General features: G+C 40.9%; 4 protein-coding genes and 1 long non-coding RNA gene across 8 annotated transcripts; 2 read left to right on the top strand and 3 right to left on the bottom strand.

The window, feature by feature from the left end:
• Positions 1 to 1,674: 1,674 nt before the first annotated feature.
• Positions 1,675 to 7,082, top strand: LOC113418555 (DNA-directed RNA polymerases I, II, and III subunit RPABC5-like). Its single transcript, XM_026677483.2, has 3 exons — positions 1,675 to 1,822; positions 3,935 to 4,040; positions 6,246 to 7,082. The coding sequence occupies exons 2-3, from the start codon at positions 3,946 to 3,948 to the stop codon at positions 6,352 to 6,354; spliced, it is 204 nt and encodes a 67-aa protein (XP_026533268.1). The 5' UTR covers positions 1,675 to 1,822; positions 3,935 to 3,945; the 3' UTR covers positions 6,355 to 7,082.
• Positions 7,083 to 10,507: 3,425 nt separating this feature from the next.
• On the bottom strand, positions 10,508 to 30,638 carry PRMT1 (protein arginine methyltransferase 1). Of its 4 annotated transcripts, none has more exons than XM_026677480.2 (12): positions 30,589 to 30,638; positions 27,063 to 27,120; positions 25,631 to 25,674; positions 20,430 to 20,528; positions 20,108 to 20,263; positions 19,675 to 19,738; positions 18,407 to 18,549; positions 16,065 to 16,152; positions 15,752 to 15,867; positions 14,647 to 14,797; positions 13,951 to 14,072; positions 10,508 to 11,366 (listed from the first exon to the last, which is right to left on the bottom strand). In XM_026677480.2, exons 1-12 carry the CDS (start codon positions 30,616 to 30,618, stop codon positions 11,283 to 11,285), a joined length of 1,155 nt encoding a protein of 384 aa, XP_026533265.1. In that variant the 5' UTR covers positions 30,619 to 30,638; the 3' UTR covers positions 10,508 to 11,282. The 4 variants fall into 4 exon arrangements, with proteins under 4 accessions (XP_026533265.1, XP_087802352.1, XP_026533266.1 ...); XM_087946226.1 differs by having other exon boundaries at positions 27,067 to 27,120; XM_026677481.2 differs by lacking the exon at positions 25,631 to 25,674 and having other exon boundaries at positions 27,067 to 27,120.
• A 4,843-nt stretch (positions 30,639 to 35,481) lies between these two features.
• On the bottom strand, positions 35,482 to 36,616 carry LOC148129328 (uncharacterized). Its single transcript, XR_015745766.1, has 3 exons — positions 36,515 to 36,616; positions 36,171 to 36,221; positions 35,482 to 35,615 (listed from the first exon to the last, which is right to left on the bottom strand). It is a non-coding gene; the product is annotated as an uncharacterized LOC148129328 (long non-coding RNA).
• Positions 36,474 to 91,178, top strand: GYS1 (glycogen synthase 1). Its single transcript, XM_026677477.2, has 16 exons — positions 36,474 to 36,656; positions 43,452 to 43,633; positions 55,631 to 55,822; positions 55,912 to 56,097; positions 58,625 to 58,769; positions 59,491 to 59,608; positions 61,867 to 61,987; positions 62,960 to 63,066; positions 64,534 to 64,593; positions 64,854 to 64,932; positions 71,489 to 71,602; positions 73,529 to 73,655; positions 75,273 to 75,368; positions 81,505 to 81,668; positions 86,683 to 86,763; positions 88,314 to 91,178. Exons 1-16 carry the CDS (start codon positions 36,539 to 36,541, stop codon positions 88,620 to 88,622), a joined length of 2,199 nt encoding a protein of 732 aa, XP_026533262.1. The 5' UTR covers positions 36,474 to 36,538; the 3' UTR covers positions 88,623 to 91,178.
• A 1,466-nt stretch (positions 91,179 to 92,644) lies between these two features.
• On the bottom strand, positions 92,645 to 96,792 carry LOC113418553 (ferritin light chain, oocyte isoform-like). Its single transcript, XM_026677479.2, has 4 exons — positions 96,563 to 96,792; positions 93,876 to 94,022; positions 93,627 to 93,752; positions 92,645 to 92,965 (listed from the first exon to the last, which is right to left on the bottom strand). The coding sequence occupies exons 1-4, from the start codon at positions 96,662 to 96,664 to the stop codon at positions 92,807 to 92,809; spliced, it is 534 nt and encodes a 177-aa protein (XP_026533264.1). The 5' UTR covers positions 96,665 to 96,792; the 3' UTR covers positions 92,645 to 92,806.
• Positions 96,793 to 100,954: the final 4,162 nt, after the last annotated feature.

Raw genomic sequence — 100,954 nt, 5'->3', positions numbered from 1 at the left:
GCCAGCTGAGGAGGAAAGATGCGGCTTTCCTCGACCCTTCTGGGATCTCCCCCCTCTTCACCACCTCTACGGGGTGGCTTAGCCCCGAAGCCAACTGGCTCGGGGCGCTCCAGCAGCGAGCCCAGGCAGAAACCGCGCATGATCACGGATTCCTGCCTGCCACCGAAGCCCTGCAAACCGGAAGTTGATCCTACTCTTTCAAGAGTTGGGAGCGCAGATACAATCTACATCGGCTGAGTGAATGCATGCGGAAGGGGGAAAAGAGCTAAACTCTCAAACCCAGGTGTGCATTCACACAAACACCAGGCAAAACAAAATAAAAGGTTCCAAAACAAAAAGAACTCTGTCCCTTGGTGCGTTTCCTGCCACTGCTTCTCTGCAAGTCGCCTCGCAAGTTAATTGCCAAGGAACTTGCCTTGGCACCGATGCTCAACTTTACACAGCCTTTCCCTAACATTTTTAATGTACAGATAATCCTCGATTTACAACCATTCATTTAGTGACCATTCAAAGTTACAAAGGCACTAAAAAAAGTGACATGACTATTTTCACACATGACCATTGTAGCATCCCTGTAATCATGTGATCAAAATTTAGGCACTTAGCAATTGGCTCATATTTATGACGGTTGCAGTGTCCTGGGGTCATGTGGTCACCTTTTGCGACCTTCTGACAAGCAGTCAATTGGGGAAGCCAGATTCACTTAGCAACTCTGTTACAAACTTAACAATTGTAGTGATTCACTTAACTGTGACAAAGAAGGTTGTAAAAAAGGGCAAAATTCACTTAACAACTGTCTTGCTTAGCATTAGAAATTTTGGGTTCAATTGATTAGCTTATGCTAATTCCTTCTGTGTCCAATCACACTTGGCCAGTATGGAATATTCTTTTCTATTCTATTCTGGTCGTAAGTTGAGGACTACCTGTACATTTTCCCCCTTCTCCAGAGTAAAGCGCTTCCCTGCTGCCCTCTCTTAGCGGACTTTCGAGGGCTTTTCCTAAAACCCCTCAAGGCGAGAGGCGGGGGGGGGGAGCAACCCACAACTTTGCCCCATCTGGAGTTACTCAACACCCTCTGCGTAATTAAAACAGCCACAGAAACCTAATGGGTGTGCGTGCACAAGACCCAGAATTGCAAAATCAACTACATTACAGGCGGTCCTCAACTTAGGACCACAATTGAGCCTAAAATTTCTGTTGTTAGGCGATACATTCATTAAATGAGTATTGCCCGTTTTTTCGACCTTTCTTGACACAGTTGTTGAGCGAATTGCTACAGTTGTTAAATCAGTAACAAAGTTGTGAAGTGAATCTGCTCCCCCAATTAACTTTGCTTGTCAGAAAGTCAAAAAAGGGGGGGAATCAGGATATTGCAGCCGCCATAAATAGTGGCCAATGATCTGAATTTGCTGCACGGGTCGGTCGTAAGTGTGAAAAACGGCACTTTTGTCAGGGCCTGTAACTTGGAACAGTCACTTTTGTCAGGGCCTGTGACTTGGAACAGTCACGAATGAGCTGTTGCAAGTCGAGGACTGCCTGTATCCCTAGGAACCAAAGACGGAAAAGCCTGCCGACGGAAACAACAAAATGCAGTCCCCGTTTAATGGCATCGATCCTTCCGACGAGCAAAAGGTCCTCCGGGCGGAAAGGGAGGAGCTTCCCTCCCCCTCCCCGCCCGCAGCTTTCCTCCGCCTCTTGCGGAGATTCCGGCGCCCTGCAGCGCCCTCTAGCGAGCCGAAGCGCGAAGGAAGTGACCGCGCGGCTGCCTGGGCCGCACACCATTTGCACTGCGATCCTACAGAAAAGCGGAGCTCGGAGAAAGGTGGGAGCGGAGACAGGGAAGGGTTGTCCTGCACTGCGACGGAGGGGGACAAAGGGAAGGCTTGATCGGTGCAAGGGCCCGGCTGGTTCCCTGCCGGGAAAAATGGGGAAAGGATCTGCCGGAAGGAAAGGGCCGAGCTAAGTGGGGACGCCGGACTTGAGAGTTGGCCAGGGTGGGAGCCATCCTGAGCTTCCGTCACCTCGCAGCTAGAGTCCATTAGGGCCCGAGAAAGAAAGAGAGAGTGGGGGGGAGGGAGAGAGGGAAGGGAAGGGAAGGAAGGAAGGAAGGAAGGAAGATGAGACAGAAGAAAGAGAAAGAAAGAAAGAAAGAAAGAAAGAAAGAAAGAAAGAAAGAAAGAGCACATGTAGGTCAAGTTCCTCTCTCCCATTATAGGCAACAATTAAACCGGTAAAGCTTTTTTTCCTTCTTTCCTCTAAAGCAGGGGCATCCAATCTTACCAACTCTAAGACTTATGGACTTCAACTCCCAGAATTCCCCAGCCAGCATGGGAGTTAAATTCTGGGAGTTGAAGTCCACAAATCTTAAAGTTGCTGAGATTGGATACCCCTACTCTGAATCGAACTGACACAGTAACTGTAATAGGAAAGCAGCATGTGTTGAGTTGTAAGACTGGCATGTCGGTTTTAAGAAGCAGGAAGAAGAAGGGTGAGGTCTTCTGCTCCTCGAGATAATTTGTGGTAGTTATGTTTTATCTTTCTGACTAAAATAGTGGGGAGTGGGGAATCCAATAGGAGAAACAAGAAGCACTTGTTTTTCAAGTGAAAGCATTATATGAATAATTTAACCTTTGTTTACTAAATTGTCCCATTTTGGGGATCTCCTGTGGCTTAATGAATGAGTCATCTCTATTTGGGATTAATTGGTGCCAGCTCAATTTATTGACTCCCTCCAATAAATTCCATATTGGAATTGGAATTCTCAGAATGGCAAGCTACCATAACTGAAGACTGGGAATGTTGGGGTATGTGGTTTCCATATCTTCAAGCAGCCTACCAAGTTTCTTAAACTTGGCAGCTTTAAGGTGCAAGAATTTCAACTCCCAGAATTCCGTAGCCAGTACCCATCAATTTTTCAAAATCTCTCTGTTTCAAATAGCTACCTGTACAATAGTTCAAATTTTTGAGGTCCAATAAAAGAGTGAGGCCCTTTATTATCCGCTTCTTTAAAAAGGAAAAGTTTTACTAGGGAGAAACTGAGGCAATATGTAGACCAATTATTAATGGCAGGCAGCAACAATCAACTACTCATCAAGAAGCTGTGGCTCAGATGAAATTTCATGGTGTTAATTGAGGCCTACTGGGTTTTTGTTTTGTTTTTTGAAACAAGCGTTTGACGCTTTCTGCTTTACAAGTGACTTAAAATGCCCTCTTGTTTTATCATTAGCCGAGGGGGCAATAGAGATGTTCATTTCTCATGACCTATTTTAACTCATTTCATTCCAGGCTGTGATCTTGCTACCCTCTTTAAGAGTGTGATAGGTCTTAAAGCAGGGGTCCCCAACCCTCAGGCCATGACCCACTACCCGGGCCTTGAGCTGTTCAAAATAGGACCATGGAAGTGGCAAGATAAGTGCACGTGCACGCACACATCTCCACTTGCACAAGCAGCAGGGGAGCACTTGATCACGTGGGGGCAGAAATGGTGCTGCACGCACACCCTTCCTGCCACTCATGCAGAATCACCCACTCTCCCTCCCTCCCTCCCTCCTTCCCCCCAGGCAATCCGCAAAGCCAGAAAGTTTGAGGAATTCTGTCTTAAAAGATATGAATTTTCTTGGGCTCAAAGCACTGCAACTTTTTATCTCCCGTGAAGGACTTGGATTTGTGGCCTGATGTGCCAAGAGGTCAAATAATGTTGGCACAAGCTGACTAGATATGGGCTACAAAAATCTGGATGGCCAGATGATTTGATTGACAGCAAAAAAAAAAAAACCAGCAAGAAGTTTAGACCTTCCTCTAACCTTGATGCAGTACAATACCTTTTTAATCGCTGTTCTTTTAAAGATAGGCCGAAAGATTGAGAAAGATTGGAGAAAATAAATTGGGTCCTATTAGAGGCCTGGTTGACTCACAGATTCCTTTTTCTCTCCAGGTTGGTTCACCATGATCATTCCTGTACGATGCTTCACCTGTGGCAAAGTTGTAGGGAACAAATGGGAAGCATACCTGGGCCTCCTGCAGGCCGAATACACAGAAGGGTGAGTTTGGAGAAGGCTTTGATATTTGCTGGCATGTACAGGTAGTCCTTGACTTACAACAGTTCATTTAGTAACCGTTCAAAGTTACAGCAGCACTGAGAAAAAAAAAAGTGACTTATGACCGTTTTTCACAGTTATGAGTTTTGCACATCCCCATAATCATGTGATCAAATTCAGAGGACGTGGGATCGTCTTTTCAGCTTGTGACTTGACAAGCAAAGTCAGTGGAGAAACCAGATTCACTTAACAATCAGGTTACTAACTTTATCAACTGCAGTGACTCACTTAACGGTGACAAAGAGGTGGCAAAGCTCACTTAACAAATGTCTCACTTAACAACAGAAATTTTGGGCTCCACTGTGGTTGTAAATCGAGGACTACCTGTATTGATAACGTGCTATCAAGTTGGTGTTGACTTAGCAACCACCCTGATAGATTTTCTCCAGGAGGATCTGCCCCAAGTCTGGCTCCTTCAAAGCCCCTGTAATTGAGTTCCATCAACTTCATTACAGGTAGTCCTTGAATTACAACAGTTCATTTAGTGACCTTTTGAAGTTAACAACTGCACTAAAAAAGGGTGACTTATGATCATTTTTCACACTTACGGCCATTGAAGCATCCCCATGGTCAGGTGATCTACATTCGGACGCTTGACAACCAACTCACATTTATGACAGTTGCAGATTCCCGGAGCCATGTGATCCCCTTTTATGACCTTCTAACAAGAAAAATCAATGGGGAAGCCAGATTCATTTAATGACTATGTTACTAATATAAGAACTGTAGTGATTCACTTAATAAAAGTGGTGAGAAAAGTCATAAAATGGAGCAAAACTCACTTAACAAATATCTCACATAACATAAATTTGGGGGTCAATTGTGGTTGTAAGTTGAGGACTACCTGTACTGGTTATCCTTGTCTCCATCCATCTTTCCCAGTATTATAACCTTCTCCAGAGAAGTAAGTCTTTACCTAATGTGTCAAGTATAATAATTTGAATCTAGTAATTTGTGTCTTAAGAACTATTTTTTAATGAACCATTGGTTTGTTTCCTTGGCTTTCCATGGTATTCTCAGGAGCCTTCTCCAGCAGCAAATATTAATACTCTTTCTAAAATGCTTCACAGAAGTCCAACTATACTTCCATAGTGGAAATGTTATGGTTTATGCTATTCCAAACTTTGTAAGTATAGACAATTCACAGCATCTGAATATCTTTTCTAAGGCCTTCAGGGCTGCTCTACCATGACTGCTTTCTACATGGAGTATTTTTTACTACTGGTTCCTTTAACATTGCTCCTTGATTCACCATTTAATTAGCTTTATTGTAAGCTGTAAGGTTGGTTGCTAAACTTGTTTCTGCTACCGTAGTTTGGTCTGTATTTGATCTTAGTCCTGAACATTACTAGCACATTATATAAAATACTATATAAGAATAAGGCTGGAATACAAGTAGTATTCAACTTACAGCCATAATTGATCCCAGAATTACGGTCATAAGTCTTGCTGTTTAAGCAGCTCATGTGACCATTCCTGATTTTATTATAATTTTTCATGGCAGTCATTAAGTGAATCTGCAATGGTTGTTTTTTGTTGGAAAGAGAAATAAACACTAGTTTCCAGCAAAAATTGTCATACATTGTGGTCATGTGACTAGAATGCTGGAAATGCCCTTATATTCAGGTCACTTGCCACATGTCCATTATGTGATCACAAGACTGCAAGCGGAAGGTAGATGTCAGAACTTTGAATCTGGGTTATAAGTAGCCCTGGGGAGGTCTATTGTAACTTTGAACAGTCACTAAGCAACCTGTCACAAGTTGAGGACTTCCTGTATGGATAACTTTTGGTTTTGTTAGTGTGTGTGTGTGTGTGTGTAAATAACAATACATATGCACACATAAACATACATATGCATACATACATACACACATACACACATACATACATACATACATACATACATACATACAAGAAAGGTTTTAGGAGCCAGTGTGTACCCAATTGAATGTGCAGGTATCAATAAATAAACCTTTGTAAGCATTGGCATTCCATATCTTCCATTTTCCTAAATGAGGCTTGCAGGGTAACAATGGAAACATTGGCAACTTAACACAGCCTTGCGCAAAGAAAACTGAGTCATCAAAATTGCCCTGTGTAAAGACGAGATATGTAATTTCTTATTTCTTCTTTTCATTTCCCCAGAGATGCGTTGGATGCTCTTGGTCTGAAGCGCTACTGCTGTCGGCGCATGCTTCTATCCCACGTGGATTTGATTGAGAAGCTGCTGAACTATGCGCCCTTGGAGAAGTAGCGTTAGTAAATCCGAACCGGGCCCAGTGGAAATGGGCTATAAACATTTGCTTCCCTTAGCTTGTGCTAAAAGGGACACCTCTTACCAGATGGCTAAGATCAGCAGTAGAAAGAGTTCAGTTCAGTGATGCATAATAATAATAATAATAATAATAATAATAATAATAATAATGTGCGTGAAATGTGTCTTATGCTGTGTTGAGTTCATTATTGAGACTAGTCTACACTCAGTGCTAGTTTTAAAGAATCTTGTAGAGGAGCGGACCCCAACCTTTGCATCTTGGAGGCCCAGCAGGAGGGAGGGGAATCAGGTCGCGCAAGCTGTGGGCCAGCATGCATGCAGTTCAACTTGCACAAGGGGGTACTAGCAGACATACTTGCGCAAGTTGAGCTGCATGTACACTGCACATGTGCATGTGGGTGCTAGCCCACCACTCACATAAGATGAGCTGCAGGCGTTTGTGCCGCCCCGCTGCCCGCATGGCCTGGTTCCAAAAAGGCCACGGGCTAGTAGTAGTGGGCTGAGGCCTAGGGGTTGGGGACCCCTGTTGTAGAGCTCATGAAGAGGCATTCTTAAGCCAGCTTTGCATCTTCCTGTTGCCGTCTTTTTGCCACGGTGGGCACCACCTTTGGGAGGGAGATCAAAAGCTTACCCTTTCTTTGCGCCTCTCATCGTTTCCTCATAGAATGAAAGAATAAAGCAAATATAACGACAGAACAGAAAATGTTGAGCCGCCCATTCCATCTATGTTGCCATCAGCAACACCTCCTGCTGCAGTGTCCAAAAAAATAGCATGCAGCTCTGGAGCTAGTAAAGCCACTAGAGGTAGTCCTCGACTTACCACCACAATGTAGCCCAAAATTTCCGTTGCTAAGTGAGACATTGAGTTTTGTCTCATTTTACAACCTTTTTTGCCCGTTAAATTAGTAACATGATTGTTAAGTGAATCTGGCCTTCCCCATTGACTTTGCTTGTCAGAAGGACGCAAAAAGGGATCACTTGACCCCAGGACAATGCAGCCGTGATAAATGTGAACCAGTTGCCAAGCGTCTAAATTTTGATCCTGTGTCCGTGGGAGTGCTGCAACAATCATTAAGTGTGGAAAACGGTCGCACGTCACTTTTCAGTCTTGGAACTTGTTTTTCGTGCTTGTGAGCATTGCAGTATCCCCAGTCCCCATGGTCATGTGACCAGAATTGAGACCCTTGGCAACTGACTCGTATTTATGACAGTTGCAATATCCTGTGGTCATGTGATTAGCTTTTGCGTCCCTTTGACAAAGTCAATGGGGAAGTCAGATGCATTTAAGAACCCCGTTATTTAACAACTGCAGTGATTCACTTAGCAGTGGCAAAGAAGGCCATAAAATGGGGCAAAAAAATACTTAAATTTCACTTAGCAACAGAAATTGTGGAGTCAATTGTGATTGTAGGTTGAGGACTTCCTGTACAATCTCATAAATTGATGATCCTAAAATGGGTCATTATGTGACCAGACCCAGATTTATGACTTTTTTGCAGTGGTTAATTGTTTGCTATGTGTTTGCAAGAAACCAGAAGCAAACACTGCCAAAATGACAGAAATTGCAATCACCTGCTGTGGAGGTGCCACGAAGAGCCATAAATGTGAGCCAATTACCAGGTACTCAAAAAGGGGACAGGAGCTGATCATACCTTTTCTGGGAAGGAGTCCGTCATAACTTCAGTCACTAAATCACTGGTTGCAAGTTGAGGATTATCTTTATAAGCCCCAAGACTTGATTCCCTGTTGCAATGCAAGTAGCAGAAATTTGTTTCCATACCCAATCAATACTTTTATTGTTGCTTTTGCTGAATCAGCAGTGAAATATTAGCATCTTGGTAATAACAGGGTTTCCTTTGATATAACTCTCAGCAGCCAGGTTTTACAGTAAAAGGAATAGATCTAAATCAGGGGTGGATAGTCTTTGAAAAGCTGTGAGCCACAACTCAGCTTCCTAATTTTCTGAAGGATCACAGAAAGCTAGTGAGCCTTTTCACTTCACATTTAACTAGTGTGTTTGGGGGTGATTGTGATCGTGATCAAGGTGGCTTTCCCGAGGCAGACCACTTCTACTTTCTATTTCTAAAACCATCCAACACCCCCCCCCCAATAAAATGGGCTTTGGAGTCAAACTTTCAAAATTCAGTGTCAGAAGTTTGGGATCCTGGGAAGCCTCCAATTGGATGTTGGTGATGCAGCACAGATCCTGGGTGCCAACTCCCCCAATTTAGGAACTTGTCCCATTTATTAGAATCATTGCTCAAAAACTTGATTTTCCAAGGAAAGCAGGATCATCGCACGATGGAGCTGTGGCAAGTTCAAGTCATTTATCATTCAAATAGGAAAAACACTTCAAAATTTTGTTCAAGCTTTTTGACCTTGTAATCCCTTAACTCAGGGTTGTCAGGCAACTGGATGGAGCTGAGCATTTATTGATCAGATGCCCTTTCTGATGTTGCAGTTCGCAACGATTGTTTTTCCTTTGCATCCTGCACTTTAGGGAACATCTGCCATTATCTAGAATTGAACTCTCAGCCTTCCAAGGGGAGGCAAGCATCTTCACCACTAGGGCACCACACATGTGATTCAACTGTTGAAACAAATCCAGCTCTTACTTAAAAGAATCTCCATAAAGTAGAAATGCAGGCAAATAAGACTTAAGGGGCACTTTCTAATATGAGCCTTTATTTCAGGAGTGGGTAGCTCTGAGTCCTAATCCTGAGGTCAAGATTGCCTCCTGCCATTAAATGAACTGGATTTTCACTTCCACTTCACCAAAAAATTCATTTTTAAATAAAATGCATCCAATATGTTTAATTCTGATATATTGTAGATACCAATGCAAAAAAAGGCTTTCTGCAGGCCCAACTGCCCCATCTGCAACCCTGGACAAATTACTTGAAGCAATGTGAATGTATCTGCTGATAATCAGTGCTTCAGTACCCTGATCCACATCAACGTAGAGTAAAATATATTTTGAGATGTTCATATCCTATGCAGAATAAAATTTTGGGAAAATAAGATTAGGCAGATATTTTTTACCGTTTTGTAGTATTGAAAACAGCAAAAACAAACCCTACATATTGCTTCTTCCGCATTAAATTCCAACACCTCCTCATCCGTACTTACTGGATGTCAGCATCATCTACCATCTTAGTTATGCTAACTTTCATTCTTCATTTTGAAACAGAATTGTATCTTTAGCAGTGGCTCCAGCATAGGCTCTTTAGCCACACAGGTAAAGAAGGCTTAGCCTAGGAAAACAATGTAGGCCACATTGTGCCCAATACCGATGGCAGCTGCTCCAAGTGTGTATTAGCCTTAAGCCAGGGGTGTCCAACTTTGTCAACTTTTAAGACCTGTGGACTTCAATTCCCAGAATTTCACAGCCATCATGACTGGCTGAGGAATTCTGGGAGTTGAAGTCCAAAGGTCTTAAAAGTTGACAAAGTTGGATACCCCTGCCCTAAACTATCTGAATTATGAAACTAAGAGCACTTCCCACATAACACCTCCTCTTGCTACAAATGTGGACTCAATCCTAAACACCTAGCTCCAATGTATTAATCAACCTCAATTCTTCACATTTCCCCAATTTCTAAACATGGAAAGGCTACCCTGTCTCTTGGGACTGGCTTGTAAAAAAAATCTACAGCTGTATTAGTAACAGCATGGAAGTCCTTTGTGTCCTAAACCTGGGGTCCCCAACCTGTGGATCGTGGCCCACTACCGGTCCAAGGCCTATTCACAACCGAGTTGTCTGAGTGGCTGGTGCACGTGTGTGCACACACAAAGCCTCACTCGTGCAAGCATTGTAGGGGATCGCAGCCCCACCCAGCACAAGTATTGCAGGCACTCAGGGCCCCATTTACCCCGCTTGTGTGCGTGCACCTGTCCCTCCCATAAAACTATCTCCTCTTCCCCCCCGCCCCGGGTTGTCAACCCAGAAAGGTTGGGGAACTCTGTACTAAACACCCTGGGTCAGACTCTTTAGGGAGTTTTCCGCAGTTCAGTCCAACCCTTCATCCTAGTCCCACATTTTTCTTCTCAAGAGAAATACTGCATGGAACATTTGATAGGCAGAGAGGCACATATTATCACATTGTCTTTTTCTATTAAAAGAAAGAACAACTGGTTTCAACTTCTTTATTTTTTTTCCTCATGAATGTAACCATATAAAAACCATAAGTTATGAAAGTCACACTATGTCAGCTTTCCAAGGGCAAGGGATTAAAAAAAACACCATCACCCTCCACAGATCTGAACAGGAAATTTGAGAGGGAAAAGTACAAAACCGTCAAGTGAAAAAACAACACCCACAAAATGGCGATGCCTTTTTCACCCACACCTCCACGTGCCCTCTTGATTTAAAAAAACCTGTTGGGATGCCCATCCTGCCGACTGGACGCCAAATTGGTGTATGTACCCCCGAAAACCAAGCAACGTTTGCACTAGAAGTGGTGACAAGGAACAGTGTTACACTGAAAAAAATGGGCTGGGAGGGAGAAAAATTTTAGGCAACACAGTCTGGCAAAGACCAACAATGATTTAACAAAAATTAAAATCCATGATGGAAGCCTGCTGTTTGCACTCAAGCCTCAGAACAAACGGATGGACAACCCACGTGCATGTCTTCAATTGTGCTAACTGCCTCAGTTCCTGGTAGCTGGGGAAAGGGGAGCCTTTTAAAAACAAGGGGCAATGGGATTTGGGGTGGGGGAATCTTGGCTATTTCCCCCTAGCCTCTAATACTGACCCTCTCCTTGCTGGCCCAGAGTGCAGCTATAGGGAACTACACAATGAAATGAATTAGTGATACGTCAACGGAATAGGATGACAGAGAGGATTTGCTCTGGGTGCAAGGTTGGTTGAAGGAGGAGAAAAAAAAATCTGTGGAAACGAAGGGGCTAACGCATCCGGTAATCCGTCGAACAAGACAGCTCACACAACTGCCCCTTGAAGTCCAAGTCAATGGTGAAGTCCAGATCTCGCTGCATACAGAAAAAGAAATGAGTTAAAACATTTTTTTTTTCCACACAATGTGCTTCACCACATACAGGAAGTTCAGCCTCATCTCCATTAAGAGACATGGAGGATTTACTTGTCATTCCTGTGCTGCAAAAATCATTATATTATCTTTTCAGAATGTTAGCATGCATTTTGTTGTGTTCCTTAACTCCTCCATCACATGACTCGGCCACTGGGACAAATAGGACTGAATTAAAGATCCTTTCCCAATAAATTCTCCACGGCTCCTTCTTGCTCCCCCCGCTCTCATCTATTTTTTCCAAGGAAGAAGAAATTTTGGCAAGAAATTTTGTTGCACCAAACACAACGCAGCGTAATCGCAGTAAATGTTGGTGGGCATATGGAAACGTCAGAACGGCAATCTCCAATCAAGAATAAACTCTTAATAACCCGTAAGAACTTTAACTTTAAGATCGATGCAGCAAAAGTTAGTCCCCGAATGAATATATAGCAGAAAGAACTTCTTTCAGTAAGGTAAAGGAGTCACTGTGGATTTTACTCTGCTAGTTGTTGCCAACTATAAGGGGGAGGTACTCATCTCTGTTTAAAGACCGCTGAGTAGCACTGTCCGAAGACATTTCCGCAGTCATGCAGCCCCCGCAGGACATCATGCAGCACTGTCACCTTCCCACCAAAGTGGTACCTATTTATCTATTTGCATTTGAGCTGCTAGATTGGCAGGTACTGGGATAAGGATGGGAGCTCACCCTGGCACACGGAGCTTGAGTCTCAAACCTGGCTGGCAATTTTCCAGCCAACAAGCCCAGTGTCTTAACTGCTAAGCCACTGTACCACTCCGCTTGCTGCAGTACGTAACTTTTAATACGTTTAATTTTTGGAATTTGAATATTAAACTCAAAGTACACTAACATGGAACTTTCACGAGTTTGCCAAATCTGGAAAGACGTTAAGAGTGCTTGCATGACACTTTAAGCAAGAAAGCCACAAGTCCCAATTTTGTACAGTATTAATTTTATACAATATCTTGCAGGTGAGTTTTTTAACTAAGGTTTTTTATTCAGAACCATCTTTTATATATTCACGACCTTATGCACATTTCATCAATTTTGCCTGAGTCATTAAACCAATTTTTCTTCAAATAATAAAAACTACAGATTATCTGGTGTTCTCCCACAAGCTAAGTGCAGTCAATGGTGCAGAGATGAGACAGAATAGAAAAGGGTTAAAAAAATAAAAGGTCAATCACACTCCTCTAAAAAAATACATCTTATTTAAATTCCCACCAATCAAAAGCATAAAACTGAGGAAGAATTAGATTAGGTTTGGGGGGTGGATTTTAAAGAGCATATGAATACACCCTGATGAGAGAAAAATTATTTCAGATCAGCTTTTGGCCTGGATTATGGTAAGAAGCAACCAATTTCCTCAAACTGGAACTTCCTGGATCACTTGTCCGAAAGGTACTTTTTCAAGAGGCAACTGGACTCTCTGGTTATTCTTTGAAGATGTTTTACTTCTCATCCGAGAAGCTTCTTCAGCTTCTTGGATGAGAAACAAAAAGTCCTCAAAGAAAAAACATAAAGTCCAGTTGCCTCTCAAAAAAGCACCTTTGGGACAACCATGACCTGGATGACTGAGAATCTCCACAGGCACCGCTAGAGTCAAAGCCCAGCTTAAGACCTGCTATCTTCTCCAAACGTGTATTTCATTCATCAGGAACTTGCATTAATTCATGCGTGTCTATTCAGGAATATCTATAAGTTGCTCAAGAGACAAGAAAATTGCAGGGACTTGTCCAGACAGTCTCCAAGACTGAAGGAAGGGTGGGGGAGTACTTCCACAGGAATGTGTGCGTGTGTGTGTATCTGAATCTGCCTTTTCTGCAGCAAGTTACCAAAGCTTATAGCTGCCACCAAATAATGTATACAGACATGGAAAATTTCCTGAACTAAAATAAAGTAACAAATATTACGAGGACAAAAACTAAAATTTATTTCATTAAAATATAGTCGTCGTAATGTCGCCCCCATCACATTAAAATTATGTTTGGGTAACCCCTTACACAAGAGCCTGTGGAGCTGCAAACACATCTTTCAGGTTATGAATACTTATCCAAAACTAGTACTGTGCCAAGTGTTATCACATAATCGCAATTTTAGACAAATGTTCCATTCCAGAACAGAATGTTCCTCTGCTAGTTCGTCCACTACATGCACAGATAAATTTATCTAGACCAGAGGAATAGAACATTTCACGCTTCCCTACTTAAGAGGAGTAAATGCATCTTAATCAGAAATTCCAGCCAACCATGGCCTTCTCAAGCAAGCCACTTCATCCCTCTTCCGTCACTGCACGCCCAACACTCATGGCCACCACTATGCTTGATCCTCGCTGGCTTGTTTCTGGTTAGTTACCTTTTGCCTAATGTGGCCTTTAGAAAAGAAGCATTTATATTTTTGCAAATGTAAGAAACAAAGAAGCTTCTGTTGACTCAATTTCTATTTCCCGGGCAAATTTAACATTGGAGGAAGTTATGTCAACTCTCCAGAAAAACATTGCAGGAAAAGAACCACCCTCCTGACTCACATTGTTCTTGGCGTTGGGCTTCATGCCAATGGTGCCAAATATCTCCTCTCCTGTCTTCACTGTTAGATAGTCTTCCATGTAAAAGACTGTCTGTTTCCAGTGGGTGTAGGGAGATTCAGGACCTAAAAGTAATAAGAAAATAAAACTGAACAGAGTGGGCAGCCAGGGGGAAAAAAATATGTACCCAAAATGTGTGTCTCCAACTATGTGCTTGACTTAGTTGACTTTAGATATTCTCCTCCAGATAAATTGAAGCCCTCTAATAATTCTACTTTTCAACCTCTCAATCAGTAAAATCTATAAGATTGCTACAGTGGGAGAATACCCAAGCTCCTAAAAAACAGATAGATAAACCTGCTGCAATAGTCCTATCTGTCAGCAAGAGTAGCTCAGTGTTACTTAATCTTAGCCATTTTGAGACATGTGGACTTCAATTCCCAGTCGGTATGGCTGGTTGGGGAATTCTGGGAGTTGAAGTCCATTCAACTTAAAGTTGCTAAGGTTGAGAAACACAAATCTAGCTTTCCTGTTGGGGTTTACTGTAAAGTATTAACTAGTTATACTTTAAAACTGAAAATTCCATTGGTTTAGTTTTATTCTTTACCAGAATATTAACATTTTAACACACAAACTCCCCACACTGGATCAAAGTCCCTCCTTGCCGATTTCCCACACTGAGGCAACCGATGTCCTTACTGGTAGAGAATCCAGTTCGCTTGTGGCATCGGGTAAACTCTATGTTGAAATAGGCGACCAAGGCATGGATGTAGTCATTGCGCTTCACTTGGAGACAGAAGGGGGATGTGAAGGTGAGATCCTCCACCTTCACTGTGTAGATGTCTACCTCCTGCCACAGGTGAGTAGGAAGGAGAGAGGAAACAAGACAGGTTGAAAAAAGTCAACATACCTTCATTATCCTCACGAAACAATATCTATCGTTCTTTCTGATAGCAAGTTTCTGCAGATTGCAAAAGTTGCAATCCTTTAGAGCTGAAACATCTGAAAGCTAAATATTTGGAAGCATCCTGAGATGAACTAGCGTACATAAAAAATGGAACAATCTGTAGAGTGTTTATGCGTCTGTGAAACCTCACTATGTTCACAGATAGTCTGCTCTGCTCTGGGCCACATGATGACATATATCAAATTGATTGCTTTCCCCCTTTTTTTCTCTGGGGAACAGAAGAGAATGCTCCCTTGCTGCTCTTCAGTACAACAATCTAGCATTTGTTCTTAATTCCCATTTGCCTATTTCCATCATCTTCTCCTGGTTATATGCTAGGGCTGTTCTCTCTTGCCTACGAACTTCCCAAAAGGGTCATTTGCATGCATAATCCAGACCAGCAAGTGTCACAGAAAGACAAAACAGAGAGGCTCTGCCAAAAAAATAGGTGGAGCAAAAAAAAAGAGGCAATGTTCCTAATGCAGTGACAGGCACTTATAATCTTTTATCCACATGACACCTACGGTAAATACCCAGTAAGATTTCAAATGCTGGATAGTAAATCCTCTGGGCTGGTACTATATTTCCTCTAAGTTCTGGAAAGTTCCTGGCATGCTGCTCTGAGTGGCCTTCTTTGGGGATAGCTTAGTGTTCCCCTTAATCGGGATCACTGTGCCCAATATTGTTTGATGATTTTCATTCACTGGTCTCAAGATCTACTACAATAGAGAAAGGTGATCAACGCTAGAAGCAATGCATGACCAGTGAGAACCTAATGCCATTTTAATCAGGGCGTTCATAGCAATGGAGATTAAGAAAATCAAGGGCAGAAAAATAAAGTACCCCAGTACATCATACCTTGATGAGACAGGCGTTAGTGACCAACTGCTTTGGATCAACAACGTCCACCAAAGGCTCCTTGATTGCCACGTCTTTGATGCATGACATGTCAAATCCATATACGTTCTCCCACCCTGCAGTAAGAAACACACGGAAGGGGTTCAGATTCTGGAAAAGCCTTTGCCATCACACTCACCCACCAACAAAGGGAACAATCAAAAAGAAGCAGAGAAAGTGTTCCCTTAAAAGAGTCACTAAGAAATATCTTTCCCCCATATGGATGATTCCTTATGTGCCTGGTATCCTTTTTGGGAAAGAACTTGGTACTTACAGTGGATCTTGTAATCTTTGTACTGCCGATCTTCAATAGCAGTGATGTACAGCGTGGCACGGTCTGGAAAAATAAGTCCATCTGGGGTCTGACACAAAAATGGATGGGAAAAAAATTAGCCACATAACAATATAATCCTTTTCTTTGTGGAGAATTCTTTGTGGAGAATTTCTTGATTAGAGGAAGGGGTGGGACACACAATATACATGTCAGAATTCCTGTTTCTTACAATTATTTATACTCCAAATTTCAGAATAACAATACAATGCTGAAATACTCCAATGGCTCACAAGCAGTGTAAATCATTCTAAATAAGGACACTTCTAGGCTCCTTCGCATAGTACCATGGATATTAAGGACCCTGTAAGGAGGAGGTGTAACTTAGTTAACATGAGTGTTAATTATGAAAAGTGAAAATGAATAACTAATCAGGTTTCAAATAATTCAAATGAATAACTAATCAGGTTTCATATTCTGACATCTGCACAAATTACAAAAAGCCATTTATAATTACTGATACATGTCTGTAGTTTGAAACCATAATACATTAACAGTCTTTTAAGTATAAAATAGGTAACATTAATTCTCAGAGCTTGTCACCCTCAGAGGTCCTTAAGCTGGGAGTCAAGAATCCATAGCCCTCCAGATGTTACTTAAATTTAATCCTTGTTTCCCTTTCTATTGAAACTGTAATTATATCTTCAGCAACATTCAGAGGGCTACAAATGCTACATCATGTCCTACTGTAATAATGGTATTAGCATCCATAGAAAAACAATTTGCACTGAAAGATACCTCTGAACAATCTAGTTTCAGAATGAATGCCAAAGGAGCTGCCATCATAGCCTGAGTGACTACAATAGAAGTGGCTTAAATACTCAATCAGATACTGATCAGATACTCAATCAATGAAGAGGAAGATTCCATTTGCCTTACTTCGAGAATAGTATTTACTTCAAATCAAATTAAATTCTGTATTACAGCTCAGACCAAATAAAACTTATTAAATAAAATGTACACAGTTACAAGGTAGAATATAAGGAGTAAATTAAAGAATACCAGACAAAATATTAAGTCATACTTGCACTACTTTGCTATTGGCAACAAACTGGTGTAGAAAAAAAAAGTTTTCAACTTTTACTTGTGCTTCCCTATTATTCCATTAAGAATAATAATAATAATCCATCTCATCCTGGGCACCCTTTTTTTTTGAACTATTACCATGTGGCAGACAGTACAAAATAATAAAAACAAGGACAAATAGGCTGAAAAACAGTTTCTATCCCAGGGCAGTAGCTCTTTGGAATTCTGCTGTACAGTGCAGTGTTAGTGTGGTGTCAGGGGTTTCCGATTCAAAGGGTGAAGGATGTGTGTTTGTGTTTATTTTCATGGTCATGGTCATGATGTGCAATGAAGATGAGTGTTTGATTTCGTTGTACGAAATGCAATGACAATAAAGTAAACTAAACTAAATGAAATTCTAATTCTGCTTTATGTTTTGTGAATAACAGCCAAGGCTGGATTTTTCATGAAGCACACAAGTACTTGGGAGATCCATAAGGCATAGCACTTTTGAAAACTAAATACAAGGAAAGGGTGAGGTTTACAGCATGGACAGAATTCGTTTTTCTGTTAAAGACTACAGACTCTCGGGAACATAAGTCAGCTTGGGAGCAAAAAGTGTTTTTATTATTCTACCCAAGAAACTGCAGGTTAACTTTTTCCAGAGGTACGAATAATTATTTCTAGTGGGGTTTTGAAAATGAATCAAGAGCTAAACAATTCTCCTGCTATTATAAATGGTGCCCTCACTGTATTTTTAAAGGAATTAGTACTGTACTATTCTGAAAGATTAGATGATTTAGATACTGGGATGAGTCTAATGAATCTGATCATAATTCTGGGACTTCACAGGGACAAGGTCACTCTGAAGGGTTCTTTTGGCCAAGAGAGGAATAGCTATTATTAGTGGCGTGCAAATTTCTGAAATTGAAATGTCTTGTTTTGACCTTGAAATAGCTGCTCTGAGATCAAAACAGCTATTCCATGTGCAAAATGGTCTTCTCCAATTATTCTGGAAGTTTTTTGAGTTCAAAATTCTTCACTTCAAACAAGAAATTCTTCCTAGACTACAAAATAGTTCTTTTGCATTCAAAATGGGATGCTTCAAATTAAAATAAGTTTAAAATCAAAACTTCAGAATACATCTCATCACCATTATCCCACTACACCTTGTCCTTTTTGTCAAATGGAGTTATTCACAATCCAGATTTGAAAATAAGGTAGGGTAGGGCCAGCTTAAATCTAAGCACCGCTGGCAGAAATCAAGGACTGAGACTTACCAGCCACTTATCTCGGGCATAAATGACAGTATTGAGCATGGACTCATAGAAGAGACAGTAGCCCATCCACTCACTGATGATGATGTCAACTTTTTCCACAGGCAACTCCACTTCCTCCACTTTGCCCTTGATGATGGACACCACTTTAGTAGAGGAAAACCACATTTTAAAATTATGCTTCAGCAAAGAAGATGGAAATCAGTTTGGCAAAAGATGATTCCTTCATATTATTAGCGCTGTCAAACACAGCACTCCTAGTTGCACCTGTTAAGCAATCTCACGCAGTTTTGTTAAGTGAATGGAGTCCCAGGTAAGAAACAATTATTTCAATGGAGTGGAGGAGACCCTGGGATACCTGGGACAGGCTGGGGGCAAGTCTCTCCCTACTCAAGAGCTGAAAATCCTCCCTGTTGAAATCCAAGCAGGACTTAAAGCTCCAAACCAAGTGTCACATGGCCTGCACCGTGCCTTCTCCACCTTGCTGAGGCACATCCTGTATTCTGTACCTTACCATGCTGCTTGGATTTCAGCTCCTTCTTGTTTCTGGGAGTTGGCTGAAAAAGTACTTGCCTAAGGATTTCAGCTCCATGCCAAAATCTAAGCAGGTAGGAGCTGAAATTCTTTTGCAAAGAGCTCTTTTCGCTAGCCCCCAGAAACATAAGAATCCTCTTGGTAAGTGGCAGCATCTTGCAACCTTCTCTACCAGCTTCCCCACTGACTTTCTGGGAAAGCCAGCAGAGAAGACTGCAAATCAGGCCCAAAAACAAAGAATGACATGCGGTCATTTTTCCAAGCTGCACAGCTATAGACAGAATTTTGCCAAACTAAGCATTTTACTATCTGTATCTACCGTACCATACATTCTGGGAATTATTAGGGAAGGGATGGTTTCACTTTCTTTCTCGCACACAAAGTAACAGGACTGAGTTGTCTTTTATTCCTCTGAAATGCCCTCCTCCCCTGGGAATCCACCTCCTAATTACATTCCATTGCACAAATCATTATCATTGGGTGCTTGGCAACCAGTTATAAGCACGAACAGGTTGCCAAGCATTCAGATTGTGACCATATGACCACGGTATGTGTTTTTTGATATTTTGCAACAGTCAGAAGTGCTTTACATGAGCCCATTGTAAATTTGAACCATTGTTAAGTATGCTCCTAAGTTGAGGACTATCTCTAAACATCTTCTGCACAACAGTGGCTTTTTAGATACCCAGATAAGTGACTCAGAAATTGAGGGCATTTTTAAAAATGATTTTACTTACCATGGTCAAGTTTGTTGGCTTTGACGATTTTGACAGCATAATCAGAGATACTGGAGCATTCAATCTATTAGTTGAGGACAGAAGTGGGAAATAGGATGGGGGAATAAAGAGAGATGTTTCGTAAGCTAATGCTTTATATTTTTTCTTCCTAAATTAGTAAAACACATCACTGGAAATACATGTGATGAAATGGCACTAATGAATGCCAAGTGTTAGTATAAAATCAAATGGTGTCTCTCTCTTGCCTGTCATCTCAAACCTTCATAGAAATAACTAAGATAGATTTGTACAACTTTAATAGGACTTAATTTAACATAGAACTCTTAATCTCTATCCAAGATTACCATTTAATCATACCATCAAATCCTTTCATCCATTTTGCATCCAATAGATCACAAAATGGGGACCAATAGCATATGAGCATCACACTTACCCCAATAACCCGCTTGGCCCCAGCCTTGGCTGCAAACATGCAAAGTATTCCTGTGCCACTCCCAACATCCAGGACCACTTTGTCCTTGAAGAGGTGCCGATTGTGAAACATGGAATTTCTGTAGGTCAGTGTGCGGACCTCATCTTTCAGCATTTCCTAAGATGCAGGAAAAAGACACATCAGAGAACTCCCTCAAAATCTATTTACACCCTCCCCTCAAATTGGACAAGACTGGATCTTGTTTTTCATACCCTGAGGTGAGATGGGCTGCAAACCAATTTAATAAGTTAATAAATAACCATTTCCCCACCCATTTTCTCACCTCATGGATCCCAAAGTGAGCATAGGAATCAAAGTAATAATCCTTGGAAGTCATCTCTTCTGCTGTTGGTTTGCTGCTTTCCGGCTGGGTGCATGAGACCTGGTGAAAATACAGAAAAAGGCCCAAGTCATCCCAGGACCCCCTAATATAACTTACAATTTCCCCACTTAATTTCACATTTTTCAAGTAAACATTTAAATTTGTACTGCTCAACTAATAATTTCATATCAATCAATATGATCTGTAGATGCCTGATTAAATGGATTAAAAAAAAACACTGATACAACATGTGCTTTCTTAATAATGTTGTGTGTGCAAGAGGCAAAACAAAACAAACATCTTTTCAGGGGTGTCAATGTACACATACTTTATACAAAGAAGTATGCTGCTTCTTTTAGAATTAAGTTTTTTACTCTTAGCAAATTCATGCAACTATTACTTAGATGACGTCCATGAAGAAAAAAGGAGTATTAGTACCTTAGCTTATAGAAATTCAAACTCATATCACCCTCTCACAAAGTATTTGCAGTTTCTGAAGTAACCCTTTATTCAATTCAATGGTTTGGATTTTTTTATTTCGTCAAGGGAAAACCAGAGTTCCAATGTCCTTTAGAAAATTTGCTGTTGATACTAGTCTTCTGAACATGTCACTGTGCATCTACTTTAATGAGGTTGAACAGACTACAGATACTGCAACAATTCCTTCTTCCCAAGAAACCAAATGTCTGGTTTAAAAAGTCACTCTAGAAGAATTTTGCTTGGTGGAGATAAAATTAACACTTTGAGGAAATACAGGTCAGGGTGGATTCTTCGGAGATTCACAGGTTGACAATGCAAAGGGTTAAGTGGGACTCGTGTCAGAAAGGTGATGGGTGACCCTGCCATTATAATGAGAATTTTAACAAACAATTTGGAGGGTAAGAAAAAGCCACATGCATCTCTTCTATGCCTGGGGTGGTCCTAAGACACTATTCTATACTTACTAATTTTAGGGAACGTTCTTTGTGTATGCACTGGGTCTAATTCTCATGTTTAATTTGGTTTACACATGTTCTACTTAAGTCTGTTCTGACTAGTGGCAGCGTTTTAGGCAGAAGCCTGAACTCAAGACCAATTATTGAGACATTTTAATCAAATATGCAATGGAAATTCTTGACATTTATTTTTGCAGTTTTGCAGATAGTGGGTGATGGACTTGACAAGTAAAATGAGGGGCCAATTCTAAAAACTCTAAACAAATTGGACTGATTTCCAATTTAAGGGAATTTTAAGGTGGGAAATTAATGCCTTTTAGCCTCTGGTAAACCAAATTGGAACTGCTTAGTGGAATTAACTATTTTATCTTCCTCTAAGAATTCTTAGTCAGAACAGAGAAAGCAGGAAAAATATATAACTCAAGGCTATGTAAGACAGGCCATATATCACTTGAATAAGAGTTTCACAAGTTGCATTTTCAACCATGTGAGTTTTAAAACAGGTTGTAAATTTGGAGGTGGAATTTAAGTCACTTTAAAAACAAATTTTATCATGGGGAAAACAGTATCATGGACTTGGAGTAATATCTTTCACTTATTACTTAAGATTTCAGTGCTAGACAATTGCAACATAACTTTAGCTGCTCCCAGTGTTGAGTGACTCAAAGCTGTAGCTGGTGCAGAGAGAAGATGGCTGAATTCAAGGAAATAGGTCATCAAATAGATGCTAGCAAAGCGTATCAGTATTCAACATGGGAAGTGTGACTGGATGATCAAAGTCCAGCCTCTTTCAATACGCATTGCAAGCGCGTTTCTCTCTCTCATATACACAGGTAAAAAGGGAGGGTCTTTAATTGTCCCAGTCATGTCCATGATTTTCATTTTGCCAACACTCTCCCAATCCCACCCTCTAGACTACTGTGTCTCAGTGCATCAATATTCCTCTATCAATACAGAGCCTCTTTTTTCAAGGAAACCACCAAAAGCCATCTAAAAGTCACACCGAAATCTAACTGGAATTTTCTGGATTAGAACTCAGTCCTTACTCTAGTCTTTTCCAACTTGGTGCCTTCCAGATATATCTGTATCTAGTCCTCAATTTACAGCTATAACACAGGCTGCCTTTCTTTGCGGCAGTCGTTAAGGAAACCCATTGTTCACTATACGGCATTTTTGCCAAACACTGGAAATAAACACAAGTTCTTGGCCAAAATGTGAATATGGGATGCTGTAAAAGTGGGCCAGTTGCTAAGTGTCCGAAATGCAATCATATTAAGGAGGGGAGGGTCATTGGAACTTCAGAACTATGTCATAAGTACCTTTTGGGAGGAGGGGTCCATGGTGATTTCAAACAGTTGCTAAGCAACTGATTGTAAGTCAACTACTACCTGTATTTACAACTCCCAATGTTTCTACCCCACATGTCCAATAGGGAAGTTGCAATCCAAGCAATTTTGAGGATGTTATAACTGGGGAAAGGCTATTCTATTATCACTGAGTCAGAAGATCCCATCTTAAACCAGATCCAGTCATCTGCTCCCCACTTCAAATAGCTGTGGCTCTTGATTTATTCCTGAGAGGATATTACCTTTTTCATAATCAGAACCCTAAATTTGAAAAGGAGGCGAATCAACTTTTTTTTCTCTGCATCTAGTAAGGTGTCCAAAATCTACAAATCTCCAACAAACAGACTGCCTACAAACGATTCATACCATCTTTTCTGTGTTCCCTGTTCTGTCCTAGCCATAATAATGCCCACTGAAGTTGTCCTGTTGTGTATAAACATTTCAGAATATAGAGTCATTGCCTAGCAGAGTGATACCCAGCTGATTTTAAACCATCTTATAACTAATCTTGCCTATACATGATACTAGACTGCTGGGGGCTACAGATTAACCAGAGCAGCATTTCTAAGCTAAGGTAAATAATACCAAGTAATTTCCTCTTTCTATTACTAGCTTGGCTCAATCACTTGCATGGTGTTCTGGAGCAGGGTTCACCAACCTTTTGGACCTCAGGGACCACCAAACTCATAATTTTAAATCCTGCGGATCACTAATATGAATTTTGACTGACGGTGGCTTGCTGACGTTGGTGGGAAAGTCGGTCCCATATTCCAGAGCTTCAGTAGTCACAGGACTGGCCCTTTAGTCATCCCGGAGCAGCTCCTCCAGTCCATGGCAGGCCGGTGCACCCAGGTGGAGAAACAGCTGCTCTGGGATGACCAAAGGGCCAGTCCTGTGACTACTGTAGCTCTGGAATATGGAACTGACTTTCCCACCAACGTCAGCAAGCCACCCCGGGGCGGATTTCACTCCCCTGTTGTTAGTCTTACCTTCCAGTTCCAGCTCGCATGGCTCTACTCAAGGTAAGGTTTGCACTTGGCTGAAGGGTGGGGGCCATATGGGTGGCACAGCCTTGTGTTCCTGCACAGCCTGGATTAATTGCTTTGGGGGGGACATTTCTCTGCGGACCATCAACATTTTTTCACGGACTACCAGTGGTCCCCGGCCCAACAGTTGGCGACCGCTGTTCTGGAGCTACCAAGATATAGTGCCTTATAATTGATGGGGGACTGAGTCAAGTTATATGAAGTCCTTGGCTGATCTCAGAAAGCTAAACAGAATTAGTTGGATGGGATACATCAAAAAAACTCTCTAGGTTCAACTGGGAAGTTAAAAAGTATTTTTGCGGAAGACAATGGCAAACCATGTCCATATTGTAACCAAACCTTCTACACTTAAACTTCTGTGTAATCTCCAAGAGTTGAGTTCAACTCAAAGAGGATCTTGGCTCTACACAGGTAAGTCCTAGACCAGTGGTGGCTAATCTTTTTGGGCTTCCATGCCAGCACCCAGAAGGCAATGCACACGCGGGGGCCCACGCCCCCTGCACATGCACGATCCCCTTGCGTGCCATGCATCTGCGCATGCATGCGCAATTCCACTATGCACCCCGCACATCTGTGCATGCGCACGAGACCCCTCCCGCGCACGCCATGCATCTCTGCACGTGCATGCACATCTCCCACACCCCACACATATGCGCGCCAGATACCTGACAATTAGTTGTCGGGGGGTGGCAAGTGCGCATGCACAGTGGGGCTCTTCTGGGCGACCTTTTGCATGCCAGCAGAAGTGGCTCTGCATGCCACTTCCGGCACGCGTGCCATAGGTTCACCATCACGGTCCTTGACTTACGATCACAATTGGGTCCAAAATATCTCTTATTAAATGAGACATTTGTTAAATGCGTTTTACCCCATTTTAGGACCTTTGTGTTCTCAGTTGTTAAATGAACCACTGTAGTTGATAAGTTGGTAAGCAGGTTGTTAAGTGAATCTGGCTTCCCCATTAGCTTTGTCAGAAGGTTGCAAAAGGTTGTCACATAACCTTGGGACATAGCCACTGTCATAAATATGAACCAGTTGGCAAGCATCTGAATTTTGATCACATAATTATGGGGATGTTGGAAAGGTCATAAACGAAAAACAGTGATAAGTCAGTTGTTTCAGCGCCGTTGTAACTTTGAACAATCACTGAACAAACTGTTGTAAGTACTACTTGTATTAAATCCTAACAAACCATAATAACACAATATTCCTTTCACCCAGATTGCTCAAATCCATCGGCAGGGGACCAGAATTTTGTTTTCAAGGTTAAATCCTTAAGGAAGTCAAATTGTTCCCATATTTGCAAAGCTCTAAGCAAGCCATTGAGATCGTTTTTAATGGAGAAGTTTTATCCTGCTCTGGATATTTTAAAACTAGGTTTATGCTGTCCTTAATTGATCTTTTTGAAGTTAATACAGCCTTGGGCAAAAAGGGGATTGATATATGTTATACTAACAGAAAAGTAACAACTTGAAATGCATCTCAGGCAAGCAATATGGTTCACTAAAACTTATGTCACAACAAATCTGCTCCTATGGATTCTTTGCCACCAAAGGGAGGGGAAAAACAGAGTTAAACATCAGGTGTCTGTCCATTTGGCTAGTCAGGTGCTGAACAGTTTGAAGTTCGAACTAAAGTGCACCAGCTCCATTTGATGGAAAAGAATTTTTTGGCTCTGACAGAAATGGATAAAATATTTGCCATTTCAGTCTTAGTACCACCATATTTAGGAGATCAGCTCTTTGTCTGCCCCCCCCAATCCTCTCAGGGCAATTCTGTCTCATATTCCCACAATGCACAGGAACGTTTGGCAGGCTTTATCATTAATGGCCTACCTCCTGAGCTGCTCTACCCCCTGAATGTCCCCAGGAGAGGGCAGCTGCAATAAAAGTTAAGGAAAGAATGGTTAAGTGTGCTCAATGCAACCAACACCCTGGCGTAAAACCCTCCAGATCTGCCCCACAAAGCCTCCCCAGTATGTCAATGTCGGGCACTTAACATTTTGTTTTAACTAACCAGCATGAGAAAGAGGGAGGAAAAACCCTGAGGTACAAACCCTTTGCCGATGCACCAACCAGAATATAAGTTTGATTTTTTAAAACAAAGATGCAATGCAACACAAACATAATTTGATGCCAATTATAATAATTTGTATGTCTAAGATAAATGCTAAAATTTGAAAAGTGGTTATTTAGGAATAGAGGCTCATCAAAAGTAGCAGCTATGTGCAAATCAAACAGCTGAGCTAAATGCAAATGAGTCTGTTTTCTGACCTAACATCCACAACTCTCCCCTCCCAAAATATCAAGGAAGGCCTAAAAATTTTCTACCAACACCCTGAGAAAACAGTAGGAACTGTTTGCCACTTCCAAAAATAAAAATAAGTGTTGTAGCAAAATACTCCATTGCTTTATTTATCAATGGATCAAAAGAGGATAGGCTCTAGTCAGTTTCCACTAATGTCCTTTATATGAGCAGCAGGGTGAACAATTTGAAATAAATTACCATGACCTGGTGATCCATATTTTCAACCAGTATTGTTTAATATTCACTGTTAATATTCACACAAAGGAGTGATGTGGTGGCCTAGAGGTGGAGCTCTCGCCTCACCATCAGGAGGCTCTGAATTCAGTCCTAGAGACAGATATTTCTCTCTCTGGGCACACTGAAGAATATATCTGCTGAACAAAACTCTGCACTGGCCACAGGAAGGGCACCCGGCCATTAAAACACTCTACTGGCTGAGTTCAGTTGTCCAGACTCCACCCCACAAGGAATTATGGGGTCGTTAAACGAAGACGATTAATAATCACTGCACACACAAAAAAAGGTATGGTCACGAACCCCATTCTTTTTTTCATCCTGCACTGTTTAGCCACTCAGACTGAACAGGCACTGCATCATAGGATTAACTGAAGGATATGGACTAAAAGATGCATACAGAAGCAAGGAAGAAGAAACAAGAATGTAAACTAATTCTGTGAAGAAGGGGGCAAAGAAACAGAAAGTAGGTATATTCTACATCTAGAATTTATGGGAAGTGGTGTTTAGTTAGTCCTATCAGTTTGAGAGAAGGGCAGAACATCTAAGCAAGAGCTACAAAAGCAAGGGGATAACTATAGGTGCAATTTTAGCAAAAGGCAGGTACGAGGGGGATTAATGGATGATGCATCGCCAAGCCGACTACACAGCAAGGAAAGATCTGGCCTGAGCTCAGCCACATCCAGGGTTGAGCACTAGCCTAGTGTTCATGTACTCAAAGGATATTTACATCTTCTAGCGGAGTCTGCAGGCTCATCCCATTAGCCAGCGTGGTTACAAAATTCTAGGAGAGAGAGAGTAACAAGGGAAAGAATGTCAATTCAGAGCTCAACGGGAACTGATCCGGAGCCTGGATCATTTTAACAACTAAGATTTGGAGAGGGAGTAATGCAAATAAAAAAAAAAACTGATAAAAGGTGACCACAAACAAGGAAGCAGTTCTGAGAAGTCTCTCTGTGTGAGGAGCCAATGGTAGTTTCCTGCTAGGCTTGCCAGTGGTATCCAGAAAGAACAATTTCCAGAACTGGAAACCAGCATTTAGGATTGCAACAATCCACCAGGAATCACACATGTGAGATGGGCGGCTATATCAACTGAATAAATAACAGGGCAGACAAATGCAAGATCAGAGAGGAAGTCTTTAGTAGTATGTCCTCTATGGTAAAAATAGGCTAGCACCCCCTTTCCCCAATAATGTATGCATCTTCTATTCAACCATATCACTGAACAGAACTATAGCACGCAGAGCAGGATTGCCTCCAGTCACAAAGAGGCTTTTTATAGGATTATCACAATCCCATGCCAGGAATAGAAAAAAAAAAAATCATCTGAAATGCCAGCAGAGTTGCTATGCTCCCCATCAAGGTCTGAGTTATACACCTGCCGAATGGCAGCATTCTCCACCACCTATTTCCCTTCAGTATGTTCAGATACAACACTTCCAAGAGGAATTGATAAACACAACTGTATTGCAAATAGTTACTTAAACATTCAGAAGGTGAAACTGAATGCAGAAGTTGCATGGGTTACTTAAGAGATGCAGGGGAGACATTCATTGGTGATAGGGGCTCCTCATTCATTGGTGATAGGGGCTCCTCATGCTACATTCCTGTTTGGGACCATCTTGTTTCCTACATCCTTAGTACTCTGTCATTTGGAATAGCTTTTATAATTATTTCCATAATACTCTTATAAATTGTCAGCTGACATATATGCAGCAGTTATACCACAAGATGTCAGTACTAGCCCACTCCTCAGAGGGTGAAACTGTAGGATTTATTTTGGAAGACTAGTGTGAGTTACCTGTGTGCCAAAGCCAAGCATCATCACTACATGCTGCCTAGTTGCAATTACTCTTACATTTGGTTGAAGGACAATTAAGGGAACCAGTTATCTACTGAGGTGGTCTTATTTAACAAATGAAGATGAATATATGTGTCCCAGGAAAATGTTGCAGGATCCAATCTGGCCCAGAGAGAAGTTCCCTGAATAGTGGCTCGGGCTCCAGCACGAATCCGAAAGCTTGGAAGACAAAACCTCTGGTCCTGGTGACCGTACCAGATTGGATCCTGCATTCTTTAAATTGAAGGAATTGAAAAAAAAGCTAGTAAGTCACTTATGGGTTGATTTGGACTCATACATCAAGCAAGAACTCAGTGGCCTAAATCAGCTGTCAACTCATGAACTTCCAAAGTACTCACAAGTAATATATGCTGAATGCCCAAATTAAGAAGTTTGGTCTAAATGGGTCATTTCAATTCTATGGGCTCTATTAAACCAAAAGCTGAATGGCAGGTGAGGTCGGGGAACATCTAAAATGTCATGAGCTGGAAGATGGTAACAAGGATACCTTCCCCACAGTCAACTATTGGGCCGTTATTCCCATTCTAGGAAGAAAACCAGCAAAAGAAAAGGATTTCCAACAATGGTGTTTCTGTGACCATGTGAATAGGAGATGGGAGATACTTCAATTTCTCATTTAGGTATACATGTCGTAATTCTTTCCTTCCAACCTTTTTCAATCTGTCATAACTCCTCAATCTTTTTCCAAAATTTGCAATACCCTGAAGTCTGGACATTGAAACCTCTGATATCCTACCCTTCTAAGTTTAGTTCCTATTCACTATGAGTTCCGCCTTTCACCCAAGCCTTACCACCCCAGCCTCATCCAAGCCTTCTCAGGAGACCATGTAATCTTACCTGCCCTCAAAAGATCACTTATGCAAATCATACCACATCAAAGCAATTCCATCCTAAAAATTTGCCCATTTTACTTGTGAAGCTTAGTCTCTGAAACATTTTCCCCTCCATAATACACCTACATAAAGTGTTAGGCTACCATAAGGTGCAAGAACCTTCCTAACATAAGGGAACAATGAGCCAGAAGGCAATAACTCACCATAAGGCATCATAGATTTTAAGAAGAGATTGGACATTATTACCATTTGCCTGAAATGGTAACAGGGTTTCCTGCCTGAGCAAGGGGTTGGACTAGAAGACCTCCAAGATCCCTTCCCACTCTCTTATTCTAAACAGAAAAGAGCCTCCTAAGGACAATGAGCACAATGGGCCCGTCAAATTAAAGAGCAACCACCTTGAAGGAAGCAATGGCATTAAGGCCCACCGTTTCCTTTCAGACAGAAGACGAGAAAAAATAAGAGGGAAGGGACCACTTCACAAAATAATGGTGGGCACCTTCTTCTTTTTTTTAACAGGCAAATTACTGAGCTGAAAAATGGGACGGGGAGGAGATGGCACCGGGCGAAGGAGACCGGTCCGTGGGGGGGTTGATTCTGTATTTCCACGAGTGGGAAGGATTCGGCGATCCATGAATAGCCCACCTTACGAGAACCAGCCAGGGTTGCCCAGAGAAGGAAATGCCAAGGAGGCGCCAAGGAGGCAGCGGGAAAAAGCCGGAGCGTCGGCGAACAAAGAGTTCACTATCCGCGGCAGCGACAGGGGTCTTTTTCCAGCAGAACGAAGCGCAACTTAATGGGAGGGGAGGAGAGGCGGGGGCGGCTGCACCGAAGGGTCGACGGGCCGCGGCGGGAAAAGCTAATCCACCCCGGGAGCAGGAACCCCACGCGGCCCTGATGAGGGAGGGCCCACGGCGGGGGCGGAGCTCCAGGGGCCTCCCCGGGCCACGGGGGCGGGGCCCAACGGGCAGGCCTGCCATGCGGCTCCCATGAGGAAAGAACCGCGTTAATCGGGACGGGGGGGCGAGAAGCTTGCGAAGCTTTCCCCGGAAAGGGGTCGGAAGGAGTCTTTGAAACAGCCGATGCTTTCCTGCCTAAGCTAGCCAGCACGCATCTCCGGAGGGGGAGGAACCTTTTCCTTGTCCGCCGCCCCCTCCTATGTGGGGACGGTCCGGAACGGGGGGGAGAGGCGGCGACGGCGGTGAAAAAAATGGAACCGCTAATGGGGAGGGAGAAGAAAAAGGCGGGGATGGTATTTAAGGGGCCGCCAGAAGGGGAAAAGGCAGCGAGGGGTAGAAAGTAAAGGGGGTTCGGTCACACAGGCGGCGGAAGGCAGACCCTCCCCGGGAGCCAGTTCAAGCCTGAGCTGGGGGTGGGCTTGTCATCGGGGCGGGGGGTCGGAGGGGTCTCGGTTGAGCAATCTCTCCCGTGCGTGATGAGGGTCCGGGAGAGAATCGGTGGATGTAGGATTAGGGCCCCTCGGAGGGGGCCAGCGGCAGTCTCCGGCTCCCCCACCCTTCTTTCTCTCCCTCTGCTTCCCTCCCTCACTCCCTCACCTCCATGATGCAGTTTGCAGCCTCCGCCATCTTGCGAATGAGACAGAAAAAGAGAACCGCTGGCCAGAGTCCCCCAGCCTCGTTCAGTCGTGGGGAGGGGACCGGGCATTCCATTGGGCGGCCTCTCCGTCACTCAAGAGGGGAGGTGGGGAAAGAGGGCAGCCCCGCCTCCCAGGTTTTCATTGGTCGGCGGGATCTCCGTCAGTCAGTCAGGAAGGGAAAAGACCCTCCCTCACACTATTTCAAACCGTATTGGGCGCATTTAGAGAAAAGGGTCGGTGTGCGCAGGCGCAGGCTCCCTTTTTTGTGGGGGGGGGGTCCATAGACACAAGTAGGAAATGTCGGGGAACGCCTCCTCCTCATGATCGTGAATTGCCATTGGTGAAATAAGGAAATCTTTCACCAATAAGGATCAGAGGCAGTTTCTCGGATAATTTATTGGAGGGGACGTAGCTGTCAGTCACTGCAAGGTATCTGCGTTTCTCCAAGCCTTTGGTGTTTTAACTTCTAAGGGGCGGGAAGAAGCAACGCACTGATTACCTGAAGTGGCTGTCAGAGCGTTCGCATTCAAACCTCGTATTCCAACCGATGTCACTATGAGGGAAGTGCAGTATAACAAAGGATGGGATGGAGGAGGCGCCATTTATTTTGAAAGGGAAAGAGCAGTGGCGAAGACCGGAAACTCTTCAATCCCCTAAATTACTCAAAGCTATGCGCCTTCCAACTGCCTTCCAAGATGAATATGCCCATCCTAAAACTAGGGGAAACATGTTTGGTTAACGAGGTGTCGTTCAACAGCAAAACTTCAATTAAACCACTTTTTAATCTCGGGAGTCGAATTAACCACCTCTTGCAATATCCTTCATTCACTTTTCAGCGTTTGCTATTTCAGATATGCCATTGGTAGAAAAGCAAATACAGCAGAAGCAATTATTAGTATACCAATTTAGTGGTTTACATTCATCATCCACGTTCTACTTGGGAAGACCGAAGTTCTTTTACTCATAGGTCAAGATAATTGGTAGAAATTGGGATCAATCAATAAACTAACAAATATCACTGGCTGTTTTTGTGATCATTCATGGGGCGAGAACCGTCTCCACCAACGAATGAAAGCTTCCTGGAAAATAAGAGGCGGGTCTTTTGAATTCTCTCGTGGAAGCTGGTTGGTAGAAGTTTGCCTCTTTCCTATTGGTCCGACGTGAGGCCATTGACAAAAATGTGTTGAATAAAGTTGGGGAAATATTTTTAGTGTTTGGTTTGTCAATCGCTTACAAGATACAGGTATAAGAATAAACATAGTTTTGAATACATGAGATAGATACTTATAAGAAAAATAAAAAGAAACAATAGGACAGTGACGGTAGGCACGATTGGTGCGCTTATGCACGCCCCCTACTCAAATACCTGAGTTCGGGTAAAACATGTTTCACGGTGGCCGTGGAGGAATTTTTATTTTTATTTTTATTTTAAAAAGCAAGATTGGCTAACCCGAGTCTTTTATTTAATACAATTAATAGAATAATTTATTTCAAGAGGAAAATCTTGAATAAATGCTCAAAACAGTGACAAGTTCTTTGCAAACCGGGACAGGACAATAAATGTGGGAAGCATTAAAGTGTTTTAAAGAACATCACCTTAAGAAGAAATGATACCAAGAGACATCAGATTCTCCATGAGCTAAATTAAAAGAAACTGGGATTCCATTTGTCACATTCTCCCCCTCTCGTTTTTCCTATTTTGATTTATTATCCAGTGTTATGAAAAGTGTTCTTGAATCAATCTCTCTTAGCCTATCTTACCACATAAGAATTTTGCTCAGATAAAATGAAGGGAACTGGGGAACTCTTAATTTAGCCTCTCCTGATGGGCTGTCATCTAGGTGAGTCAAGTTTCATTACAGCTTCCAACCAAAGGACCTTGAGCTCACAATTATGTGGGAAATTAATTTGGTGCTTTTGAAGGCTGAAAATGGAAATGAAAAAACCCAATAAAATAAAAATCTCATGGAACTAAATCTCAGTTATAAATTCTATGGTGTGTATGGGGCCACAGCCTTTAGGTCCTGTATAAGTAAGCTATCTATAGTGTTTTTTTCTTCCACGTTTTTACCTTAGAAACTTGCCCATTCACTGGCTCTTTTGAAAATGGTAAATCTTTTGAATGAAGCTAGCATGTGTACCCACATAATAATAATAATAACAAACATAATAACAAACACAAGAATATAATGAAATCAGGCAAATTTTATAATGTTTATCTCTTTTAATTGCTTCTCATTCAGGGCCTTGGGATAAGCAGAGGTAAAATTGTACCTAAATATAGGTAGTTCTCAACTTACAACTGTCAAGGCTCCAACATGCAATCACATTCAAATCACAAGTCTCTAGCCGCATCTCTCAGAGTAAAAAAAGATTGATTTATTAGGAGTTAACATGTTGGTGTTTCCTGGTTGCAGCGGACTCTGACACATCATTCATTTCACCCTTGACCCTGGTCTTCCCCCCCACCCCCTGGATGTATATTCTCCAATGAGACACATCCATAGCCAAGAGTCATCAATCTGCAATCTTGCACGCCAACAGCTTTGGCTGCCAAGGTGATTATCTGAAGCATTTAAGGAATGCACTGCTTTCCCCCAACTCCCTTTCTGCTGGCAACTAAAAAGACCAAAGAAGTGTTTTTTAGTTGACATTAACCACAATTGAGCCCAAAGATTCTGTTGCTAAGCAAGATAGTTTTTAAGTGAGTTTTGCCCCATTTTACAATCTTTCCTACCATAGTTGTTAAGTGAATCATCGTAATTGTTAATATTACGTTGTTAAGAGAATCTGGCTTCCCCATTGACTTTTGCTTTGTCAGAAAGTCATCAAAGTGATCACATGACCTTGGGACATTGCAACTGTCATGTATATGATCAGTTGCCAGTTGGCCAAGTTTTGATTGCATGACCATGGGGATGCCACAATGGTTGTAAGCATAAAAAACAAGTCATAATAAGTCACTTTTTTCAGTGCCATTGTAACTTTGAACAGTCACTAAATACATTGTTACATCAAGGACTACATGTAATACAATTTGTTCTTCATGTGGGCTTTAAGATCTGCAAGTTTATAACTCTGTTTACCACCACACCAATCATTTCAAGCCTATACTTCTGTAGCCCGATTTATCTGTTCTACTTTGTGACTATTAATATCCCAACAATCAAAAGGTTATTTCCCTGGCAATCTCCATCTACTTGTGATTTTCCATCTTTCTCTAGCCATTTCTTTTTTATTGTTTTTTCAATTACTTGAAAAAATTTGGTGTTGGTTCTCAACACCAATAAGACCAAGGAGCTTATAGTGGATTATAGAAGGAACAGATCAGACATCCAGCCCTTGCTTATCAATGGAGACCGAGTGGATCAAGTGGCCAGTTTTAAGTTTCTGGATGTTACCCTAAAAGAGGACCTGACCTGGGGTGCCCACATTGCTGCCCTGATCAAAAGGGCCCAGCAGAGATTATACTACCTGATGCTTCTCAGAAAACAACAACTGAATGAGAAACTGCTGGTGACCTTCTACTGCTGCACCATAGAGAGCATTTTAACATACTGCACCTCTGTATAGTTTGCCAATTGCACAGTGGCAGATAGGAAAGCACTCCAGAGGGTTAATGTCATTGCCCAGAAGATCATTGGTTGCCCTCTCCCCTCTTTGGAAGAGCTTTATAGCTCCCGCTGCCTTAAGAAAGTTCAAAACATTCTCAAAGATCCATCTCTTCCTGGGCACCCGTTTTTTTAACTATTATCATCTGGCAGACGGTACAGGGTAATAAAAACCAAGGACAAATAGGCTGAAAAACAGCTTTTATCCCAGACCAGTAACTATATTGAATTCTACTCTATATAATGCAGTATCAGGGGTTTTCAATTCAATTGTATAGAATGTGAAGGATGTGTTTCTGTTTATTTTGATAGCCATAATGTACACTGAAGATGGTATTTAATTTTGTTGTGCAAGTGCAATGACAATAAAGTAAACCAAACCAAACTACTTCCTTTTATCCTGTAATCTCCTTTCCTTTCAAATTTTATGCCAATCTTTGCGTCAGTCTTCACATCATTACCCCATTGTTCAGCTACAATTCTTTTTTTATCCCTACCTGATGTTTTTACTCTTGGTTTTCTTTCATTGCTGCTGTTGTTGTTAGTTGCGAAGTCGTGTCCGACCTGTCATGACTTTTTCTTGCCCGGTGTATTAAGTGAATCACTGCAGTTGTTAAATTAGTAACATTTGAGTGAATCCAGTTTCCCCATTGACATCGCTTGTCAGAAGGTGGCCAAAGGGAATCACATGACCCCAGGACAGTGCAACCATCATAAATGCGAGTCAGTTGTGAAACATCCAATGTAAATTACATGACCACGGGGATGCTGCAACGCGAGTGTGACAAAAGGTCGTAAGTCACTTTTTTTCATTGCCACTGTAACTTCCAATGGTCATTAAGTGAACTGTTGTAAGTCAAGGACTACCTGTACTTTAGTATTTTTTTTTTAGTATTTATTTGATTTGTCAATCGCTTACAAGATACAGGTATAAGAATAAACATAGTTTTGAATACATGAGATAGATACTTATAAGAAAAATAAAAAGAAACAATAGGAAAGGGATGGTAGGCAGGATTGGTGCGCTTAGGCACGCATAATATACTTCCCATCTACCACGTTTTCTTTTTACCTCCGGATCTCACCGTGCATTTATATCCCACCTGATTTTTTTATTTTTGGGCCTCGCTTTCAAGTTCCCTTCTACCGAAAGCAATTTCCAGGGAGCCTCAATTCTCTTTCCTCCCCCCTCCCCCCCCCCGGCGACGCTTCTCCTTTAAGTCCTCGGAGCCACCTCCTGGGCGTGGCTTCGGGGTCTGCGTGGTCTTGGCGGCGGAGGTGGTGGAGGTATTGGGAGTCCTTAGACTTCGGCTGCCGAGAGGTAAGTGCGAGCGGGCTTCCCCACACTTCGCCAAGAGATCGGGCTCCTCCATCCCTTTTAAAGGCCAAAAGAATATTTCAACGCACGCAACCTTTTTATTCATTCCCAGCTCCTTCCTGCATCCCCGATTTCTCACGGGAACGAGCTTGAATGCTCCTCTGCAAATCTTGCGTCGTTGATTTCCCACTTCGTTGTCATTAGTGTACCCTTCGCAAGAAAAAGAAAAAAAACCTTTCTCCCTCCCCGGGCAACTTAGAGGCACAAATTTGGTATCCCCCAAATCTAAGGTTTTTCCCCATTCAACCCGCCCCCCCCCCCATCTCTGCTTCCTGCAACCCCTTAAAGGAACTTTGTCTGTTCTTTCCTTTGCACGTCACCCAGTCCAAATAAGGGATCTAGTGTGTCAAACCGAGATGGGGGGGGCACTGTTTCTTTTAGCCCATTGTCTTAAATAGTTGCTTTTAATGATTTGGCAGTCATCTTTCCTGGCTGCGCCCAGAAATCTTATAGAGTATCCTGGCTAACTCCCAAATGAACCCCTTTTGGAAAGCTCCAGGACATAAATCTGTTGCAACCTCCCCCCATGTCTGGCGATTTCCACCATCTTACCTTGTTCCTTCCTTCAGCTGTTGCTGCTACTCCAGACTAAAAGACAGCCATCTGGGGTTGGAAGAGCCAGAGGGAGGGGAAAAAAATTGGCTTATAATGATTTAGATTAGAACAAGGTAGGCCGGCAGCAGCCTGGGCGAGGTTACAGGACAGACACATGACATATTTGGGGGTGGGGTTGGGGGAAGTTTAGATAAAACTAGGAAGTATGATGCAAAGATTGCTACCTAAATTGCTACCTGCTGCAATGGTCCTGAGCAGATGTTGACCTGTCTATTGACCACATCTTTCTGTTTCTTCAGGTTAGGCCTTGAGAACCCCTCCCAACCCCCAAGTCCTCTTACTCTTGCTTTCCTCCTCTTGAGGCCATGCCACTGACCCGCAGCCTGTCCGTGACCTCCCTCTCTGGGTTGGAGGACTGGGAAGATGAACTTGACCTTGATAATGCCATTCTTTTTGAAGTGGCTTGGGAGGTAGCCAATAAAGGTACGTGATTACTATTTTTAAAGAAGATCTTGGGGAAATGATCAGGTTTCCAAAGTTGGCGCAGGAGTGTTTGGGAATTGGTAGGCCTGAATTTCTTGCGGGAATGTGGCTGGAAACAGGTCCTACAGAGCTATTTGCAAGCCGAAAGATGAGCGGTATTGAAAGAATTGAGGCCAGAATTCAAATATCCCCCTGGGAATGGAGTCTATACAGTTAGTTCTCAATTTACGACCATAATTGAGCCCGAAATTTATGTTGCTAAGTGAAACAAGTGGGTTTGCCCCATTTTACAACTTTTTCTTGTCACGGTTGTTAAGTGAATCATTGCTTTTGTTAAGTTAGTAATGTGGTTGTTAATGAATCTGGCTTCCAAGTTGACTTTGCTGGCCAGAAGGTTGCAAAAGAAGATCACCTGACCCCAGGACAGTGCAACCGTTGTAAATATGAACCACTTGCCAAGCATCCAAATTTTGACCATGGGGATACTGCAACAGTTGTTAAGCATGAAAAACAGTCATGAGTCACTTTTTCCAGTATCATTGTAACTTTGAACTGTTGTAAGTCAAGGACTACCTCTAGAAAAAAAGACTTACCTGATTGCTGGCCAAAGACTCTTGGTTGAGCAGGTAGTAAAGAATCAGGCCTAATCGACCAATACTTGAGCAACTCATTGAATTGTGGAAGGGCTTGATATGAAGACAAAAAAAAAATTGGGAAACAGGTTGTACATCTCTCTTTTTAAAAATGATTGACTGGCATGCTGAATGTTAAAGCAAAAGGTTTGCATTTTTTTTTTTTTTAAAAAGGCTCTCTGGAGAGAAAGGAAGTTCATGTAACGGTTGCAGTTCCTTCCGAGCAACATTGCTCAGCACTTTAGGAGATCCCTTAGGCCTTTCCCCTCCTTTGCTGTTCTCAGATCCTCCCACCCATAAATCTTTCATATATGGGTTAGTGCTGTCTGAGATAACAGTACCCTTTTATAGTGAACATTTCCAGGGCAGACCAGGCAGCAAACTGCTGTCACTGTGTGTTCATTGAGAAGATCCCCTTCTGGAATCAGCTGCTACACATCTGGAAGTTTAAGGCACTGAGATCCCAAGGGCAGTGTTTCAGGCTGACTTTCCCTGCAGTAACGTGATTGTGTCAAAAAACAACCAGAAGAGCACTATGTTCTTTTAAAAAGGATAGGGATTCCCAGTAAATCTAAATATCTACCAATGTTACTATAAAACTATTCTCATGTGCTTGCTTTAGGAATAACTGCTTTTGAAGCTAATTAAGATTTCTTGGCCTAGCTTGAATTTTGAGCATCTGCTGTGCATATTCTTGATGTATACTCAATAATATATCTGTATGTGAAATAAATACAACCTCCTCCACCACATCCTCCACTGCATAATAAACTTTTTGAAATGTTATTCGTTCCTTGAGAAGCTGCATCCCTGTTTAGGTACTCAATTCCGGCCAGGATAGCCACTTTGAATAGCAGGTGGCCAATGAGCAGAATCTCCCATACCATCCCAGCCATATAATTATTTTTAATGTATTAATTAAAGATTATTCTACCAGGTAATAAAGTAGACCATGCTACCAGTCACCAAATACATGCAGGATGCTTCTAATTCTCAATACTGGCAAAAAAGCACTTTTGTCTGTATGCCTTTGAGCATTTCTTGATTCCTGGTGATTACCTGCATAAGCCCTTGCAGTTCACTTGGCAACATTTTTGAAAGTGATTTACTATTGCTTTTGTCCTAGGGCTAAAAGAATGACTGGCTTAGCACCCATGCCTAGGACAGGATTAGAACTCATGGTCTACCATAAACCTACAGAATTGCTGGTGTACACAGTGACCCTGACCCACAGTGACCCACAGTGACCCTGACAGTTGTAAACTAGAATTAGTGTAGTGAATCCTGCTGGATGCAGTGGTTTTCACTTCCAAGCCAATACAAATGGAATTTGTACTGTCATTTTGCAAAAGAGAATTGGCTTTTAAGTCTTTTTATGAATGTACATCCCTATTTGTAAACACACATACTATACACCTATTAGATTTTTTAAAATGCCACATTTCACTTTAAATATTTTATCAGGGAATTTACTAGAAATGACCATGTCAGAAAAATATTTTAGTTAACTACTTGTATCTTCAACAAAATGTTGCAGCGTGAAATGCTGCTAGTCAAGTTTTTCGCCCCTTAATTTCATACATTTCCTCTGTTTTTAATCTGTCTTCCCAACAAACTATTAGTAGAAAGACTTTGATCTTTTCCCACAAAGTGATTTTTTTCCTAGGTTTTTTTAAAAATCTGCATATGGCCTTTCCCTGAATTTACCACAGGTATTGTCTTTTTCTTGTCAATGGGTGGCATTATTTTGCTACTAAAGATGATGGTCTTTGTTAGGATACAAGGATGATACTCAGGGCCATTTCTGCCTCTGAACAAGATAGATGCCTCAGTTTTGAGTTGTTCCCTCAGACAAGGCTACTTGCATATTTTGTGGCCTATTTCTGTCTTTTGCCTGTGATCATTTGCAGAACTCTCTCATCGCATATGTCCAAGTAAGAATAAAGAGGCATAGGGTGTTTTTTTTTGCTTCAGGCAAGAACATTTCTTGGAGAAGCCTTGGATCTTCTGAACAGTTTGTGAATATATTCAGTATAGACTATGTTTATCATGGAATGCAGGATACCACGTCCTGTGTGTGGGATACAGGCACCCAGGGGAGACATAGGTCAGAGTTCAACTTATTACTCATTTTCCCCCTCTGGACCTTTAGTTGACAATTGACTGCAGCTCCAAGGTGAGACTTATCCTAGAGAGCTATAGAGAGAGAAGCAATGCCATGTGTTATCTATGTGAGGGGCCTTCATTTATCTAATAACTAGTTCTAAAATGCCTTTTAAAAGCATATAATGTAATTGATGTGTGGTAGGAAGGCCAGCCAGAGCTGGTGGGACTGTCACTTGATAGTGGAAGGAAGCATTGAAGACCATTTGGTGGTTTCTGGTAACATCTGTCATCCAAAGCCTAAAGGATATGGATTATGGAATCTTATCTGGATGGTGATTATTGGACAGTATTTGTTTTTTGAAAAAGAAGAGACGGGGAAAAAAATGTTGATCTGCAGACTAACTTTTTCCCTTGTAGGAATGCTATTCCCATTTCACAAAGTATTTTTTTCCAGAAGTTGCTTTCTGCTTGTCACCAACACTCCCAACAATCTCATTTGCTCCTAAGGACAGGAGTAGTGAAAAGGCCCTAAGTCAATTTAAATAAATATGAATGTATTTCAACATTCCCTGAGTTCTCGAAAGAGCTTCCTTCCTTAATTTTGTGCCCACATCAAGAACCCTGTAAAGTAGGCTGGCTGGAGTATATAAGTGCAATTCCAGCCAAGGAGATATGGCAACAAAATCAGGATTATTGATGAATATTTTATCTAGATCAAACCGGATAAAAGTCTCATAAATCTTGAAGGATAGCATACAAGGTGAAAGATCAATTTGTCTGGAAGACAGAGTTGATTCATTTGAGGGCAACGAGATTCTGAGGCTTGAGGGCAGCAGCTCAAGAAAGGTCTCTGAAAAAGAATTTAATCTGGTTTTACAAATGAAGGCGGATGTACGTATCCCAGGATAATGTTGCAGAATCTAATCTGGGTCGTTCACTGGGATCAGTGGTTTTGTCTTCTGAGCTTTTGAACTCCTACTGGAACCCATCTTCAAGGAAGTTCTCTCTATCAGAGTGTGCATTAGTTAATCTGGTCTTTTTCATTGTTGTGCTGTTAGAGTGTTTGACACTTTATGGACTTTGAGAGGGCGGGTTCCTATCTTGCATTGCTTACAACATAAAATCTAGTATACGAACCAACAGGAAGAAGAGAGTAGTGAAGCAATCAGGAAGTAAGATATGATTGTTTCTAAGCTATGGGCTTACTTACTAATTGGGAGCCTTGCGTCACTTTTTTAGAAGAGAGTTTAGAAGTGCAGTGGGTAGGGGAACAATGTGCTATTAAAGATTTGAGTTAGTTTAAGATATTCTTGGATTTTTTCCCTTGGGAGAGTTGCATTCCCCCCTTTTTTTTTTTTGCTATATTAAAACTATTTTAGATTTAAAAGGATATTTCTTCTCAATGATACATTTGGGAGAGGTTTATAGAGACCCAGAAAAGGATTTCAGAATCCTCTGGACTGCCATTACTTCAAGAAAATATCAAGGTTAAAGGATTGTGCCAAGAACTTCATGAAAAAGATTTCATTTTTCATTTTCTTGCTCCTGAGACCAAATCCATTGCAAAATGTCCATTCTCTTTCTAACTCTTCTGCTATGATAATGAAATGATCTCACAAAGAGAATCAATTGAACCTATTAAAGAAGCCTTCCCCTGCCTAAGTTTGCTCCATAGGTATGGACTTCAACTCCTTAGTTTTCTAAATAGCACGGTGACTGTTAAATTCTGGGAGGGGACATATATAGGGCACCCAAGCTGGAAAGGCTGTTTTAATTATTATTTGGGCAAATCTTTCTAAATGCACGCAGTTCCTCAGCAATAAGACATTACTGTTTATCCATGATTCTAAACCTTCATCTCTGGGCACAGTCCAAGCTCTGTTTAGTTTCATTGCAATGCTTCAGGTTCTCGTGTTCTGCAGTGCTATTTCCTAATCACTCTTCCCTCATAGAATATTCATGTGGGTGTTTTTATTGCTTTTCCTGTAAAAGTCCCTGTTTGGAGGAGGAAGCAAAGAGCCAAGGTTCTTAGGCTCCTCAAGAGGGGAGGAGAATTTAGTTGAGGGAGCCAGGGTCCTTGAGAGTAAAGTAAATACAGTGGTTTGTAAGTGATGACTGGGTTTGCCTGCTTCCCAGGAAGGGAATTGGAGTCCAGCCACTTAGAGAAGATTGAATATATGGAGAAAGGTCTTTTGGCTGAGTTGTATAGTATAACACACACACACACACACACACACACAGAGAGAGAGAGAGAGAGAGAGAGAGAGAGAGAGAGAGAGAACCCAAGTCCTCTTGCAGGCATCTTCTGTGCTGGGTATGACTGATAATAGCCTGCCTGTCTGCTTCCATAATCCATCTGCTTTTGTGTGGGGTGCAGGTATGACAAATCATGATTTATTTAGTGGAATGGAACATAAAGAGTTTTAGTTTGATCATAACATTGAATTTTTGCTTTCTGGTGAAGTATTGGTCATTTTAGCTGGATCTGTCAAGTATCTCAAAAATACAATGTTAAAATAATAGTATAAAATAACCACACATGAAAAAATGGGATCATAAATATAATATTAGGTGAACTTCTCTGGGAAATTATTTCATAATCAGAGTGCCATAAGCCACTAAAAGGCCAAACCAATCTCCTTGATACTGTCTACCACTTTGATCATTGGGGGAGATCTCATAGAAAGCCCTTTGTTATGATATGTACAGAATAACCCTTGAGTAACAAGGATATGAACATGGAAATGTTTATGAGAATAGTTATGAATAATTATCCAGCCACACACAGATACACTAAATTGAGTTAAAGTTTAGTTTAAGAAATAGCACAGTCCAATAAACGGTCCAGGTCATATACGTTTAATAGTCCAAAGAATATCCAATTACAAAGTCTTCTTTCCAGTTGCCTTTGTCATTTACAGTAAACAAAAATATCAAAGTATAAGCACAGCATAAATACAACAGAGAACCTTAGATAGCAACAGAATGTCAGAGAGACAGAATGTCAGAGAGCAAGCTATGATCTCTAGCTCCCTCTTATGGTAATTTGCAATATAATCAACCAATCGGAATATAGTATAAATCAATAAATTGATTTTGTCTTAAAGCTACAAACATAACATTGTTGGTTTATATATGGCAATCCAACTGATTGGTGGACAGATTCCTAACACCCTTTAAAAGGAATCTGGAATCAGATGATTGGCAGAGATTTTGACAAAGATCCCTCAGTGCAATGGGATAAAAACGGGATGCAAACACAAAGGCTCACTTGTACAAATTACATGCAACTTCCAAATTGTTTTTAGAAATAGTCTACATTTAGTTCATTTCAATTACTGAAACAGCCATTGGAACCAATAGTCAACAACAGGCCAATTTTCCATGCATTAATCAAAGTTACTTTTAAAGCCATATTTAGATTGTTAACAATGCTGTAATGCAGCTTTGATCAGCTTACCTTGATCTTCACCTGATAAGTGGGTGGCTACAATTCCCAGACTTCCTCAGCAGCATGGTTAAAAACCTTGCTTTAGCAAATCTCCAGTAATTTAATTAATCTGAAAAAAATATACTACTTTGTCCTGGAGCCACAGCTGATGAATTTCACATTTAGAGTCAAGTGAGCACAGACTGATCAGATACTGAAATCTCTACATTCTTAGATTTATTTTAAACAGGTTTATATTGCTTGTCACATATTCAGGATGTGTTAGCACACCCATACAATATTGAAGAATGAATTACATTAAATAAAATGTTAGAGCAGATTTTCTCAACATGGCAACTTTTGCTTATGCACCGAAGACAAATTCCTTGTGTGTCCAATCACACTTGGCCAATAAAGAATTCACTCTACTCTACTCTACTCTACTCTACTCTACTCTACTCTACTCTACTCAGAATGTATGGACTTCAACCTCCAGAATTCCCCAGCCAACAAAGCTGTATTACAACAAATTTACATTGCTCTAAAGCTTCTTGACTAAGGTGGGTGCTTAGAATAATTTATAAGCATGCAAGGAGAAAACAAGTACCTTATTCTGTCTTCTTTTAGTTGGTGGGATCTTCACTGTTATCCAAACAAAAGCCAAGATTACACTGGATGAATGGGGCGAGAATTACTTCCTGATTGGACCTTACCTGGAATTGAATGTGCGCACACAGGTGGAGCTGATAGAACCTCCCAACCCTGCCATTCGCCGAACCATTGACTCCATGAATTCAAAAGGATGTAAAGTAAGAGACTGCAGGGTGGGGGGGAGAAAAATGTCTGGGACCTAGGCCTCAGTGGGCTTAATTCTCATAAACAATTCCTTTCCTCTATTGGGAAGGGAAGTTTGTGGATACAGTGGTAGACCAAGAATATTTAATTCAGTTCATTGTAATTCTAGTTTAAAAGGAATGTCAAGTAGCTGGTGATAGGTAGAAGATGTATTTTTAGGCTGCAAAGAAAGAATTTCAAGTCAGAGGAGATTAGAGATTGATAACTTTGTCTCTGAGGAATCTACATAGATGCATATATGCATATCCAGCATGCTGTTGGACTAACCAACATAATGACAAATGTAGAAAAGGTGTAAGTATTATTGTCTGGGGAAATGAAGGCAGTATAAGAAAAGTACAGATAGTGCTCAACTTATGACCACAATTGAGCCCAAAATTTCTGTTGCAAAGTGAGATATTTGTGTAGTGAGTTTTGCCCCATTTTACAATTTTTCTTGCCACAGTTGTTAAATAAATTGCATTTGTTAAGTTAGTAACATGGTTGTTAAGTGAATCTGGCTTTCCCGTTGACTTTGCTTGTCAGAAGTTGCAAAATGTGATCACATAACTCTAGGAGACACTGCAACCATCATAAATGTGAGTTACCTTACCAAGCATCTGAATTTTAATCACGTGACCATGGGGATGCTGTAATGGTCGTAAGTATGAAAAATGATCATAAGTCACTTTTTTCAGTGCCATTGTAATTTTGAATGATCACTAAATGAACTGTTATAAGTCAAGGACTATCTGTAGTTTGTAATACCATCACTACATTTTATATTCTCACAAACAATCCTTGCAAACTATATTCATATGCAATTTCATATATGTTGTGGCCCTCCAGCTCAGCTGGCAGCGGATGATGGGGGGGTTAAGGAAGAACTTGGGCCAGTTCTGGAGCCTGGGGAAGGCTCTGATGGATACTCAGTGTTGGATACAGAGATAGAGCCAGGGCCATCTGGCATTTCTCAGCTACCAGAGAGGCAGCTGCCTTTGGAGCCAGGGATGAGTAAGGAGGAAGAACAGCTGGGGCCTGTTCCAGATGCACATATGCGCAGAGCAGATAGGAGAGGTGAACAATGGAAGACAAGGAGTCGACTCTGGAAGCAAATCAAACGTGGACACTGAATGGCCCCTCCCTGGCTGAGGAATAAATAGAAGGAAAGGGGAATGGTAGGAGACAATAGTTCGCATTTCGAGAGAGTTCCCTCATTGTATTTAGGTCAACAAAGACTGCCTTGCCAAAACTTAATTTGCAGCCTTTTGGGGCTCACGGCCTTGCAATTATCATAATGAACTGATAAGGTCTATTGCTGCAGTTAATTCCTTGCAGGACTCTTGCCTGGACTTTCAATTGGTGAATGCAATTAATTCACAACAGATAAATAAAGAGTTTTTCTTTGCGAGGAGTCTGTTTCTTGCTTCTCCGAAGACTGGGTCAGAACAATATATTTTCTTTTGTTCTTTCAATTTCTTGTTCTTTTTGAGGATCTTGTTAACTCCATCCAACCATATCTTTCTTGAGCTTCCTCTCACTCCATTCACTCTTTCTTCATATCTTTGTTTGGCAGTGTGACCCCTTATTAATTTCTCCTACATGACCAAAGTATCACAATATGTATTTTTCCTAGAGATCTCTTTTCTATTTGATTCATCCATTCAGCACTGATTGATTGTTGACTGTATTAAGAACTTCACTCTCATCCTGCTGCTTCCCTTCTGACATATTTAGCTTTCATTTCTGTATAAAATGTAGGCAGAAATCTACATTAATGTGTATCCATTTTATGTCTTTCAAGAGATATTCCGATAGTAGAAGATATGCTAGTATTTTTTTCAACATTTGCACATCTTAAAATTTGCCCATTTCTCTATGTTTAACAACCATCATGAATGCAAATTCATCCATTTTTGCCATTTCTGAATAATTTACAATTATTAATTTTTGTTGCCAAATGCAAGTTGGTGAATGCAATTAATGCAATTTGATTTCTGATAGTTGCCAAATGCAAGTTGGTGAATGCAGTTAATGCAATTTGATTTCTGATAGAGTGTTTAGAGCCTTAGTTCTTATTGCATCATATACTCTGTCTGATATTTGTTGGAAATAATTTGTGCACCCAAAAGTGCACATATATTAATGATCCCAAACTACACAATTGTAATAATAATTTCAAGCATTATCCATGAATGCATTAAGCAATCAAGAGGAGGTCACACATTCTTGTCTTACTTCCTGTTTAGTGTTGAATGATTAGTTAAGAATTTGTTTATAAAATTACAGTTGGGCAATCAACCTTCCTATTTTATAATTTTATGTTTTTTATTATTTGTTCCTGTTACATTCCAAGTTACAGTGTTTGATAATCATTGATCACCATTGGATGAACCCATGTATGTTGCTCTCTACCATCCAAGTTTTGATCAGTCCAGGTTTTTAGATACAGTAATACATTTTAATAAATTGAAAAAGATGTAAACCATATTTCCTTCTGAGTCACACCTGTTGTAATGACGAGGCAGTCGAGGTGTTTGATCATGATCAAATGAATCATGATGAACTTTATTGGAGTCTAGTCTTGCATTTATACACATTTTTAGTAATCCTCTAACATTGGTTAACTTTGGTTATTGCTTAACTTTCGTTACTGTTTAGCATAGTAATTAACACAATTAATTATCTCTAGTTAAAGTCTAACACATGTTTACTTCCTCTCTCTAATCCTCCTTTACATTAGTGACTTTGTTTGCCTGAGTTGTATTTGCTTTGGAACCTTCATTACCTGAGGTTTGCCATCAAGATAATGACATTCCTGCAGTTACAACTCTACATATCCTCGTTTTTTATTTTAAATGGAGGATTCAAAGATTTATGAATATTGTAAAGGAGTAAGAGAGGGGGAAGTAAAGGAAGTAAGAGAGGGGGAAGTAGAACGAATCAATGCAAATAAATTTGGAATACATTGAATAAAACAACAGGTTACAATTAGTACAATAATAATAATTATAGCATAAAAGAAAAACTGTCTGAGCCAAGACCAATCAGGGAGCCAATTGGTTAGCCACTCAAAAGATGAGTACTGAGCATGGATATTATTTTGAATGTATGATTGTAAATTGGCAAGCTCATCCTCAATAGTTTTATTCAAAGAATGAAAAATTCTGAGGATGAACATTAGTAGCATATTTATCAAAAAAGAATCACATATCAGGATCCTTAATCTGCCAACTAGCGCATATCGATCCTGTATTAGAGTGATCAGAGGCATTAAAAATAGGAAAATTATCAGGATACATATCAGGAGCTATATTAAGTCCATACAAAGAAGAATTAAAGGTACCTGACAACCAATAGCAGTTAGAACAATAACTATAATTCCCTAGCTTTTTTTATATGTGCTGAGCAGCATCATAATCAGACCAATTATGAAGCCAAGTGTGTTTAGCGTGACAACAGAAACACAGACCCCTTGTAAATTGACTAACTTTTAAGTAACGCCAATGGACAGAATTCAATTGCATAGGGGGTTTAGAAAATAGCCAGGGGTGTGAAATAGATTGTAGTTGTGAGACAATAAATGTAGAAGACATGATAAAGTTAGGGGTAAAAGAAATTTGACCAAATGCCATTGGGGCTCATAGTATAAAGTAACATTTGTGCCATGGGTCATAAATATGTATTGGGCATGACGAACCCACAAATTAGGGTTAAGACGAACCACAGAAGTGTCATCTTGAACAGAAACACCATTAACCATAAACAAGAAAATACAAAGTAAAATTATAACAGAATTAGCAGTAATAATAGCAAAAACAGCAGCAACAAGATTTTCAGGAGTCTGAGGTAATGAGGCCCTTGCAGTTGTTGTTGAGCTTGATATGTAGTAGATTTAACCTGGCCCCAAGTGATGGGTTGCGGGCGCTGTGGCCTGGCCCCAAGTGATGGCCCCAAGTGATGGGTTCTGTGTTCAGATGAAGATTGAAATCCAGAATCAGGTTGTGAAGGCCCTGATGCCATGCCATGATACGGACAAACACAGCATGCTGGAACCTACACTGCTTGTCCAGTAGAAGGATCTTCCGTGGCAGCATAACCACAACCCCAGGTGATCAGCAGTGTAGGGCCTTTCCAGGTTGGATCTGGAGCTTGGTGATACTTTACCAAAGGCCTTGCTAAAGATTCAGTAGTTCGAAAATGCAAATTAACAGGTGAATCTGCAAGAGAATCTAAAAAGGTTAAATAATTCCAAGTATATAATGCTACAGCAATGAGATTTTGAATCTTTCTCAGATGGTAAGGGCCAGACTCAGTTTGTAATTGTTTCTGAAGCAATGCCTTAAAAGTACGATGAGCTCGCTCAACTATAGCTTGACCCTGAGAGTTGTAAGGAATTCCGTGCACTAAAGTAATATTCCATTTCTGACAAAAGGTTTGAAATTCCTTACTAATATAAGCTGGGCCATTATCAGTTTTCAACTGAGAAGGCCAACCCATTATAGCAAAAGAGGATAGGCAATGAGAAATAACATCTGAAGTACGTTCATGTTTTGAAACAGTAACCCAAAGGAAATGTGAATAAGTGTCAATAGACATGTGAAGATAACAGTATGGCTTAAAGGTTGAAAATTGAGTTACATCCATTTGCCAAATTTGATTAGCTTGGGTTCCTCGTGGGTTGACACCCACTGGAAAGGGAACTGCCAGTTGCTGACAAGCTGGACAAGCACGGACAATATCCCGGGCTTGAGATAATAAAATTTTAAATTGCTTTGCAAGCGATTTGGCATTTTGATGAAAATAAGAATGGCTATCAACAGGATCAACAAACAAAGACACAACATCCTTTAAGGATTCATCTGCCTTCTGATTTCCTTCAGTCAAGGCATTAGTAAAGGGAGTATGACTCCGAATGTGTTCTACATACAAAGAATACAAGCGAGTTTCCAAACTATTCTTTAAAGATAAAAACAAGGATAACAAATTCTTATCCAAAGAGAGAGCACAATAAGAAAAAAGAAGAGATTGCATAGCTAAATACACATACTAAGTATCAACAATCAAGTTAATAGGTTGGTCATTGAGCAATTGTAAAGCCAAAATCACAGCAGCCAGCTCAGCACGTTGAGCTGAAGTCTGTGTGGCAGTAAATTTAGAATACCATTGTTGTTGAGACAACCACATCCCTTGTAGGTGAGCCATCAGTAAAAACTTTAAAAATAGGATTTTGCACAAAAATGGAAGAAAAGGCCAGATTTAAAGTAGTAGTAACCACTATTCTAGGATCCTTGGGTAAAGAATACAATAAGTTTCCCACATATTGAGAAAAGGCTATCTGATATGATTCTGAAATCATCACCAAATGCTCATGTTCAACTTTTGTACGAGTGAAAGCTATGCTAATGAGATCCTGTCCTGTAAGATGTAAGGCTCGTTTACGACCTTTAATAATCAAATCTTCTAATGCTAATTGATAAGGATAAATGTTTCTAGGCGGAGTAGCTGACAAATTAATCCATTCATGAATGTTGACTGCTTGTGGAGAGGCATTAGAATAAAGACATCCCGTGGGTAAGAGTGCAGTAGGAAGAATAGCTAAACAAAGTCCTATTGTTAAGGATGTTATCCTGTCCACATATCAATGCTTAAACTTATTCAATATTTCTTGAAGGGATGTTCTTTGAAGATCAGTTAATACAACTAGATCTCCTGGTGATTGTGCTCCCTTCAAGGACTGAAATAAGGGCAACATATCACCAGTTGTAATGTAGAAGAATGAGCGTGCCCAATTAATAATACCAAGTAATTTTTGCCATTGTACTAGGGTATATGATTTCTGTACTTGTAAGTCAGGAAGAATTGGAATGGAGCAATTATGGAACATTCTATGTCCTAAGTAGGTATAAGGTTCTACCTTTTGAATTTTGTCTGAGGCTATATACAATCCCTGTTGTGCCACAATATCCATTAACTCTTTTAACAATTTAGATTAATCAAAATCTGGGGCTGCTATCAATATATCATCCATATAATGAGAGACTAAATAGGAAGGAAATTTATTCCTAAAGGGTTGAAGAGCATTATCCACGAAATATTGACAAAGTGTAGGGGAATTAAGCATTCCCTGAGGCAACACTCGCCAATGATATCGTTTTGTGGGCATGCTATTATTAAAAACTTCTCTTAAATCATGAAGGAAATGCCATTTCCCATTTTTCTTTTTTATAACAAAAACAGGAGTATTCCAAAGACTAGTAGAAGGTTCTGTATGACCAGCAGCCAATTGTTCTTGAACCAATTGTTGTAAAGCAGCGAGTTTTTCCTTTGATAATGGCCATTGTTCCACCCAAACCAGCGTAGAACAGAGCCATTTAAGAAGAAGAGCCATCACCAAGAATCAAATGAGCATTAAGAAGAGAAAGAATATCACGGCCCCAAATATTAGTATGAATATCTAGAATGTATGGTTGTAGGAAAAAAGACTTACCAGCAGATGTTGTAACATTAATTTCTTGAACACTCTGCCAAGCAGCTGTAGAACCTCCTATTCCTCACAATGAAGAAACTGTCATTTTTGCCACTGTACTGGCCAATGTAAAGAGGAGATGACAGTAACATCGGCTCCAGTATCCAATAACCCTTGAAATGGTTGTTTATTAAGGAAGAGAGAGGAGTTCAGCTGATGAAGTAAGCCTACAGATAAAGAAGTTGATCCAAATCCTGCATCCACACGATTACCTATACCAGGATATGGAATTTCATATAGAAGAAGAAACAATTGAACAACAGAAGAATTACAAGGAAGAATTTGAGGAAGATTCACCCAAATCTGAATCATGAAGCTACCAGTGTAATCTGAATCTATTACACCAGGCACAACAAAACAGCCCTTTTTGTGTGCAGAAGAACGAGGCAAAATTAAGCCAACTAATCCTGAAGGAAGAGGTCCTTTAAATTGAGATGGAACTATTTTAACTTCCAGGGGAAATTTAAACTCAATTTCCTCTTGAGTGATTAAATTGATTCCAGCACTACCAGGTGTGGCTGGGGAGGAGTGAGAGAGACTGCTGGAGGAGTCAAGTAATATTTGCTTCCAATCTTCAGGAATCATTGTATAACCATTTTTTATTCCTTCTACAAGTCCTCTTGTAAAATTTCCACTAATCCCATAGTCTGTAACTTCCTTTTTTTAACTCTCCTAAGATTTGATAAGGCAGACCCTCCCATTCTGCTACTTGCAGTCCAAGCTGTGGCCCCTGACCAGGATGATATTGTACTGGACAAACAGACAGTAATTCTGCAAGTTCTGTTCCTGAGACAGAGGCATCCTTTTTCTCAACCATTTTCTGAAAAGAAGACTGAACAATAGAGTCAGGAGGCTTTTGCACTGTATCTGCAAAAGCTGAGGGAATTGAAGACATATATTCAAGAGAAGAAGGAGGATAAATGACAGCATTAGTATAACGTGAAGGTAGGGGTGTTAAAAGAGAAAGTTTATTGTGACCAAATTTTTCAATTGCATGTCTACATAAATGCCACACTTGCAAAACTTCTATTTTTGCTCTAGGTTCAGTATGCAATGTTTTCCCTATACGTTCCCAATCAGTTAATTTTAAAGACCCCTCTTTTGGATACCATAAGCACTGAGCTGCAATCTCCTGGACCAGCCTTAAGAGATTTTTCTCTGGTACCTCAGTATTATTTTTCTTCAACAAATAGCCTAATTCATCTACATACTTCCTTTGTTCCTCAGAAAGCGAAGACCCCATACTTACAGAAACCAAAAGGTTGAAGAAACCACAAAGGGTTGAAGGTGCACCAAATCCTTGCCGGATGAAATAAGAGGGTCCCTGTTCATGCGCCACTTGTTGTAATGAATCATGATGAACTTTATTGGAGTCTAGTCTTGCATTTATACACATTTTTAGTAATCCTCTAACATTGGTTAACTTTGGTTATTGCTTAACTTTCGTTACTGTTTAGCATAGTAATTAACACAATTATCTCTAGTTAAAGTCTAACACATGTTTACTTCCTCTCTCTAGTCCTCCTTTACATTAGTGACTTTGTTTGCCTGAGTTGTATTTGCTTTGGAACCTTCATTACCTAAGGTTTGCCATCAAGATAATGACATTCCTACAATTACAACTCTATACACACCATGCCACATGCTTATAGTATAGAAACTTATGATCAGTTTTGCAATATGCTGGCCAGTCTAACAGAGACTTCCTTGTAAATCAATACAGGTAGTCCTCAATTTACGACCACAATTGAGCCCAAAATTTATGTTGTTAAGTGGGGCATTTGTTAAGTGAGTTTTACCCCATTTTGTGACCTTTCTTGCCACATTTATCAAGTGAATCACTGCAGTTGTTAAGTCAGTCACACGGTTGCTAAGCGAATCTCACTTTCCCATTGACTTTGCCTGTCAGAAGGTCGCAAACGGGGATCACATGCCCCTGGGACATGGCAATAGTCATAAATGAGTCAGTTGCCAAATGCCTGAATTTTGATCATGTGACTATGAGGTGCAACAGTCGTAAGTGTGAATAGTCATCACTTTTTTCAGCACCATTGTCATTTCAAAACATCACTAAATGAACTGTTGTAAGTCAAGGACTTATTTGCTGTATTCCACAAAACAGAAGATTCTTATAGTGTACTGCCACATACACAAATCCTGAGTTATTATAAGGTTTCCAAAAGTCATACTGGTAGAATCTCACTTTGAAATCTTGTGAAGTCTGCCATGAGAATGCTGAAATTGTACAAGATTTATTCAATATTTAAAATTATTGTTTTAATTCACTTTGCAAGGTCTGTGGACAATATTTGAGATAGTACTGTACTTCCAGGGATTCACATTTTTTGTGTAATAAATAACTCCGGGCTACATGAACATTTTGAAACAATTCTTCTAAATTATTTGTTTCTTTTTAAAATTAGTTTTCCTTTTTTTCCTTTGTATACTTTTGATACATTAAAAAGGACAAAAAGAAATGACTGTTAGTTAAATAAATTAGAGTCTAGATCACGTGAAGTGTTAATACCACTTTATAACCCCTTGGTAAGGCCACACTTGGAATACTGCATCCAGTTTTGGTTGCCACAGTGTAAAAAAAATGTCAAGATTCTAGAAAGAGCTTAGAGAAGAGCAACAAAGATGATTAGGGAACTGGAGACTTAAACATATAAAGAACTGTTGCTGGAATTGGGTATGTCTAGTTTAATGAAAAGAAGAACTAGGGGTGACATGATAGCAGTGTTCCAATATCTCAGGGGTTGCCACAAAGAAGAGGGAGTCAAGCTTTCTCCAAAACTCCTGAAGGCAGGACAAGAAGCAAGAGATGGAAACCAATCAAAGAGAGAAGCAACCTTGAACTAAGGAGAAATTTCCTGACAGAACAATTAATCAGTGGAATGACTTGCCTCCAAAAGTTGTGGATGCTACAACACTGGAAGTTTTAAAGGAGATTGGACAATCATTTCTCTGATATGGTATAGGGTTTCCTGAGCAGGGGGATACCAGATTTCCTGAGCAGGGAGTTGGACTAGAAGTCCCTTCCAACTCTTAATCTTTTGTTAATTAAATGGTACCTCCCTCAATGCGATAAATGGGACCAGATTATGAGAGAGTTGGAAAAGAGAGTTGCTTAAAGACTGCTTAGAAGTCTTCATTCAGCCAGCAAAGATGTCTTGATATTTTGCAATTGGTTATTTTGCGTCTGAACACTTTAAAACACTTTGAAAGAAGCTGTGGAAGTCACAATGGCCCTGCTAGTTCTTTTTGCAGGATTAAGACTGGGGAGGTTCTGCTCAGGTAAAGGCATCCTACAGAGATTTTAATCATCTCCCTGTTAGTGGGCCAACATTTTTCATCTTTACATAAGAACATCAAGATAATTTTGGGGTTCCAACATGAGAGGATTAGAAAGAAATGTTGGTTGCCTTTGAAGATATTTCTAATGCAAGGGATTTGTTTTTACTTCTTAACTTCCAAATCCATGAAAATAAGGCATGAATAGGGAAATCCCACCCAAATCCCTGGCTCTCGAAAGGCTGCAAAATGTTTTTAGAAAATTTGAGGTAGATTTATGCTAAAGACCTCAAAATTGCATCACTGTGATGCAACCCACAAGTATAGGGAATATTTGCATGGGAAGGCATCTTCTTTCAAGGTGCAGGTGTAGAAGAAAGGGGAATCTGTAGTCTTCTAAAGTTATTGAACTCCAGTTCCCATCCATGCCAGTGAAAATCACCTCAAAGATGAGAATGAGGAGAGTTTTGGTCCCACGACTGCTAAAAGACCCAAGAAGCCTCATGCCAGCTTTATAGTCACTAGAACACTGCTAAGCGAAAGATTTGTATAGTGGGATTTAGTTGTGCTTTTAAAGTTGTAGCAACGTTTCTGCAGAATCTCATCTGCCATCATCAGGCTTCTGTATTGTGTTCATCAGACGAACACAATACAGAAGCCTGATGATGACAGATGAGATTCTGGCAAAACGTTGCTACAACTTTAAAAGCACAACTATAATGACGTGGGAAAATACCCGAACAAAGCCGAATACCATACATGTAAGTACCCGCAAAAACTTAAGAAGAAATATATATATGTGTGTGTATGTGTATATGTATATGTATATGTATATATGGTTAAATCAGGATTTATGGCTTATAAAAGTCCCCTTTAATTAATAAACTGTTGTTAAACAATGGCAGAGCCCACCCACTATGACAAAACCCAGGGTGATGGTTTATAGCTTCCAAAACTAGGATTATAAATCATGCACAGGTTTGTATATTGTTCATCCAATTAGCCAGGAATTTTGGCTTATCTTTGCATCATTTAAATACTGGTTCCAAATTGGATACGAAGATATTATGATCAGCTCCCTGATGAAGCAATTACAAGTGAGTAGGAAAACACTGGTGTAAAAAACAAATGTATGCTGGAACTATTGAATATAGATATTAACTATTGTGAGTATGGAAAGTACATATATGACACATTCAATACTCCCTCTTGTTTACTTGATTTTTCTAGTTCCTAACCAGATTTCAGAGCAAGAGGTTATTTTGGGTTGCCCAGCAAAAAAACAACCCTAGGCGAGGTGACCTTTTATAAAATGGAGATGAGGTAACATGAACCAGAGACTAAATTTAGAAATCTACACACACTTGATGCACATATTTCTGCACACTTTGGTATGTGAAATGAGTGGACAAGAGGTGATGACATCATGGTTAAAACAGGTCTGAGAGTTGAAGGAGACAGTGTTTTGGAGGTCACAATGTATGGGGTCCAATGAAAACGAGGAGAATTTGACCGTTAAAAATAAGTTACTGAGATATTCTCATCAGATTTGGAAGTCTGTAAAATCTGAAGTGATCTAAGCCACCTTGCATATACAGATTGCAAATTAAATGTATATATAAATAGTTTTAAGAAGTTTATTTTGTAATGCCATTGATAAACCTAATTAATATAAATTGGGCCCTTGAAGTATTTCACCTTCTGAAGAAAAATTGGGATTATATTTCTAGCATACAAAACAAAAAAAACAAGGTTTGAATCTGTAAATAGGAAGAGCTGAAAATTCAGATGATTTAAAGTATATAGAGAACTTCCTTAGATAGGATCCCCCTTCTTTTTTTGTTCCTTGTTCTGATGCTTATCTTTTTTTTGCTGTATGCAATGTGCAGATTCACCATTTCTTTTTTTCCTGAAATTGTAAAACATATGTAATGTTCCTTCAAGAATCTAAGAGACAAAATGCTTGTTCATCATTCTAGAACATAATCTTATGAGATATTATTAAGTTGATGATAAAACTTGCCCAACTGAGTACTTTACGATTGATGCTTTGTTGGTTGTGCTTCACAGAATATCTCTGGATTTGATACGAAAATGTCAATTCATACCTCTCCTATTCATTCATCTGCTGTCTCTAACTTCTTTCTAGGTTTACTTTGGCCGCTGGCTGATTGAGGGGGGTCCATATGTAATCCTCATCGATATTGGGGCAACCGCTTGGAGCTTGGATCGCTGGAAAACTGAATTGTGGGAAAGCTGCTCCATTGGGATTCCCTGGTATGACCGAGAGGCCAATGACGCCGTCCTCTTTGGCTTCCTCACAGCCTGGTTTCTAGGGGAGGTAAGGGAACATGTTTCTGTCAGAAAATTTCTTCTCTTCCTGTCACCCAACATCTTTCTCTTCACTCTCTTCTTGTGCTTTTTGTACAGTTTTCTGCACAATGTGAAGAAAAGCCATTCATCATTGGCCATTTCCATGAGTGGTTGTCTGGTGTTGGGCTCTTCCTCTGTCGGATCCGGAAACTTCCAATAGCTACCATCTTCACCACCCATGCTACCCTGCTTGGTCGCTACCTGTGCGCAGGCAGTGTGGACTTCTACAACAATCTGCAGACTGTGAGTCTTCTAATCGCTAGGACTGAAAATCGATTGGTGGGTGGGGTGTGAAACTATGGGATCCAAGAACAAGAGGAAGAAATAGGAATTCCTGGAAGTGTGGCACTCAGACAAATCAGCCATCAACAGGCACAAAGATATAAACAACATTTACATACCATTCAAAAGAGACAATCAAAAAGCTAAAAAGGAAACAAAATGACCAAAACAGCTCTTTGCCTGCCATCAGTACTTGGATAAGTATAAATTAACACCAAAATTTATACTAGATCAACAATCAAGCAGTAAGCAATACTCCACTCAGGAACTACCAACTCAGACAAACAATCTAACAGTAAACAGCAACCTAATCAAGGGGCCACCAAGACCATTCCCACCAACACAGTCACAGCAAGTCACTTGTACAGAAACAAGAGAGTAAGCTCAACTTCTTGTAGCCCTGATGATATTACCTAGTATAGTAATGAAATGTTTGTAGGAAAACCACCAAGCTCAGAGAATACGAAGGATCCCACAGTTCAACCCTGAGCTACAAATATTCTGTTTCGTTTGGTAGAAATGGGAAGTTCTGACCTATCCTGTTTTTGCCCTTTTTTCTGAGTGCTTTGGGCTGCTCAGGGAATAAGAACTTTTCTTTCAACTACCCTCAATTCTGCATCAGCAGGCTCAAGTTCTTATCTTCCCATCCCTCAAAATTCCTGCATAGGAAGTGGCAATACAGTGCTTTAAAATTCCTTGTAGGTGTCCAATGATTGCTCTGCCAGTTAAACAGATCTTAAAAAGCAGCTGCAATCTCACAAGGTTTCTGTTCTTATATGAGACAGATTTCAAAGTGTTTTTATTTTTAATTGAGAGAGCAAATTATTGCCTGAGGTTGTGCCTAAAGATATTGCTGACCCTTGCCCTCACAGCTTTTCATTCAAAACTTTAGCACATAAATGAAGCAGTTCTAGGAAACGAACCATTTTTCCTTAAGGAAACAGTGGTCAAAGAAATCACACTTAACCAGCCCTTAAGTAATATTTTTACTGCATGGAAAATATGATTCAGTGCTTCTCCCCACCATGTTATGACCCCTGTGATAATTAGTGTTTTGGAAATACATCTATTGGATCATCTTGAATAACCAGTGGACATTACCTGAAATATTATATTATATTACATTGAATACAATAATAAGATCTTGTCATTTGCCCTTGATTTCATTTCCAGTCTATTTGGTAGGCATATTTAGACTACTATCAGTAAAGACGTAAGGATGAAAATTTGGTTAGAACAAAAATGAAACACAGATAGTCCTCGACTTAGAACAGTTTGTTTAGTGACTGTTCAAGGTTACAATGATACTGAAAAATGTGATTTATGACTGTTCTAAAGCAATAGTTTGTTGTGTACTACTGAATCAAAGGCTTTGCAGAAGTCTATGTAAATTGCATCTATTGCTTTACCCTGGTCCAGATGTGTGTTCCAAATGTTTCTGCAGAGTAGGAGTTGCAGATTACAGGGCAAATTTTTCCTGAAACCAAACTGCTTGTTAAAAAGTAGGTTGTTTGTTTCTAAGTATAGAGTGATGGATTGGTTTATAATTGATTCCATGACTTTACAGGTGATGCAACACAGTGAGATTGGTCTATAATTTTCTACTAGACCTTTTGTGTGACCTTCTGAAAAGCAAAGTCAATGGGAAGCCAAATTCACTTAACAACTGTATTACAAATCAACTACAGTGATTCACTTAACAACCGAGGCAAGAAAGCTAATAAAATGGGGCAAAACTCAATAAATGTCACACTCAACAACAAAAATTTTGGGCTCAATTATGGCAGTAAATTGAGGACTACCTGTAGTTGGAACTGGATTAATGAGAGAAAATACTAAAAAAAAAGCTACCCTCAGTTTTTCAGTCTAGGAGCCCATTTGTTAGCACTCATGAGGGGATTACAGAAGAGTTTCACAAAGAAAAAAATGTAGAATTAAGTTCTTAGAATCTTGGAAATCAGACTACTGGATTGCAGTCTCCTTTGTTCAACCTTTAAGATACTACAGGTAGCCCTCAGCTTACAAAAGTTCATTTAGTGACCATTCAAAGTTACAACTTCACTGGAAAAAAGTGCCATCTGATCGTTTTTCACACTTAATGACCATTGCACCATCCTCATGATAATGTGATCAAAATGTGGCAGCTGATTCATATTTATGACAGCTGCAGTGTCCCAAGGTCATGTGATCACCTTGTACGACTTTCTGACAAGCAAAGTCAGTGGGGAAGCCAGATTCACTTAACATCCATGTTATTAACCTAACAACTGCAGTGATTCACTTAACAATGGTGGCAAGAAAGGACATAAAATGGAGCAAAATTTACTTAACTGCTTCACTTAGCAACAGAAATTTTGAGCTCAATAGTGGCCGTAAATTGAGGACTACCTGGACTGTAATTTAGTCTGAAAGCTATATTCTTTCCTACTTCTACTCTGTGCAATTCTGTGTGTTTCAGGATATTTATTCTACTTTGTCTTTTACCCAGTTTAACGTGGATAAGGAGGCTGGAGACCGCCAAATATACCATCGTTATTGTATGGAGAGAGCTGCTGTCCACTGCACGCATGTTTTTAGCACAGTTTCTCAAATCACAGCAGTAGAAGCTGAACATCTGTTGAAACGGAAACCTGGTGAGTTAACCTTAAAAGCTAAAAGATTGCTCTGTGTGACAAGATCCTATCCAGTTTAAGCCTTGTCTGGATTTATGAATAATATTACAAGGAAATCAATTGCTTTGTGTAGAATGCAGAATCTCAAGTTTTGTAGTTTTTAATTAAATTTTCTAGTCCTTAAATAATACTAATTAGACTGTTGGTGCAAATCATACATTGAAGCTTGATGTTTAATCTTAGTTTTTTTCTTAGATAGAAAGAATATCCCAATATAAAAATAACCATTATAAAATTCATTTAAAAAATTCTTAAAAGTATTTTTAATCTTAATATGCACTTTGAATTTTTGATTGCATCCAATTTTTTTTTTAAAGGCTTATTCTTTTTCAGACTAAAGAGAGGGATGTGGGGGGAGAATTTATATTCTTATTTGCACTAAGACTATTAGCTCTGATTGGTTGACTCCTTATGAGGTCACAAGACCACTCCCATTCCTTCTCCTTGGGGTCTGTTTTATCCCATCCATTGTTACACTTTGAATCAGTTGCAATCAAATGCATTGATCAATTGTATTTCCAAGGATGTTTGAGGAAGCTGAATGCATCTGAAAAAACACCTGCTGTGACTCACATGTGTTTTTCTGCATGCGTATCTTGGCAGTTTGGGTAAATTCAGAAACTTAAAGTTCTAAAACTCCCCACTTTTTACAAAACCATCTCCATTTGCATTCCACATCCAGATATTGTGACTCCCAATGGTTTGAACGTCAAGAAGTTCTCTGCTATGCACGAATTCCAAAACCTCCATGCCCAGAGCAAAGCTCGTATCCAGGAGTTTGTCCGAGGCCATTTCTATGGGTGAGTTATCATGAGCTTCACTTGTATCATATCAATCATAACAGGTTTCCCTATGAAGTTGAGTTCTAAGGAAAAAAATTGAAGCTAGTAGTTGACAAGTGATGTAAGAATATCCATGAATTAAAAGCAAATGACTATTTGTGCTCCATTCATCTTCCACAATGTTGTTATCATAGCACACCTTCAAGTGTAGAGTGAAAGCTTAGAGTTCTTCCTTTTAAAAGAGTATATGTGACTGTAGAAGAAGATGCAGAGACTGGGGTGGAGTCAAGAGAGGAATTAGTCTGGAGTCGTTATGTGCCACAAATTATCCAAGTCCAGGCCCCTTGAAGTCTATTGACTGTTATCTAGCACCAATTTAATGTTGACTGTTAGTTGACTGGATTCTTGTGTGCAGGCGTGAGCAATAAATCTTACCTGGAATTTAGCATGTGGTCCTGATTCTTCACACCTGACAATGACTCAGTTTTGGTCTCCACTTTTTAGATGAAATAAGTTTCCTTCCTGTATGTGGAGACAGAGATGCCACTTTGACAGCATACAAAAAGGGAAAATTGGATGAGGGAGGAGCTCTCACAGGAAGACATAATATAAATTAATGAAATAATAATAATGTTAATAACATTCGAAGAAAAATAAGGGGAATGAGCAGGTGTTTTTGCTCAAGGCTGACAAAGGTATAGAAAACTTTTGAGGTATAGAAAAATTTTCCAGGACTCATGTAAGAGAAAAATCATTTGTTGTTAATAAAGAATAAGTTTATAAGTGACTAAGTAAAGAACTATTGCTTTCTTATTCAGCTTACAGGCATCTGTGCATTAATGGAAACCAGACACTGCATTAGAAATACAAATAGTCCTTGATTTACGGCCACAATTGAGCCCAAAATTTCTTTTGCTAAGTGAAACAATTGCTTAGTGAGTTTTGCCCCATTTTACAACTTTTCTTGCAGCAGATATTAAATGAATCACTGCTGTTGTTAGGTTAGTTGTCAAGTGAATCTGGCCTCCCCATTGAATTTACGGTCTAAAGGTTGCAAAAGGTGATCATGTGATCCTGGGACATTGCAACTGCCATAAATATGAATCAGTTGCCAAGTGCCCAAATTTTGATCATGTGACCGAGGGGAATTCTACAATGGCCGTAAGTGTTAAACATGATTATAAGTCTCTAGATGAATGGCTGTAAGTCGAGGATTACCTGTACACTTTGTTCAGCCCAGCAAGTTGTCCTTCAGATATTTAGTGCTGTCCTGTAGAAATGATTTCAGAATTTATGTTTCACAGCCATTATTCCTATATTTTAACCTTACATTTTCATGCATTCCATATGTTCCCAAGGCAATTGACTGTGGATCTGTATTTGCTTCTGTTTAGCTCCCTCATCTGTCACAGTTCTGACATTTTTCCTGTTCTTTTTTCTTTTCTTGTCCACTCTCCTTTCTGTTTTTTATTGCACTGAAAACCTACAGAAGGGCTCCGTCTCTTTTTTGTTTGTTTGTTTTTCCATTTTGCATTCATATTTTGCATGATGACTTAATGTTACAAAATAATACCATTGTGATTAGAATTCAGGGAACTATTAAAATGTTTAAAAAAAGGATTTCAGCCAGCTGTGCAGAATGTGTGTGTGTGTCTGTGTGTGTGTGCAAGCGTGTACACACGCACACACATCCTGTATATATACATATATACATGTACCTGTATACACACCCACACACCAACTATTTTGAAACACACAGACACACATACTTCATTTTAAAACAATTGATTTTGAAGACTCACAGCTATTTAAGCGTTCACATTGATCCCACCTATTAAAAAAAGGCATTTCCAAGTAGTTTATTAAGAAGAATGTGTGATGTTACCAGAAAAGTATAAACATTGAAGGATGATTGTATTCTGGTTCATACAGATTTGGAAAGTGCAAATTTTATTCTTTCATTTAAACACCACACCAAACTCATTTTGATTTCTTCTCGCTAGGGCGTACAATAATTTCTGTTGAATGTAGTGGCACTTGCCTCTTCATCTTGGGTGGGATGATGTTCCACCATTTCCTATGGATTCCCTGAACTATTTTTTCAATGTTGTGGTTTTTGATATAAGCAGCATTGATATTTCTAATACTAGTACTAGTGCGTTTTTTGTATTTAGCCAATTTACTTGTCTTGGCTGTTAAATAACATAGACTTTCTGGTTTTTCAAGAAGCTCGGACTTAGACTCATCTTCACCATCACTGCGTGTTATTTTTCTAGGCACCTGGACTTCAACCTTGACAAAACTATTTTCTTCTTCATTGCTGGACGCTATGAATACTCCAACAAAGGAGCTGACATTTTCTTGGAAGCCCTAGCCAGGCTCAACTACCTACTAAGGGTGATTAGTAAAATGGGTGCTGTAAGGGAATAGAGATGTGAGAGAGGGTGGAGGTAGGCAATTAGGTATGGCTGTGTTGGGAGAGTGTGCCCTAGAACAATGCTAGGCCCCTGACTGGAACAACTGTGTGTTTCAGGAGTTAAGCAGCTGTAGCCCAAAGAATCTGGAGGTTATTTTGGGATTTCTCTTCATGCTTACATTGTTGTGCAGATGAAAGACAATGGGAAGGGTGACTACAAAAGATACATGTGGATGAAAGCAGGAATAACATATTGGAACAATTTTGTATTACAAGCTGGCAGGAGTGCTAATTGACCCATGTCCCAAGAATACTCCATGAAAACATACTTACAATAGACGAACACACACACACACCCAGTCTGACCAGCATCTTCCAATCTGTCCAGCTGAGATATTCTTAGCCATTCTTTCAAGGAATTCTCCCTTCAGTCAAGCTCTAGGAAAATAGAAAGGAAGAGAGAGGACATACTGAATTTTAGATCCGTATTAGGTGTAGATGTTCACACCACCCTTACTACCACCTAGCTGCATCCTTTCCTGGGGTTGCATGATAGTTTCGTGATTCTTGGAGATCCGTTTAATGGTTACAAGGACATCCCAGGAACATCCCTGATTTATCCATGTATTCATCCAGTTTTCCTCATCTTGCCAAGCATAGTCAGTTTTGGGAGCACTGTTCATTTATCGGCCTGGAGCATGTGAGTGCTTTCTAACAAGCACCTCATGAGTCCTCATGCTGTAAGATTAATGCAAATGACTTGTGAGAAACCAGCTGCATAGTAGAAGAGGGGGAAAAGATGAATTCTAAAAAACAAACTGTGAATTCAAATTGATTAAACTTTCTTAACATGGGTCAGCTTATCCATTTCTTCAGGAAGCAGTTTTGACCATACTTAAAAGTACTGTGGTGATCTTTCATATCTGGTTTTTGTTGGCTTCTCCCCTCTGTAGGTGAATGGAAGCCAGCTTACAGTGGTAGCATTTTTTATCATGCCAGCTAGGACAAATAATTTCAACGTGGAGACACTAAAAGGCCAAGCTGTCCGCAAGCAGCTCTGGTAAGTTTGTGTTAGGTTCTGGATCTCATAAATCTGTCCTTTTAACAGGCTTCCTAAGGAATCAGGCAGTGTAGGTGAATGGAATAAAAATCCATTACACCCACCCTTCCTGAGCAGGAAAATCAAATTGTCCATACAAGTTCAATGCATTTGAAAAGGATGTGCTGATACAAGGAAAATCACTCAAATGTTACAGTTTGTTCTCTGTACAGGTAGTCTTCAGTTTACGACATTCATTTAGTGGACATTCAAAGTTAACAATGGCACTAAAATATGCCCAGTCCTTGCACTTAAGGCGATCACAGCGTTCCCCACAGATGTGATGAAAATTTGCGGATATGGCAACTGGAACATACGTACAATGATTACAGCATCCTGGGGTCATGTGATGAACATTTGCCATCTTCTTCGTAGGCTTCTGATCAGCAAAGTCAACAGGCAAAAATGTCATAAATTGGGCACAACTCACTTAACGCCATCTTGCTTAGCAACAAAAATTCTGGTTTCAATTGGGCTCATAAATCGAGGATTAACTGTATGCAAATGAGAGGATTGCAAGATAAAAGGCAGCAGTGTAGAATTGTTCTTAGGCCTTGTTTAACATAAAGCTTAAGCTTTTAGCCCAATGGGTGTTACAGGTAGTCCTTGACTTACGACCACAAATGAACCCAAAATGTATGTTGCTACGTGAAACATTTGTTAAGTGAGTTTTGCCCTCGTTCTTGCCACAGTTGTTAAGTGAGTCACTGCAGTCGTTAAGTTAATAACACGGTTGTTAAGTGAATCTGTTAAGTGAATTTCCCATTGACTTTGCTTGCCAAAAAGTCACAAAAGCTGATCACATGACTCCAGGACATTGCAACCATCATAAATATGAATCAGTTGCCAAGCTTCTGAATATTGATCATGCGACGTTAGGTATGCTGTAACAGCCATAAGTGGGGAAAACGGTCTTACGGTAAATTCCTTTTTTCTGTGCCATTGTAACTTCAAACAGCCACTAAATGAATTTTGTACCTGTATACAACCTACCTCAGAGAGTCAATGTTATGGGGATAAGGCTAGTGGGTGAGACCCCTCCCTTAAATTGCTGTGAGATTTTTTTTAAAAAAAGGCTGGATAAAAATACACCACATAGTCATCAAAGATTTCCATAATTCTCCGCCATTTTGGCCTTCAGCTATATAGTTTATGAGCTATAAAGTCCATTCTTTTCCTGAAGCCTCAGAACAGGGAAGGTATCTCCCTACCTGAAGAAATACCAATATTGACATAGTTTTCCTTTTTTCTCCAGTCTGTTAGGTCTGTCTGAACTCTCTCTAGGGAGAAAACCCCAAAAATGCTGGAAGCCATTTTTCCTAATCTTTGATTCAGAAGCATTCAAGGAATCCTAGGTTGTGTCACAAATCATAAATTTCTTTCTCCCTTCCCTCCCCCTCCACCTTTTCCCTCTTTTTTTAACTCTAGGGACACAGCCAATGCAGTGAAGGAGAAGTTTGGCAAAAAGCTGTACGAATCCCTCCTCGTGTAAGTCTCCTAGGCGAGAAGAAATATGATAAAGGGCTGAGCATCTGAGAATGGGCTGCTGGGTTGCCATGGCTACAGAGAATGGGAACTTCTTCTCTTTACCTTGTCTCTTCTGAGAAATATTGATTTGATAGAAGCCTATTTCAGAAATCTTGGTTCCCATATAAAAACTAGAATGCGTGTCCAAGTGAAAAGCAGTATTGTAAGTGTTATTCATTAATTTCCACATTATTCACTGTCTGCCTGCTTTTCTAATTCAGGGGCAACCTTCCTGACATGAACAAAATGTTGGACAAAGAAGATTTCACCATGATGAAGAGAGCCATCTTTGCCACTCAGGTATGGGACATGAAGAAAACGAGTCTTGAAAAACATTGGTTATGAAAAATGAGTTTATTTCACAATAATACAGGTACTCCTCAACTTACAACCATTCATTTGGAGACAATTCAAAGTTAACAACAACGATGAAAAAAGTGATTTGTCTTCACACATATGACCATTGCGGTATCTCTGATCAAAATTCAGGCACTTGACAACAGGCACTTACAATGGTTGCAGCATCCTGGGGTTGTTTGATGGCCATTTGCAACTTTGGCAGCCAGCTTCCAATAAGAAAAGTCAATGGAGGAAGCCAGATTTGTTTAACAACTACACAATTCACTTAACAACTACCATGATCTGCTTAACAACAGTGGGGGGAAAAGGTTGTAAAATTGGGCACAACACACAACCCCTTTGCTTAGCCATGGGAATTCTGGTGCCAATTGTGATCATGTTGAGGACTACCTGTAACTATTTATTTGCTCATCTCACACAAAGCGATTCTGGACTGTTGTAATTAGTCTGAGAGTCTCTTAAAAGGACATGTTGCTAGATGAGTGGGAGCACAGGATTCTGGGAGTCTGGATCTAAATTCCTGGGTTATAGGTTGCTTTAATTCAGCCCTCCCAATATGGGCTGTGTGGACTTCTGACTCTCAGTTTTATGTTTGGCCTGCTGAGAAGAAGAAGCGGAGGCAGCAATAAAGCTTAACAAGCTTTATTGTTAATTTGCATCTCAGCTGCGGTTAGCCGCGAGCTTGCGATAGCAGCTGAGAGAGAGACAGCGGATTCCGTTTGATAGCTCCTTTTATACGGAGCTGTCAAACAGCTCAGCCAATCAGAGCCTTCTCCAGCTCCCGCTTAAACAGTGGACCGGAGTGAGGACTTGCTGGTCGCAACACTCCTTCCCCCTGGAACTGCGCATGCGTAGTTGTCCAGATAGGCGGGGCGACGCTTTACTTGCCCAGATCACCTTAGTTCAGCAATCGGCGGCAATGGGGACGGATCTGTTGCTGGAGTGGTGCCTTCTACTTGGGGCAGTGTCGTCTCCCCTTCCCTGGCGATCTCAGCTGGCCGAGGAAGGACCTCGGGTGTCGATGGGACCTCTTCAGATGGCGGTGAGCAGGCTCCGGTCGTCAATGTCACGGTTTCCCCAGGTAAGGCCTCCGTGAAAGACCGCTGGTCAGGAGTCGGTCTTCAAGGGGCTTCGGTATTGCCCCACTCGGTGTCCGTGATCTCGGCCTCCCTCTGAACTGGACCTGTAGGGGCACTTCAACGGCTCCTTAGCTGGTTCACATGTCGGCGCCACAGTCTTCCATCAGCCAACTTTACCCTGTATGATTTAGGGGCTGTTTTCTGTTCTACCCACCCGGGCAACCATAGGAGATTTCCCGCATAATTGCGGTAGTAGATCGGGTCCCCCAGCCTAAAGTCCCTTGCCCTGCTGGATGAGTCAAGGGGTGCCCTGGGAGCATAAGTAGGGTACAGCCTGTCGAGGGTTATGCGAAGTCTCCTTCCCATTAATAGTTCAGCTGGGGTGAGGTTGGTGGCAGTGCTCGGGGTGGTATGCTGGTTAGTAAGTACTGGGCTACCCTGGTAGACCAGTCGCCTTCCGCCATTCTCCCCTGGGCTTCTTTAGCTGATCTTACAGCCCTCTCTGCCAGGCCATTGGAAGCTGGGTGAAAAGGGGAAACCAGGGCATGTGTGATACCTCTTTGGGCCAGGAATAGTTTAAAGGGAGAGGAGGTGAATTGGGGTCCATTATCTGAAACCAGGGTGCCTGGGTACCCCTGGGATGTGAAAATGTTGTCCAAGGCCCTGCTTACAGCTTCTGAAGTGGTTGATTTGAGGAGAATCAGCTTTACCCACTTGGAAAATGAATCAACTAGGACTAAGAAGTTTTTCCCTTGCATGGGGCCTGCTAAATCCACCCTAGACCAAGGTGTTTTGGTATCTTCCCACTCCCCGGAGTGGCTGTTGGTGGAGCAGGTCTGGACATCTGGCAGATGGAGCAACTTTGAACTTTATTAGTAACTGCCTCATCCAGTCCTGGCCACCACATGTAGCTCCTGGCCAGAGCCTTCATTCTGTTGATACCTGGGTGACCCTCATGGACTACTTCAGTGACATGTGGTCTTAGCAGGTGTGGAATAATTACTCGGGGTCCTCACAGTAAACACCCCTTTAGCACGTTTAGCTCTGTCTGGCGTGCCTTGAAGGAGTGGAAATCCACTGTCGGGGGCTCCCTTGACCACCCACTTCGCACCCAGTCCATAACTTGGGATAGCTGTGCATCTCTGGTGGAGGCGTAGGCGATGTCATCGGCCGTGAGAGGCAATTGTAGATCTTCCAGCAGGAACACGGAGGCTGAAGGGGCAGAGGCAGTGACCAAAATGGGTAATGGTCATCTGCTTAGGGCATCAGCATGTGCTGATGCCAGGCCTGTAAGTCAACTTGTAGCGTAAGCTGCCAAGAAAAGGGTCCATCGGGTCATCCTTGGGGAAAGGATTTGTGGGCTGGGCTTGTCTCCTGCCAGGTTGCCTAGCAAAGGTTGATGGTCAGTGATGAGCTCAAACTGGTATCCATTCATGGAACCTTTTGACTGAGGCCACTGCACCCAATGCCTCCTTGTCAGTTTGGCTGTAGTTGCGCTCTGACTTGGAAAGGTTCTGGAAAAGTAAGCGATGTGGCCTTCCTGGCCATTTGGCAATCTATGACCTAGGACTGCCTCAATCCCATAAGGGGACGCATCGCAAACTAAGATAAGGGGAAGAGCATCACTGAACTGTATGAGTACCTTGGATGAAGTGAGCAGGGCTTTTAATGCAATGGAAGCTTGTTCCATGGCTCCCCACTTCCAAGGTGTTTTAGAATCTAACAGCCTGTGCAAAGATTCTGCTATAGTGGCCTTGTGGGCCAGGTAAGAGCTGTAGAAGTTAAGTAGTCCCAAAAAAGGCTTGCAATTCAGTTTTGTTCTGAGGGACCAGGGCATCCTGAATAGCACGTACTTTGGACTCAACAGGGTGAATTCCCTTGCAGTCAATGTGATAACCTAGGAAGTCTATCTGGGAAACTGCGAAGATGCATTTCTTTCTGTTTAATTTTAGTCAGCATTCTGAAAACACTGGAGAATGTTTTGCAACCTTGCCAAATGTTCTTGTGGGTTGTCAGCAGCAATGAGGATGTCATCGAAGTACGGGATGACACCTTTGATATTGTATAGTAAACGTTCCATAATTGATTGAAATATGCCAGGGGCCACGCTGACACTAAATTGTAAATGTTTACATTTGAAAGTGCCCCTATGAGTAATGATCGTTTGGGCCTCTGCTGTCTCATTGTCCAGTGGGAACTGCTGGTATGCTTGAGTCATGTCCAGCTTGGTAAAAATGGAGCTTTTACCCAGGGAATGGAGCAGGTGCTGTATGATTGGCACAGGATAAGCATTTGGTTGGAGTCCCTTGTTTATCATGGACTTGTAGTCAGAACAAATTCTTATGGAGCCATCTCATTTCAGGGGTATTACAATGGGGGTTTCCCATTTAGCAAAGTCAATTGGCTCCAAAACCCCTTGAGAAATCAATTTGTCAAGTTGGGCATCCACTTTAGACCGCAATGCCAGTGGCACTCTGCATGGTTTGAGGCGTACAGGAGCTATATTCAGGTCCAGGTTAAGGGAAATAGGAGTGCCATTGTAACAGCCCAGTTTGTCATTAAAAACTTCTGAATAGTCAGCAAGAAGTTGCTGTAGGTTGTTGGGGTGACTGCATTTACTCCAGTCACTTGTAGACCCAGTGAGTGGAACCAGTCCAAACCTTCCCTAAACTGGGCAGGCTCCCTGTTATGATAACTAGTGGCGGGTGACCCTGGAAATTGTACTGAATATGGAACTTGCCTGTTCTGAGGAGTGGAATGGGTTGTCCCTGGTAGTCCCTCAGGGTCAGACTGCAGGGGCTCAGCTGTTTCCTTTTGAGGTCTGGTAGCAGATTCTTCAGTGTCTTCCAGGAGATGGGGGATAGAGACGATCCAGTGTCTACCTCCATTTGACAGGGGCTGCCTTCTAGGAGAAGATCAACATTAATTTTATTAACATTAAAAGAATAAGGCAGTGACTCCGTTCTTGGGAATGCTTTGTTGATAGCATAGCATCCCTCTTTGGATTTGCTGGTTTAGATGTTGAGATGGCAGGTTTGTGTTTCTTGGTGCCTGACAAATTCTGGCTAGATGGTTTTTCTTCTAGTGCTTTAGGCAGACTGCATTTCTAAAACGGCATGTGGCTCTTAGATGGTTTCCCCCACAGCTGAGGCAAATCAGCTGTGGTGTTAGTTGTCTTCTGTAGGAAGACTTCTTCTCTGTGGTGGGCTGAGGTGTTCTGAGGCAATTAATTGCTTCTTCCTCTTCAAAGTCTTCATCTTCAAAGTAGGTGTCTTTGTAATGGACAGCAGAGCTGGGCTTTCCCCTGGGAAGGCTGCTTGCTTTCTGTATTTCGGCTGCGGATAGATTTGACAGTTCGGCGGCTTGAGCCTCTTCGATCGCCTGTTTCAAGTTGAAGTCAGCTTTTGCCAGCAACCATTGTTGTAGCTGAAGGTCTCACCCCGCAGATGAGCTGGTCCATCAGCATATCATCTAGCTCAGGGGTCTCAAACACAATTTACCTGGGGGCCGCTGGAGGCAGAGTCTGGGTGAGGCTGGGCCGCATAATATTATACTTTATATTATACTTTATATTTATATTATACACTAATATTATACTTTCATATCACGGTGGGGGCCACAGGATATCGTCCTGCGGCCCGCAATTGGCCCGCGGGCCGCGAGAATGAGACCTCTGATCTAGCTGATCTCGGAACCCGCATTGGAGGATGGCCGATCAAAGAGCTGCCATGTAACCCACCCACGGACTCATCCTCTGCTTGGCTTCTTCACCTGAAGGCATGGTGGCGGGCGATGTGTGATGGCTTCAGGGCATAGTGGTTGCCAAGCACCTCTTGTAGCTCTTCCCAGGTGACAGCCTTGACCGTCTGAGGAGCCAGCAAGGTGGTGGCAGTGTTTAAAACAATGGCCCCACAGAAACTCAGGAAATAAGCTTTTTTCCTGTTTGGAGGAATGTCAGATAGGTTCACGGTGTCCATGACTCATTCGAACCTATTGATATACGATGTCCACGTGTCAGTGGTCGACCGAAAAGGCGGAAAGTTTGGCGGTGCCATCATTTCACTGCTTGTAAGTGACAATTCTAGTGACAGCTCTTTTTGTAGTGACTTCAGCTGTGTGGTGCTCTCTCTCTGCCTCAGGATTGCCTCAGTTTGTCAGCGATCCTATCCTCGTCACCAATTTTGTGTTTGGCACGCTGAGAAGAAGAGGCAGAGACAGCAATAAAGCTTAACAGGCTTTGTTGTTAATTTGTATCTCAGCGAGCTTGCGGCAGCAGCTGAGAGAGAGAGAGAGAGAGAGAGCTGATTCCGTTTGACAGCTCCTTTTATACGGAGCTGTCAAACGGCTCAGCCAATCAGAGGCTTCTTCGGCTCCCACTTAAACAGCGGACCTGAGTGAGGACTTGCTGGTCGCAACACTCAGGATTGTCAGCAATGACCACTCTGGCTCTGGAGATAGAAAAGACTCTTGTGATTGAAGCAATATTTTAGAACAGAAATCATAAGGATGTTGGATTTGTGCTAAATCAAGATACCTTGGTTTCTAAACTTCTCTTAGAAAAAAAGGGAAAAAATGAATACTGTTTGGGGTTTGAGGAAGAATCTTCTGTTTAGTATAAAATAACATTTAATCTTACTTCCACTTCCTCTCTCCATCTGGAAGTTTACAGTTCAGTCTCTGGTTTGCCATCTCAGTGATGGCTGCACTTAAGTAGAAAATAAGCCAGGATATTCCGACATAAGGTCAAAAACACCACACTGATATGTGTGGAGATGGGAGACCTGTCTTTCTTTCCAGGCTTCTGAATGAGGAATAAGATCTCCCAGAAATATGGATGTCACCCACTCTCCTGGGGTTCCAGAAGTCCTTAAAATCTGGTCAATTCTCAGGCCTGGGTTAGTGTATCTGGGAAACCCCAATAATGTTTTGCGTTATGCTTTTATTGGCGTGGTTGGTTTTAATGCAGGCTTTCATGTTTCTTTTGTGTATTTCTTAATTGTTTTCAACTGTTTAATATACTGTAACCCACCCAGAATCAGCTGGAGTGAGTGGCCATAAGAAATATGATTAAATATACAACAGGGATACATATAAGATTCCTGGTGATAAATTCTGCACATGCCCTACACACACTTCATGTAACACTTCATATTAGAAAGGAAACCCAAAATCTTCATTCAGAAAACATATGAGAAAAGGAAAAAGAGAAAGATTATCTGTAAATATAATGTGATTCCTTCAAATAACCATAATGTATTGCCCTGTCAAATTTGCACAGAAAGAGAAGCAGAAAAAACATAGGAGCAATCTTGGATTCTGTTTAACAAGTGAATTATAGGCTTTGCTTCTCTTCCAGGCTTAAGGTTTTAAATCTGAGTTGTTAACATCTGTCTGGATTTTTTTCCCTCTTCAATCAGCGCCATTCTTTCCCTCCAATCTGCACTCACAACATGCTGGACGATTCTACTGACCCTATTCTCAACACCATCAGGCGCATTGGTCTCTTCAATAGCAGTGCCGACCGCGTCAAGGTGAGTAACAGGTGCTTGTCCATGCCAGGCGAGGGGAGAAATTTGGGGGAGATATTTGCAGTACAGTATTTTTAAAAGCGTTTTAAAATATTACAATTTCCCGCATTTTTAAGATATTGCTGGAAATTATAATACTTTTAAGGTTTTATTTTTATTATATTAGAATTAGAATTCTTTTATTGGCCAAGTATGATTGGACACACAAGGAATTTGTCTTGGTGCAAATGCTCTCAGTGTACATAAAAGAAAAGATACATTCGTCAAGAGTATAAAATACAATGAAGAGAAGAAGAAAAAAGGAAATTAAGGGAAGGGAGCAGGAGGAAAGGGGTGTGAGATACAAGGGGAAAGCGAAAAAGGAAGAAAAGAAGCAATTATAATATTTAGTGCCTGGTTTTATCTGGTAATTTTTTTTCTTTTAATTGTCCTGTCCATGTTTTATTTATTCTTAGGAATCTAAAAATTCATACTTTTAATAAGCCAAAATGATTGAAGGAAAGAATTATGGTTTGAAGTATTCTGAATTTCTTATGTTGTCGTTTTTTAAATTCAGGCTCTTTTCTTCTAGTCTTGGTGCCTGTAGTCACTGTGAATAATAATAAGAATTTTTAGAATTTAGGTATATGTCCAATGTATTTTAAATGTTTTATTTTAATTGTGTATATGGCCATATTTTAATATGTTTTATAGCTGCCATGATATTATTTTTTCTTTTCATCTTTAGCTTTATTCCTAAAACAAAAGTTATCTGTTTATCAGAATCTTATACTTTTAGTTTGCTTTTTAAGTGCTTATTCCCATGGAATATATTATTTTTAAAAAGAATTCTTTTTTATCATAATCCCCTAAAGACCCATTAATTGAAGGCTAGCAGTGTAAACCTGAATCAGCTGTATGCACATACATAAAGATACACATGGATAAAATGCAATATAAAATTTTAAAGATAGTTTTGCTTATAAGAGCAAAAGTGATTTAGATTTCCAAATATATCATCACTGTACCACTATGTTGTTTTATGGCTTTTTTATAATTATTTGTAATAATATTGCAGATAGTTCTCAACTTACAACAACAATTGAGGCTACCACTTCTGTTGCTAAGCAAGACAGTTGACTTTTGCCTCATTTTATCATAGCCTTTCTTATCATAGTTGTTAAGTGAATCACTGCAGTAGTTAAATTAGAGACACAATTGTTAAGTGAATTTGGCTTCTCCATTGAGCATAAAACATGGTGGGCTGTTCCCTGATACCACTAGATGACATCGCCAGGGCTCGCTGCCTAGAAAAGTGAGGAAAATCCTCAGGGACGACTCACATCCCGGTCAGCACTTCTTCACTCTTCTACCATTGAGTAGGAGATATAAAAGCATAACCAGCAGCACCAACAGGCTGAAGAACAGCTTCTACCTGTGAGCTGTCAGACTTCTGAACAGAAAATAACTTCATGTCAACTTATTATGATAGATTTGAGGGGCCGGTGCATTGTGCAACAAGGTTGCATAGTGTAATAAGATTCGGACTGGGTTAGGAGCTTCGGTCCTCACTGTGAGTTGTGTTGGGGGGGGTGCACGAAGGAAGGCTCAGCCAGTCTCATTGTACACATGTTGTACTCTGACGATAAAAGTAATAATAAGTTTGATTGTCAAAAGTCTCAAAAGGTAATTACATTGCACAACTGTCATAAATACGAATCAGTTGTTCAGCAACTGAATTTTGATCACGTGGGATGCTTCAGTGATCATGTGAAAAATAGTCATGTCACATTTTTCTGTTGTAACTTTGAACAGTCACTAAATGTACTGCTTTAAGTCAAAGACTATACCTGTATTGCATTACATTAAATCACTAGAAGTCAGTTCTTGAGTTTGATAGTATATAAAGAAATTATATACTCTTTCTCCTTTTACTTTTCTTCTCCCTAGGTCATCTTCCATCCAGAATTTCTGTCTTCCACAAGCCCATTGCTTCCTGTTGATTATGAAGAATTCGTTAGAGGCTGCCATTTGGGGGTGTTCCCTTCCTATTATGAACCATGGGGCTACACACCAGGTAGGTGGGTTGTAAGGGCAGACTTGTGGGTATTGACTCAACCCCTCTTCAAAATTAACCACAGGCTGTCAGGGGATCACAGTGTCACTAGGTATGTTTTACACATAATTCTGCATGCATCTTGTTAGTCTTGAGGCCTAGTAACTTTGCTTTCCAAAAGTGATGGAAGGGAAAGAGCCAACATGGTCTTCAATTTTTCATCTGAAATTCATTTAGTGTATTTTTTCATTGTTTTGGCCCATTGCAAACAATAAGGCCTTTTTTAGCCCTTCACTTACATGTCTTTCCACTTAATTCTGCAAGTGTTTTTCTAAATGATGGCTTTTCCTTCATTTTTCAATTTCAATAGCTCAATGGAGCTATTAAGAATCATGGAGGTATGTGTTTTATATAAAATTAATTAGGAAAACTTTGGCATCAAAACACATTAGAAATAAAACACTTGATAATAAAACACTTTAGTAGATTGCAGTACTCTGCAGTACTCATATCACATCACATCATATCGTATCATGTAAATCATCCAGAGTCACTTAGAGGACTGGCATATGCGCACAAATAGCTCAACTTATACAAGTGGCAGGCTGGCAAACAGTGGGCCAGTGCACATGAGCAGCTTAACTTGTATAAGTAGTGGGTTGGCATACATGCCCAGTTCCCGTCTTCCCCCCACCAGGCCCCCAAGCTGGGCATGTGTGCCAACCCACTACTTGTACAAGTTAAGCCGCTCGTGTGCACTGGCCCACTGTTCGCCAGCCTGCCACTTGTATAAGTTGAGCTGTTTGTGTGCATATGCCAGCTTGCTAATCGCACGGCCGAGTTACGAACAGGCCACGGCCCAGGGATTGGGGGGCCATGACCTAGACAGTGAGATAGGTGTATAAATTTGAGTAATAAATAAATAAAATGTGTGAGTAATGATGCTTTGGCTAGAAAAAGATGAAAACTCATCTCTGAACCTCATTAATTGAAGAATGATAGAAATAAGTTTGCATTGGGAATTGTTGCTGAAAATGATAAGTGAATGCAATTTGTGAGGAAAGCACAGCTTTTTGTAATGCCTTAAAGTTTTGGTGATCATAAAATAGCTGTTTACTATTCTTAATATAGGGACGCGGTGGCTCAATTGCTAAGAAGCTGAGCTTGTCGATCAGAAAGGTCGGCAGTTTGGCGGTTCAAATCCCTAGCACTGCGTAACAGTGAGCTCCTGTTACTTGTCCCAGCTTCTGCCAACCTAGCAGTTCAAAAGCATGTAAAAATGCAAGTAGAAAAATAGGGACCACTTTGGTGGGAAGGTAATAGCGTTCCGTGCACCTTCAGTGTTTAATTATGCTGGCCACATGACCAACGAGACATCTGTGGATAGTGCTGGCTCTTCAGCTTTGTAACGGAGATGAGCACTGCCCCCTAGAGCCGGAGACAACTAACACATAAGTGCAAGGGAAATCTTTACCTTTACCTTATTCTTAATATGTACATAAAATCTGTAGGGACTGGAAAGCTTAATAAACTCAAGTGACCAAAACTGAACTGACCACAAGTAAATTCTTCAGATAGTGCATATCGCGGGAATTTAATCCCTCTGTGTCGTCCAATGACCTGTCTCTTATTCTCCAGCTGAATGTACCGTGATGGGGATACCCAGCATTTCCACTAACCTCTCTGGCTTTGGCTGCTTCATGGAGGAACACATAGCAGATCCATCTGCCTATGGTTGGTATCATTGTGGCGCCTCTGGAAATAGGGATTGGCACAATGGGAGCTATGCATCCCTTACTCGACCACAGGATAATTTCTTCAGGCGGATCTTGGGGGGATAATTTTGGTGTCTAGATTAACCTATACATTTCTAGAAGAAATGAATGGGTGAAATAGCATAGCAATAGCATTTAGGTTTATATACCACTTCATAGTGCGTTATAGCCCTTTCTAAGTGGTTTACAGAGTCAGCATATTGCCTCCAAAAATCTAGATCCTCATTTTACCAGCCTTGGAAGGATGGAAGGCTGTGTCAACCTTGAGCTGGTCAGGATCAAACTGCTGGTAGTCGGCAGAATTAGCCTGCAATATTGCATTCTACCACTGCGCCACCATGGTTCAATAGGTGATCTAGGGTAATTCCATTCTGTCTGTTCTAGCCCAGACCTAGTGATTAAAGCAATGTGTGCTGGGATACAATAGAGCGGAATTCAAAGATTAGGGAAATTAAGCCATTTCAAGCCACTGCCTCAAGTGTGTACTGTGGCAAGTGTGTACTCTGTGTGTGTATGTATGTATGTATGTATATATATATATACACACACACACAGAGTATACAATATATATGCACATATACAATACACCCACACACACCCACACACAGAGTATGTATGTATGTATGTATGTGTGTGCATGTGTATATATACATACATACATACATATATATATATATATATATATATATATATATATATATATACACACACACACACACACACACACACACACACACACACGTGTGTGTGTGTATATGTGTGTGTGTGTGTGTGTGTGTGTGTGTGTGTATATATATATATATATATATATATATATATATATATATATATATATATATATATATATATATATATATATATATTCTGAGGTTTTCATGGTATTTGTATGTGGGTCTTTGGTTATTCGGGTTTTCTCCTGTGTAAAATTGGAAGTATTTTGGCGACGTTTCGTAAATCTCATTTGCCATCTTCAGGCTTGTGTCTTCGGCTTTGTGCTTCTTGGAGTAATGTGAGCTTGCAGCTGTTTTTTCTTTTAACTGCCAGTGGGAGTGTGGCTTGACTAGGTGAGGCCTTGGCTGTGTTCTGATTGGGTGGGGGTGTGTTCTCATTGGTTGGGGGCCGGGCTGTGATCTGATTGGTTGCGGGGTTGGCTGTATTCTGATTGGCTGGAGGTGTGTTCTGTTCAGGTGGGGGCTTGGCTGTGCTCAGGTTAGTCTTAGTTGTCGGGGGATTTGAGTTGGTGAGCTGTGATCCTGTTGTTTGGCTTCGTGGTCGTGCCACATCTTTATGTTGGGCGTCAGTTCGCTTCATGTATGGGTCGGAGGGGTTTGAAGCGGGTAGTGATGCAGCTGCGGTACAGCTTCTGGTCCGTGGTCGTGTCTCATCATCTGTGTGGGTGTGAATCTGCTTTCTATGTGGAAGTGTGGTGGTAGCATCTTGTGTGGCCTTCGTGGGTGTGGGTCTGGTGTCATTCTTCATGTTAGGTACTCATTTGTTAATGAGGGCGGGTTTCCAAATGGCTGGTAGGCGGGAGGTATCATCTCGTTTATTCATGCTGTGTGGGTGTTTTTCTATCTCTATGGCTTCTCTGATTATTCTGTTGTTGAAGTGTTGAGTTTTGGCGATAGTTCTGGTATTTTTAAAATCAATCTCATGTCCTGTGGCTTTGAGGTGCTGGACCAGGGAAGAGACCTAGACCAAATCAACAAAGATCTCCTCACACTTCACCTCAGACTCAGCAACAAGATTCACCCCGCACTTTGGGACAAATCCAAACCACTTGCTGTGTGGAGAGCCGAAACACAGACCACCCTCAAGACAGACACGCACACCAACAAACTCAGAAAACTACAACAACGCCAGAAACCAACTCCTTCCCCCTCACAGCCACACATGAAACAAACAGTGCACAACATCTCAAACAAGATCCTCACCGAAGCCGAAAACAATGTCCTTTCAAAAGGATTCAACTTTGCTGTCGCTCCCAAACACATCCCCACAGAAACCATTATATGCGGAGTTGAAACCAGCCTGACCAAAACCAACCCTAATGATGCTAACAGAATCAGACTCGAAATCACCAACATTCTCTGCACCAGCAAACCACCCAAAAGCAACTTATCCAAAGAAGAACAAACTGTACTACTTAACCTGAAAGAAGACACCAGCATAATAATCCTACCAGCAGACAAGGGCAATGCGACAGTGGTTATGAACTCATCTGACTACCAAACCAAGTTAACCAACCTACTCCAAGACCCCACATACAAACCCCTAAACACAGATCCCACCACTTACCTAGAAAAAACCACCAGATCCAAAATAAAAGCCTCCCCCATCAGCGAAGAAATCCAGCAAAGAATCATACCCAGAGAGAAATCATCCAGATGCCCTAAGCTTATGGTCTCCCCAAGATACACAAAGAAGGAACCCCACTTAGACCAATAGTCAGCTCCATAGGCTCACCTCTACAAAACCTAGCCAAATTTCTCACCAAACAACTACAGCCCTATGCAGAATCCATCAACTCACACGTAAGAAACTCATTCCAGTTCATCGAGATCATAAAGAAACAAAACTTACAGCCCAGCGACCTACTAGTGAGCTTCAATGTCATATCCCTCTTCACCCAAGTGTCTATAAAAGAAGCCTTGACAGCCATCCAAAACAAATACAACCCCCACAAGCACATCCTAGATCTGACCAACCACTGCCTATCCAATACATACTTCACCTACAACGGACAAAAATACAAACAAATAGAAGGAGCACCCATGGGATCACACCTCTCACCTGTCATCGCAAACCTCTACATGGAACACTTTGAAACACAAGCTCTAGAAAAATATGATCACAAACCCAAACTCTGGCTCAGATATGTAGATGACACCTTCATAATTTGGCCACACGGGAAAGAAAAACTGAACAACTTTCTCACACACCTCAACAGCCTACACCCCAAAATACAATTCACCATGGAAACAGAAGCTAACAATCAACTTCCCTTCCTAGATGTCTTAGTATACAAAAAATCCAATGGCTCCCTAGGACACACCATCTACCAGAAGAAAACACATACAAACCACTATCTACACGCACTCTCACACCACCACCCAGCACAGATCAATTCCGTAGCCAAGACACTCATCTCCAGAACAAAATGCCTAGCCGACGAACAACACCTAAAAACCGAACTACACACTCTCACTAACGTACTAACAGCCAATGGATTCCAAAGAAAGAAGATTACCCACCTAATCCAAAAACAAACCCCAACCAAAATCCAAGACAGAGAACAAGAGAACGGCAAAGCCCTCCTCCCATATATAAAAGGCACTACAGACAAAATCAGCAAGATCCTCCAAAAACACAACATTAAGACAGCATTCTGCACAAATAGAAAAATATCCACCATCCTAAGAAACCCTAAAGACAGAATCGAGTTAGAAAACCAAGGAGTATACGAAATCCCATGCACCGCCTGCCCCAACACATACATCGGACAAACCAACAGAAGAATTAGTGCACGCATTGAAGAACACAAGAACTCAATCAAAAAAGAAGAACCGACCTCTTCCCTGGTCCTGCACCTCAAAGCCACAGGACATGAGATTGACTTTAAAAATACCAGAACTATCGCCAAAACTCAACACTTCAACAACAGAATAATCAGAGAAGCCATAGAGATAGAAAAACACCCACACAGCATGAATAAACGAGATGATACCTCCCGCCTACCAGCCATTTGGAAACCCGCCCTCATTAACAAATGAGTACCTAACATGAAGAATGACACCAGACCCACACCCACGAAGGCCACACAAGATGCTACCACCACACTTCCACGTAGAAAGATTCACACCCACACAGATGATGAGACACGACCACGGACCAGAAGCCGTACCGCAGCTGCATCACTACCCGCTTCAAACCCCTCCGACCCATACATGAAGCGAACTGACGCCCAACATGAAGATGTGGCACGAACGCGAAGCCAAACAACAGGATCACAGCTCACCAGCTCAAATCCCCCGACAACTAAGACTAACCTGAACACAGCCAAGCCCCCACCTGAACAGAACACACCCCCAGCCAATCAGAACACAGCCAAGCCCCCACCCAGTCAAGCCGCACTCCCACTGGCAGTTAAAAGAAAAAACAGCTGCAAGTTCACATTACTCCAAGAAGCACAAAGCTGAAGACACAAGCCTGAAGATGACGAATGAGATTTCATCGAAACGTCGCCAAAATACTTCCAATTTTATGCGGGAGAAAACCTGAATAACCAAAGACCCACATATATATATATAAATAAATAAATTGACAGATGATGCTGTTAATATGAGTCTGCACTACATCCTACAACATCTTGAATCTCCAAAGACCTATGCAAGGGTCCTCTTTCTAGACTTCAGCTCAGCATTCAATACCATCATTTCAGACAGGAAGCAGCAGGTAAAGCTAGGCAAAAATCACATAAGATACCTGTACAATTAGCACAGGATCCCCCCAGGGATGTGTGCTCTCTCCACTTTACTCTATATACCAATGACTGCATCTCAAAAGATCCCTCTGTTAAAATACTGAAGTTTGCAGATGATACAACAGTGATTGGTCTCATTCGAGACAACGATGAATCTGCATACAGACAGGAGGTTATACAACTTGCCTCATGGTGTAACCGGAACAATCTGGAACTGAATACACTCAAAACCATAGAAATGTTGATAGATTTTAGAAGAAACCCTCCTATACTATCACCTCTTACAATACTAGACAACACAGTATCAACAGTAGAGACCTTCAAGTTTCTAGGTTTTAAGTCTCAGGACTTAAAATGGACACTTAACATCAAAAATGTCATCAAAAAGTCATCAAAAAGCACAAGAAAGAATGTTCTTTCTGCGCCAACTCAGAAAGCTCAAACTGCCCAAAGAGCTGCTGATTCAATACTACAGAGGAATTATTGAGTCTGTCAACTGCACCTCTATAACTGTCTGGTTTGGCTCTGCAACCAAACAAGACAGATAACAGACTTCAACAGATAATTAAAATTGCAGAAAAAACTATTGCTACCAACTTGCCTTCCATCGAGGACCTGTATACTGCATGAGTCAAAAAGAGGGCAGTGAAAATATCTACAGACCCTTCACATCCTGGACATAAATTGTTTCAACTTCTACCCTCAAAATGATGCTATAGGGCATTGCACACCAGAACAACTAGACACGACATTTTTTTCCTAAATGCCATTACTCTGCTAAACAACTAATTCCCACAACACTGCCCAACTACTTACTAAGACTGTATTACTGTTATTCTTCTCATCCTTCCTAGTACCTATCTCTTCCCACTTATGACTATAACCATGTTGCTTGTATCTTTACAATTTATATTGTTTTATATGTTTCCTAGTATGATTTGATTGCTTATTAGTAACCTATGACAGTCAATAAGTTTGTATCTATGATTCTTGATGAATGTATTTTATTTTTTCTTTATAAGAGCACTTGACCAATAAAGAATTCTATCCTATCTATCTACCTAAAACATTTTTCATTACAAGCAATCCTTGACTTTTGACCATTTGCTTAGTGACTGTTACAACAGCAGTGGAAACAAATGGTTTATCACCAGTCTTTGCACTTACAACCATCACAGTGTTCCCACAGTCACATGATCATAATTTGGGCACTTGGCAACTGACGTGTATTTATGACAGTTGTAACATCCCAGACTCACGTGTTCACAGTTTGCAACTTTCCTAGCTGGCTTCCAACAAGCAAAGTCAATGTGGAAAGCCTGATTCACTTAAAAAAGCTTGTGATTCCATTAACAAACATGGTGGTTCACTTAACAGCCACAGTAAAATAGATTGGGAGTGATTTACGTAACAACCTCTCACATAGCAATGGAAGTTCCAGTCCCAATTTTATTACGATTATCACTTGAGGATTGTCTGCATATTATTGTCTAGCATCTCATAGCCATTCAGTTGGACAGAAGGGAGTCAGCCTTGTCTTTGATCAATTGTCAACTCTCTGTATTGAATCAAGGTGATGCTGCTCCTTTGACATATTTTTGGTTCCCACCAGGGATCTACATCTTAGATAGGCGTTTCCGGGGCTTGGACGAATCGTGCACGCAGTTGACTTCTTTCCTCTACAGCTTCTGCCAGCAGTCGCGGCGGCAGCGCATTATCCAGAGAAACCGTACAGAGAGGCTTTCCGATCTCCTGGATTGGAAATATCTAGGAAGGGTGAGCTTTTCTTTCCACCATGTCATGTCATTGTGATAGTCCTCCTCCTCTGCTCTTTGGCATTTCATCTGCTTTATTGTAATTCCCATGTTTGCCCCCAGAGGCTGTATAGTGCAAATATTACTTTATCCATTTTTCTCACTAATGGACATTTCATGCTCAACCAGTCCTTTAATATGATGGTAACTTGTCTTCTCTGCTCCGTGCAATTTCCTGGAAGCAGAAATAAATTTGAGGACAGATCAGGAATATCACCAGCTTTTGGGAGGGATCAGGAGATTATAGGAGGTAGTACAAACAGTTATGTGCGTAATTATTTATTTACAATTTATAAAGTCTCCCAAGAAGTTTTTCCCAGCCTATAACAAGGCTAGTGTCAAATTATTCTCATCAAGGCATCTTTGAAAAGTTGGGTATGGTAAAAGTTTCTTGAAAGGGTTTTGTTCCCAATATGTTCTGGTTCATGTCAGAACGCAACTCTGCATTTGAAGTGATTGGATTAGTTTCCTTTCTTAAAGTAAAAATAAATTCAGAAAGGAAAAATGTTTACTTTATAAACCATCATTATTAAATATTTCTTTACTTAAAGAGTAAATTTCATATACAGGTCCTGAGTGCCTAATTTAGAGAAAATCTAGCTCAAATGAGGAAGCAAAATTCTTGTTCACCTTAACTTTATAAATGAAGTCCTTAAAGCAAATGAGCATGATAGATGCATATTCCTGTGGGAACTGCTATTCACACCGGAGGCAATCCTATGCATGTACTCCCCTAAATGAGTACTTAATAACTGGAAGTTTCCTCATACCTCAACTTAGGACCATTCATTTAGCAACTGTTTGAAATTATAACAGTGCTGGAAAAAGTGACTTACAACCACATTTTACAGTTTTACAGTTATGACCATCCAAGTATCCCTGTGGTCACGTGATCAGAAGCCAAACACTTGGCAACTGGCATGGTTTTGTGTCAGTTGCAGCATCCCCCCGCCCCAGTGAAGGGAAACTGGATTCAATTAGCAACCATGTGATTCACTTAACAACTGTGGTCATTCAGTTAAGGACCATGGCAAAAAAGGTCATAAAATTGGACCCAGCTTAACATCACCTTGCTTAGCGACAGAACTTCTTTTTTTGTAAAAAATTTTATTTGGGTTTTCACAAAACATAATACAAATAAAATTGAGAATAGCATGATCCCGGGTTGCATGATTTTTTGAGAATAGCATGATCCCAGGTTGTCACTTTTCCATACAGACACAAACTCAATTTCATATTCTTCTTTGTATTCTATTCCATATCTTATTACTATTTTAGCATTTTCTCAGTGATTTTTCCCTTCCTTTAGTTTTCTCAACCTTGTTTTTAATTATCTCATTCCTTTCTATGTTCAATTACATCTCTTTTTCTAAGTTTCAATATCTTTCTAATCATTATATTTATACTTTTGTCTGTCCTGTTTCAATTTCATATTTTCTTTTCTCATTAAACAAGTTTTCCCCTGTAGTTACTGATTGGAGTATGACACCTTTGTATCTTTTAATTTTTGTCCATTCAGATTTTATTTAAACTTCAATTTATGCCTTTACAGTTATAACATTCAATATCTAACCTCTATTTTATAACACATAACTTTTGCCCATCGAATTCTGCTTGGTACATTCTTAAAATACACACTAAATTCTTAAAGATTATATATATAATGCATAAAATACTCATTCTATTCCAATTCGGCTCAACCATTAATTATAGTTACAATCTTCCATTAATATTAATTAACATCTTTAACATTTCTTTTTAATTAAATATCATACTTCCTTAGGAACAGTTGTAATATTCCCATAATTTTTTCATATTTCTTTCATATTTCTCTTCATTTAAATTTTTATAAATCATTAATAACAATAAAAATGTTCCCATCCTTTCTTAATTTCATTCTCTCATTCTCTTTATTTCATTTATTTATTAAACATTCCATTACATTACAATGACTATCATTTTTATCACACTTGTTTCATATTTTCAAAGTTCATTTCTATTTCTAATATAACAATACTATCTTATGTACCCTTGCAGAATCCTCTCTTTCAATTAAATTTTCACCCATTATCTCTATGTCTTCTAAATAGGCTTATACCTTTAATCCTTATATGTTTTCTCTGTTTCTCTATATCCTGTTTTTGTCCTTTATAACTTCTTTTCCTTTCGTTCTTCCCCCTCTTCTTCTCCCTCCCCTTTTTGACTCCTTGTCTCTCTAATTCTAATTCTCTCTTCTGTAATCCTCTCTTCTGTTTATTCCTAATATTGTAATTGCTTTTCAAACTATTCTTTTTTTTTTTGGTTGTTTTTTCAAATCTTAAATTTTTCACTCTCTTTCCCCTTTCCTTTTTCCCCCCACATAGAATTACTTGATCATTAAACATGGCTTCTTCTTTGTCCCGCCCTTCTTGTTCTTCAAGCATTTCTTGCTGTTTCTCATAGTTCAAGATCTCCATTTCTAAAAATTGAAATACAAAGCCAAAAAAACCTCTTCCTTCTTGTGCATCTTCTTTCTGTTTTTTAAGTTCCATTTTCAGTTCTTCCAAGAGTGATGCCATTTTAAACACTTTTAAACAAACACCCGATTGAGTTTAGTCATTTAAATCCAATAACCAAAAATCCAAAAATCACCAAGTAATCCAAATAATCCAAGGCTGTTTCTTCAGTTTCTAAGTTTCAGTTAGAATGTATTTTTTAGGAATATTGTTAAGGTTTCACTGTTAATTCCTTTTACTTCCAGGTGGTCTCCTCCATTTTTCCAGATCCCACCCTTTTGTTTTTTCCTTTTCTCTCCTTTCCTTCTTTTAAAAGTTTTTAAATATCGAAGAAATCTTTATTATCCCTTTGACATTTTATTTTCAGTTTGAATGCCTATTAATGGCAAAGTGATTTTTTTTCAATTTCTTACTTAAGTCTCTTAGCTGTCAGTGTGGGGAAGGAAAGAAAATAAACCCCAAATCTTTTCCCTTCTCACTCTCCTTTGCCGCTTCAGAAATCTTCTTTGGGAATAATGTTATTCTTTATAGTTCAAATACCAGGGTACCTTATATTGTTGCTTTTTGAGTTCAACCCGGTCAGTCAAAGCTTTCTCTTCTTATCTTCCTCCTGCACAATCTTTTCCAGTCGGGTTCTTCTTTGAGGTGGCCATTTCTGACCACCGCTGCAACCGACTTCAGGAAAGGGAGTAATGGCCAGCTGGGGAGGAGAGATGCGGCTCTTCTCAACCCTGCTGGTGGTCTCTCCCCTCTTCACCACCTCTACGGGGTGGCTTAGCCCCGAATCCAGCCAGGTCGGGGCACTCCAGCAGCAAGCACAGATCAAAACCAGTTTGGGGTTCTTCGGCAACAGACCAAAATACTTAGCGGCAGAACTTCTGATGCCTATTCTGGTCACAACTCTAGGACTACCCGTATTTACATTATAAGAAAAAGGTTATTGTAGATCTACTGATCTAGTGTCTTCTTCAAAATAATTCATTTTTTAAATGGAAAGATATATTTCTATAGGAAAGAATTCCAACCCACAAGCTGCTATATGAAGGGATGTTGCTGCAAACATGAATTACTTTCATTTATTCAGAAATATGCAACGTCTTATTGTTTTGATGTTTATGGGGCACAAAGTTCATTCATCCCTAAAATCAAAGGGAAGTTAAACAAACGGTTAAAAATACCGTAACTTGCCCTTATCCCTCACCTGTCTCTTTTCCACAATCATCTTGCAATTCAGGAGGCAATCTGGCGTTTGTCAATTTGCTGGATACCTTTTTGTAAAGCTGGCAAAGTTGCCTCTGTTTCGCCACCTTCAGAAAAGAAAATTGGGTGGTGGGGGAGAAGAACTCCATGTGGGGAAGACAGACACCATGTTTCGATCTCATCCAACATTTGTTTTGAGCCTTATCAACTCATGGCAGCCATGGATTTCAAAGAGACTTACTATCCAGCGGCCCCCAACCATTTGGATACCAGGGACCAATTCCATGGAGAGAGGTTTTTCCGTGGACATGCTACCTACATCCCGCAGATGGGGCTTTGTTGTTTGCACAGCCTGGTTTCTGGCATGCCGCAGTTCAATGCCAGTCCACGGACTGGAGGTTGAGGAACCTTGGGTTACACAAATGCAAATGTTCCAAAGGTGCTTTTTTAGGAGGCACCTGGACTTTGCATCCAAGAAGCTTCTTCACTTCTGACTGGATGGTGGGAAATGGAAGGATTTATATTCCTTGCAGACAGCTGGTCATTTGCACTCTTTTAGAGAGTCACCGAAGACACTTGGAGGTTTGTCTGTGTCCTCAGGGTTGACCTGAGTTTTGCAAATGGGTGTGGAGTCTTCTTGGCTGCGGGATTTTTTCTACCCTGTGTCCCTTCAATTGTTGAAGACAGGCTCAGGCTGTTGGGCATGAGTCTGTGTTGACTTCATCTCAAACTGAAGTACAAATGGTTCCTGTAGTCTGCAGTTTTTCTGGAAATTCCTTCATACTCCCACACCATTCACTACTCAAGAAAAAGCAAGAAAGTCCAGTTGCCTCTTGAAAAAGCACCTTTGGGACAACCATGACCTATCCTGGATGACTGTGAATCTCCATAAACAGATGCAGATGCAACATAAGAATTGAGCCGCCCAGGGCAAAGTATGCCACAGCTTTAAGTGTAGGTATGGTGAAAATTCCCCTGCTTATTCTCATCAGCCGCCACCACCCCTTCCTTCCACCTATCAAAGAACCTGAATGTAGAGAAACCTGATCCCATCAACTCTTGAAGACAGAAATCAGAATTACAACTAAATTGATGATTCTGCAGTTCTGGGCCCAGGAGGGAATCTTTTCCACGTGTTTTGGAAACCAGAAGTGTGTTGACTGCCTGAATGATAACAGATTCTGTTGCTTGCCGTGGGAATGGGAAGAAATTCAGCAGTGGGGGCAGAATCTAGGTGTTCATTTTTTTTTTCCTTTTCTCCTACCATACTCTTCTTTGCAGTATTACATGTATGCCCGGCACATGGCTCTCGCAAAGGCCTTCCCTGATAACTTCACCTATGAGCCACACGAAACAACTGCGGTAAGTGAGGTCCCTCGTGAGAGACGAAAGAGACATAAGCCTTATATGGGGTCCCCTTACAACTTGATTTACAACTGTTCATTTAGTGAACATTCAAAGTTACAATGGCATTGGGGGGAAAAATGACTAAGACCGATCCTTGCACTTATAATGGATGCAGCATCTCTGCAGTCACATGATCAAAATTTGGTTGCTTGGCAACTGGTGTGTGTTTACCAGAGTTGCAGCATCCCAGGGTCATGTGAATGCCATTTGGGACCTTCCCAGCTGGCTTCTGGCAAGCAAAGTCAATGGAGGAAGCCAGATTTGCTTAACGACCATAGGATTCCCTTAACAATTGCAGGGTTTTTGCTTAAAAACCGTGGCAGAAAAAGGCTGTAGAATTGACTGAAACTCACTTAACAACCACCTTGCTTAACAGCAGAAATTCTGGTCTCAATTGTGGTTGTAAACCGAGGACTTTAAAATCATGTATCAGCTCAGATGATAGCCCACTATAGGTAGTCTTCGACTTACAATAGTTCATTTAGTGACCGTTCAAAGTTACAGTGGCACTTAAATATGTGACTTATGACCATTTTTCACACTTAAGGCCATTGTGGCAGCATCGTGGTCATGTGATCAAGAGTCAGTTGGCATCTGACTCGCATTTATGATGGTCGCAGTGTCCCAGGGTCATGTAATCCCCTTTTGTGACTGTCTGACAAGCAATGGGGAAGCCAGATTCACTTAACCACATTACTAACTTAACAACTTCAGTGATTCATTTAACAACTGTGGCGAGAAAGGTCATAAAATGGGACAAAACTCACTTAACAACTGTCTTGCTCAGCAACATAAATTGTGGACTCAATTGTGGTCATAAGTCAAAGACTACCTGTATCTAGAAAAAGATTTTACCTTGCTAAAAACACCCTGAAAAGCGTTGAGGGGATTTGCGTTCTACTATCGATCACAAACTCCCAGCTGGGCAGAGGGGGCCTGTCCCAAATTTCTAGGATCTGTCCATTTATTTGAGCCAGTTCCAGTTGGTGAACTTCGAGGTTCTAATAAAAGTAGTTTCTACTTCAGAAATGTCCATGAAGCTGAAAGTCCACGATGCAGATCTCAGTAACCCTCTTTCCAAAATTGTCCCTGAGTTATAAACTAGGCTAGAAAATACAAGTAAATACAAGTGGCTAATGAAAGAGAATGCTATTTTGTTGATGTATCTGTTTGAGGATGGTGGCCCTGCAGGGATCTGGGAAGGATATTGTAAAGCTGGGATCTCCAAACTTGACAACTTTGAGACTTGTGGACTTCAACTCTTGGTCCTGGCCCTCTCTCTGTTGCCTGGAGTGCACTTGTCAAAGGCCAGGTGTTGTTCTCATGTTGGAAAAATGGGCTAGAAGCTGAGATGCTGGTCCTGCAGAGGGTGATTTGAAAGGGGAAAAAAAAGAGTTACGGGTTGAAGGCAGGAGGGGATGATGGCAAGAGACTCTGTGTGACGTTGATTGATTTTTTCACCATTCTTCCCCCAATCCACTCTGTTCCCGACCTCAACCTTGCAGGCTCAGGGCTTCCGCTACCCACGCCCAGCCTCCGTCCCACCCTCTCCTTCCATCTCCCGCCACTCCAGCCCCCATCACAGCGAGACCGAAGAGGATGATGAACGGTACGACGAGGAAGAAGAGGCAGAAAAGGACAGGCAGAACATCAAATCCCCAGCCATGATGGGTACAGTCCCCGAGTGGCGAAAGCACTCCAAGAAGGGGTCTAGTGAGGCCAGCAATTCCTCTAATGCTAGTACCCCCACCCTCCCCAGCAGCCCTAGTGACCTCAGCAGCCCCACCAATTCTCTGATCGAAGAAAAAAATTAGGTAGGTAGGATGGTTGTGCTGACTCGCCTGCCTGCTCTTTTCCCGCGCCTCCCCCTATCCTTCAAGAGCTTGTTAACTCGTGCTGCATTCTGAAATAAGCCTAGAGGGTAAGTTCTAGGGTGTTCCAGACAGAAGCTTTGGGGGCTCACACTTGACATAGTTGGGTTAAAGGACAGCAAGACAGTCTTCTCTGGATCACAGAATGCCAAGGGTAGAGGATATCTTCCTCTGGAAGGAGTCAGGAAGTGACCCATTGGCTCTTTTTGCAGAACACAAGATAACACCCTTGTGTTGAGCAAGAGTAAGAACGTAAGGTCATGCATTTCCTCCTCCCAAACACCCTCCATATGTTGCTGATGTTTTGGAAGGCCTTCTCCAGGTCTTAAGGACCTTGCTGAATTTTTTTTTTAAAAATAGTAATAATGGGAGAAAAGGGAAAATGGGAGGCCTTCATGGGAAGGACACAGGAAAGGTGTTGTATTACCTCCCCTGCCCTGCCAACAAAGGTTTCATTGAACCACAAACAGAGCAGGCCTTTTAAAGGCTGCTCATAAAATGAGTGCATCTAATAATGTTATTTTGTTGGGTAACCCTAGATGGTTGGCATGGAGGCCCGGTGAAGATGTATGCTCAGCAGGATTTCAGAATGATCTGGAGGACTATGAAAGACAGATTATTGCTCAGAGTTGGAAACTTCTTTAAAAAGCCATGACTCTGCTCTTTTTTTAGGCAGAGAGAAAAAGAAAAAGAGGACGTTTCATAATATGTCCAGACAATCTTAATTCATACTTTGGGACTGTTTGTCAGTTAGCTGCTCTGTCTGTTTCTGTAAAGGAATTTGCGAAGCCATTTAGAGCAACGATTCTAACAAAAGATTTTCTGAAAAGGGCAGCTATAGAAAGAGTTGAAAAAGTCCCCATGGAAGAGGATATAAATCCAGCTGGGAGAAAGAAGTTTTCCTGCTTTATGATGTCCACCCTGCTGTTCTCCAGATGTGTTGGATTTCAACTCCCATCATCCCCAACCCACATGGGCAGGGATCAGGGAAGGATATTCTAAAGCAGGGATCCCCAAACTTGGCAACTTTGAGACTTGTGACTTCAACTCCCAGAATTCCTCATCCAGCCATGCATTTATATGACCTTCCAAGATACAAGAGGGCTTAGGAGCACCTTGCCACATAAATTGCACTCCTACTTCCTCTGCCACATAAATTACAACTAGCAACGCTTAATTCCTTTTCAACAGGTTCTTTAAAAATAGTGGGTTTTAGGGCTGCTTGTGGAAGTTTTTTTAAAAAAAGAAAAGACTTCATCCCCATGGGCACTCAAGAGCATCCTAGAACGATTCCCAGGGTAGTGATATTCATTCTGCATAGACCTAGACCGTAATGAATTTCAGAAGACCGTAGGGTCAAGGCCGGCAGAATGGACTGCATGCTTAAAACCTCTGAAACAGGCTAGAGGAGAGTCTTCTAAAATAATGCATTTTGCTTAAGGATAGTAATAAATAGAGCTACCTTTCCAAGCTGGATGCCACAGGTGTACGAGTCAACTTCATCCTAGCTAGGTTTCATGGGAATTGAAGTCTAGCATATCCTGAGGATAAGCTAGCCCAAGGGTCTTCAAACTTGGAAAGTTTAAGACTTGTGGATTTCAACTCCCAGAATTGCTGAGCTAACATGACTGGAGGAGGAATTCTGGGAGTTGAAGTCCACAAGTCTTAAAGCTGTCAAGTTTGAAGACCCCTGAGCTAGCCTAAAACCCATCAGCTCTCCGGCATCCATCTTAATGAAAGAGAGAAAGAGTTCTAGAGTCCATTCACGTTGCCCATCATGTTAAACTCCCTTGCTGTTTCTGTTAGAATGCTTGGCTATCAACACTCTAGATTGATTTGTTAGTTGCCTCTGAGAATCAGACAGAGCTGTTGAAGTGTCCCCATCCTATACTGTAATGTTTGTGATGAGGGTTTTGCTGACGACGCAGTACAGAACAGTGTGACCCTGCATCAGGGATGATGTAGCTATGACCAAAGCAGGTATTATAGTGCAGACAGGCAACAAAGAAGTGTTCCTGGAGGCTGGGAGGCTTAATTAGCTGTTATGTGGATAATACCCACCCTAGCATGAGAGGCAACTACCTCAAAAGGCAGAACAGATGCCAACACCCTCAAGAACCCCTTTCTATTCTGCTTCTCCTGCCAATTTTATTTATCAATACGGAAAACCATTTAAAAAATAATAATCTTGTGAATTTCCTTTCTCACAATTCTGTGATGCAATCATGCATGAAGAACCTGGTATTTTTGGATGCAGCCCTGCAAATTCCCGGCCTACTTGGCTCTAAACTTGAGGAGACAGTTTTAACAGAGTAGGACATTGGTTTGGGCCTTAAACCCCTTTTCTCTTTTCTCCAACTTTCCCCATCTAGATTTTTATTTATAGATGTCAAAAAAAAAAAGCTTGAATTTTGTTTTGTCTCTTTTTTTCCTTCCCCTCTGTGTGGAAAAACAGAGTATGAAGAAAATGATTTCAGAATAAAGTTTGCTTTGGAAATAGTTTTGGAAAATGGGAAGTGTGCCTTGTGCTGCAGAAAAAGCTCTTCTGAATCTGCTGACTTTTAGATCCTTGTCCGAAATAGCCATTGCAAATAATAGGCACTAAATGCTAAATGCCTGCTGGATTGCTGAGGATAGCACTGGAAAAGTAGTCCTGTCATAGGAAGAGATGGCCATGATTCAAAAGGGGGTACCTCAGAGTTAACACAATTGATTTGCATGCTGCAGGCTCAAGATTCTGCCTTCACCCCTAGTTCCAAGTATCTTGTTGAGAACACAGTACACAAATTACTTTCTGATGGGTGTATTAACTGTGACCTTTTTATATGCAGATGGGGAAACCAAAGTACAATTTTAAATGCTTAACACTTAGGCACAAAACACATTTGCCCATTTAAATTAACTCAAATCTTAAGCTTCGTTGTAATTTCAAATTTTGCAATCAGAATGGATAGCAGTCTTCTAGTACTTGAAGAGCTCTCACACAGAAGAGGAGCGGGTATCAATCTATTCTCTGAAACACCTGAGGGCAGGACAAGAAGTGATGAGTGGAAAATCATTAAAGAGATCCAGCCTAGAACTAAGGAGAAATTTCCTGACAGAATTAATCAGTGAAATTGCTTGCCTCCCAAAATTGTGTGTGCTCAGTCATGGGTGGTTTGTAAGAAGAGATTGGTCAGCCAGATTGTCAGGAATGATCTGCTTGAGCAAAGTGTTGAATGAAAAGCCCAAGGCCTCTTCCAACCCCATTACTCTTTGTTATTCCTTTAGATCAGGGGTCCCCAAACTTGGCAACTTTAAGACTTGTGGACTTCAACTCCCAGAATTCTTCAGCCAGCTGGCTGGAGAATTCTGGGAGTTGAAGTCCACAAGTCTTAAAAGTTGTCAAGTTTGGAGGCCTGCTTTAGATAAGCAGAATTGAGATTGAGTTTGCAAAATGCAGGAAGCATCGACACTGGAAGCTGCAAACAACCACCATACACAGCCTTTGTGAGCGCTAACTATATAAGCATCCTACAGGTCCACATTCTGCACTGAGTTGGTAACAGGATCCTTCTGACCACCATTGGTGTAAATTAGCAATGTAACTTCTTGCAACTTGGTGGGCACAATATACAGATGCCATAATAAGTGAAAGAAATTTAAAATCCTCACTAAAAGCCAGCAAAAAAAATTGTCTTACCAGTATTTGTGATATAGCTGTTAATTTTTTCTGCATTCCTTCCAATTGCACATGGCTGTTACCTCAAATCTTCCATTAACAGTAAATGGACTTTATGTTATAGGAGCATTGCATGTTTGACTTAGATGCCGGTTATGTATGTTCACTGGTCACTATTTGTGATTGGATCCTGGATTAAACAATCCTTAATCTAGTGAAACAGTTGCCAAACCATTATGAAGAACAACCATATCCATTAACTATACTATACCATTCCCCCAATTATATACACGTGCACAGGATATAGTGCTTAATGCCAAGTTTATTTAATGCCAGTTACAGACTCAGCTCCTTTCTCCCCCTCCCCCAAAAAATGGATAGGGGTACAGAGGCCATATTTATTGAGCAGTCAGCTTTTAATACATTTAAGGCTGTAGGAGCTGGGAGGGAGTCGACACCTCTAGGCTCAGTCACTGGATTCGCCCAGAGTGAGACGGTCAAACAGGTATTCCCCAAGGCCTTCCTCCGGGGCACGCACACGCTTCAGGTTGGTTACATGGTCTCCCAGCTTCTTGATCAACTTCACCTCCTCATCCAAATAGTGAGTCTCCAAGAAGTCACAAAGCTTAGGAAAAGAAAGGAGTTTTAATTCAAGGATTCCACAGAAAAAGCTCACCTATATTACATAGTGCAAGGATTAGAAGGACTAATGCCTGTCGATCATCCAATCTATCAGGAACTAGAAAGAATCTCAAAATCAGCTGATCCTATCTTCTACCAATATAAAAAGAAAGAAATCCACTGCATTCTTGATAGTTGGCCAGCTGGCATCTGCTTATCCTTGTTTTGGGGTAATAGGAATGCAGAAAAGAGATACACCATGCAAAGAACTCAGTCATAACACCCTTAAAAAATTGAAAGCAGGTTTTGAGTTCTTCAAAGAGGAGGGTGCATCCAAGGCATGTCAATCATAGTTCAGCAGCCATCTTAGCTAGGTAGCTTGGGGTGGATTAAATGGGGAACTCATATAATGTTCAGATGTTGCACAATCTCAACTGCCCCCAGGAAATTTTACCACCCAGCTTAACCAATGGGGAATATTTCTTGCAGCTGGAGACTTGCAGGCTCTCCATCCTTCCTTAATTCTAACCCTATGTCAATGTGCCCAAAACAAAGTTTGACAAGTGTAATTAAAAACGTATTATTCCAGGATACCTTGGTGGGCATTACTGTAATAGAAAAATGGGACTGAACCTAACCCTGCAAACCTTCTCCTGTCAGCTTACATGGGGATCTGTATGGCGTGAAGCAACTTGATGCAAATCCAGCAGGGCCTGGTTCAGGATCTTCTCCAACTTCAGGGCAGCTTCCATGGCACTGATTCCATTCTTCCATTCATCTTGTTCTGGTTTCTGGAGCATTAGAAAGAGTTAATCATGTCTCAGTTGCACTACACTTACCCGTATGTCCCCAATCGGCCAACCACTGGTTTCATTCAACCTCTCTGTGCCCCAATGTACTTTCCCCATTCTCACCTTAACATCCTGCAGGACAACTCTTCCCCCACGGCGGTTCTGGAAAGTCAAGAACTTTTCCGCTTGTTCATGCTTCTCCTCAGACAGGTGGTGGAAAAAGGAGGCAAACTTGGACAGTGCCACATCATCCCGGGTGTAGTAAAAACTCTGGGCAGAAGAAAGAAAAAGTTTAGAACTGGCGCAGGTTTATAGTTGCTTTTATACCCAAGCTTCTGAAGGATTATCACTGACAGTCACTACTGCCTACCAAGAGCCAGCCTCCTTTTAATATAATTCACATATTGTGCTACGTTATGACATAGTTTTTTTAGGCTTGGTTTTATTGTCTGAATTTGGTCACTATGATGTATAAATCATAGTCCAGATTTTAGCATGCTACATTCCCAAATGCTGATGGTTTCAATCCAGCATGCTTCTCACATCCTAGGTTGGAATCAACAATGCAATTAGGGTTTAATAAGACCCCCCAAAAAATAATAGATTTGTAACTAATCTGCAAAGCCCAAAAGCCTATTATTTGAAATTTACATAACCATATTTTGCCGCTGTATCTTATTTTGGGGGTGGCGTGAGTTACACTATCTAGCGTCACTTTTTTTTAAATGACATTGTTTTACATACTGGCTTGCAGCCAATCCACAGTGATGGTTTGCAGCTCTGTTTTTCCCCCTCCCAAAAATCCTGAGAAAACCAAAAGCTAGAACAAATAAATATATCATAGCTTGAATTCCATATTCATTGAAGTAATTCATTTCCATGATTACAGCAAATCTGTAGTTGATGCATAAATGAGCCTGTATGTGTTTTTTAACTATCACTTTAGCAAGAAAACTGGATACATTCTGGAAAAGCATTAATCAGCAGTGATATGAGTACATGAACCCAATGTAACAATTGCCTAATTCATCCCCGACCAGCAGCATTTTGAACTGAAGTCCTTTTAAAGTTCCTGCTATATACCATATGGATGGACCACAAGTGTTGGTTAGAAAGGAGAGACTTATGGGTATCTAGAAAAAAAAAGTTTGCTTATTTGCTTCTAAAATACGGTAGTTCAAAATTTTAGTATCAATAACCAAAATGTTCTATTTATGGCTTAATATATGGTGAAAACCTGCCCACTGTGGTTTAATCAACTAGAGGTTATGGCTAACCAAACTTAACTGCTGCCATATCCAACAAATCATGGTTAAATCTTAGCCAAAATGCCCATTGCCCCTTCCTCAGCTTATCAGTCCAGACTTTTTTCTAGTTTTTGTACTGATAAGGGAGCTTGACATAATTAAATCATTAACCTCACCTCGTCTCTCCCTTAAAAACATTCTAGAGGATGCAACCATGGGTAAACATGAAGAGATGGACTTTGTATCAAAACAAATTGCATAGAGCTCCTTCCTTGCCAAAACCAAGTACACAGCAAGGACAAACAACAGGTATCTTGTTTACAGGGCAAAAAGGACTATTTGCCATGGTACTTTCCCTAACCTTCTGGTAGTGGGATACAATTTCCATAATTCCCAACCAGAACAAGCCTCTCTGTGTGTCTGTGAAAAGGCACATCTGCGCAGCATTTAAAAACAGGAGTATGTATATATATATAATTAATGGGGCTTATCAAGCATCTCAAAAGGAGCTGCCCGTCATATGATTGACGTGAAAAAGAGCTCACGCAACTTATAGACTCTGCCCTCTAAAGCAGGGGTCTCCAACCTTGGCAACTTTAAGCCTGGTGGACTTCAACTCCCAGAATTCCCCAGCCAGCTTTGCTGGCTGGGGAATCTGGGAGTTGAAGTCCACCAGGCTTAAAGTTGCCAAGGTGGAGACCCTGCTCTAAAGGATTTCAGGAGGTTTTCAGCCAGCAGAATCAGAATACTTAAACGGATCGAAAGCAGAGGACAAAGAAATCTACAGCGGTTAGTATAGCCCCACAAAAAGAGGATGGGGATGATGGGACTTGAAGTCCCACGCATCTGGGGATGCAGGGTGGGGAAGGTTAGCTTCATGGCTAATAAATAAACTACCCCCATGAAGAAAGACTTTTCTCTTTCTCCTGTAATGCCAAGTGAACAGAAGAGCAGAGCTGCTGGAAAACTGTGCTTAGGTCTCCATGGTTACTGCGAAAAAGAAAAAAGCAGAGGGTGAATTTTCTAGAGAAAGAAAGGAAGAGAGAGGCCCATCTAAAACCAGAGCCTCCGGTGGAGGGAGGACTGGGGGGCGGGGAGTGTTTTTCTTACGCACTTTATAAACAGAAGCAGCCAGGCTCGAGGGATTTAAAAAAAGGACTCGCTGGGCGGGGCTATGGAACACAATAGCACAATACAACACACACACAACAGCCCGTCATCCCGGACTACAGGAAAGCGCAGTATTTTTGCTAGTTACTTTCAATAAAGCAATCGGCCCCCTCGAACCACGTAAATGTGTACCCACCATTTAAGTGGAGGAAAAAAAAATATTTTCTTGGCTTTGCGCACACACAGATCGGCTTTTTGGAAAAACAAGGAGGGGAAAGCAACCTGATGCTTTCCACAGAGGCACCGATCGGCAACTTCCATCATTTGTACCAAGTATCGGTATGGATGGTGGGAGCTGTATTCCAAGATCAATACAGGGCGCCGGGTTAGGCAAAGCCAGGAAACCATTGGAGGAGGGGGAGAAAGGGGTGATTTCTACCTTTTGATACTCACCAAGGACAAATAGGTATAGCTGGACTGAAGGAGTTGATTGACCAAGCGATTCACGCCTGCTTCGCTTTCGGCTTGGTAGTTCTGGCGGATCTGAGAGCTCATGGTGCAAGTCGAGATGGGTTGGACTGGCTGGCAAAAGGACTTAAGGATGGGGTGGCTGCGATCCTGCTCCGTTCAAGCACTGTTGAAGCAAGAGCAAAGGAACGGAAGCCAAAAGCGAGGTCCGAACTGAGCGCTGCGAGCCCAGGAGGAGGCTTTTATGGGCAGCCGGAGGCTCTTCCAAAACCCTCCCTCCGCGCCGACTGCAAACGCGAGGCTCCACCCACCCCCTCGGCCCCCGGGCTCGCCAAGAGAAGGCTGCTAGGTGGGAGGGGGTGGCGGGGGCGGTGAGTTGAGTTTGCGCGGAATCTGGTTCAGATCGAGGATTTGGCTTCCCTTTCAGCTCCGATGTGCTGAAAATGTTGTTGTTCTGTGGAATACGATCAGCAAGTGACCACGGTGGTGGCATTAATTAGAGCTGATCCTAACTTGGAGGTTACCAATGTAGAGACGTGGCTTTGCACAACACTCTAGGATCAAACGATTCATCTGTTAAAATTCTGAAGTTTGCTGATGACACAACAGGGATTGGTCTCATTCGAGACAACGATGAATCTGCATACAGACAGGAGGTTATACAACTTGCCTCGTGGTGTAACCTGAACAATCTGGAACTGAACACACTCAAAACCGTAGAAATGGTAGTAGACTTTAGAAGAGACCCTCCCATACTACCACCTCTTACAATACTAGACAACACAGTATCAACAGTAGAGACCTTCAAGTTTCTAGGTTCTAGGTTCAAGTTTCTAGGTCACATGACCTAAAATGGACACCTAACATCAAAAACGTCATCAAAAAAGCACAACAAAGAATGTTCTTTCTGCGCCAACTCAGAAAGCTCAAACTATCCAAGGAGCTGCTGATCCAGTTCTACAGAGGAATGATTGAGTCTATCATCTGCACCTCTATAACTGTCTGGTTTGGTTCTGCAACCCAACAGGACAGACAGACTTCAGAGTATAATTAGGACTGCAGAAAAAACAATTACTATCCACCTGCCTTCAATTGAGGACCTGTATACTGCACGAGTCAAAAAGAGGGCTGTGAAAATATTTACAGACCCCTCACATCCTGGACATAAACTGTTTCAACTCCTTCCCTCAAAATGATGCTATAGAGCAACTAGAACAACTAGACACAGGAACAGTTTTTTCCTGAAAGCCATCACTCTGCTAAACAAATAATTCCCTCAACACTGTTCAACTATTTACAAAGTCTGAATTACTATTACTGTTAATCTTCTCATCACTCCTTATCACCCATCCCCTCCCACTTGTGATTGTAGGACTGTAACTTTGTTGCTTGTATCCTTACGATTTATATTGACTGTTTCCTAGTATGATTTGATTGTTGATTGTACCCTATGACTATCATTAAGTGTTGTATATTATGATTCTTGATTCGTAATGAATGTACCTTTTATGTATACTGAGAGTATTTACACCAAGACAAATTCCTTGTGTATCCAATCACACTTGGCCAATAAAGTATTCTATTCTATTACTCAACTTCTGCCCCTTGAAGATGTGCGGACTTCACTAAGGGGCAAAAGTTGAGAAAAACTGTGCATAGGTCACCTGTGTAGGCAGCAGGACCTGGGTGGGTGAATGAACCAATTGGATGAAGCCTGGATGGTAGATGAGAGACCACAAGGAGATCCTAAGCTGAAGGATAGACTGGGTAGCTGAGAAAGTTCTCAGGGAAAAAGATTGCAGCAAACCTCTTGCAAATTGTTGCCAACGACATGGACACAGCCATTGTCAAACCAGGACTCAGGTTTGACTCAGAAACACCTTTAAAGTCTTTCATTTTATTAATTCCAATTACAGGATTACAGTAATGCGTTGTATGAATCAGCAAAGGGCATACCAGGCCATGATCCTTTTCCTCATAATATCCTTCCTTTCTTTCTTTTCTTTTGTAACATGCGATTAACAATAGATAGATTGAAATGCTCATTTAATTCATAAAACAGTCATATTACATTATCTTGAACCAAAGACCATGAAATCCATCCATGGTATTTTTAAAAAGTGCTTGCGCCACTCATAAAGTATTTTAAAGAAACAGTATTATCTGGAGAGGAAGTTCAACAGTTTGGAGTATCATATTACCCCTCTGTGTACTTCCCCCATTAAAGTGACTCAGCAAAAAGAGCTCCTACATAATCTGACCCCCAAGAAAAAGAACCAACTCAGGATGATTCAGCAAAAAAAAAAAAACTTTGTTTCTATCCTTTGTGAAATCCTAAGGCTGTTTTGTCCATTAATCCTTGATCTCAGAGTTGGGGGAGGACTTCACTGGAATGGTACAGGGAGGTGGAGAATCAAAGATCTTGTATTTTTAGCAAAACTAGGCTCCCCGACTTCCCTAGACTAATTCCCCCATCAGTTACCTATCAAGGTAACCCCAAATGAGCTGTATATTCTGAAGGGTAAAATAAGAAAAACAAGGGAATTCTAGACCCACCATCCAGATTAATGTCATGCACCAGGGATATTGGGGGCATCCAGACAATTCAAATGTGTATAAAGATTTATTGTAGTCTTAAGCTCTCTACAAGAATCTGAGCTACTAATGATCAAGGGAAATTAGCAGGAGTCAAGAATAGAAAGGAACTCAAATGGGCTGGATTTAGATCTCTTGTAGGTATGCAAGGATTCATGACTGATGATGTGTTTGACCCCCCTGCCTTGTACCCCTGCCATCTCCTACAGCATGACTTGCATAACAACCACCTTTCTTAGCAACAGAAATTCTGTTCTGAATTAGGGTTGTAAGTTGAGGTCAACCTGTACTTTGCTATTATACTATGTACACTTTTTAAAAACAACATATGGTGACAGATAGGCCTCGACATACTGCCACAATTGAGCCCAAAATTTATTTTTGCCAAGCAAGAAATTAGTTAAGTGAGTTTTGTCCCGTTTTATGACCTTTCTTGCCACAGTGGTTAAGTGAATCATTGCAGTTGTTAATAGCTATAGCATTTACTGTAAAGCTTCACAGTGCTTTGCCGCCCTATCTAAGCAATTTACAGAGTCAGCATATCACCCCCAACAATCTGGGTCCTCATTTTACCAAACCCAGAAGGATGGACATCTGAGTCACTTTTGAGCCAATCAGAACTGAAGTCCTGGAGTGAACAGTGAATTAGCCTGCAGTACAGTACTCCATTCTAACCACTGTCCCTCACGGCTAGTTAGTAACATGGTTGTTAAGTGAACCTGGTTTCCCCATTGACTTTGCTTGTCAGAAGTTGGCAAAAGGGGATCCCGTGACCCAGGGACGCTGCCACTGTTTTAAATGTGACTCACTTGTCAAGCATCTGAATGTAAATCATATAACCATAGGGATGCTGCAGTGGTCGTAAGTGTGACAAATGGTCATAAGTCACTTTTTTTAGTGCCATTGTAACTTCAAACGGGCACTAAGCAAACTGTTGTAAGTTGAGGACTACCTGTATTATTTAGCACCTCAAGCACTACAGAAACACATACACATCTATTGGTCTAGGCTTTCACAGCTGATATCTGATGTGCAATGTTAAGGTTGAGGATTTACTGACCAGATTTCCTGCAATTTCCCCAGCAACAGCAACTTGTAGAACAGGCCACTTTGCATCTAAAAATGCCCCCTACAGTGGCTGGCAAAACATCAAAAAACAATGTAAGCCATGGTTAATAAACCCTGCAACTCAACACTGATTAAAGTGTTGAGCAAATTAAAAATACAATTTCCTAGGTTTAAATTGTGATTTCTTTAACCATAGTTTACTGAACAAGCCATTGTTCCCACAGAATTGTAAATCATAAATTATAAAGTGGAATGACTGGGTATACATATGTCACTGAGTTAAAACCAGGCTGGCAAGCCAATGAGTGAAAGATTTAGAAATCATTTGAATGTAGCCTCTATGAAATAAATAGAAAAGCTAATTATTAGCATTTTGTGTTGGCAAGCTTTAATTTATTGTTTAAAAACTGAGTTTTTTATATATATTTTTTTACTTTTTGGTGTCCTTTGCAACTCTTTCATGCATTTGGCTCTATTTGTATTTTCCTTTTTTTTGGTAGATTATGGGAATAAAAATTAAACAAAAAGGGATGAATGTACTCAGCCACTTTTACACTGAAAATGGAATTTTCCATCTTTGTAGAATCTTAGCAGTCAAAGACAGGTGTCTGGTAGATTTTTTCCCCCCTCTCATTCTAGTTTTTCAGTAGATTGGAATGTTTAACCACATATAATTATAGACAATTGCAAATTCATGCTGGAAAAAAACAGCAT

This window comes from Notechis scutatus, chromosome Z (assembly GCF_049901735.1).
Source record: "Notechis scutatus isolate UNSWTSFEM ecotype Mainland chromosome Z, rNotScu1.2, whole genome shotgun sequence".
In the NCBI taxonomy this organism is placed as follows: Eukaryota; Metazoa; Chordata; class Lepidosauria; order Squamata; family Elapidae; genus Notechis; species Notechis scutatus.
The sequence above is the reverse complement of the archived record's forward strand: the minus strand, read 5'-3'. Positions and strand labels throughout refer to the sequence as shown.

Excerpts from the sequence above, each read along its gene's own strand:
- LOC113418555 (XM_026677483.2), top strand. The coding sequence starts at position 3,946 with ATGATCATTCCTGTACGATGCTTCACCTGTGGCAAAGTTGTAGGGAAC. Across the intron at positions 4,041-6,245 it reads CAGGCCGAATACACAGAAGG|AGATGCGTTGGATGCTCTTG; the intron begins GTGAGTTTGGAG and ends TCATTTCCCCAG.
- PRMT1 (XM_026677480.2), bottom strand. The coding sequence starts at position 30,618 with ATGGCGGAGGCTGCAAACTGCATCATGGAG. Across the intron at positions 27,121-30,588 it reads CTGCAAACTGCATCATGGAG|AATTTTGTAACCACGCTGGC; the intron begins GTGAGGGAGTGA and ends TCTCTCTCCTAG. Across the intron at positions 11,367-13,950 it reads AGCCCAACGCCAAGAACAAT|CGAGATCTGGACTTCACCAT; the intron begins GTGAGTCAGGAG and ends TTCTGTATGCAG.
- GYS1 (XM_026677477.2), top strand. The coding sequence starts at position 36,539 with ATGCCACTGACCCGCAGCCTGTCCGTGACCTCCCTCTCTGGGTTGGAG. Across the intron at positions 63,067-64,533 it reads GCTGTCCGCAAGCAGCTCTG|GGACACAGCCAATGCAGTGA; the intron begins GTAAGTTTGTGT and ends TTTTAACTCTAG. Across the intron at positions 73,656-75,272 it reads ACCATGGGGCTACACACCAG|CTGAATGTACCGTGATGGGG; the intron begins GTAGGTGGGTTG and ends CTTATTCTCCAG.
- LOC113418553 (XM_026677479.2), bottom strand. The coding sequence starts at position 96,664 with ATGAGCTCTCAGATCCGCCAGAACTACCAAGCCGAAAGCGAAGCAGGC. Across the intron at positions 94,023-96,562 it reads GCTATACCTATTTGTCCTTG|AGTTTTTACTACACCCGGGA; the intron begins GTGAGTATCAAA and ends TCTTCTGCCCAG. Across the intron at positions 92,966-93,626 it reads CACGCCATACAGATCCCCAT|CTTTGTGACTTCTTGGAGAC; the intron begins GTAAGCTGACAG and ends TCTTTTCCTAAG.